The sequence below is a fragment of the Antechinus flavipes genome, chromosome 5, assembly GCF_016432865.1.
Source record: "Antechinus flavipes isolate AdamAnt ecotype Samford, QLD, Australia chromosome 5, AdamAnt_v2, whole genome shotgun sequence".
NCBI classification, from domain to species: Eukaryota; Metazoa; Chordata; class Mammalia; order Dasyuromorphia; family Dasyuridae; genus Antechinus; species Antechinus flavipes.
Genome location: NC_067402.1, coordinates 268,927,654 through 269,071,832, shown reverse-complemented (window position 1 = coordinate 269,071,832; position 144,179 = coordinate 268,927,654). Strand labels below are relative to the sequence as shown.

Below are 144,179 nucleotides of genomic sequence, written 5' to 3'. Positions count from 1 at the left end.
AAGTCCAGGCCATTTAGTTATTGTTGGGTCGTGATTGGCTCAGAGTGAACGGAAATAACAATTGTTTCTATTTTGGCCAGAAACTCTCAGGATTGATTTTTTTTTTTTTGATTAGGTAAAAAAAAGACCATTCTCTGCCTCAATTCTTACCTAACCTTATCATTGAATGGGTGCTTGTCTCAGTAAAACAAAGACCTGTAAAAGATCTTAGCTTTAAAAGGCTAAGGTCTCCAAGAACATGCCTCCAGGGTCATCTCCAGTCATTCTGACCCATATCTTGGACCCAGATGGCTCTGGAGGAGAAAGTGAGACTGGTGAGCTCGCAAATCCCACTCATTTGCATTTCATGGCATCCCTTCCCTGACGGCCACAGCATTCTATCACCGGCTGCCATTACTTACTAGTTCTCTAAGATCATACCTTGCAGAAAAGGTGCTGGCCTGAACTGGTGAAATGAAGGTCCCCACCTGAGAGTTCCCAGTATACATCAGTGAAATCAAAGATCTGGACCCAAAAATTGTTTATTAAGAAACTAAAACCAGCTTCTGTTCACCTCCTATTTAGTACTCCTAGTTTTGTCCTCTCAGGCTAAACAGAGCAAATCTAATTGAAAGGCAACCTAGCAAGAGAATTGGGCACTGGACTTGGAGACTGAGAATCTGATTTCAAATCTTACTTTAAATATATGCTTAATACATACATTTAAATATATGCTTGAGGAACTGGGGATATTTCTAGAGACTTCTGGAGTCTTCTTACATCATACCTCACTCTTAATTGCTGAACTTAAGTTCTCTGTGCCTTAATTTCTTCATTTGTAAAATGAGGGAGCAAGATTTCTAGCTACAAATCTATGCTGCTATGATCCTTTCATATGTACGAATTCTTCAAATAAGGGCAAGACCGGAATTCAAATCCAGCTTCCCTGGACAAGTCACTTAACTCCAACTGCCTAAGGAAGGAAAGAAAGAAAGAAAGAAAGAAAGAAAGAAAGAAGAGAGAGGGAGGGAGGGAGGAAGGAAGGAAGAAAAAAGAAAAGAAAAAGAAATTCCAGAAGGAAGGAAGGAAGGAAGGAAGGAAGGAAGGAAGGAAGGAAGGAAGGAAGGAAGGAAGGAAGGAAGGAAGGAAGGAAGGAAGGAAGGAAGGAAGGAAAAAGGAAAAAGGAAAGGAAAGGAAAGGAATAAAAGAAAAAGAAATTCCAGCTCTAACGATTCAGACCAATTCCAATTATCCAATGATCTTATGATGAAGAGAGCCATATACACCCAGAGAAAGGACTGTGGGAACTGAGGGTGGATCACAACATAACATTTTTACTTCTTTTGTTGTGGTTTGCTTGAATTTTATTTTTTTCTCATTTTTTCCCTTTTTTATTTGATTCTTCTTGTGCAGCAAGATAATTGTAAAAATATGTATGCATATATTGGATTTAACATATATTTTACCATGTTTAACATATTGGATTACTTGCCGTCTAGGAGAGAGAATGGGGGGGGGGGAGGAAATTGGAACACAAGGTTTTGCAAGGGTCACTGGTGAAAAATTATCCTTGCATATGTTTTGAAAATAAAAAGCTTCAATTAAAAAAATTTCAAAAAAAGAAAGCAATTCCAGCTCTATATCTCACCGAAGCTGCCTGATAGCTGGAGCACTGATTCCTTTTGTTTTGGGTCTGAATAGCCACAGCTGTAAATCTGATTCTCTGGTGGATTTTGCTGCAGCTGGAGAGGGCAGAAATGAAGCCATGATTTGTAGCCAAGGGAACAAGTGTTTATGATAATTTAGGCATGGAAGGAAATCACTTACAAACTTCTTTCAACTTGCTTTGCCCACATTGTGGATTGTCCATGTGTTGTTTATATGTTGAATAGAAAGCCGTGTGTTCTTTTATTAAGCATAAAATGAAAAAAAAAGAGTCCAGCATTCACATTTGAACATGTTTAAACAGGGACTGATGAGAGGACATGGTTTTGCAATATCTTTAAATACAAGCCAAAGAAATAACCTTAGATACTGAGTTCCTCTTTGTCTGCTTCGGGCAGGCTCTTGTTGCTAATCTGTCTCCGCCATGTCCTGGAGGGATAGACAAACTATCATAACCAAGGATCCAGATGGAACAGGAGGGAGTCAGCCCATGGGAAGCCAGGAGCAAATGTCCAGAAGGAAGTGGGGTAAGGCCAGGTGTCTATCAGCCTATGGGAGTAGCACCTAAGGACAGCCACAGAAAGACAAACGGAGAAGGTCTAGACCTGTGTGCACATAGGGACCGTACATGCAAGACTTGTTTAGCCCAAGTTCCAGCAAATCTTACAAGATTCTATGGCCAGGCAGGGGAGGCAAGTGACTAAGTGGCAGACAAAGCCTAGCAGTAGGTATTGGGGATTTGGATTCAAAGACTTCTGTGATTCAAAGAGAACCTGGGGTTCCAAGGCTGGGGCAAGATTGACTCATGTTGAACCACTAAACTATGTATGAGCTTGGGCTCCTTCTGTTCCCGTGTCTAAAGCTAATGTTAATCCTAGATTTTGGAGAGGGCTTTCATGTATATCCATTGAGAAGAGGGATCATTTAATTCTTTGTTCTTGTAGCCCTAGTGCCTGGTACAGCCTGGAACTGAGATGCTTAATGAGTACTTGTGGAAACATTTTACTATACATCTTCCACAGGAAAGGTATTAAATACCTATTATGTGCAGGGTACTGTGCTCCTGACCCAGGTGGTTTATAATCCACTAGAGAGCACATTTATATAAACACAAATATGATGTGCTTGCAGTCAAAAAAGAGATTCCAAATGCTCTAAGAAAATTTGAGGATGGAAAAATAGGTTCTTTGGAAGGAAAGATTGTGCATGAAATCAGAAAATTTCATGGATGAATTCATCTCTTTAATAGTAATATTCTCCTCGTCATCCTATATGATAAAAAAGATATCAGAAAATTTTTTTCAAATTATTTCATTTATTCAAATTTATACAACTAATAAGTAGCAGAGTTGAGAATCAAAAACTCCAGCTAGAGTACAGCCCCTCTAGATCTCTACTCAGGGCTATCACTCACTTCCTGGCAGAGATCCTGGCGTCATCCACTGCTCTGGAAATATCAATGGATTACAATCTGATTTTTTTCAGGCTCACATCATCTTTTTATTTTTTTAATTATCTGGGTTAGTACACAGATAGATTAGTATATTGTACTATTTTCATACAGATAACATGCTATCTATAGGCAGATTATACTTGTATTTCAGTGAAACTTTTCACAAAGGTGATAATAATAATTATATTAGTTATAATATAATAACTATATAATATAATAACATATAATTATATTATATTATAATAACTATATCATATTCATTTTTTAATTATAGCTTTTCATTTTCTAAATATATACATAGATAATTTTCAACATTTACCTACTACGAAACCCTGTGTTCTAATTTTTCCCTGCCTTTCTCCCATTCCCCACCCTCGTCAGCTAGTGGTCCAATATATGTTAAACATGTGCAATTCCTCTATACATGTTTCCACAAATATCATGCTGCACAAGAAAAATCAGAGCAAAAAGAAAAAATGAGAAAGAAAACAAAATGCAAACAAACAACAAAAAGAGTGAAAATACTGTGTTGTGATCCACACTCAGTTTCCATAGTCCTCTCTCTGGGTATAGATTGCTCTCTTCATCACAAGATCATTGGAACTGGTCTGAATCACTTCACCAATGAAAGAGCCATGTCCATCAGAACTGATCATCATATAATCTTGCTGTTGCCATGTATAATAATCTTTTGGTTCTGTTCATTTCACTTAGCATTAGTTCACATAAGTCTCTCCAGGTCTCTCGGAAATTATCCTGTTGATCATCTCATAGAACAATAATATCCCATAACATTCATATATCATAATTTGTTCAGCCATTTTCCAACTGATGGGCATCCAGTTTCTTGCCACTACACAAAGGGCTGCCACAAATATTTTTGCACATGTGCGTCCCTTTCCCTCCTTAATGATCTGTTTAGGGTATAAATCTAGTAGAGACAGTGCTGGATCAAAAGGTATGTACAGTTTCATAGTCCTTTGGGCACAGTTCCAAATTGTTCTCCAGAATAGTTGAATCAGTTCACAACTCCACCAACAATGGATTAATGTCCCAGTTTTCCCACATCCCCTCCAACATTTGTCATTATCTTTTCTTGTCATCTTAGCCAGTCTGAGAGGTGTGTAATGGTATCTCAGAGTTGTCTTAATTTGCATTTCTCTGATCAATAATGATTTAGAGCACCTTTTCATATGACTAGACATGGTTTTAATTTCTTCATCTGAAAATTGTCTGTTCATATCCTTTGACCAAATTGGAGAATGGCTTAAATTCTTATAAACTTGAGTCAATTCTCTATATATTTTAGAAATAATAGAAATAAGGCCTTTATCAGAACCCTTGTATGTAAAAATTTTTCCCCAGGTTATTACTTCCCTTCTGATTTCATCTTCATTGGTTTTGTTTATACAAAACCTTGTTAACTTTATATAATCAAAATTAAATATTTTGATTTCAATTATGTACTCAAGTTCTTCTTTGGCCACACATTTCTTCCTTCTTCACAGATCTGAGAAATAAACTATCCTTTGTTCTTCTAATTTGCATATATCATTCTTTATGTCTAAATCATGAACCCATTTCGATCTTATTTTGGTATAGGGTGTTAGATGTGGGTCAGTGTCTAGGTTTTCCCATATTAATTTCCAATTTTCCCAGCAGATTTTGTCAATTAATGAATTTTTATCCGAAAAGCTGGGGTCTTTGGGTTTGTCAAACACTAGATTACTATAGTCATTGACTATTTTGTCCTGTGAGCCTAACCTATTTCACTGATCGACTACTCTATTTCTTATCCAATACCAAATGGTTTTGATGACCATTGCTTTGAAATATAGTTTTAGATCTGGTACATCTAGGCTACCTTCATTTGCATTTTGTTTCATTAGTTCTCTTGAAATTCTTGACCTTTTGTTCTTCCAGGTGAATTTTGTTATTTTTCCTAGCTCTATGAAGTAATTTCTTGGCAGTTTGGTTGATATGGCACTGAATAAGTAGATTTATTTAGATAGTATAGTCAGATAGCTCAGCTTACCCATGAGCATTTGATATTTTTCCAAGAGATTAGATCTGACTTTATTTGTGTGGAAAGTGTTTTGTAATTGTGTTCATATAGTTCTTGATTTTACCTTGGCAGCTAGACTCCCAAATTTTTATATTATCTACAATTATTTTAAATAGAATTTCTCTTCGTATCTCTTGCTTTGGACTTTGTTGGTAATATATAAAAATACTAATGATTTATGAGGATTTATTTTGTATCCTGCAACTTTGCTAAAGCTTTGAATTGTTTCTAGTAATTTTTTAGTTGATTCTCTAAATATACCATCATTTGGTTTCCTCTTCACCTATTCTAATGCCTTTAATCTCTTTTTCTTCTCTTATTGCCAAAGCTAACATTTCTGATACAATATTGAATAGTAATGGTGATAGTGGGCAACCTTGTTTCACTCCTGATCTTATCGGGAATGGCTTTAAGTAGATACTATTGATCACTTTAAGGAAAACTTCATTTATTCCTATACTTTCTAGTGTTTTTAATAGGAATGGGTATTGGATTTTGTCAAATGCTTTTTCTGCATCTATTGAGATAATCATATGATTTTATTAGTTTGTTATTGGTAAAGTCAATTGTGCTAGTGGTTTTCCTAATATTGAACCAGTCCTTCATTCCTGGTATAAATCCTACTTGGTCATGGTGTATTATTCTGAGGATAACTTGCTGTAATTTCTTTGCTAATATTTTATTTAAGATTTTTGCATCCCTGTTTGTAGTAGCTAGAAGCTGGAAAATGAATGGATGCCCATCACTTGGAGAATGGTTGAGTAAATTGTGTATATGAACGTTATGGAATATTATTGTTCTGTAAGGAATGACCAGCAGGATGAATACAGAGAGAACTGGCGAGACTTACATGAACTGATGCTAAGTGAAATGAGCAGAACCAGGAGATCATTATATATCTCAACAACGATACTGTTTGAGGATGTATTCTGATGGAAGTGGATCTCTTCGATAAAGAGAGCTAATTCAGTTTCAATTGATCAAGGATGGACAAAGCAGCTACACCCAAAGAAAGAACACTGGGAAATGAATGTAAACTGTTTGCATTTTTGTTTTTCTTTTCAGGTTATTTATGCCTTCTGAATCCAATTCTCCCTGTGCAACAAAAAAACTGTTCGGTTCTGCACACATATATTGTATCTAGGATAGACTGTAACCTATTCAACTTGTAAAGGACTGCTTGCTATCTGGGGGAGGGGGTGGAGGGAAGGAGGGGGAAAATCAGAACAGAAGTGAGTGCAAGGAATAATGCTGTAAAAATTACCCCTGTCAATAAAAAGTTATTTTAAAAATATTTTTGCATCAAAATTCATTAGAGAAATTGGTCTATAATTTTCTTTCTCCATTTTGATCCTACCTGGCTTAGGTATCAGCATCATATCTGTGTCATAAAAAGAATTTGGCAGGATTCCTTCTTTCCCTATTTTTCCAAAGAGTTTACATAATATTGGAATTAATTGTCCTTTAAATGTTTGGTAGAATTCACATGTAAATCCATCTGGCCCTGGAGATGATTTTCTTAGGGAATTGATTAATAGCTTATTAAATTTCTCTTTCTAAAATGGGACTATTAGAGGCAGCTAAGTGGTGCAGTGAATAGAGCACCAATCCTGAAGTCAGAAGGACCTGAGTTCAAATCTGACCTCAGATAATTAATACTTCCTAGTTGTGTGAGCCTGGGCAAGTCACTTAACCTCAATTGCATCAGAAAAAAAAAATTGGGACTATTTAAGAAATTTGTTTCCTCCTCTGTTAATCTGGGCAATCTATATTTTTGTCAATATTCATTCATTTCACTTAGATTGTCATATTTATTAACATACAATTGGGCAAAATAGTTCCTAATTATTGCTCCAATTTCCTCTTCATTGGTGGAAAGTTCATGCTTTTCATTTTTGACACTAACAATTTAATTTTCTTCTTTCCTTTTTCTGATCAAATTAACTAAATGTTTTGTTGGTTTTTTCACAAAACCAGCTCTTAGTTTTGTTTATTAGTTCAATTTTTTTTTTTACTTTCAGTTTTATTAATCTCCCTTTTTATTACAATCTGATTTCTTAATTCATAAATTACCCTCTGGTCTCTTCTCCCCAATGTACTGCCACCTGCTGGTATCACCTGCTGGTTTTCCACTGGCTTGTATGCTCTTTCTCCACATAAAGCAGAATATGTCAGCTCTTTTAGTCCAGAGCCTCAGGGTCTATCTCAGCTCCTTCTGATTTGAACCTCCAGCCAATTGGCTAGAAGCCCTTATGTATTAAATCTTTTAAACTATTTTTCTTTCTTTCTACTTAAGATGCTCTTTGAGCTAGGATGAGAAAATGCCTTGGTCTATAAAAATCCCAAAATCTGCTCCAGCAAGATCAAAACTGATTCTGTGAGGGCTTGATGACCATTATCCCATTCTCTCTCCAGTAACAAAGTAGTACTTTCTGTACATAGAATAAAGTGAGGAGAGAGAAAGGACAGATGGACAGAGAGAACAGAGTGAGAAAAATAGTGAGACAGAGAGACAGAGACAGATTCAGAAGGAATCAAAAAAAAAAAAAAAGACAGAGAGAAGTTGAGAAAAATTTTTAGTTATTTGGACTACAATGAGGATGCCTGTGTTCACATTAACACACAAACATTGCCTAACTGGGGAAAAGGACATTCAACACATGAATAGGTTGAAAAGAGAAAAAGAAAAACCTACTTACACGTTATCACTAAATACAAGATAATCTAGGGAAATAGTGACTAGGCAAATAGCATAAACAGGTGGGATTAATCTTGGAGGATGCCCAGAAGAAGATGTAAGTTCTGAGCTGGATTCAAAAGCAGATAAGGAATGTGACTCATTGAGAGGAAGACAAAGAGCACATTAGCTTTTCTAGGTGGAAGAAATGATGAATGAAAGCTGGAATGATTGATGTGTGAGTGTGTTGTGGGGGCAGGATGGGAGGAAAGGACTGGTGAGGAGGTTGACTTGGCTCCAGTCACTTTAATGGCTTATGAGACCAGAGGGCTTTGTATAGCCAACTGAGAATAAAGTCAGGCAATCGTACAGTTATTAACAACAGCTTAGATTTATAAAGCTTGTTCTGGGTTCAAAGAGCTTTCACAAACATAATCTCATTGGTGCCTTTACTATATCGAAGTCAGGCAGGGTAGGTGATATTGTCCCCCTTTCATAAATAATAATAACAGCCATGGTACTATGGTAGGCTAGATACAACACTGGATTTGGAGTCCTAGGACCTGGGTCCAATTCCAAGCTCTCATATTTACTCCTGGCAGATCGATGAATTTCTCTGATCCCATCTGAAAACGATGGGGTTGAAGAAGATGGCCTCTGAGGTCTCTTGCTCCAGAGCAATGAGCTTTATTAACTTATCCACAGTCACATAACTAGTTAATGATACAAAATCCTAACGATAACCCAGCTGTCTCTCCTGAAAGCCACTCTTGCAAACAGCACCTTTATCACTGAATCATAGAACAGTGGTGACGTGGATAGATAACGCATTTATTGCTTGCCAAGCTCCAAGCACTGTGCTAAGTCCTGGGGATCCAAATATAAGCAAGCAAAACAATCCCTGTCCTGTAAAGGCTTACGTTCTTCCTGGAGAAGAGCACACTTAAAGCAGAGCTGGAAATATCCCTGCAGTGGAAAGGAATTTAAAAATGATATAAAATTTTAATTTAATCCTCCAATTAATTAGTGGTCAGACTGTAATGTTCAGAACTTGTTCCTTTTCCTAGGGAAGGGATGGAACTATGGAGTCATCAGGAAGAAATCTGCCTGGTCAGCAGACAAAGACCACAGGGAGCATTTTCAACTTACCTCTCCTCTGGGGAGGAGAAAACAAATCACTAAGTAATTGTTGATTCCTCTTCTTTATAAACTTCCATCACTGAGTAGTTACTCCTCTTCTCTATAAATTTGCATCACTAAGTAGTTACTCTTCTCTCTATAAACTTCCATCACTAAGGAGTTACTCCTCTATAAACTTCCATCACTAAGGAGTTACTCCTCTTCTCTATAAACTTTCATAGCTCTTTGCTTCCTCTAGGAAAAAATAAGAACATTTAACATTTGCTTTCATATCTTGTTCTGCCTGTCCAGCCTGCTTACACCTTTTTTTTTTTTTTTGCTTCATGCCCCTACCCCTAGGGAAGCTAAGCTTTTTGCTGCTATTCCTCAGACATCTCCCATTTCTGGGACTTACTTTCCCTTGTGATTAGAATATCCTCCCTCCTCACCTTCACCCCCAAGTAGTCCTTCAACTATAGACAGATATGTAGATGTAAATATGGATGTGGATATACACACATATGTACATGTATATACACATGTGTGTATGTGTATATTTATCCAGGGGCCCCCAAAAGTCTTAGAATAGTTTTAAATCTAACAGTCTAAAGCTATTATTTTTGAGCCATTAGACTTAAAACTACACAAAGATTTATCAAACACCCTGTATTTTGCACATATAAATACATGTTTAGAGATATATATGTATGTATATGTGTATGTTTATCTTATCTCTCTTTATGGAATATAAAGTCCTTGAGGACAAGGGTTATTTTACTTCTGTCTTTGTATCACCAGTGTTTTGCACAGTGCCATCCATATAATAGTAGTTGCTCAATAAATAAATGATGATTGATCAATTACCACAAAAAGTCAATATATTGCCAGAATGCCCCAGAAGGAGGGAGTTGTATTAGGAATGAACTTTGATCTAAAAGAGTCTCACTAGCTTGCTTAAATCTCTCTGTTGGTTTGTCTCTCTTTTCTCTGTCTCTGCCTTTCTCTTTCTCTGTCTCTATTTCTCTGTCTTTATCTGTCTGTCTGTCTTTCTGTCTCTCTCTCCCAAAAACTGGTTGGCTTACACACACATACACATACACATTCAACCCTAGACACTGCGATCAGACTGTGTGATCCTGAACAACTTCTTCAACTATAAAATAGGGATTCTAACAGCATGTACTCCCCAGGATGGTTGTGAGGATCAAACGAGATATTTATACAATATTTAGCACAGATAATAGCTTAGCTATTATTATTTTTTATTATCTAATTTTCCATAAGTCTTCCATAGAAGATCTAATAGTCCCTCAAAATTTTAACATTTCTGGAGTACCCCTACAATGCTCCTCCCCCTTGCCATATAAATGGCCCACCTCAGTTCTCCCATATCAGTCTCATCGGCAATATGATATGGTATATTTGGATCTTTCTGTTAGTCTGTGGATTGCCTGCGATTTCAGACCTTCTAAAGTTGTAATGAACCATGGCTCACAATGATCACAATTATTGCTCTGACTCTTTGAGACCCTGTGGACCATAGCACATCCCTGGCTCTTCTATTTTCTGCTATTTTACTATTTTACTTTACTAAGCATGAGACACTGACAAGTCATTTAAACCCCATCTGCCTCAGAAACACAAGTGTGGATATGTGGCTATCAACAACCTCTCAGAATTGTTATAAGAAAAAATGAGAATATTTGTAAAGCACTTTGCAAATCTACAAATGTTTCAATAAATATTGATTTAGAGAAAACTAGAACATCAATGCATTGTTGGTGGAGTTTGTCCAAGATTATATTTGTTACTTCTTTAACGTTATCTATCCTCTGCCAGCTTCTTCTCATTTTGCCATCAATCTTTCCCAACATTGCAGGTATATCTGACATTTTAAAAATGGGCTTTGAGCATTTGTAGCAGTTGAAATACAACTTTTAGAGATTCATTCTTTGCCCTCTTAGGCAATCCTTTTAAAACACAAATACAGGTGAGAGAGGTAACACATTAAATTCATAAAATCAGAGAATGTCAGATGGGAAGAACATAGAATCTCCTCCTTAGAGATTAGCTAATCCAGCCCTTATCTGAAAAGGAAACTCCCCTACAATAGTCTCTTCCATCAGATATTCAAAGCTTTGTTTGAAAGCCTCCAGTGACCCACTTTTTGAGCAATCTATTCCACTTTGGACTAGTTCTTACTGTTAAGGAGTTATTATCAACCAAAGGCCATCTATCAGCAACCTGAACTCACTGATCCTGGTTCTTCCCTCTCTGGCCAAACTTAAGCCCCGTTCTATCCAAGAACTCTACAGGTTTCTGAAGAAAACTATTGAGTCTCACCTAAGCCTTCTCTTCTCTGGGCTAAATATCAATTCCTTTAATCAATCTTTCTAAAGGATGATTTCAGCCATTCTGGATCATCTCCAGCAGGTCTATATAATTCCTAAAATGTGATGCTAAAATTGAACACCAGACTCCAGTTGTACGGTATGACAAGAGTATGGCGTAGGACCCATATCTCCCTCCTTGTGGACATTCCACCATTCAAGGCAGCCCAAAATCACCTTAACTTTTCCAGTTACCATATCGCACCTCTCATTCACATTGAACTTTAGTCCAGTTAGAACCCTCAGATCTTTTTCAGATTAATTATATTATCTAGTCCTCCCTCTTCTATCCTGTACTTGTGAAAATGATTTTTTGAGACAAGTTATAATTTCTATTAAAGTCCGTCCTATTTGATTTTTCACTAATATTCTAGCCTATAGAGATCTTTCCAAACTCTTTCATCAAACTATCACTACCAGCATTTTATCACTTGAAAAATTGACAATTGTCATGTAGCTAACTAGAACACCGAAGAGCACACTGCCAAGAGAATACAAAGTCTTCTTTTTACGAACAAGAAAAATGAATCCCAGAGAGGGAGGGAAATGGTCTGTCCACATTCATTCAGCTGGATGGTAGCATCTAGAACTAATCTAGTTCTAAAAAATCACACAGATTCAGAGCCAGTGGGACCCTTGGAGATCACAAGGAAATTGAGACCCCCAGAGAGGATCTCAGAGAAGAAGTGACTTGTAAAGGGGGAAATAGGATCATAGAGGCAGAGCAAAAACTACTTAGTGCTGTTAAACCAAAATAAAGAAATCAAGTATCGCGCAGAGCATGTGGCTGCAGAAACAAATCAAATCAGGTCTCTAGGTTCTCAGTAACAGGAGGGCTCCTGAATCTTGGCTTCTACCCAGTTAATATACAATTTGGAGGGAGTAAAAAGCAAGGTGTAAGGATGAAGCCACCTGGTTTCTTATTGGTAGAGAGGATCGGCTGAGAAGCAGCCTTGGGACACTGCCAGGAAGGAGGGTAATCTTGTGAAATCTCCAAAATCAGACAGTTTACTTGGAGTTGAAACTTAATTTCATACAACCAGGTGCATAAAAGGAAACATGGAGTGATTTAGGTTATTTTTAATATAATGATCCAACTCCTTCCTTGTACAGGTGAGGGAACTGAGGTCTCAGAGGGAGGGAGGGACTTGTAAAGGAAGCCACAGAACTGGAAGTGGAAGGAAGTTCAAAGGCTAAATCTCTCTTTTTATAGACAAGGAAATTGTATCCACCCTATCAAACTGCCTTTTGTTATAACAGGTGGATTGATCAGTTATGATCATCCCTTGATTGATGAAGAGCATGAGGGGCTAAAGAGCCTAGGATGGAGAACAGGCTTTGCAAAGTACACAGTGCTAACAGAAAGGAGGGCCACAGACCGATTTCACGCCAACTTCACAAATCTTGCCTAACTTTAGCCCTATGCTACATCATTATTGCCCTAATCGTCCCAAAATTCTTTCTATTGATTTCCCAGTGAATCAACTCAAAAGGCATCTGAATTTGGTCAGCTCCAACATTTTTCTTCTACTTTTTAAATATATGTTTTATTTTTATTTGGGGGGGATGTAGACAATTGGGGTTAAGTGACTTGACCAGAATCACACAGCTAGTAATCATCTGAAATCAAATTTGAACCCAGGGCCTTGGCTCTGTCCACCTAGCTGTCTCCTCAATGTTCCTTCCAGCTCTATTAATTATTCTGTGAACTACTCAATACCCCAGGCCCTTTATGAGAGTTTCTCGGACCCCTGGACCCACATCCAATCAATAGCAGAACCAGTCTCTAATAAGAGGTCAGACTGGACTTCTTGATCAGATGGACAGATGGATCTGATTCTATTCAAACCCAGGCCTACAGGCTGACCCTGACCTAACAGCCAAAGTGATCACTGCTGTCTAAGGGACTTGGGTTCCCTGCCCGCTGACCAGTCCCAGTAACGCCCTTGTTCCAGGATTTCCTGGAAACTAATTCCCAAGAAAGGCCACTAGAGGTCACTTTGCCCTAGAATTCTAAATAGAAGTGCCACGTGCATTGGATGGATGTTTACTGAAATACTTCAGACACACAAAAAAACAGACCGTTGAGTCATAGGTGTTGCTTAAGTTGTCAGGAAATGTAATGGCAGGTAATGGGGAAATTCCTTCTTAAGCTATCTCCTGACCCCCAAATCTCTCTAGATTTTTACAAAGATTGAAAAAAGTCAGTGCTGTTTGGAAATCCCAATGGGTTACACTGATAGAGCAAAAATGCTCCCAGAACTCCTGGGTCTGCTCTCACCTCTCCCACCACAGAGATGAGAACGAGTTAGGAAAAGCGGGCTTTGCCCCTTAGAGACTTCCAACTGCATCACTGTGAGACAAGAGTCGGAGGATTCAGATTTAGGCATTGGGATTTCCCAAAGAGCATCAGGGAAATGTCTCAATAGGAAAATAGGACCCATAAAAGAGATGGCTGGTAGCTAAAATCCAGTGAAAATGAACACAAATCCTGAAGACCTAGAGCTTTCAACCCAATGGTTAAATAACCAAAGCATGCGAACAGTTGTTAAGAGTACTGAGTTGAAACTATAAATAATAATTAAAAATTTTTAAAAATACTGTCTTCGACACAGTTGGCCCTGGTCCTTAGATTGGGCTAGTCTTTTTGTCTCTCTGGGCCTCAGTTTCCGAATCTGTAAAATGAAGCACCTGGCATACAAAAAAAAAAGGCATGAGATGGGAGCCCAGTCCTCCAGCATCTAAGTTCCTAAGTAAGTGCAGAAAAAGATCGAGTTAAATGAGATCCAAGGGGAGGCAGTAATGCAAAGAAGGACTAGCAATACTTTCATCCCAGTGCTCTCTATTAGATGGTAAGCTCCTGAACAGCGAGTTGATTGGGGGATTTTTTTGTGAATTTTTTGTTTGTTTACCTTTTTTTGAGGTAATTCATGGGCTCACCATTTTCTGTCATCCAGACTGTAGAGATGACTGGGGCCAGAATTGACGAAGATTTGTGACGACAGCATGAAAATGATCTCCAGTCTGTTTCGGTTCTTCTTTTAGTAATACCCACCTCCCAAAGCCTGTTCTTTATCCCTCGCCCCACTTGCTTAAGGTCCCAAGGGCTCAGCCCAGTGCCTGGCTCACCGCAGGTGCTTCATAAACACTAGTGGGCTGCCTGGGTGCCTCCCCCCTGCCCCACACCAGATGCTCCCTACACAGATGCTCTCCCTGCTGTCGAATAAATAAAGGATCTGAACTAGACAATAGCTGCTTCACTGATGTTATTTCACTTGACCTTTCGAGAAATCCCGGGGAGGTTGGTATGAGCCACATCCTCCAACTCTGATTTAAAGTGACTTGACCAAAGTCACTGAGCTCAGCCAGGTGTGGAGGTGGAATACGGACCCTCCCCTCTCACCCACCGACTCGGGCATCCCACTTCCCGAAGCCCCTAAATTCCCTGCCCACTCCAAAGCCCGGGCTGACAGAAATCCGGGACCCCCAGCCCCAGAGAAAGGCGGAAGCGGACATGTATATTAATGTCTGTGCATTAGCACTGAAATAAAAGACAATGTTCAGGCCGGCTGACCGAATGGAGTGGGCTGGATTGTTTCACTTTTGTGTCCTAGAATCTGCTGGAGGAGGAGAATAATGTTAATGATAATGGCCCAGCCTGAGATCTGAAAAAGCGGGAGCCCCCGGAACACAATAGGTGGGGGCAACGCCAGTGTTATGGAAATGCAGGACCAGCCGTCCCAGGGGCAGGATTACCCAAGGGGCAATGCTTCTCTCCTCTCCCACTGGGAGGTCACAATGACGGGGCAATCCCTTTGTATCCGAGGGATTCAGAGGGACAAAAAGGTGAATGCCTAAGGTAAAGGGAGGCCAGGCCGGTGGGGGCGGCCTAATGAGAGTCCCAGTCCAGGAAGAGAGCAGTTTAAGAAATCACGAAAGGCTCCTCATTCATTTATGGAAGGAAAGTTTTTCCATTTGCATTTGGGAGTTTGGTTATTCAGAGAGGTTTGGAAAATAAAAGCTGTTTCCCATTCCCATTCACGGAATAATCACAGATCCTCCATTCCCCAGATTCGTGGGGGATACTCCAGTTGGCTATCCTTCCCGCTTAAAAACAATTTCTCCTCCCCCCCCCCAAGAACAAGGTTCTGGAGCTGACAGGGATGCTAAAGACCAAAATCCAACTCTTTGCGGATGAGGAAACTGAGGCTGAAGTGATTTACCATCTGTAAAATGAGCTGGAGAAGAAAATGGCCAACTCCAGTGTCTTTGCCAAGAAAATCCCAAATGGGGTCATGAAGAGTCGGACGTGACTGAAATGACTGAACGACAACATTCTAAAGAAATCACAGATCTCAGTCCTCCTTGGTTCCCCACATAGCAAATTAAGTGTCTAAGATCCCATCTTAGACTTGGGCTCATCTTCCTCCCTCCAGACCCTGATCTGGTGAGGCTGGTAGGCTTCTGCTTGCAAATTTTATTTATTGGTGGTCCTATCATTTCTCCAAGTTTTCCCCTCATCCTTTGGTGACCAAGTGACCTAACATGGTCACTTGTTTTTCTTCTTAATTGTCGCCTTGTCATTAGCACTTATAATTAAGACCAAAAAAAAATCTTCTCATCAATCTTTCCTTTGTGACTGGACTTCCCACAGATTGTTAGCAGAGGCCAGAATAAAGAATTGGATCAATCCATCAATATGCATCAAGTAAGTGCCTACTAAATGCCAGGTGCTCTCCCAGGGGTGGGAAGTGAAGTGAAGTGAAGCGATCACCTTTCAAGAAGCTCATACTCTGTCCAGGCAAATAAAGAATATAGAATAAGTAAGGAATATAGAACAGAAAGAAATACCTGCATGGAACAAGGATGCCTTGAGAAATGCAGACCTTTGGAAAGTTTGACCCCAGATATATGGGAGCCAGACTCCAGAGCTTCTCAGTGTCAGGGCCTCCACAAATCTTTACCGATCTATAAAGCTATGACTGCCCAAGATCAGTGTGTCTTAAAATCTAAAATAAACTGAAGCAACAGACTGTGAAAGAGCTAAGCATGAGGGCTTAGCTATAAACTGTGAGGAGGCGTACTTCTCATGGTCCAGCTCACAGGTAGCCCTGTCTAGTCACTCTTCTCCAGTCTGGGAGTGTTTGGGATGGGAGGAAAAAGAGGGAACCAAGGAGGATTTAACGGAGATCTGTGATTTCTTTGGAACTTTGTTGTTCATTCATTTCAGTCACATCCAATTCTTCAGGCCCCATTAGGGATTTTCTTGGCAAAGATACTGGAGTGATTGGTCATTTTCTTCTCCAGGCCATTTTACAGATGAGGAAACAGTTGAAGTGACCTGTCCAAGTTCATGCAAGTAGTAAGTGTCAGAGGCCAGATTTGACATCTTACTAGGATATCCGTTTTATGAGAGGCAGCCTGACATGGTAGCCTGAGAGCCAGTCTTGGAGGCAAGAAGACCAGAGCTGAAGTCCAGCCTCTGAAAGGCACTAGTTATGTCACCCTGAGATGGGTTCAGGGATTTGCCCAAAGTAACAGAGCCAGTGTGTATGAATGAGGCTTCCCTTCAGCCCAGGTCTTCCCGACTCCAAGGATGATCCCACATCCACCCTCTCTTGTTCTGAAGGAGCATCTGGGCCTCCGTTGCACAGACCCACCCCAAATGGAGGGAGTTTCTTGGCAGAGATGTGGGAATAATTTGCCATTTTCTTCTTCAACCCATTTGACAGATGAAGAAATTGAGAAAAACAGGGTTAAGTGACTCACCTAGGATCATACAGCTAGTCAGTGTGTAAAGTCAGATTTGAACTTACAAAGATGAATATGTGTATTTATACCGATTATATCTATCAATATTTAGAAATTAAGACATCTGAGTACTAGAAAGAAAAATACTTTAGAAAATAGTTTTGATCTTGTGGACCCCTTGAAAGAGTCTCTGAGACCACTAGAAGACTTCAGATCATACTTTGAGAACTACTTTTCTCCTGCAGAGTGAACACTAGCTATGTGACAGGCCAGCTTGCTCATTTTTTGCTGTGTCTCAGATTCTCTGATCTGTTAAAAGAGAAAAAAAAAACCTGTTCTACCTTCCTCTGGAATGTGAGGATAAAATGAAACCCAATCTATATGTAGCCCTCAGCACGAAATACATGCTATTTTATTCCAGGCGTAATAAATTCAGAGTGATGAGCAATCAGACCTTTTTCTAAGACTCCCCTTGGTCAGACAGCTAATCACGGTGGGCTCAGGTGTGATTAAGAGCTCTTTAAAAGCTCTCTAGGAGGTTGCAGAAGGAAATCCCATTCCAGTGTTTCGCCTTTCACCTAGATACCTGCCCCTCCACTTTCCAATAATCACCTTGGTTCTGGGGCTCTGGGAAATTCTCTCTCATTTCAAGCTACTCTGTCAATAGCTTACCAGGAAAAGTTCTAGGAGATAACCAAGACAAGCAAAAAAATCACTTTCTGTGAAACAAATTGGCCACTCCAATATCTTGACAAAGAAAGGAAGATCTGAGTTCGATTTTGACCTTAGATGCTTACTAGCTATGTGATCCTGGGTTAGTTTACTTGTATCTTTCTCAGTTTCTTCGATTATAAAATAAGAATAATAACAGCACTTACATCTCAGCATTGTCGAAAAGATCAAACAAGATAATATTTGTAAAGTGCTTAGCATAATACCTGACATATTGTAGGTATTTAATAAATGTTTATTCCCTTTACCCCTCATAATAATGATATAATAGTTAACAGGTATATAGGACTTCTAAGGTTTGCAAATCATTTCATGTACTCAATCATTTGATCTTCAAAACAACCTTGTGGTGGGTAGTAATTTCTCATCCTTAGAGATATTCCACTAGAAATGATGATGGCTCCTGAAGGATGTTGTAGAATGAATTATTGCAATGGGTGGGAAATTGGACTGGCTCACTTTCTATCATTCTGAGAGTATGGAATAAAATCTCACAGCTGACTATACGTTAGACTGGCTTTTTAATGTAGGGATTCAAAAAATAATAATCAAACCATATTTTATCCCTGATCCTCCTTTCATTTAAGAGAAGGAATTTAAAGTAGTTTGTTTTTACAACTGTTTCCAAAATATTCCCTGTAAGCCGGGACTGTATCAGCTCACAGGTGGCCCAGATTTTTATTGGGCTTAAAAAAAAAAAAGGAAAAGGTTTTGGAGCTAGAGTAACTGGGTTTGAATCCCCAAGCTGTCACTTGGTCTGTCATTTGACATTTTCTTGCCCTCAGTTTCCCCATCTGTAAAATGAGGCCTCTGGGATTTCTAAGATCCTTTTCAGCTTGGCTTTGATTTATTTTTTTTTCTTTTTTTCTTTCTTTTTTTATTTTAAATAACTTTTTTATTGACAGAACCCATGCCAGGGTAATTTTTTACAGCATTATCCTTTGCACTCACTTCTGTTCCGATTTTTACCTCAGCTTGGCTTTGAGCACCACTCTGGGCTTCAATATTCTCAACTCTAAAATGGAAGAGTGAATCAAGATGACCTTCAGTGACCCTCCTAGCTCCAGATTCATGATCCTTTGAAATCTGGATTTCCAAGTAAAGAAGTATGTGGCTTCCCTTCCTGGGGATCTTGCCCGTTTGCAGCTTGGACCAGTTACATTTACAAAGGCAACTCCCCTCCAATGGGCCGACAACTGATCTATGAATGAAAAGACAGAACTGTGAAAAATCAAGTCCACAAACATTTATTAAGCACCTACTGTGTTCCAGGAACCGTGCAAAGCACTGGCAACAGTCTCTGTTCTCTCAGAGCTCACATTCTGATGGTTGGGATGATATGTAAAAGAAAATCATAGGAAATCGATTAAGGGTGATCTCCAAGGAGAAGGCATTAGCCACTGGGAGAGATGGGTTTGGGAAGGCCTTTTGATGAAAATCAGAGAAAATAAGGGACAGAAAGAGAAAGAAAGGATACCTGGCCGTAGTTCACCAGGGAGAAGGGCAGGGAGCATTCTGGATATCAGAAGTACAAGGCTGAAAAAAAACGAAGACAAAATGAAATCGTTAAGGGCTTTGTTATGAGATTGTTTGGTATTTCCTAAAACTGGGGGAGAAAAAAAGGGGAATTTTGTCTTTAAAGCCAAAATAGTTTTTTGAGATTTAGTTCCCTTGGTATTAATCATGCTGATCCCCTCTCCCAAAAATTTTGATAATGCAGTTCATCACTGCAATATTTCAGGATCGGTGATTTCTTTGGATTAAGGGGTGGGAGGAATCATCCAGTACACTGCGTAAAGTAGCATATAGTTAGTTTAGCTGCACCTGTAAACAGGGAAACAAGTTCAGATGTGATGTCAGTTTTTTACTAAGCATGAGATTCTTGACAAGTCATTTAAACTCCATCTGTCTCAGAAACACAAGTGTAGATATGTAGCTATAAACAACCTCTCAGGATTGTTATAAGGAGAAAATGAGAACATTTATAAAGCGCTTTGCAAATCTATAAATGTTTTAATAAATACTGTTTTAGAGAAAACTAGAACACCAATGCATTGTTGGTGGAATTGTAAAATGATCCAACCATTCTGGAGAGCAATTTGTAACTATGCCCAAAAGGTTATAAAACTGTGCATGCCCTTTGATTCAGCAACGGGATACTGGATCTGTATCCCAAAGAGATTGTAAAACAGGGGAAAGACCCAATTGTACAAAAATGTTTGTAGCAGTTCTTTTCAAAGTGGCAAGGAACTGAAAACTGAATGGCTGCCCATCAATTGGAGAATGGCTGAATAAGTTATGGGACATAAAAGTAATGGAATATAATCGTTCTATAAGAAATGATGAGCAGACTGATTTCAGAAAAACCTGAAAAGACTTGTATGAATTGATACTGAGTGAAGTGAGGAGAACCAAGAGAACATTGCACACGGTAATAAGATTATGTGATAAACAATTGTGATGGACATGGCTCTTCTCAACAATGTAGTGATTCGAGGCAATTCCAATAAACTTGGGATGGCAAATGTCAGTCACATCCAGAGAGAGAACTACAGAGACTGAATATGGATCAAAGCATAATATTTTCACCTTGATTTGTTTGTTTGTTTTTCTCATTTTTTTCCTTTTGGTCTGATTTTTCTTGCACAATATGACAAATCTGGGCCTATTTCAGATTGTTTATTGTCTGGGGGAAGAGGGGATGTAAGGGAAGAAGGGAGAAAAAATTGAAACACAAAATTTTTCAAAGTTGAATGTTGTAAACTATCTTTACGTGTACTTGGAAAAATAAAATCCTATTTAAAAAGAAAAAAAATTAAATGTGGTTTTATTATTGTTACTTTAATTTAGCAGACAGCCTTTGAGAGATTCTGGGACTGAAAAACTGATTATCCTGGGTCCCCAACCATACAGACCCTGCCCAGGACAGTATTTAAAGTCTTTCTGTTTTGGCAGAATCCACCAGAGCTTATGCTCCCCTGGCAGAAGTTCCCCATATACAGAGATGCCAACATATCACAGGAAGCAATGAGAGCAGGGCTTAATAAGTAAAATTAATAAAAAAATAATAAGGATCTACCCTGGTGTCCTTCTCTGCTACTTCTCCAGTTAGCATGAAGAGGAGCCTGAATTCTTGAAGACTGGGCTAGTTGGGAGATCTTTCTAAGTTCTACACGGTTGGAAGGTCTCCAAATTCCAACACATTGACAAATATCATGTGAGGATCAGCCCAGCTAATTTTGGACAAGCTCATGGCCAGAAGGTCAGCAGCCACCCACTTAGCATTTTTTTCCTCCACAGAAACGCCTGAAGACCTATTATTAGATTGATTAATGAATCAATAAGCATTTATTAAACACCTACTCTATACTTGGTACTATGTTTTAGCTAGAGAGGAGTCTCAAAGACATTAGAAGAGGGAGGATCCAAACCACTGGAATGACATGACAGAATGATTTTTAAAAATCAAATGTGAATACTTTTGTACTGAATAGATCCAAAAGTCCCATCAGGGAATGGCTGAATAAGTTATGACATGTGAAAGTAATGGAATATAATTGTTCTATTAGAACAATTATGATGGAAGAGAATATTTCAGGCAAAAGAAATAACAAAGATCCAGAACAAAGAACTTCATAACAAAACTGTCAGTTTACCTGTTACATATCTCCACTTTGCTATATCCTCAAAATGTCAGAACGTGGAACTCCTCAACTTCATCCCTTAAACTTGCCCTTCTTCCAAACTGCCTTATTTCCATGGGGTCATCCCTAGGTTTATAATTTCAAAGTCACCTTTAGAATTTCTGGGCCCTCTCTCAGAATCATTTTTGTAAATGCACAAAATAAAATATGAACGATTTCAAAGGAAACCAATTAGATTGAAAAACATTTTCCAATTTTTTTTCAATTTCTCAACTACAGATTAGGATCCTGTGATTGGGATAGCTAGATGGTGCAGTGGATGGAGCACCAGCCTGAAGTTGGGAGGACCTGAGTTCAAATTCATCCTTCCTTGCTGTGTGACCCTGTGCAAATCACTCAACCCCAATTGCCTCAACAGCAACAACAACAAAAGATCCTCTGAGTTAGGGGATGTGTGTTTCCCTCTAAGGGAAGTAACCTAAAGGTAAGGAGTTAGAGATGTGGAGGGGGGATTGGATCCCCAGCTGTCTGTTGCCCCAAATCCCTTCTTTTAACACCAGTATTCTCCCAGCACTAATTTATGGCTGGGAATCACCGGGGATGTCAGAAGAATGATACTTTAGAGTGTCCCAGATTAAGTCAATGGAAAGACATATGGTAGACTTAAGTGGCCGTCATATATTACTTATACACCAATATTGTATCAAAGAATCAATGACATATGTCACCTGCATTGCTTATGAGAATGCCATGGAAAGGGAATGAAGGATAAAAAATGGACAACCTATCTCCCAAATCATTAAATCCCCATTCAAACGGAAGATCTCATGCACATTGGATAGAACTTGTAGAATTTATGGAAAGAGATAATCTATCTCCCAAATCATTAAATCCCAATTCAATCGGAGGATCTCATGCACATTGGATAGAACTTGTAGAATTTATGGAAAGAGACATGGAAGGAGAGGTGATGGGGATGAATACCCACATGGTAGGGGATCATGGATAGACTAAAATCTCTCTCCCATGCATCAAGGAGAAATCTCCCTCTCTCCCTCTGTCTCCCCTTTATGCTGAGGAAACATGAGAAATAACTCAACTGGGAGAAGCTGCTTCTGGCTCACAGCTGGCACTAATACTTTCATGCCCCTCAGAAAAAAAAATCGACTTGGACGTCTACTCTGTTTATCTCAGGTCCTCCTAGTTCTCCTGTTTCTTGCCTTGTTTACCTGAAGTTTAACCATTTTCTGTCTACATGCTCTTGTAAAAATGGCTCCCATATCACTGTTGACAGTTTCCTGGAGAGCTCATCTAAGGGGAGATGATCAAACCCAGAGCATATGTGCTTTCTGCTTTAGCTAAGCCTACAAATGAAAAACACATGGAAATGTCTTGACCATAAATTCAAGCAAGCTAATATGAGAACTCAAGCAGTGTTCTAAACTCTAAAGTGCAATCTTTAGAGTTGAAAGTCAATGGAGCTTATATTTAAATGTAAATAACTTAAAACACATGAGGGAGTGATAGGTATATATTGTCTCCCCAATTAGAATGTCATCTTGAGAGCCCAAGGGATTACTAAGGGATTTGTGAAAGCTTTCTCCTTTTCCTTCTTTCCTTCCCTTTCTCTATCCCTTTTTGCTTCCATCCTTACTTTCCCTCTCCCTTTCTTCTTTCTCCTTCCTTCCCTTTCTCCCTCTCTCCCTTCTTTACTCTTCATTTCTTCCTTCCTTCATGTTGACAGGGCTATTCATTATCTGCAAGTTCAGACCAGTTCTGTTTCACACCAGATTGCAAAAGCCTCTAAATATGTTATTGGGCCCCAAGGAGATTGGTGAAACATAATCATATAATCTGATTTGGGAGGGATATTACTCACTTAGTCTGGTCTCCCATCAGAACTATTCCAAAATAGGAATATTACCTAGAACACGCTTGTGCTGGGATAACAGCAATGGGAAGCTAGTTATTTAATTAAGGAAGTTGACCACTCCATCACTGGACTCCATTACAGTACTAATTCTTCCTTACACTAAGTTGAATTCTACATCCTTATAAGATCCATTTGTTGGTCCTAGTCCTTTCCTCAGATCAGAATTAAGTCAACTTGCTCTATATAGAGGAAGAAAGCATTCCCATTCTTGGGAAGCGACTTAAAAGTATATGGACTCCTAGCTGTGTGACTCTGGGCAAGTCACTTAACCCCAATTGCCTCAGCAAAAAAAAAAAAAAAAAAGTATATAGGCTCAAAAGCATCTTCTGTCTTCACATACAAAGTAAGAGGGGAGTTAGTGAAAATGTTAGAGCCTCTTCATTTACAGTCACGTCTCAGACGTTTTAGAGCATCATCATAACGTCTGGAATTTATCTAGAGTTTTCAAACCACAGAGCACTTTTCTGACTTAATGGTCCAACAAACAGCATAGTATAGCAAAGACAGGAGAGATACAGAAGGCTGCTTCCTCCTGGGCAAGACACAATGTAGGTTCTGAATCTGGGATTGCATCAGTGTGGTGAATTTCTGATAGCAAAATTTTCTCCCCTGATACAAATAGCAATTCCTCTGTAAATTCTAGTTTCCATCCTTGAGATCCTGAGATATAAAGTGATTCCCACAGGGTCGGTCACACAATCGGTATGAGTCAGAGGCTAGATTTGATCCCAGATTTTCCTAATTTAAGGATGGCCTTTTAGTTAATTGATGAACTGTTGGTGTGGAAATTCCCTGATGCAGATACCAATTCCTGTGTAAATTCTAGCTTCCATCTTTGGGGATCCTGAGATATTAAGTGATTCCCAAAGGGTGATATAATCAGTATGAATCAGAGGCTAGATTTGATCCCAGATTTTCCTTCTTTAAGGATGGCCTTCTACTTTATGGTGAACTGTTAGTGTGGAAATTCCCTGATGCAGATAGCAAAACCTCTGTAACTTGTAGCCTTCGTACCTAGGACGATGAGAGATGAAGTGTCTTGTCCAGTTGTCCTGGCTCTCCCAGATGGCTCTCACAATGCTTCTCGTGGCCATTTTACAGATGAGAATATTGAGACCCTAAGCATTAAAATAACTTGCCCAAGATTAAATAAAAGACAGAGACAATACTTCTGGTCAGGTTTTCTGGCCCTAAGACCAATACCCAGGACAGAGTGAATGAAAGGACCTTAATAATCCTGTTTGCAATTTTGAGGTTAAGAAAATGCTACAGCTCCAACTATATTGCTCTCACATATGTGTTGAATCTTTCAAAAGAATGGCAAATGTAAAATGGAGGGCTTCCCCTGCCAGTGAACTGCAGCATCGTGTCAGCTGGAGTGTATTTTATGGATTTTTTTTCCTTTTATCAGACACTTCTCACATGTGATGCTTTGCCAGTCAGGCCCTTTATTAAAGCAATAAACTCCACTGGCTTAGAAAGGATGGGGGCTGAGAGCCTAGCATCTGGGCTCTGTGCCTCTCCTTTCCACTTAACTGGAGAGCAGATTTGCATGAAAACAGAGTCATTCACTCCCACCAAGTGCATCCTTATCAGAAAACCAAATCCTGGGTTTATGAAATTGGGGCTAGATTTCCCCAGCAACTAATAGTGATTTCACAAATGACAGGGGATTATGTTTTGGTTGGGGGGAAAAAAAGCTTTTGGAGCTGACAAATAGAAACATGTCACTTGAAAGAAATGAAAATGCAAAGGACATTAAAAAAAAATTTCTCAAGCAATTGAACAACAAAGAAAGCCTCCTTGATGGAACCGAAGGGAACCCCTCATCCAGTCTGACTGCCCAAAGCCACCATTTGCAGCTGGCCCCAAAAGGACCACCCCCTTCCCTTTTAGCATCCTAATTATTGGTACATTCTAGTACCAAGGAGAAGGTTTGATTCAGGGGAACCATGCTAATCAAAACAGTAAATGCTGGCCACAAATATCATAAGAATTTGTCCTTTCCAGAGATGGAACCAAAATGGTGGAGAAAAGGCAGTCTTGCCTGAGCTCTCCCCAACACCTCTAATGAACATCATTAAATAATGCCATAAATCCTGACACAGCAGAACCCACAAAAGAATAGAGTGAAATGGTTTTCCAGTCAAAGACAATTTAGAAGGATATCAGGAAAAGTCTATCCTGCCTGGGTCATGGAGCACAGTCCAGCACCCCAGGAGCAGGTCTTGGGAGCTACTAAATCAGCAGCAACAACGGCAGCTTCCAGACCTCTTAGCCCACAGACAGTAAGTCGAATAGCTGGTAAGAAGGATAAAATAGGGATTTCTTTGCTGGCACTGAGGCAGCACTCTCTTGTTTTGCCCCTATTCGGTTCTGGGTGAGAGTATAGGGTGAAGAACAGTAGCACCCCAGAGCTTGTGGTCACAGTGGAGCAAGGACCCTTGTCTCAGGTCCAGGCTGGAAAAGAGTGTGATTGCTCACAGTGTTGTGCCACAGTTCCCTTTGATTGTCCTGCCTCAGTTTCCCTGGTTGAAATCCCCTTTTTCTGCTCATTAGAACTGAGATAATTAGGGCTGTGGAGATCTGACATTCCAGAAGAAAAAACTCCAGTTGTCCTATCTCAGATACTTAATTGGTATCTCTATGTTTCAGACTTCCTGGCTATAGTTGGACACCTCCTCCCAATTTGTTGGAATTTATGGTCCTACCCCCAACCTGTCAGAACTGGATTGATGGTCCCTGCCTGGAGATTTTCACTCACCAAAGTTTGGTATACCCGAGCTTGGAACTACCTATATATATTTCATTGAGAGCTCACATTCGCTGATGGAGGCTTTGGACATCAGCCCTGGGGACATCATGCCCCCAGCACAATCTCTCCCTCTCAGAAATCCAAATAAAATACTAAAAACTCTCTAATCTCTACCTTGCCTTAGCTTCTTTGGCATTACAACAGACCAAAGCACAGGTCAGAAGAGTAATAAATACTACCCTCCTTAGATCATATCATCTTAGAGGAACTGAAAACTTACAGGTCCTTAGAAGCATTTCTGAAAACAGCTATACAAAACTCCTGAAGCCTGGAACAGCCTATCTTTCACCCTGGAAACAAAATCCACTTTAACAGAGTTAAATGTCAAGTAATAGACTAGAAAAACGAACAAACAACAGAAAAAAAAATCTAATCATAGAAAGATACTATGGTGACCAGGAAGATCAAAACATCCATTCAGAAGAAAATTACAAATTTAAAGCTCCTATAGCCAAAGCCTTCGAGAAATATATGGCCTAAGAGGTTATAGAAGAGTTCAAAAAGGATTTTGAAAATCAAGTAATAGAAGTAGAGGAAAAATTGGGAAGAGAAAGATAGTATTACAAGAAAATCATGAAAAAAGAGTCAATAGCTTGATACAGAAGACACACACACACTCAAGAAAATAACCCTTTAAAAACAGGCTAGGTCAAAGGGTAAAGGAAGGATGGAAAGTCAAAGAGTAGAATGCCTTGAAAAGCAGAACTGGCCAAATGAGAAAAGAGACAGCAAAAAAAAAATCACTGAAGGAAAATACTCATTAAAAAGTATCATCTTTCAAGAAATGATCAAGGAAAACTCCCTTGATATTCTAGAACTTGAGGATAAAATAGAAATTAAAAGAATCTACTGATCATTTCCTGAAAGAGATCCCCAAAGAAAAACTCCCAGAAATATAGCCAAATTCCAGAGCTTCTAGATCAAGAAGAGAATACTGCAAGCAGACAGAAAGAAATAATTCAAATATTGTGGAGCCAGAGTAAGAATAACATAAAATGTAATACTTTCTACATTAAAAAAAAAGAGGAGGGCTTAGAATATGATATTCTGGAGGACAGAGGATTTAAGATTACACCTATCCAGCAAAACTGAGTATAATCCTGCAGAGGGAAAATGTTATTCAATAAATAGAGGGTTTTCAAACATTCTTGATGAAAAGGCTGACCTGAATAGAAAATTTGACTTTCAAATACAAGACTCATAAAAAGCATAAGATTCATAAAAAAAAAAAACTTTCTCACTATTAGGGCAGTTAGAAAGAGTATGTATAGACAGAAGACACAGTTGTGAGTTAAAATATGAAGGGATGATATCTAAAAAATAAAATTAAGGAATTAGAAAGAGGAATGAAATGGAAGAAAGGGAAAAAGAAAGGTAGAATAGGATAAATTATCTCATATAAACAAGTCAAGAAAAAGCTTTTACAGAAGGGAAAAGGAGGGGGGTGAAAGGGAGTGGATGAACCTTACTTTCATCAAAATTGTCTCAAAGAGATAATTTTATATATACTAAATTTGGCAAAGAAATATCTTATCCTATAGGAAAGTAAAAGGGGAAAGGAATAAGAGAAGGAAGGATAGTGATAGGAGAGAGGGCAGATTGGTGGAGGGAGATTGTCAGAAGCAAAACACTTTTGAGGAGGGAGGGACAGAAAGAAAGAAGAGAGAAAATATAATAAATGGGGTGGGGGAAGATAAGATGTGAGAAAAATTTTAAAACAGGTTTCTCTGATAGAGGCCTCATTTCTTGAATATATAGAGAACTGAATCAAATTTATAAAAATAGGAGCCATTTCCCCAGTTGATAAATGATCAAGAAATACAAACAGTTTTTAGATGAAATAATCAAAACTACCTATAGTCACATAAAAAATGCTCTAACATTCTATTGATTGGAGAAATGTAAATAGAAACAATTCTGAGGTACTACTTCATACCTATTAGATTCTCTAATAGGACAGAAAAGGAAAATGACAAATAGTGTGGGGGATGTGGGGAAAATGAGACATTAATGACAATTAATGAGAATTAAATTGCTTCATTTTTCTTGTGTTTTTTTTAGTTTGTGTTTTCTTTTACAATATAACTAATATGGAAATATGTTTTGTACAACTACATATGTATAACCTATGTTGAATTGCTTCCCTTATCAATAAGAGGTAGGGAAGGAGAAGGAGGAAGGAAAAGAATTTGAAACTCAAAATTTTTTTTAATGAATTAAAATTAAAAATTGGTTTCATATGTAATTGTAGAAAAAATATTAAATAAATTTTAAAAGAATTTGGTCTTTTTGTTCTTTCCTATATGGGCCCTCTCCCCTTCCCCAGCTTTGTAAAGAAGAATAATTTGAAATAGGTCTGTAAGGTTTAGGCAAGGTAGTCCCAGGCTTTAAATGCCAGATCTAGGAATTTATCCTTATTATAAGAGGGAATCACTGAAAGTTTTTTTTGTTTTTTTTTTATTTTTAATCACTCAGTCATGTAACATAATCTGATACAACTGAGGAATTTTAGGAATAGGGATTTTTTTAGGAATAGTGATAAAGGGAATATTTCATTGGTCATAGGGAACTCCCAGATGAGGAAATTCCCTCTCCCCAATATAGAACAGCACCTTCTCTGCAAGGTATTCTTAGAAAGTTGTGGAAACTAGAGTACTGATGGATTAAGTGATTTGTCCGGGGTCTTGCCCGGGATTCCAGTTTTCCTGGATTCCAGCCCAGCTTTCTATTTACCATGCCATGTTGGTTCTGTTTTAGGAATATTAATTTAGCAGCTGTGCAGATAATAATAGATTAAGAAGGGGAGAGATTGGAAGCAGGTTGATTTTGTTAGGTGGCTTTTGTCCAGGTGAAAAAGCCTGGACTAAAGTATTGACCATGTGAATGAAGAGAAGGCAATGCATGTGAAAAATGCTATGGAAAGTAAATTGGCAGGTTTAGGAAACTGGTTCCATATGAAGGCAGATTCAGGGATGGCATTGAGACTTTGAACCTGTTTTTCATTGGTGCTGCAATAGAAAGATAGGAGTTTGGGGAGGGTTTAAGGGCAGATGAGTTTTCTTTTTATTTTGAGGGGTTGAAGAGACAGCCAGGTGGATATATCCATCCATGCAGGATTGGAGATCAGGAGAGAAATTAGGGTTAAATACAGAGATCTGGAAATCATCTGTGGAAGGATGACAGATGAGCCCATGGGAACTGATGAAATCACCTACTGCAAAAGTTCTTAACCTTTTGTGAGGGGGAGTCATATGAATAAAGTCTATGCACCCCTCCCTAGAATCCTGTTTTCTAATAATTAAAGGAAATGCTAAATTTCAGTTAAAGTTGGTGGAAATAAAGATAAACTTTTTGCCCATCCAAGTTCATGGATTCCCTTGAAATCAAAGGGGTTACCAACATCTGGTAATAAACTTCTGATCTGGAGAGGAAAGTCCTAAGACAAAGCTTTTGCAAAAGATGGCTGCACATGATATTTGTGGAAATATGTATAGAGAAATTGCACTTGTTTAACATATATTGGATCCTGACTGGGGAAGGGGTAGGGGGAAGGGAGAGAAAAATTAGAACACAAGATTTTGTAGGAGTGAATGTCAAAAATTATCCATGTATATGTTTTTAAAATAAAAAGCTATAACTTAAAAAAAAAAAGAAGTTATAAATCAAGCAAAAGAAAAAGAAAAAGATGGCTGCAAAGTTGCAATCAATCCCAAGGTATTTAATGAAGACTTGCTCCCTGCTCATAGTTGGGTTGATACAGTGGATAGTATGTCATGAAATAAGACTTGTTCTTCCTCCACTTAAGAAAACAGGCAAATTCCCACTCTGATGAATTTTTGTATTTCCCTTTGCTATATCCCATGAAACAGATTCTCTATGAGCTCCACCAGAAGAGCAATTATTTTGTTCTACTGGAATTTCTTTAAAATGAGTATTTGACAAATCGCATCTGAAATTTTTAAGATCTAAGAAGAAAACAAAACTAATATCTAGTTAATGGGCAAGTGAAAAGAAGGAACTTGAGAACTCTGAGTTAAATTTAATTCAAAGAATATTTAATAAGAACTTACTATTTGCAAGGTGAAAGGCAATTTGTCATAAGGAGTTAAAGAACTCCGAGGTTCCGAATCAGAAAGAACCACATTCAGAATCAGCCTCTGGTTTTCATTAGGTATGTGACTCTGCATAGGTTACTTGGTTCTCAGTAACCCTAGAAAAAAGCTGTTGAAATATAATTTTGGAGTTAAGAAATGAGGGAGGAGAGAATTTCCTCATTGTGAGCTCCGTACACTAATGAAATCACAGATCTAGTATTTTTTAAGGTGTAAAATACCGTGCCAGACTCTAGGAACACACATAAAATAATATGACCTTGCCTTCAAGAAGATTACCTTCTAATGATGGAGGGGAGGTGACTTTCACACAAATGAGTGCAATAAAGAATAATGTGTTGATAGAAGCCAAGGAGATACCCAGAGAATGTGTTCTAAGAACACTGGAGAAGAGAGAAAACTCTTTCAGCTGATGCAATCACATAAGACTCATTGAAGAGACCCAACTGAACTGAGCTTTGAAGGAGAAGGGTATTCTAAAAGGTGGAGATGGGAATGGAGAGGAGAATAGTCCTGATTGATCACAACCTGGAGTTTTCAAAGGAGAGAGGTGCGATTTAGGCCTGGAGAGAGAAATCAGAATCGATTTGAGTAAGCCATGAAGGCTAAGGTTTGTATTTATGTTATTAGTACCAAAGAACCACTTGAGATTTGTGAATTGGGGGAAAATTTGCCTTAGAAAGGTTATTTTGGCAATTGAGTGGAGAATGGACTGAAGAAGGAAGAAGTGAGGTTATTTATTATCAGCGATAATGTTGGGGATTTGGGGTAGGGACTAGGTGGAACTCCTCACTCTGCCATTGAATATCTATAACCCTGGGCAGACAAATTAATCTCCTACCTATGATGGAGGTAGTTAGACAGGCACTAGATGCTTTTCAAAGCTCCTTTCAACAAGTCTTTGATCCAGTTACAGATGATGGCTGCCTAGACTAGAAAAGTAGCAAGAAGATTTAGAGCTGGCCCCTTACCAGCTAGCTCCTAAGAGCCAGTTGTTAAACATTCATTGTGAGCATTTGCATTCCAGAAAAAGAGAAATACTACAAAAAAAGGACTTGATTCATGGTTTTAATGATTGTCTAGGCTTAAGAAAGCAATGGAAAAAATGTTAACAACACGGATTCAATTTATATATCTTGCTTTTTGGAGAACTAGTTGTTAAACTAGCACTCTCCCATATTCTCACTTTATAGGAGTGTTTTTTTTTTTTACATTCCTTTCTTATTTCTTTAATATCCTTTTCCCTTCATGCATCATTTTCAATATTATGTATTGAGTTAAATGCTGATAGGACCATATTTGGGTCTATGTGTCTTTTTCTTATAGTTTTTTTATTGATTTTTTTTTATACCATCTATAATCCTTCCCGTTTCTTTCTTTCTCCCCCCTTTCAAAAAAAGACCATCCCTTAAGACAAAATTCTTTTAAAAAAAAAAAACTTTAATAAAACCAATTAAAATATTACAGATTTTATATATGTGTATAATATGTTTATATTTATTAAGTTATATATTATATATAAATATATACATATACACATATGAATTTTTTAGTTTTTAAAATAATGTTATTGAAATTTACTATAATTTAGAGGCATCTAGATGGTGCAGTGGATAGAGCACTGGCCCTGAAGTCAAGAGGATCTGTGTGCATATGTGTATTGTATATATATATATGTGTGTGTGTGTGTATGTGTGTGTGTGTACATATACACATGTCTACATACTTGTGTGTATGTTCACACTGCATATATGTTTGTGTTGCACATATGTGCATATGTGTATATATGTTTGTGTGCGTGTGAATATATATATACACACATATATATTTATTTGTGTGTGTGTTTTTTTTATTAGAGGTTTGGCAGTTTGTATATAATTTTTCCAGCTAAAGTGACTCTAGTATTTGAAGTTCAAGGAGCATGGCTCTGTCACATGCTATCCTAAGCAATAGCATTTTATTATTTATTTTGGCTTCATTCTTCTCATCTCTAAAACAAGGGGACTTGATCTCTGAGATCCCTTTCAGATTTAATCCCTGTGATCTTTTGGAGTGGATATCCTTTGGAAAGTTATTTAATATCTCTGTTTAACTCACTCACTTTCCAGAGGAGGAAACTGAGGCTGGGAAGGTTCGGTTAATTGCCCAGATGGAGCAGTTGATGGGCCGTAGTTAAGGCCAGGCCCCAGCATCTCTTGCCCATAGCCTCTGAGCTCCATTTCTGCTTGCCCTGCTGCTTCTGCCTCCCTGTAGAATGTTTATCACCTCCGCCTCCTTTGATGTTTATCAAGATACTGGCCCCTTCCTCGTGATATCTGAGTGGGTGACAGATGCATGATCACAGTGCCTTCCAGCAGAATACAGTCCCATTTGGTGACTGGATGCTACAGACCAGAAAAGGGAAATGAAACCCTCTTTCAACACAGTAGATTTCTCTTCCACATTTTAAATGAACAATTCAGTAGGCACACACGCGCTGTTCCTCATCTGCTATTCTGCTCACTCTCCAAGGTCATGGATTTCCATAAGAGCGAATAAATTAGGGTTGATAGAAGAGCTTCTCAATCAATTTGGACACCTTGGAATTTAGGCCAAATTGGCTTGGCAAGGCATCGGTCTAATCGGAGATGAGTCTTACACTGGAATTCTCTAAACCCATTTCTCTCCATATAGCTATGCAAATACTTCAGGGGAAACAGTCTGGAGACTCTTATTCTCCATTATGGCTGCTTTATGTGATATTTAGGAGTCAGGCGTGAGTAAAATTTTTCACAAGAACCTGGTTTTTATCATAACCAAAATGGTATTCATCCCCTTTCCCCCAGAGAAATCACCAGCTGGGTGTCAAGAAAGCAACTTCAAATAGTAAAAATATTTCTCAGGGTCCTAGCATCCAAGGAAGCCTGAGTGCGCATCATAGGCTCGATGTGGCTTTAGACAAACTCTCTTGATGTCTTAGTTTCTGAATCTGTAAAAAGGGCTAAAACTTGCCCTGTATCCCTGACTTGTTTATGGAGAGCAAGTTGAATAATAAATATTAAAGCTTGCTCAGAAAAAAAAAAGTGCAAATGAAATACGTTTTTATTAATGGACAAGCTATAGGATTAAAGATCTATTCCATAATTTGATAGACATTTATTAATACTAAAAAGGATGGAATTCTTCAATTGAAGAAAGAATTTTTTAGTTTTAAAAATAATTTTATTGAAATTTACTAAAATTCAGAGGCAACTAGATGGTGCAGTGGATAGAGTACAGGCCCTGAGATCAGGAGGATCTGAGTTCAAATATGATTTCAGACACTTAACACTTACTCTGCGACCCTGGGCAAGTCACTTAATCCCAATTGCCTCAAAAAACAAAAACAAAAAACCCAATATTTACTATAATTTATCATATCTGGACAAATGCATTCTGGATATAAATAATTATAAGTGGACTTATAATTTTCCTCTGAAGCAAAAAAAAAAAATCATCTCACTCTCTCTATTTTCTTTACCTGAAGGATAAAATAAAATTATGTAGATGGGAGTAATATGAAATCTGGGACTTGGCCCAGATCATACTGATAGGAAGTAGCAGTCAGGATTTGACTCCAACTTTTGTGACTGAAAATGCAGCTAGAGTCAGATTTAACTATACCACCAACCTACATCTTATTACCCACTTACCCACATCTTCCTGAGTTCAAATCCAGCCTCAGATACTTACTAGCTGTGTGACCCTAGACAAGCCACTTCACCTCCTCTGTAGAATGAGTTACAGAAGGAAACAACAAAGCACTCTAGTAACATTACCAAGAAAATCCCAGAAAGTGGCCAGGAAGAATCGGACATAACTGAAAGGATTAAACAACAGCACCCCACATGAATGAATATATCTTAAGTGTTTTGCAAACTTCAAAGAATATATAGAATTATGGATTGTGGAAGGGACCTCACTTGCTATCTATCTAATATAAGATAAACATATATATATATATGTATATATATATATATATTACATTTCCTATATCAGAGTCAAGTAAAGAGACTAATTAAAATTTTTCCCCTTAGTAACCAAATGATAAAAGTAGCCTTTCTTACTGATTCAAATAGTTACTGATTTAAAAATATGCCTTAATACCAAAGGGAAAGAGCTCAGAAAAAGTACATTTTTCTAAGTTTAAGCCTAAGATTAAGGACAGTAATTTTGCAAAACCAGAAGCTGAGTTTCCCTTCTTTTTCTGGTCTGTCAGTTGGGAAACAAAGTGATGATGCAAGCCCCAAAGGGGTTAATATTACATAAATCAAAGTGGACAGCCATGAAAATCTGTCATTGTCACCAAACCACTAATTTCAGATTGAAATCTAAAACACTCAACTCTTGACTGTTGACCCGGACACTTCAATAAAACCTGTCATTGTTACTTTATGCTGGCCCCGGGACAACAGAGTAGAGCAAGCGAGTGAGCATGTAACCCAATCCAACTGTATCTCATTGCTCTTTTCCCTTCGAGCCACTCTGAGCTCTCCCCAAAGTCTGACACCTTCAACCACAGCTTAATTTGAGGTCTGCCTTGTCAGGGATCCAGTTCAGATGCGACCTAAGAACTGGTTCAGAACAATGGACAGAAAATCAACATCATGAAGTCCAACCCACCATCTCTCTCTCCTAACCAAAAATATATAGCAAGGGGAATAAAGTTTTTCTTTTTCTTTTTTCCTTTTTTTTTTTTTAAATGTGGAAAAAACAGCTTACATTTACTTAGGTGATTACAGCAAGTACTTCCCAGCTCCAAAAGCTGCCTATGACTAGAGGATTTTTAAAAAGGAATAATTTGGGGGCAGCTAGCTGGTGTAGTGGATAGAGCACCAGCCCTGGTGAGGAGGATCTGAGTTCAAATTTTACCTCCAACACTTAACACTTTCTGGCTGTGTCACTTAAGTCCAACTTCCTCAGAAAAAAAAAAGAATAATTTTCTTAATTGGTAAAGTAGCATTTAATGTTTCTATATAAGCAGAACCAGGAATACTTGGTACACAGCAACCGCAAGATTGTGCAATGACCAGCTATGAAAAACTTGGTTCTTCTCAGTGGTTCAGTGATCCAAGGCAATTCTAAAACACTTTGGATAGGAAATGTCATCTACATCCAGAAAAAGAACCTTGGAGATTGAATGTAAATCAACACTTCTTTTTTTTCTTTCCTGTTGTTTTTCCCTTTTGTTCTGATTTTTCTCTCCCAACATGATTCATAAAGAAATGTGTATTTAAAAAGTAATGTATATGTATAAGCAGAAAAATAAAACAATTAAAACTGTTTCTGTATATTCTATTTGTTCTTCCAGAATTTCCAAGCTCAAGAAGTGTTTCTCCCCAATATTGACACTTGGTTCCTAAGTCTATTCTCTAAACCAAAAATCAATAATATAGCAGGCTATAGTAGACAGAGTACTGGGCTTGGCGTTAGGATGACCTGAATTCAAATCCTTTCTAAAATGATGAACAGGATGCTCTCAGAAAAATCTGGAAAGTCTTCCATGAACTCAAGCAAAGTGAAATGTATAGTGTATATGGCAAAGGGCTATACAATTGTGCTCTTTGACCCAGCAGTGTTTCTACTGGGCTTATATCCCAAAGAGATCTTAAAGGAAGGGAAGGGACCCACAAAAATGTTTGTGGCAGCCCTCTTTGTAGTGGCCAGAAACTGGAATCTGAGTGGATGCTCATAAATTGCAGAATGGCTGAATAAATTATGATATATGAACGTTATGGAATATTATTGTTCTGTAAGAATGACCAACAGGATGATTTCAGAAGGACCTGAAGAGATTTATATGAACTGATAATGAGTGAAATGAGCAGAAGGATCACTGTACACAGCAACAAGATTATATAATGATCAATTTTGAAGGACATGACTCTTTTCAATAATGAGATGCTTCAGATCAGTTCTAATAATCTTGTGATAAAGAGATCCTTCTACACTCAGAGAGAGACCTGTGGTGACTGAGCATGGTTCATTACATAGCATTTACACTTCTTTTGTGATTGTTTGCTTGAATTTTATTTTCTGTCTCATTTTTTTTTGCTTTTTGATCTGATTCTTCTTGTGCAGCAAGATGATTGTATAAATTCATATGCCTATTTTGGATTTACATCGATTTTAATATGGTTAACATATATTGGATTACTTGCCATCTAGGGGAGGGGGTGGGGGAAAGAGGGGCTAAAATTGGGACACAAGGCTTTGTAAGGGTCAATGTGGAAAAATTATCCATGCATATGTTTTGAAAATAAAAGGTTTCAATTAAAAAAAAAGAAATTTACAGTGTAAAAGTAAGATCAATGTTGTGAGATGATTAGTTGTGAATGGCTTTGTTATTCTCAATAACACAATGATCTAGGACTACTTTGAAGGATTTTTGATGAAAAACACTCATCCATACCCAGAGGGGGAAAAAAAAACTACTTCTGTCTGAATTCAGATTGAAAAATACTTTTTTTAAATTTTATTTTTCTTGAGGGTTTTTTGGGGGACAAGGGGAAATCTATATTTTCTTTCATAATATGACTTTTATGGAAATGTTTTGCATAACTTCAAATGTGCCTTCTTAATGGTGGAGATGGTTAGGATGGGGAGGAAGGGAGCAAACCTGGAATTAAACGTTTTCAAAACAATTCACAGTGCCCCTTTTTATAGTATCATACCTATTAGTATGTAAGCTCCTTGAGGGCAAGGATTATCTTGCTTGTGTTTGTATCTCTAGTGCTTAGCACACAGCCTGGCATCTAGGAATTTCATAATAAAAGCTTCTGTCTATCTATCTATCTATCTCTGTCTCCCTGTCTGTCTGTCTATCAATCATCTATCTGTATTTATCCATTCATGCATTTATCTATTTACCACATTTTTATCTACCTACTATGTATATCTATAGATCCATGCATGTTTCTATCAACTTACATATCTAACTACTTATCACTCCATCCACCCATCTGTCTATCTTTCCATCCATGCATCTGTCTAGCTAGCTACTCACATAATTATATATATATATATACTGGGTTTCTGGTTTCACTAGTGTAGAAATTTTTACCATGTGGGTAAAGTACTGCACCTGAAGTCAGAAAGATTCATCTTCTTAAATTTAAGTCTTACCAACTGTATGATCCTGGACAAGTCACTCAACCCTGTTGACTTCAGTTCCTCATCTGTAAAATGAGTGGAGAAGGAAATGGCAAAGCACTCCAGTATCTTAGCCAAGAAAACCCCAAATGGGGTCACAAAGAGTTGGACTGAATAATAATAACAAATCTTTATTGTTCCAGTGAACCTTTCTTTTCCCACAGAATATCACATTCATGGTACCCTCAGATTCAGCGCCACACTTGTGGTTAGATTCCATCTCTACCACCAAAAGAAGGCAAAGAGACGTGGAGGTTGCTCAGTAATCATTCCTTTCCTTCAGACCTGTACTGAGGCCCTCACTGGGTTTGTTCTTCCATATTGATGCTATTTAGGGACCATCTGGATTATTCTCTCTAGAATGTGTTACCCTAGGGAATTTTCTGTCTCTAGAGAGCCCAGTGCCCAAACACTTTAACTCAAAAACTCTCAAACTTAAGATTACTAAGAAGATAATTCCTAATGCTAAAGAAATCCATCTTCAAGATCCCTCTTCTCAAACCATGTGTACCTCAGTGCCCTGTTCTCTTGGGCATAGAATGTCCATTCTCAGGAACTCTAGTCTTGAATCTGTGTTTAGTAACACCTTAGGTGGCAGCAACAGCAACAGCACTTGTAACTAGCATTTATATATGACAGCTGGGTACCACAGTGGAGAGAGCTCAAATATGGCCTCAGACATATACTAGCTATGTGATCCTGGGCACTAAGTCACTTAACCTCTGCCTCTGTTCTGTCAGCTGCAAAATCAGGATAATAAAAGTATTTGCCTCCTAAGGATGAAATAGGATAACATTTGTAAAGTGCTTAAAATGCTAGCTAATCATCATTCTTCTTTTTCTTCAATGCTTTAAGGTTTATAAATCCTTTTATGCTTGTTATTTTATTTGATGTTCACAACAACCCTGTGACTATTATTTGCATTTTATAGATTAGGAAATCAGAGGCAGTGAAGAGCAGTGACTTGTCCAGGGTGACACATCTAGTAAGAATCTGAGGCAGCATTTGAGCTTGAGTCATTCAAATTATCCTGACTACAAATTCTGAACCCTGCCCTGTACCCAATAGATGTCTCCAGAACTTTTATAGTCCAAGAACACACTAGCAAGTACATGCAAGTAGCCAGGGGATTCTTTTACAGTAAACATTTCTGTGTCCAGGATCACCTTAACTGTACCTGGCTCTGTCAAAGAGAGGGGAGAGAATGGAATGGAAGGAGAGGAAGAGGGGAAAAGAGGAAGGAAAGGAAGAAAAGAGACAGGAGGAGAAAGAAAGAGAGAGAGAGGAGGAAATAGGGAAAGAAAGAAAAAGAGAGAAAAACTAAAACAGGAAGGAAAGGATGGGGGGGAGAAAGAGAGATTAAGAGAGGGAAAAGAGAGAATAGGAAGAGGGAAAGGAGGAAGGAAAGCAGAGAGACAGGAGAGAGAGAGAAAGGAAGGAAAGGAGAGAGAAACGGAAAGGGAGAGACTGAGAAGGATTGAGAAAAAAGAGGGAGAGGAAGAGAGAGAAGGGAACAAGGAAGAAGGGGAAGTGGGAAAGGAGAGAGGAGAAAGGGGAAGAGTCAACAAGGCTAAGTAGGTATCACTGGAAAAGTCATCAGATTGATCTATCAAGGAATGCTCTCATCAACCTCTCTGACATTCTCTTCCCAGTTAAATATTTGTTGTTCTTGTAATTTAAACCAGGGTTGTTTGGGGGCACAGAGGTCCAATCCCAGATTTCTGGAGAGTTCCTAGGAACCTAATGGGGGATTTCCAAACATAGTCTTTTTCTTGATTTCCTCCTCAAGTACCTTAGATGAAAAAATCTCAACTAAATCCAAATGGTACAGTTCTCAAGACCCTCTTCAACAATCTCTTGTGTGCTTCCAAACTTCCATAACTGATGGGCCCCAAGGAGACAAATTGGACAAGCAAAATTACACAGTATAACAGCAGGCTGGGATTCTCTCCCAATGGGTGGTAAAACCCATGACAAAGCAGAAGTCAGGGCTAAATTGTATGCCCATTTGCAAAATCTCTCTCCCTGCTTCCTCACTTCATGAAGTTCTATCTCTGTCCCCGTCTCTCACTTGAGCATTTCTGCTTTTGATTATCTTTCTTATGGCAGCCTCCCACGAAACACATTGCAGACCATGCTATACATAGAATCTCAGGTAAACTTATTATTTTAAAAAAATATGAGATCGGTGGCTTGGACATGAGTGTGTTAATTCTGGAAGTCCAAAATAAATTGGTGTCAGCTTTCTGTGTCAACAGACTGGATGATGCAGTGAGGATTGATAAACTTATACTAGGTCTTGAAAGTCTTCTCTGATTTGCCTATAAATTAAACCTTGAATTCCATTTCCTTGAAACAACAGCAGATGGGAAAGGTGCCTGATCAATTGTTTAACATAGCTGTCAAGTCACAGAGCAGGTTAAGTAGCTTTCCAGATGTGTAAACGAAACTTTTAAGCTAAGAACCAAAGTTCTTCCAACAGAGACAAGTTCTAGTCAGAAAATTCTCTTGCTGGCACCCAGAGAATCAATGTGACTTTGTGAAGCCTTTTTGGCAAAAACAGCAGAGACCTCTAACTTCTCTGAAGTTACCAGTGTGACCATAAATATTTGCAATTCAAATTTCTGCCTAAGAACAGAAACTGAACCTACAGTGTAAAGGCTGTTGCTCAGATAGGATTTGTTCTCTAAAGGCATTTTTATAGGTATTCTTATTCCCATTATAAAGATAACAAAACTGAGAGTGAGGGTTTAAGTGACAGCTAGCAAATCAGTCAGGCCACCTGCCCAGCAATCTTGTCAAAGTCTCTCTGACTCATGTACAAAAACTACAAGACCCCATTTCCCATCCACCCCCCAAAGGCATGGTGATTTAAGTGACTTTGCCTGTCTTGGCTTCCAGTGAGTAAATCTTAACTTTTACCAATTTAGTGAAAGGAAAGTAAGAAGAACCTTGTTTCACGGTAAGGGGAAGAGAGTAAGAATCACATAATCCCAGCATTAAGGGAGATGGGATCTCAAAGATCATAGAAGAAATAATTTTAGCATCAAATTTAAAAGGAGGAGAAAAGAATGTTTTCTAGTCTTCTGGGTTCATTAAGGAAAAGAATACTATAACAGAAACTGGAAAGGTCTCAGTTATCCTCCCCAAACTTGCCAATGTAAGCTGACTCTAATGTGTTTGCTATAGAGCTTCCACTGAGAAGCAGATATCAGAATGATGTGCATGTTAGATAACATTGTAGAGCTCTCCCGACTTAACAAGGCTTTTATATCCATCTGATCCTTGCAACAATTACCCACTTATACACATCATTATCCCCACTATAAAGATAACAAAACTGAGGGTGAGGGCTTAAGTGATAGCTAGCAAATCAGCCAGGATATGAACTTTGACCTTTTCTGATTACAAATATAGCAGTCTTCCTACTAACCCATAATGCCTCTTAGATGTAATGATTAATCTTTATAGAGGGTTTGACTTTCTATATGTATTGGAAATGTGATTCCTAAATGAAATTTTTCTTACAAAATTTATTTCTTCATTTGGGTGATGTCTATGAAATAAAATAGCAACACATCATTCTTTTTTATTAAAGTGTTTTTATTTTCAAAACATATGCATAAATAATTTTTCAATACTGACCCTTGCAAAACTTGTGTTCCAAATTTCCCCCCTCCTCCTTCCAGCCCCAACCCTAGATGGCAAATATATGTAAACATGTTAAAAGTTTAAATTAAATCCAATATATGTATACATATTTATACAATTCTCCTGCTGCACAAGGAAAATCAAGTCAAAAAGGAAAAAAAATGAGAAAGAAAACAAAACACAAGGAAACAACAACAAAAAGATGAAAATGTTATATTGTAAACCATGCTCAGGTCCCACAGTTCTCTCTCTGGGTGTATGTAAATGGCTGTCTTCATCAGAAGGTCATTGCAACTGGTCTGAATCACCTCAATGTTGAAGAGAATTGTTCTTCATATAATCTTGTTGCCATATACAATGATCTCCTAGTTCTGCTTATTTTACTCAGCATCAGTTCCTGCAAGTCTCTCCAGGCCTCTCTGAAATCATCCTGCTGGGCGTTTCTTATAGAACAATAACAATCCATAGCATTCATATATCATAATTCATTCAGCCATTCTCCAACAGACATACACTCAGTTTCCATCGACATATCGTTCTTAAACACAAATATAAAACAGGAAATTAGGTATAAAATTATAAGGAGGTTAAATTATATACAATTATAAAATAATCATATTGACATTTTTTAGTTCAGAATTATGATTTCAAAAATTGGGAAATCTCACTTGTAGCTTATAGTTTTGAAGAGTTGCCAAGGATCATACAACCAACATATGGCAAAGGGAGAACTTGAACTCAGATCTTTCTGTACAAGTCCAGTCCCCTGTGTATCTGCCATACTGTCTCTTGATTATAAAAATAACCGACATTTATTCAGAATGTCCCAGAGGTCCTTTTAAAAATCCTATTTGATGTTAAGTGCTATTTTAATCCATAATATCTTACAACTTGGGACAACCCACATAGCACTCTCAGGTTTGCTGGTATAAAAACAAATTTAGAAGCAAAAATGAGCTTCAACATACTCCCTGGCCTATACTTACTCATTGAGATTTGTCTGAGTTTATCTCTGGGGAAGTCTCACTTCTCACACAGGAAGGAAGCTACTCATTCTGACATTCATTGACTCATCCCTCTGACTTCCAGGAACAATTCCATTTTTGGCTCTAATCTAAAATCCCCCCCCAAAAAATGAGGGAAAATAAAAAGTTAACCAATATACAATACAATAAGACAATAATTTATTCCTACATAGAAAACAATGATAAATGTAAGGGAACCACAGCATGAATTAACAGAATGATTTAGATAGGATTTAGTATCTTGACTGATTTCTACTAGTCCAGTCAGCTGGAATTCAAGACCTGTTGGGACATGAAAAGGGCTTTTTACAACACTGATAATTCATCATGTTACATTTCACCTCTGTTGGCGTTATCCAGGCAAAGAGCTTGTCCAGATATTAACTGTGCTATTGGTTCCAGCCTATTTCTTCTTTTCATCAGATGTTATATCCTGCCCCTCATTATGACAACGCAGGGAAGGGGGAGGCGGATGACCAGTGGACTACTCAGGGGATAGCAAGATTCTAAAGCATCAAAAAAGTCTTTTCAGTGCCAGTCAAGATGGAAAATTTAGGAAGCTTGTCAATCCCAAGGCCCATGACTCATGCCCTAGACAGGCCCCCAACTTCAATATGGCAGGCAGAAAATGTCTGTGAAGGTTCAAAGGGTGGGGAGGAAGCTCCTGCATTATCTTAGTTACTCTGCAGATCAGTAAATACTTATTGAACTGAATTGGATCAAATGAGAAACTTAATGACTTTTCTCCTGCTCCCACAGCCAGTGCCGAGATTGATTTGACCTGAAGCGTTCATGACTCCATGCTCAAAACTGCCAATTGGTCAGCAGTCAAGTATTTATTAAGCACTTACTATCTATCTAATGATGTACCATATCTACTGCCTATAAAGTAACCATGAAGATAGGGGGATTGTGGCTTCTGTGATTTCATTCTATGAATGAGAACTTTTCTAAAGACTAAAATCAGAATCCCAAACTCCCAACTTTCTAGTCATGCAAAAAAAAATCCCCATTTGGAAGGACTCCCCCCTTCCAAAAGCTTTGGTTAGAGCAGGCCTGAGAGCCAGATTTCCCAAGTTCTGCCCAGACTGTAGAACTCTGGATCAAAGGAGACACAGATTCTTGCCACCTGTTTCCATGATCCCTTCTCCCGCCTGGCCAGCCTTCACCCGCAGCTGGTGTTCTGCCAGGAGCAGGGAACAATACCGGAGGCTGAACCAAGAGCAGTTAACCCAGGACAGGAGCCCTGAATGCCAGAGCAGCTGAGTCTCCCATCTCCCTTCTCCAGTTACCATCCCCACTGCTCACACCTGCTGCCTCTCTGCTGCCATGGAGGGCCTGGGGTATAGGCTGGAGGGCTCCAGCTGGCAGGGTGGTTTGGTGCCAGAATTACATAAGAATGAACAGTTCTGGCCCTGAGCTTGGTCTTCCCACCTACTGTGTCCACACTGAAGAAGGGAGAGACAGATGCAGAGCCCTAAAAGCAAACACTCCCATTCATGGACTTTCAAGAGAATTGGAAGAAAATAGCAAAGGTTGGGGAGAGGAGGGGTCTGGATTCAAATCCCAATCCCGGCCCTGCTATGGACCTCTTGATCTTGGACATGATTTTGGATAAGTCATTTCACTTTGCTAGAATTAAGAATTCTCATTTGTAAATAAGAAATGGAAACAATGTAATGTTGCAGGCTAATTCTGGGATTTACTGTTTATAAAATGCAGTAGACTTCATTAAGCTCTTTAATACACTAGGTCTATATCCCCAAAGGGATCAAAGGGAGGAAAAGGACCCATATGTATGAAAATAATGATCCAAGCAGCAGTTTTTGTACTGACAGGGAACTGGAAACTAAGAAAGAGGGCTCCCATCTATTGGTGAATGGCTGGGCAGATTATGGTACAGAAAAGTGATCAAATATAACTGTGCCATAAGAAATAATGTAAGGGTTCTTAGAAACCTGGGGGACTTGTTGTAGGCACTGATTCAGATGGCAGCGAGCAGAACCAGGGAGATGATCTGTATAACAACAACATTATAAAACTAAACTTTGAAAGATTTGAACACTCTGATGGCCCATGATCCCAGAAAACTGATAATGAAACTTATTGCTTGCCTCCTGAATGAGAGTTTGTTTAGAGTTTGTTTGGCTTGGCTATGCTTGTTTACACAGTGGTTTTTGTTTTGTTTGTTTTTAATTTGGAGAGAAAATGGGAGGGATAGAAAAATGCTTATTAATTATAAAATAAAATGGGCAAAAGAAAAATATTCTTGAGAGGTCAAAGAATCAGCTTTCGATTTCAAATCCTACTTCTTATATGCATCAAAGCTGGGACAATAAACAGAGTTCTCTGCCCACTGGCAACCCTGGAAGACTTTAAATTCCAGGTGCTGGAGGGAGGTTCCACACCTGAAGTTCCTGAATTTGGATCACAGGATAATGGATCTAGAGCCAGATGGTACCTTATTAAACATCTGGTCCAACCCCCTCCTTTTGCAGATAATGAAACACAAATAGTGACTTGTCCAGGGTGACTCAGCTAGGAACTAGCAGGGGTTCAAACGTGGATTCAAATCTCACCTCAGCTAGGAAATAGAAGAGGTGAGATTTGAATCCACGTCCAAGTCTCCACTTTTATGACATGCTACTTCTCACATAGGGATAGTAAGTGATAATGTACATTTATCCCTTCAGCAGAGGACTCCTTGAAATCATGTTCTATGACTGGAGCACTAAGCTGGAAATCTGGAAGATCTAGTTTTGAAACCAGCCCCAGACACTTACTGGCTGAGTCTTGTTTCCTCATCTGTAAAATGGGGATAATATTAGCACCAACATCGTAGGGTGGTGAGGACAAATGAATTCATATTTGTAAAGTACTCTGCAAACCTTAACTCCATGTAAAATTGTTAGCTAATATTATTACAACAAAAACCTAATTGATTTTCAACTTTTACTCAATTATGGCAACTCAACTATGGACTAAAAGGAGCTCCATTCATATTTTAACCTATAGGAAACTCAATTTTTCCATCTGTGATATAGGAATAGGGACAAATCTGTGATTTCATTAGTCTAGGAACTCTCAGATGAGGGAATTCCATCAACTGGTACTTGTCCACCAGACAAGTTGTCACCTTCTTTAATAGTCTTGGACAATTGCCTAGAGGCCTGATAGTTAAATGATGTCTCAGGGGTCACATATATGGAAGAAGGAAGAATTTAACTGGATATGATTTTCTAGCTCTAACTCCTTCTGTAGGAAAATCCTGCCATGTTAAAAAGAATTTTAAACCTTTTCCAAACACTTCCTTCAAAAAAAAAAGAGGGGAAAAAAGTGAAAGATTTGCTTTAAAAAGTGAAGATAATTAATATTAGTCAAAACATGGTTCAACACTGTTTTCTGGATCTAAACAAGTGACTGTTTCTGCAGCCCCCGCCCCCACCTGGGCTGTACTGGAAAGCCTGCTATCTGAGTTTGACAGGCTTCTCACCATCCCTGGTTTTGTGCCAAATGAAACTCCCAGGGCTCTTGGTTGGCATCCAGTGTCTGATCAAACAAGATCACTGAGCTCAAGTGTTCAGAAATACTGGGAGGATGCATCCAACAACTGTGTGTTTTGTCTTGTACTATCAAACAGCCCTAAGGCTTTAGCTGGCTTCCCAAGCTTCCTTCCCAGAACACAGTTGCTCACTTGCCAGCTGGGATTTGATCGAAAATGCACTTTGATAGAAAGTTTCCCTTCCCTGATGCTGAGGTCTTTGGAAGGGAAATCTCCCTTTCCCCCTGATACTCTTTTTCCCCTCTCAGATTCCTTATCCATTTTCTTTTCTTCCCTTCCAGTTCAATAAAAGAGATAAACTTATTCTCTTGGCTAAGGCTAGACAGTCTAGCTGTTAGAGTACAGCTATAACCTTACCATATTCCTCTGTTGCACTCTGCCCCATCCAGTTTCTATGCCCTACCTCCCTTGTCTAGTCAGAACTGGACTTCACGGCCTGCTGCCTCCTTCCTCTAAACCCCTTGCTTTTCAGGTCTCTTTAAAATATAAGCTCCTTGAAGACAGGAATTGTGTTTTTGCTTGTATTTGCATCCCTAACACTTAGCACAGTTCCAGGCATGGAGTAACCAGTGAATAATTACTTACACCAGTAGACATCCTTTTAGACTATGCTAATATTTGTCTGGTGGAATCCCTTCCTGAGGAGCCCAGCTCAGATGCTGCCTCCTCCTTGAAGTATTCCTTGCTTCCCTCACCTAAAAAGCCCTCTTCCAATTCCTCATGATATAGAAGACTCTCCCCTTTGCTCACTTTCCAGTATCACAATAGTTTCTAATGCTGTAGGCACTTTGAACAGAATAGTTTCTTAATATGTTTTTGTCGAAATGAATTGAATTTGCCCTGGAAAGAAAGAACAAAGAGATCCGAAATCATGAGTAGGAAATGTTAGAGCCAGGTCCGGAAAAGGGATTGTCAAATCACTTACACCTTGGAAATAGACTTCAAAAAAGTTTTCTCGATGATCTAGACTTTAAATAGTCTAGAAAATGTAATTAATGCAGATTAAACTTATCAGTCCTGTCATAGAGACAGTTTTTGTTTTTATTTTCTGGAGAAGCAAAGCTCTCTAGCTTTGCCCGGGTCAGCTCTAGGCACCTTTTGGAGTTGGGTGAGGAGGAATGGACAGTGGGATCAGGTGGGGGCTGGTTAAGGTTTCAGTGCACATGTGTCTGTTTCTACCGGAATCATTTAGGGTTTGGGGGGTTTGAGGTTTAGCTTAGGCTTCATTACAAAGTATACGTTTCCTTTGGAGTTTATCGGTCCACATGTCACTATTTGGGGTGGAGCAGTAGAGTCTATATTTGAAATCATATACTAAGGGGTGATCTGACCCCCAGTGAGAGTTCAAAATTATTTCCAGACATGTGGTGATGGCAAGATTTATCCAATCAATCAATAAACATTTCTTAAGCACTTCCTATGTGCTAGGCACTATGCTAAAGCACTGGGGATACAAAAAGAAACAAAAGACTACCTCAAGAAGTTTACAATTTAATGGGAGATAGTAGAGGCAGGATGGCAGTCAAAGAACCTGGGTTCAGATTCTGGCTCTGCCATTTATTTCCTTTGACCATGGGAGTGCCAAGCTAGCAAGTCCTTTCATCTCATTGCATCTGCTTCCTCATCTGTAAAGTGAGAGGATTGGTGCTTCTAGTTCTACATCCAATAATTCAAGTCTTATTGGTGGTACTTTTTGAAACTATAGTCATTTCCTGAGCCACCCTGCCCCCAAAGAACTTCCTCTTGTGACAAAGATCAGTTAAGCAGCACCATGTCAAAGTTTACTTCCAATAGTTGTCTATAGCATTCTGTACCTGTAACCCCCCCATCTCCCTTCAAAAAATAAGTTAGTGAACTATAAATGGGGCAACATTGTCAAACACAAATGTGTGGAAAAAGCCTCCAAGGCTTGTTTGAGAAAGAGTGATGGGAACACAGAAGTAGAGGATCCCCCATTTTCTAATCCCCTCATTTTTATAGGTGACACTGAACTGGACAGGTAGACAGAATGATCTTGTTTTTCTAAGCAAATCATTTAACCTTTTCCTCATCTATAATATGGGAATATGAACAGCACCTATGCTATAGGTTGATTGGGAACAGTGGCTGTTGGCCAGCATCTGTGGTCCCAAGAGTGCACAGAACTTGAACTCTTAGGAGTTCATCCCAGGAAAGACTTATTCACTGTCCTTCTGGACCCTTCATCAGTGTAAGAATCCCCTGTAAGAATCACTCCCACTTATTCAGTAATTAAAAAAGTCTTTTCTTCCCAAACATCATACAAGGTAGGCAAGTATGAGTAGCCCTATTTTACAAATGAGGAAAGAGACTCTTCATATCTGAGAGGGGTCTCACAACCAAATCTTCAGCAAGGATTCTGCTATCTTCACTGCCTCTCAGTGAAGTGGAAGCCCACCAAAAAAAGAGACCCTTCCTTCTCCGCCCCATCACTTTATTTAGTGAAAATAAGACTGGCAATGGTGCTCCTGGGTCTGAATTTAAAATCTGACAATGACTATGGTTCCATAATGATTAATTCCATTCATTTGAGCCTAAGTACTGGACATCCTTTGTTATACCAGAAACTAAAAGAAGAGAGGGGTCTTTGGCTCCCAAAGTTGGTACCACCAGCCACAGCTTGCTCCAGGCTAAACTGTGAAATGAAGGTGGTGGTGGTGGTGGTGGGGAGGGGGGGACTGTTTGTTTTCAGTTAGCTCCAGACACGATTTAATGAGCCCTTTTTCTTCCCCATACCTCAGGGCCCTCATATTATAATGTAGATTTAGACCTGGAAGTAACTTTATAGATTGACCAGATCCCAAGATGTCAAGCTCAAATAGAAACGGGGCCACTAAATTGTACATAAGAAACCCAAGGCGGGCACATGTTGACCTAGAAAACCTTGTACTAACATTATGTCCCATTGAATTTTTATTTAAATTGCTCAACATTTCCCAATCACATTTTAATTTGGTACATACAATCTGGAGGGTTGTTGCCAAGATCACATTGCTAGTGTCTGAAACTAGCCAAAATCCTGTCTTAGACTCCCCTGATCTAAACTAATCCCCTCCTTTTACAAATGGTAAAACTACCCCAGAGTCCCATGGCCAGGATTTAACAGAAAATATTTTTATATAAAATATGACTTGTATATTAATTTAACATTTGTAATATTTTATTCCATTTGATCTTCACAACAATCCAATTGGGCGTATTTCCATCCGCTTTACAGAAGAGGGAACGGGAGGCTTTTAAGTATTTACAATAATTGTCCCAGACTGACAATTATTTGAGTGACTTGTGGCCAATCAATCTTTCCCAAATCTGGCTCCCACGGATTCATGTCTAGAGTCTAGATAAGCACGGAAAGACTTAGAGGAACTGATTCAAAGCAAAGCAAGCAGGACCAGAAAAATGTTCTGTTCACCGTGTTCTGCAGTGTTTACAATGGCTGCAGAAATATAAATGGGGAAAAACAAGAGCCCACGAAACAATCCAAACTGAACACTGAAAATGCTAATGACCAAGCCTAGCCTCCTAAAATAGATCTAGGAAGCCACCTTCTCTCTTCCAGATAGGGGATGGAATAGATAATTTTTTTTTTCTTTTATTCTTTGTCATAAAGAAAGGTTCCCTAGAGAGGGCAAGGGATAATCGAGTGGGAAATGGGAGTGAAAGAAAAAACAAAAAAGTTTTGTTGTGGGTTTTTATTATCTGTATCTTGTCCCTGCCCTACTTGCTGTGGCGAGAACAGATTCAGAGCCAATGAAGGGGGGCAGCCGGTCCCCTTTGCCCATGGAGACTTCCCGGGAAATGCTCTTTTCTAAAACCGCCTTTATCCCTCAGGAGCTAACTGAAAGCAGGATTGGGGGGAGGGGGAAGCTCCCTCTTTCCTCGGATGATCTCTTAGCTGAGAAGCTGGAGAGCGGGAGGGGAAAGAGCGTTAAGGACGGCGGGTCTGGCGCACGAGGGGGAGCAGCTGTTGGCCAGCGCCCGGCCGGAGGGCGTGGGGGAGGGAGCCGGCGCGCCTGCTCACATCAGGAATTGTTTAGCCTCGCGGTGTGTGTGCATGCACATTTGTCCGTGACATGCAGGATGTGGGTTTTCTCGGTGACGCAGGAGCCTGTTGCATTTCTGCTCACCGAGCGGCTTCAGCAGTGCGCGCCCACTCTGATGTGGCAACGCTGCAGGATTTCAGAAAGCCCTTTAAAAACCAGACAACTTTTTTCCCCTTCTCCCTTTGCTGGAGCCTGGAGCGCTCAAATTTGAGAGAGACCATTAACTCTGCTCGTTACCTTCACCGGCTACACTGTTACTGATGTTAAAACCTTGTAGTAAATGGTGTAAACATTTAAACCTTCCACCTTTATTCCTTTCTGAGTTAAAAAAATAAAAAAGGCACAGCAACTGGATTCAAATACCAGCTCTTTCACTAACCTTACGGAAGTTACTTAAACTCCCCGTGCCTCAGTTTCCCCATCCGTCAAATAAGAGGCTTGAACTAGAAGACCAGGCTCAAAAAAACCTCTTCCACCTCAAAATCCATCATCTGAGACTGTTCCTGAGTCTTCTCTGCTAGGAAATGACAAGGGACTACGTGCGTGACCTTTTAACGTGTGGTCAACCATTTATCTCGGTGTAATAGTAAGAGAATTTGTAGCTAGCACCAGACAGTATCCCTTGTGTGAACAGGAGCAAGGTCCTACGGATCGATGAGCCTGTTTTCTCATCTGTAAAACGGGGTGTAGGGGGTCTTAGTGTCAAGTAAAATAATATACGCAGAGTGCCTTATCAAGTACCTACCATGTGCCACATATTGTGCTAAACTCCCAAAGCCTTATGTCGAATTAATTACATTTAGTAATACTTATATGAGATATATAGATTATATGATATAAAAACATGTATGACGCAAACATATTTATATAAATATATTATTTCATATGGTGTTTGTATGAAAATACAGTATATTTCTAGAAAACATGTCTTTATGATATATTAAAATATGTAACACATGATGTCTGAAGCATATTTACACAAATATATTATTTCATATAATGTTTAAATTATATGAAAATATAATATATTTATAGAATATATGTCTATATGAGATATTTTTTGGGGGGATACCCTGCCATCACTAGGCCCTGTTCCTTGATCAAAGGTCTTTTTCTTCTACTTCTCCCTATCAGAATTTCTCCTATCCAAGTCATCTTGTGCCCTCTCCTGTAAGGGAGGAGGGAAAGAGGGAAGAACGTTTTTATATGAAATATTACAGTATATAATACATGTTGCCTAAAATATGTTTATATGAAACAACAAATTGACATGATATAATAGAAAATATTTTGATATAAAATATGACATGTATATCACTTTAAAGTGTGCAATGTTTTATCTCATTTGATCTTCACAACAATTTAGCTAGATATATTTCCATTTTACAGATGAGGGAACTGAGGCTTTTAAGTATTTACAATAATTATTCCCAACTGACAATTTGTGGCCAACCCAGTCTTCCCTAAACCAAGTACCCCAAAGCATCAGCATTTGTCCTAATGCTTAAAATTAGACATTCATGCCTTTGGGTTAAGAGTAGGTATTCCCTATAAGTCCTGTTAAAAGGCAAATTACCCAGGAAGGAACAACTTTGAATTAGCTCTTTATTGTCCATTAACTCTTTAGCCCAGGGTAAGTTTATTAAGTGGATCTATATTAGTGCCTTTGAAAGCTGCTATAGGCCCCAGAGGAGAAGGGTCTTTTGGTGTGAAAAATTGATAGGATGATGGGTGGATCCTTGGGGGAATCAAATGATAGGACCTTTCCAGAAGCAATGATAACATTGATTTATTATTGTATCCAGAGTAAAGAGTAGAAGAGCAAGGGATCAGGACAGCTGGCTGATGAATGCCACACCAAGCACGGTCTGCTATATCTAGTGGATGGGCTAGGTCATGAATCTAGAGGACTCATCCTCAAGGGGAGAGTTCCAAAAGTGAGTGACTTCACTCTCGGGGACAGGTATCTGAATTCTAGAGACCTAACTCCAAGTTGGTCTGGGTGAGAAGAATGCCCTTTTCTTCCCCCTTTCCCTCTTCCCTTACAGGAGAGGGCACAAGATGACTTGGATAGGAGAAATTCTAATAGGGAGAAGTAGAAGAAAAAGACCTTTGATTAGAAAACAGGGCCTAGTGATGGCAGGGTACCCAAAGCAGATGGGGTGGGCGAATCATAGAGCCCTATGGGAACAAGGTCCCCAGCTTCCGTTTTCTCTAAAGCTCTCCCCAAATCTTTTGTTGATCCCATTTTACTTGTGCTCTACTAGTCTACTCTCAGGCTACAACACCTTCCCTCTCCCCCCCCCCCCAATAGGGCTTACATTGGTATAGGTAGGTACAGGTGACTCAGAGTTGCTATCTGGGTGACTACTGTTGAGTTAGGCTTTTCTGCACCTGAATCTCCTAATCTGGCAAATGGGGATAAAAAATAGTTGCTCCACCTCCTCCTCTATGAAGATAAAATTTAAAAATATACATGTGTGAATTTTTGGAGTGATTTTCACCTGGTGCAGGTCTTACAATTTAATTTTTTCTGGTTTAGATCTGTGATCTCATGGTAGGCAGGAGTGGGGGGAGGGAGTGGGGAAAGGCCTTTCTTGTCCCCCTCCCATATTCTTCTTCCCCCAGATGTTACCTTTCATATACTCTGCATATAACTAGTACTTCTAGAGTTATTTTCATGCAATCTCCCTCCCATTGGAATGTGAGTTCCCAGAGGTCGAGAGCTGTTTTTTGAATTTTCTTTTACATCCTCCTTTTGACTCCTGGAGCTTGGCACACAGCAGGCTCTTAATAAATGCTTATTGACTAAATGGCTGGTAATGGAGATTCCCTCCCCCAATAAAGATCTTATTGTCTTAAAGTGTTGCCAAGGGCACTGAGAGGTTGCGATTTCTCTGGGCTTATCCAGCCAGGTGCTCCTGGTTCCAAGGCCATCCTTTATCCTCTGCCCTAAGCCGCTTTATATAACAGTTAATGTTTAGATACTTCTTTGTAGGTTACACAACCCCATTCTCACAATATTCCTGTAAGATGGACAGCATAAGACTTTACAGATGAGAAACCCAAGACTTAAGCTAAATGTCTTGCCCATAATCCTAAAGCCAGTAAATATCAGGAGTTAATTAGACTTGATTTTAGAGCCATTGTGCTTCCTTCTCTTTTCAGCTGGAAAAGGTCTGTGTTTTTAGGGTGTGTAGTCCTGAGAGAAACCCTTGGCCCCCAAACAGATCTTGCCATTTCTCTTAAAGTGCCTTGCTGATAATTCCCTAGTAACAGGACTTCCAATGAGAAAATTCTTCAATTTTACTGCCTCAAAGAGTTGCCTAGGGGACAGAGAAGTTAAGTTGCTCAGGGTTACACGGTAAGTATATTTCAGAGGAGGGAGTAATACCTCCGTTTTCCTGACACTGAGGAGAGTTCTTTGTCCATTAAGCCAGGTTTTTTTCTTGCCATAATCCTTGCAAACTCTATTGCTTTTGAATTAATCCATTCTCTCACTGGAAATCCTCAGTCAAAATTCAAATGTCCCTTCCTTATAAGGGACAATTAAAAAAATAACTCATTATGTTTAGCATAGGATTTATATATCGAATTGGTCCTAATTGGTCATTTTAAATGCCAGCAATGGGGTTCAGAATCAGTAGGATAAATTCTGATCAGAAGAAGTGGGAGAAAGGGGTCTGGATCTGCCTAATGATGGTAGGCTTAGGTAGGGTGCCCCAGTGGAAGGCCCTGAGCAGGCAGGGGGTATTATAAGAGCAATACACATAGGAAGAGGAATGAGGCTGCTAATGTCAAAAGGGGAGAGAGGAGCTCAGAAGAGGAAGGGGGAGCATCCAAGATGTTAATGAACAAAAAGAAGGAACTTTAGGATCAGAATCAGCCCATGCAAGGTCTGAGGATTATGCTCATGATTAACTCCAGGTAATAAAACTAAGAGCATTAGGAGAAGGGGAGAAGGACGCTGAGAACAGTGAGTTTCCAGTCGCTACATCTCCAGATGGAAGCCTACCATCTAACTATATCCACCTATTACCCCAATTGAGCTACTTTCCTATAACGCCAAAGTACCAGGCTACTTTTAAAATCCATTGCTACCTCTTCTCATTCCAGAAAGTACAGTTAGAATAGTTTTGCCCTGAGGAGACAACCCAATGGAGTGGGCTTCTTCCTGGCAATGAGCCCTGGTTTCTGGGTCCTTTCTGCCTGTATGGCATTATTAGCCAAAGTCCCATCACTCTGGAATCCCTATTCCAGGGCTCTATATTTCTCTCTACCTCAATTACAAGAGACAATACGGGATGCTTTCTTGGGGCCCATTCTCTTGATTCAATTGCCCTCTTTCCTCATCCACCCAAAATTAATCTAGACATAAATATCCCTAGTTACTAGCACTATGGATAAAAAAAACTAAGGGGAAACTGTATTTGCAATCTGGGAGCTTACATTCTAAAGCAATCTAAAGGATGTCCTAAAGAATGTGCAAGTGTTCTCTTTTCTTTAAAAAAAAAAAAAAAAGACCTTGAATTCAGCTTCATTTCCTCTTCCCCCTTTCAGGTACCAACTCATCCAAGAACCTTTATGTCGGGTTTTGCTTTACTTCTTCCTTTGGTTCCTGATCTCCAGATTGCCCCTTATTCTGCCCTCCCTTGACATTACAAAGAAGGATGAAAGAAGGATGTGGTCACATCACCAAGACCTGATCCTACCCTTGCCAAGTGAGCTGAGCCAACATTAATAACCATCAGTTTCCCACAACATTTATGTGCCTACAACTATTGTTTTTCCATCCAAAGTTAAGGGTCTTTCTCAGGATTATGAGTCTCAGGACAGCTTCTAAAAAGCGAAAGACTTTAAGTGAAAAACACATGAAAGACCTCCATGTGTGTAACCTACTGTTCTTCATAAAATGCCTCCACCCATGGGTGCTCTTTGGACACAGATGGTAAAAGGTATTCTTTCTGCTGTGCTCAAGAGATTTCTTTTAAAACAAAATTTATTGATTTCTTTTGTTTTATCATCATCTACATTTCTTAGTATGTCTCTCTGGGTCCCAGAGTGCCATTCACTATAACAAAACATCAAAAAAGGGGAGAGCCAATTCAACAAAACTAACCAGCATATTGGAAAAAGTCTGACATTATACTTATTTGCAATGTGCCACACTCAGCAAAGAAATGGAGGAGATGCTTTTTAGCACCTTCTGCATTGCACTAAAAATTTGTTGAGGGCAAGGACTGTTTTGCCATACTTTGTATCCCGATGCTTAGTATGGTGCCTAGCACATTGCTGACTTATAGACTTGATGAAGCCCTTTGGATACAGTATCTCATTTTATGGTCAAACCACCTCAAGAATATTTTGCTTAGTTCTGAATAACTCTGCTTTACTTTGAGATCTTGATCTATCTATGGAGGGGACTGGAGTTAAGAGTAGAAATTAGGCTTTAAATTTCAAATGGCATCAGCTGAAATGCATACAGATCATAAAAAGGGACTATCTAATTCAACTTCATTTCATAAGGGAAATTAAACAATTTGCCAAAGATCATGCAAATAGAAAGTCTCAGGGATGGAATTTGAACATAGGACTTCTTAATCCAGAGTCCCAATTTTTCCTACTGTACCACACTGCATAGATCAGAACTTTTTAAACTTTTTCCACATGTGACCCCTTTTCACTTGAGAAATTTTTACATGACCTGGGCATAAAGGTATATAAATAGGTATACAAATCATAATTTGATGATAATAAATCATAATTTAATGACTCTCACATTCAGTTATGAGACCCTATATGGATTTAAGACACACAATCTAAGAAGCTGGGGCCTAGAAGATATTAAAGAAATAGGAGACTAAGCTTCATAAAGGTAGTTGAAGAAAGTGAGAATGTTTAGTTTAGAGATGAAAAATAGGAGGACCCAATAGCTGTCTTTATGGATTTGCAGAGTTGGCTTGTGGCAGATGGGTTATATTTATTCTGCATGGCCCAAGAAGACAGAATGAGGAGCAGTGGTGTACATTATGGGAAAGGGCTTCATGTGCGTATATATTTCCAGATTTAAAAAACATTTTTTCTTCACAATCCTACAAAGTAGATAATGAAGTCATATCATCCTCATGGCTCTTCCAGACATTCCATGATCCCCCAGGATCATTTGGCTAATAACTAACTCAGATCTCCTGACTCTAAGACCAGTGCTAGAATTTCTATTACCTTTTTTCTGCCTTTCTGATGACTTCTTTGTTCCTGGAGGTCTTGAAAGGAAGACCTCTTATCAGGGAAGTTGTAAATAGGATTTATGCTTGCTAGGGATGCTTTCTGAAGGTTTTTGTTGTAATTGTTCAGTTATTTGTGACCCTATGGATGATAGCACTCCAATGCTTGTCCTTGGGATTTTCTTGAGAAAAACACTGGGGTGGTTTTCCAATTCCTTCTCCAGTAGATTAAGATGAACAAAGATTAAGTAACTTGCAAAGAGTCACACAGTGGCAAATGTCTGCAACTAGCTTTTTTCTCCCCTTTTCCCCATATTATTCTTATTTATTTAATATTTTCTCCAGTTACACTTAAAACAATTTTTTTTCAAAAAAAAGTCAGAGTCCCAGATTCTCTCTTTTATCCCTATCTCCATGTCCCATTAAAAAGCCACATGTGAAGTTATGCAAAACTTTTCCATAAAGGAAAACATAGATCTCCTGCCCCCTCAAAAAACTCTAAAAAAAATAAAGTGAACAGAGAGAGTATGTGTGTGTGAAAGAGAGACCAAAAGACACAGAGAGAGAGAGAGAGAGAGAGAGAGAGAGAGAGAGAGAGAGAGAGAGAGAGGCAGAGAAAGAGAATATAATTTTATTAGACATAATCGGTTTCTTCTCTGGGTATGGATAGGATTTTTCATCTTACATCCTTCAGAATAGTTATGGATCATTGTACTATAGAGAACAGCAAAGTCATTTACAGCTGGTCATCCCAGAATATTGCTATTACTTTGTATATATTACATTTCATTTTGCTTGAGTCCATGGAAGACTTTCCAGGTTTTTCCCCTAGAGCATCCTATTCATCACTTCCCATAGAACAACAATATTCCATGACAATAACATACCAGAGTTTATTCAGCCATTCCCCAATTGAATGAGGGGGGATGTCCCCCTCAATTTCTAATTCTTTGTTGCAGCAAACAGGTCTTGCTGACTCCAAGCCCAGCCCTCTATTCATTGAATTTTTGGGAAGTTCTTTACAATTCTGCAAATTTACAGTACTAGGATTCCAATAGTACTAGGAGCAAGAATCTTTGCTCAAGGGCTCTCAATCTATAAGTTTGTGCAGAGCTAAATCTCAAAATGATTCAAAGACCCTCTTTCAACCCAGTCATGTTGTCTCCGGTAATACAGAGTGCTTGTAGGTATAAAAATCACTATTTTTTAAATGTTGCTTTCCTAAAGGAATTTTCAGCCTACCTTAGATAAATGGATAGCCTTTCCTTTCTATAATCATAAACCAGATCTGATTCAGGGAAAGGATCTGGAAAGGCTCTGAGATAAGAGATAGATGAAACACCACAAAGAATAAAAAATGATTAGAGGTGTGATCACCCAATTCACAAGAAGGGAGATAATCAGAGGCCTTCTTAAATGTACCAATGTAGGGTAAACCAACCTTTGAATGTCGATATCATGAGTGTTTTACACAGGTATGCCCAGTGGTAAAATTCCTTTTGGTATCATAGGAAATGTGCTATAGATTCATGAACCCTCTTTAATTGCTCTTTCTTCTCTTTAGAGGAAGAGGCCCAATCTAGCTAGACTATATCAGGCCTTTTCTCCCTCTTTCCCCAACAAACCATAAAACTTTCTGTTACCATGCTTTTTTTTTTTTAACTTAGGCAAAATTTTGTTCACTAGAGGCAACTAGATGCTGGGCAGACTTGAATTCAAATCCAAATCCCAGTGTAGACATTTACTAGCTGTGTGAAGTTGGGCAAGTCATTTAACTTCTCCTACCCTCAGTTTTCTCAGCTATAAAATAGGGGTAATAATAGAACCTACCTTATAGGGTTCTTTTGAGAATCAAAGGAGATAATATATGCAAAGAACTTTGTAAACTTGAAATATTTTTAAATTAAATAATATAATGTAAATATATTTAGAATATACATGTTTGTTCATAATGACTCTATTAATAAATAAAATGTATGTCTATAAGATATATTTATAAATACTATATATTTATATCATATAGCTATTAATATATTTATAATTAATGCCAAATAATTTAAAATATTAAATCAATTAGTTGACATTAAGTAATATTATAAATTTTTATTAAATTTTTTTATTTTCAAAATATATGCATAGATCATTTTCAACATTCATCCTTGCAAAACCTCGTGTTCCAAATTTTTTCCCTATTCTAGATGGCAAAAAATGTTAATATGGTAAGTTAAAAAAATTATAAATGTTAGCTGATGTTATTATGATTAGAAAATTAAACAGTTATGGTTTTTTTTCACAGATGGGCTCTTTTCATCATATTTTTAGAATCATTTCCTAGCAATGGAAACTCTGGGTCAAAGACCAGGAGCAGCTTCACATTTCTCACTCGACAAAACAATTTTTAAACAGTAGCAGTATAGAGTCATCTAATGTTAAATAAGGCAAACTGCCCTAACCACCTCTCCAGGACCTGAGGGCACCACCGGATTATAATATAGAACTATAATCGTTCATAATAATCATAATAATGCCTAGAGTCATTAAGAAAAGATTAAATTGCATTCAGGTGACAGATGTTTGAGTAGACAGAGAAGTATATGTCATTTTTTAGACTTCATTTCCTCAAGAGGTCAAGATGACACATTTTCATCTTCTAAACACTGTTAGGTCTCTGCCCTCTCTTCTTCAGCCAAGATTCTTAACTTGATCAGGTCTTTGTACCTCAGAGAGGTCCACATATTAGGGATTCCATGAACCTAAATGGGAAAAAAAACAACATACTTATTTTCATCAGCCTTGAATTGAAATATAGCATTTCTTTAAACCATGTATTTTTAATTAAAAATTATTCTGGCAGATATCCACAGGCTTCATCATACAGTCAAAGGAGTCCTGATATAAAAAAAAAAAAAGTTAAGAAATAGTACCTCGATTCGAAAGAATATCCAGAGAGGAACTATGGAGACTGAATGTGGATCAAAACATAGCATTTTCACTTTTTTTCTGATGGTTGTTGTTGTTTTTCTTTTTCATGTTTTTTCCCACATTTTGATCTTTTTTTGTGAAGCATAACAACTATAGAAATATGTTTAGAAGAGTTGCATATGTTTAACCTATAGCCAATTGTTTGCCATCTGGGGGAGGAGAAGAGAGGGAGAAAAATGTTGAAAATTATCTTTGCATGTATTTGGGAAAATAAGATATTATTCACTGGAAGGAAATCATTGAGATAAACACTTTGGCTAATAAGTCCTTAGCTCCAGTGGTTATTGTCTCCATGTCTGACTAAAGCATGTTACCTGTTGATGCTCAAAGGAATAATATTTACTGTCTTTACTGCAAAGTTATCTGGGGGACAGCTTTAAGATGTGTGTACCTGTTTCATTGCTTGATCAGAGAAGTTTTTTCAGCAGTGTCCAACTCTTTAGGACTCCATTTGGTGTTTTCTTGGCAGAGATCCTGGAATGGTTTGCCATTTCCTTCTCCATTTCATTCTACAGATGAAGAAATTTAGGCAAGAAGAATGAAGTGATCTATCCAGAGTCACACAGCTAGCTAGTAAGTGTCTGAGTCTGACTTTGAACTCAGATTTTCTTGATTCCAGTCCCTCTATCTACTGCTCCACTTTACTGTCTCTGGAGAGGGCCTGGATTGAAACCCTATTACTGCTACTTAGTAACTCTATGATCTCTGACAATTCATTTCTACCCCATGAGCCTCAGTTACCTCATCTGAAAAACTAAGGATGGCTGGACTAGGTAGCATCTAAGATGCCTTTCATTGAAAATTTAAGGCTTTTATCCCTAGGGGACTCACAAGTTTTGACCAGCTTTAAAGACTAGTGAGTTGGTCTCAGCTTAGACAGTAGACATGGCTGTTTCTTCAGGAACATGGGGGTGATAGAATCTTGGGTTCATCATTTGCTGTCCTATCCCTGGTCCTCCAACTTGCAATTTAACTCTATACCTACATTGCTCCATCCAGCTTTTCAGCTATGTCTTTCAGAGCCTTTTTTGAGGTTCCAAACCATTTGGAATTTGCTTCTATAACAATTGAATGTTTTTCTGCCTTTGTTACCATGGGGAACACTTACCTTCTGCAGACCTATTTTTTTTTCACCCACCAGTCCACAAATTTTACTTAGTAGCTATCTATGTGTAACATATTACTGGGGCAGAACGTCTGTTACCAAAACAGCAAGTGTAGTCCCTGACCTCAAGGAGCTCACATTCTACTGGAGGAGATAATTTATAAACAACTAGGTCCATGTAAGTGATACATAGTATAAGGGACAATTAATCTGAGATAGAAGGCCTTAGCAGTTGGGGGAGAAAGTGGGATTTGAGCTTCCCTGGCATCCTCAGTGGTGGAAGGGGCCAGGGAAGCCTTGATAAGAGATGACACATGAACTTCAAATTCCCTGGAAATCAGATAGTTTAATCTCTAAGTCCTAGAACTGAAAGGATTTTTAAAAAAATCATCAGTAGGAATATTGCTCCTAATAACAGGATAATAATAACACCTGGGCTACTTTGCCTCCCCAACCTGCAGAGCAGTTTTATCTTCCACCTTTGTCATTGGCTCTTGTCTGCAATTAACCCCTAACCCTGTCACCCCACCTCCTCAGGACTGTTTTTTTGAAATGGCTCTTGCTGTCCCTGATCTCCATGGTCACTTGTAATCATGACTGCCCCAGCGGATATCAGGGCTCATCTTTTCACTCTCCTTCTCTTCTTGTTTTCTCCATCTTTGTCTCTGGTTTGCTTTCTCAGGAAAAAAAAAAAAAAGCTGTCTTTTAAAGCCTTAGATACTTTTCCTTTATTCTTCAATGGTGAACTCACCAATCAAGCCTCATTGGCTAGAATTTTCAGGACTTTGGAGCTTGTCAGATCTTTCTAAGGCTACTCCCAGATCAAAGGTTCTTTAAAAAAAAAAAAAAAAAAAACAGACACGGATTTCTTTTTCTTTATTCTGACCTCTCAATTCAGTGACCTCCCTGGATATTTTAGTGTTCTAAGAGATAGAAGTAAGCAGAGATCCTGGAGGCACATGATGAAGTTGGAGGAAAAGTCCTGGCTTTGGAGCCAGCTCTAAACCTGATTCTATGACATTCTCCTTTCTTATTCCTCTGAGGAAGACAGGAAGTTGAATTCATCCCTGAAGTCACAGTGATGGTACGAGATGATATACCCTACTTGAGTCCTCCAAATCTAGACTGTGAGGGCCATAAAGTGCTTTTGGATCTATAACCTGAAAGTCCCCTAAAATTAGTCCAAGATACAAACTATTGTTTCATTCAAGACAGTCCATTTATTGTCATCCAGACATCTCTTATTCATACTTGATTTGGTTTCTTACATCACATTTTCACTTTTTTACTGATGGTTGTACTCTTTCCACTTATTCCTCACCTCTTCAGTGTATGCTATGCTAAATCCCAGAATTTCAAATACAAAAGTCCTCAAGGGCTAATTCTGTTCTCTTGTGATATAGGGATTGGGGAAGAGTTGGGAGGGAAAGGCAGTTAAAGGAAGTTTGAATCTGTAGAGTTACAGGGATGAGGTCGAGATAGGAAACAAGAGCATTGTAGATGGTCTGGCTGAACAGCAGCCATCTGTGGTGGGTGGAAAGCATGATTTTGCTCTAGAGCTTGCTAGATGGAGTAGGCTAGGTGATTGCATTCATTCACCTCCTTCACCAAACATCCATAATTACGCCCAAGATTGCTTATCTAGATTTCCCTATTCCTTCTACATCTTCTACACATTCAACAAGCATTTATCAAACACCTATACATGCTTGGCATTTGGCATACAAAAACTAGGAAATTACACTCCTCGTTTTCTTTCTTTCAGGTCATTCATTCATTCAATAAGACCTTATTCAGTGCCTCCTAATAACAAAAGTATCCTTTTAGAGTCTCTTTTCTGTTTAGATATTAGCCACCCCAAACTGAACAGCACAAAGAAAAATCCCAAAATATTTCCCAGGCAGCTCCAGCACAACATATAGAGGGTGTGAAACTACTTATGGATCCAGAGATATCCCACCAGGAAATGTAAGAAAGATGGGGACAGTGATAAAAGACTCCAGCTGTGATTTCATTGGTATATATAATTCCCGGAGAAGAAAACCCTCAAGTAGCAAAACTGCAACTTCTAACTTTAGAGAAAATGACTTCCTTAGGATCACTCACCCTGGATGAGAGGTAAGCATCCAGAAAATCAGGCTGGGGCAGGACTATGAAAGAAGTGAAATCTATACATTTCTGTTTTTGTACTCCCCACATCTCCTTTTCCTCTTCCTCTACAATCAAGCTGAGCTGAATGAAGCAATATACCCATGATTCAAAATAACGAGGGGGGGGGGTGTCCCAAAAGTTCTTGAAACTTTCATGGCCAGTAGAAAAAGAGGGAGAGAAATCTGTAGAATTAACAAGTGAGCTTTATTAATCACAGAAAATCATCGATGGGGATGAACAAGAAAACTACCTAGATCCTTACTGAATCCAGCATTCCAAAATGAAGCCCAGGAGGCAAGAGTTGCCTCTTCCTCTCAAAGTAAGCTACATTGGTGTTTTTCACCTTAAAGGCTTTGCTACCACCTGCCATACAGTTCTCCTTCAAGGAGGGCTGAAGTCTGAGGAGTAGAAGTCTTCAGTCTCAACTGCTTAGTCTCCCATTCCGGCACTTCCTTCCCCTCCCCCAGCAAACGAAGAGAATCATTAATCAATCAATAAACATTAAGTGTTTACTAAGTGCCAGCCAACTGGATAAGAACTGAGCGTACACAAAGGGAAAGAAAAGTTCCTGCCCTTAAGGGACTTCCATTCTAATGGGGGAGACAGCATGCAAACATATACACAAAGCTAGTTATATTCAGGATAAATAGGAAATTGGGGAGAAAAGGCACTGGAAAGAAGATGGGAATTTTAGTTGGTATTTAAAGAAATCGAGAGAGAGGTCAGTTGTCTGGAGGAGGAGGGAGAGCCTTCTAGGCAAGGGAGTCAACCAGAAAATGACTCCAACGAAGAGATGGGATGTCTTGCTTTTGGAACAGCCAGGAGGCCAGTGACACCTCTTGAAGGTCTGCACACCCTAAAAATTCAGATTTTTTTCCTTTCTTGTCGTCTCTGTTACTTAATTTTCACCATTTCCTTGGGCTTTAGCTCTCCAGTTAAGGGACAGATTATTATGTGAATTAATTCAGTTCAAGTCAACCAATGTTTTGTTCTATACTGTGCCGGGAACGGGATGACCTTTTTGTGGGGCGAAGCAGGAGCCTGTGATTGCATTCACAGGCATTTTAAGAGATATTTGCTGTGTTGGTGCTTGTTAATAGCACAAGTGGATTTAAAAAAAAAAAAAAAAGGTTCTGCTCCTTAGGAGTTTGCATACAACGTGGCACCCCTATAAACACCTAAGAGTCGTTTCAGGAGAGAAATACTGCCAACTGGGGGAAGCTCGAAAGGCTTGTCACTTCTTACCCTAATGTATCTTTTTTCATTTTACTTCTACCAGGAACAGGGACCTTTTGGAGACAAAGCTCAAACGATCCTGAAGTTGTTCTTTAAAGTACTGAATGATGGACTGTGGTCACCGAAACGCTTGAACGTCCGGGTAAGTCATTGCCTACGCCCCGGGGATAGCAAAGGTAAAAGGCTCTCGAGTTCTATATCACTGGGGGAGGTGGGGAACGATTGCATGTCAGCAACTACGGAAGAACGCTGTATAGACTGGACAAAGGGGGACCTAAGTCCAGCGGGCAGGCAGGAAAAGTTTGAGACTTGAAACCACGAGGCAGAAATGAGGAAGGAGAGAGAGTTTCTAGCACGGTGGGAGGCCGCTGCCAGGAAAAAGGCTCGGAGTCTGGAGATGGAGCAACAGGTGGCCAGAGCAGCCAAGATCCCCAAAGACTGGGGAGTCCTTTGGAGCAGGCCCCTCAATACCTAACAGACCTAACTGGGGTAGCAGGGGAAGCTTAGCTGCAGTGGTTGTTTTAGTCACACTTTGTTGTTGTTATCTCGTTTCCTCCTCCCACCCTTACACATGTGCAATCTGGCTGACGGTCCAGATAACTAAGAGAAGCGCACGCTCTCCGGCCAAGCCCCGGAGCACCGGCTGAGTCACCCACTAGGCATGAGTAACAACTCTTGTAGAACAGTTTTCTCCTCCTCCCCCCTCTGCTTCAAATGATACATGTCTGTCACTGTTGGGGTGGGGAAGGGAGGTGTATCAGGAAAACCTAACAATCTAGGGTCCCGACAGCCAGAGAAGGATGCTGGGGCCGGAGGGCTTCGGATGCAAGCCGCGCGCCGGGCGGGCTCCGTTTCCCAAAGTTCATTCACAGAGTGAAGCGCCCGGGGAGATTTCCCTGACATAGGCCACATGCCCCGCCCCCTGACCCGCCCCCAACCAGAGCCTCCCAATTGGAAGCGCTGAGGGAAGGGAGGCGGGATCCAGGCTGAGGGGCGAGGGGGGCGTGACTGAGGCTTGACGTCACGGCGTGACGCAGGAGGCCGGTTCTCGACCGCCGCCGCTGCCGCCGCCGCCGCTGCTGCTGCTGTTGCTCCCGCCACCGCCGCCGTCGCCGTATCGGGTGGCGAGCTCGCAAGATGGCGGCTCTGGCTGCGACCGGTGAGTGAGCGGCCGGGCGGCGCGGGGGCGGGAGCGCGGGCGAGGGCGGTGCGGGCGCGGAGGGCGGTCCTGGCGGCAGCGGCGGCGGGCGCGGGACGGAGGAGTTTCCCGGGTCCAAGCAGGGGGAGGGTCCCGGGGGCGCGGCGCGAGGCGGGGCGGGAGGCCCCGCACGGTGGCCCCCCGGGGCTGGGGCCTGAGCCGGGCCCCGGAGCCGGGCCAGTTGTGGGCTACGGAGGCCGGGCCTGCCTCGGGGCGGCGGCGGGAACCGGACCAGGAGGTTTCCTGGGAGTTTGGATTTGGCGCCTCTGGGAAGTTTCTCTGCGTCCTCGGCGTCCCGGGCCCGGGGGGACGACGCGGAGCGGCGGGGGCGGGGCCGGGGGGGCGGCGCGCGTCCCGGTGGGGGGCAGTCAGGGAGGCGGGCCGGGCGCGAGCGAGCGGACGGCGGTCCCTCGGGCTGTCAGTCTGTCAGTCTGTCCGCCCCGGCCGGCCGCGGCGCCGCCTGCACCTGCCGCCACGGCCCTAGCTGCCTACGGAAAGTGCGGACGCCGCGCGCCCCGGCCCACCTGGCCCCGCCCCCCACTCCCCCGGACCCAGGGCCCCCCGTCGGGCAGCCGGCGGGCCTGGCGCTCCTGGCTCTCGGCACTCTTTGTTACGGGCCCGGGGCACCGCGCGGCCGCCGAGGGAGAAGCGCGCTGCCCAACTTCGGGCGCTGCTGAGCTGGGGCCGCGGCGGAGGAAGCGCCTACTGTGTGCGGGGCGTCGCGCCCGGAGACAAAGGGAGGCAGAGACGCAGAGAGAATGGGGAGATAGAGGAGGGAGAGAAGAGAGACAAAGGAGAGAGAAAGGGGAAAGATACTGAAGGAGAGGGAGGGAGAGATAGGAGAGAGGGGATCGAAGGAAGTAGGGGAGATGAGGCTGGAGGGAAGGAGGCAGAGAGAGTTAGGATAAGGCAGAGACGATCTTGGGAAGGGGACACCTGGGCGTCCCGGCACGTTTGGACGCCAACTTCCAACAAACTGCTCCTAGGCTGTCAGTAGAGTCCAGTGTTTTGTGGAGGTGGTTGAAATGAGCTCCTCATTTGTGCTGGACTCAAAAGTTCTTTTGTGTTCTCATCTCCAGGAGTGGAGTGGGCGAGATTTGGTAAATGTAGGGACAATGTAGCCGTTTACCTTCTCTCCTTTCGCCTCCCCATCCCCTTTTTATGTCCCCACTCTGTTCACCCCATGTCAACTTCTTTTTCAGCCTGATAAATAATAGTTTTGGAGTCAATGGATGTTATCATTAATGTCTCCACATAGTGTGTATGTCAGCTTTTGATTGAGTCAACATGGAGAAAACGTTAGACTTTTACTAGACTCCAAGAATTCTTCCAGAAAGTAGATTATCAAGATCCTTTATTTTGATGAAATGTGACAAAACTGCAAGCCTGAAAGATTTCGTAATTTTACTTAGATATCTTAGACAATTAGGGGGATAAACTTTGGAGAGGAAGGATCTTTCAAATGACAATTCTTCATCTGATTTGATTTGAATACTCCAGATGTCTCCAGGATAGTCTATTAAGGTCCTCTTCCAGTTGGCCCCCTTTTTTTTTGTTATGGGAAGTAACATTATTGTGATAGATATAAAAGTTAGGTTATCTTGAAATCATGCTGAAACATTTTATTAAAATAAAAGCAAGGCTAGGGATTTTTTTTGCCCATAGTTCAGAATTTTCTAACTTGTTTATATTCACAGTCTACCCCAAAATCTTTTGTTTGAAAGCCCAAATACCAAAAACCCAGACCATTGTGTTGTTTGTAGTTGATTTGGGATTTAGGACGAGTGTTCTCCGGAGATAACTTCTGAAGTGAGAGATGAGTGGTCTGAATTAATGGGGTTTGGGATGGCAGAACAAAAGTATTTTGAAGCTTCTCAACTACTAGTAAATTGATCATCATCATAACCATAGCAGTGAGTTTGAATTAGGGACCAGAAAAGGCACCTGTAAATTTGTATTTTAGTTTGAAGATCTATTTGAACAGAACTAGGAGGGCAATTGTGGATCTGTTTCTGGATTTAAATAGGACTTGTCATGTTCATGTTCAATCCAAGTCACAAGGGACTCTCCCAAAAATATAGGACTTGTCCCCCATCCTCTTGGACATTTTACCTTTAGAACCAGCTTAGTGAAGTCTTCATTTTACTGAAAAGGAAACCTAGGCTGAAAGAACTTTGTCAGGTCTTCTTAATTTCGATCAAGAAATCTGTCTATTCACCTAGGATAGTGATTACCTTCTTATTAATCTTAAAAGACAAGATATAAGTCCTAAAACTACTGAGTCTTTTAACTTTTATTTATTTATTTATTTTGACATGGACTTGGTGGGCAATCATGAAGCCTTGTGGAATCCTTTCTCTGGAGCAACAGTGTGTCTAAGTAATGGAAGGAAATGCAAAATTTCAATTAAGGATTCATGAAATAAAGATGTCATTTTTCCCCCATCCAGGTTCCTGGAGAGGTTGAAACATATCACTGAATCTTAGGTTAAAAACGTCTTGTTTAGAAGGAGAATTTGTCAAATTCTTTCACCTAATATTTGAAGAGTGATATTACAAAGTCTCTCCAGGGTTGGTATTGGCAGCTGGGGGTGAATATTGGTAAATAGTAATTGATTCTTGGGTAAAGTCTTCTGTGAAAGCTGAGGTTGTGAGGAAATTAATCATCAATAATGAATGTTTAGTTGTCCTACTAAGTGTGTACATGGTGATGGGGTGGGAGGACCAATGATAAATCAAGTTTAAATTTATCCTTGCCTTTCAAAAATTTGCAGTTGTAATGTGATGCTTTGAAAGTATTATGTGCATCCTGGATAGATCACCATTCCTTCCTCTTCATAGGTGTTATTCCCCCCATCACTTACTCCATTAGTATTTATTAAACTCGTAATAGTTTTGGAGGTTTTGTGCTAAGCACTGGGGAAACTAAGAAAGGGAATTGAGGACTGGGAATGAGGTTAATTCAGGAATGGAACAGAAAGAACAGAGCAGGGAATTGGAAAAAATAACTCACATTTTTATAAGGTTTTGCAGTTTTCAAAGTTTTCTCTCAACTCTGAAATGTAAATATCAACCCCTGTTTGGTTTTGTTTTTGAAAGATGAGAAAAGTGAAGTTTGGAGAGGTAGTGGTTTGCCCATAAGTTATTTAAGAACTAGCAGACTCCCAAGTTTTTTGACCAGTGCTCTTTCAGCTATTCTAGAATTCAGGCCATGCTGGGGATAGGTGTCTAAACAATTAATGAGAAAGCATTGTACCTAAAAGGAAAAATATTTCAGTTTTATTATGAAATAAATATGAAATAAAGAACAATTTTCTTGAATTGACTGTGCTGGAAGTTAGGGGAAACTACCTTTAATCTCCCAGCTCTGATAAATAAATCTATTCTTAGCCACATTGATTGAGAGTGAGGTTGTTTTGTTTGTCTGGAGGGGAGAAAATTGTTTTAAAGTCTTTAATGAAGAAATTCTCCTGTATCTTCTTATACAAAGTACCTAATAATGGCTGTAATTAAACATCTAAAGAATCTATTTGAGATGTTTCTAAAGTGTTGCTTATTTTGAAAAACTGATTTTGCCAAGCAGTCAGCCCTGAGTATTCAGAATATAGCCAGATTAAAGATTTCAAATATGCCTCCAAAGAGAGTCTAGACTTTAATGAAGTTAGAATGATTCCTGTGATATCTTTTTTTATTATTATTTAAAAGCAATTTGTTCTAGTCATCATATTCAGCGGTGTTAATTTGATCTCTTTCTAATTCTAAAGTGAAATAGTCTTTGTGAGTGAGGACTTAGTTTCAAAGGAATTAGATGTTCAAAGGCTGGATAGTTCCCGGAATATATTTCAGGCCTTTCATATAAAGTTAAACTCCTTTTCAATTCTGAGTCCTTTACCTATCGCAAATAATTTAATTCTATTTTTGAGTTGTGAAAAGACTTGTTGATTCATTAGGTCTGTATTACGTGCTTTAAAAAAATAATGCTCTGCAAATAAGCCCAAGTTTTAAAATGGTTTAGGTTAACACTAACTTCTCATGCCATTTATCCTGCTTATACTAATTATATGAGAATTTGCAACTGTGGCAATGGCTTAAGTTTTTGCTTTCCTATATTTGACTTGTCCAAATGTGGTTCAGAAAAATACCTAGCGTTTTCATATGTCCTTCATGTAGGTTAAGAACATTGTGATAAAGGATGATAGCAAAACTCATGATGAAACTCATCAGGTTAGTTGTTTTTCAAACGTTCTCTGCAGGTGGTAGTTATATTTTGCTTTGAAAAAGCTGTGGTTTCATGATTGTGGGCAAGATGTAGATCTCTACCCCTGCTGACAACTTTCCAGTGCTGAGGATTGTTACATTAATTTTTGTGAAATATTCAGTAACCATAGAGGATGCTTCTTATTCCCTAAAGAGACTTTTGCTACAAAAGAAAAAAAAAAGATAACGCTTGTGATCATATAGAAGATGTAAATATTTTCAAGTTTTTAAAGTGTATTTTCTACAAATTCTCTTTAAAGAGCTAAGGACTTGGAAGTATAATATAGAAAATTATGTACAATTTAAAACACAAAGTGATTGGTGTATGCTGGCCTATTAAAGAACTCTTTTACTCCTCCCTCTACTGCCCTCTAGGCTACAAGAAAAAACATTGGATTTGATCTAAGCTCAAATCCTATAACTTTATTCCTTTAAAACATCTGTAAAATAATGGGTTGGGGGTGGGGGTGGGGCTTAACCAGTTGGCTTTTAAAGATTCACTGTAGCCATTCTGTTATACCCCTGGAATTTATTCATTGCTTTAATTTGTATCATTTAGCTCTATTGAGACATAATAAAGCTTCCCCCACTTAAAAAGAATTTATAATTTAATCGGAAGCGAGAAACCTTTACCTGTGTAAGTAAGTGTACAGTTTAGTCAATGGTAAAGTATATTGGAAATGGCAGACAATGATCTGGGAAATTCATGAAAGGAACTCTTTCAAATGAGAGAGATTGAGAAAAAAGTGACTTCTGAACTGGGTTTTAAAAGAGAAAGATTTCTTTCAATCGTAGATATGGGTGGAGAATAGGGGCTGGGAACTGAGTGGCAGAGAATTGGAAAAAGAAAACAGAAGTCAGTTTTTGACTAAAGCATAGAATAAAGTAAGTTAGAATCAAATGGTAGAGGCCTTGAATGTCTTGCTAAAGAATTGTGGGGTTTTTTGGTAGAGGGGGATGTTTTGGTTTTTTGCAAGGAGGTGGAACTAAGGACCATTTTTATTATAGGAATATGAGTAGCGTATGCTTGAGAAAGTCCACGAAAGGATGTGTTGGAGAGGGAGGAGACTGAAGCAGAGGGAGTCAATATGTTTTAGCAGATCAACCAGGAGGAGAGAGAGGGGGCTTTTGTCCAAAAAGGCTATGGAAAAGATTATGAGAAGAAGACTGATTTTAGCTAAGGTACCCCTTGGATTTGGCTATGTAGCCTTTCAAATCATTTTATGTCTCAGATACCTTGACCATTCTAACTCCCTGTTTTTTAGGTACATCATGAGATTTAAGGTGAAGGCACTTTGAGCTTTTTCAGAAGAAAAGAACTTTTGGTACAATTGCAGGAAGGGGAAAAGGAAGTGAGAATAATCTAGAATTTTTTTTTTTTATCTTTGATGGATAGAAAAATTAACCTAAGGCCTAAATTATAACCTAAATTGCCCACTGAAGGCTAAGTTCTTTAACGTTGATAAGGATATCTATAGGCAGAGATAATAACATGCTTTGGGGTAGAGAATCTGTTTCGATGCAATGTCATCTTGAGAAAATGCAGGTGAATAAATTCTAGGCTTTGCAAGTTGGCAGAAAAGTAGCTGATTAGTTTTTTTATTTTTTTATTTTATTTTAATTTATTTTTTTCTGATTAGTTTTTAACATGGACAGTTATGAGGTCATTAATTTATTTATCTATATTATAAAAATTATTTATTGACCATATCTTGACATGGGAAATGCTAATAGGAAATATGAATAGAAAAGTTTTGATAAGTTTAGTAATTAATTAAGCAAAGAAGAAAGTTTCTAAGGGAAATTGTGATCTCTTCCATTCATTTTCTCCCAAAGCACTTAAATTAAATTTTATTTCAGTACATACAAACCCCCCAACACACCCACAGTTAAGCTCCTCTCTCAAAAAAACCCTCATAAAACCATTAATAATATCAAGTGGTTACAACTTCTTTCTTAACCTTAGTAGTTTATTGTCAGTTATGCATTTTGTGTTGTAATGTATTCACTCTGCATCATTTTATGTTTGTCATTCTTAATGATCTGTCACACTCCATGATATTCATATATCACAGTTTAATTTGTTTACTTAATATTTGATAAACATCAAGTAAAGATAATATTATCTTTATTTATCAAAGGGAATAAAGATAAATAATCAGATAAAATTATCAGGTTTTCCAAAGTTTTGCTACTATGAATAGTGCCATTAATATTTTCTTACAAATAAGTCTTTTCTGATTGTAAGTACCTTTTCCTCTTGATGACAGTGTTATAAGAACAGTTTCTTTATATATCCTTGGACTACTGATTGAAGAATGATCTGACACTGTCATTTTTCCTGCAGATTTTGAAGTTTTTAAAAATCAGATAGTTCTTAATGCTTTTTTTTTTTTTCCAGTCCAGATTTTTTTTTTTTTGGTTATAGTAGCACTCATTTTTACATACTAAAGCAGTTGTTAGTAGTTTCATAATTTCTGTGATGGACTGTTATAAATTCATTTATTCTATACAGTTTTGTAACTTTTGAAAAGTGACTTTTTATATTTAGGTCATCATCCTTTTGAAATATATTGTAGTATATAGTGTAAAGTTCTGCTTTAAAACCTCTTTTATCCCAAATGCCTAGTTACTTTTCCCAGCAATTCTTAATGAATAAAGAGCTCTTTTCCCTTGTGCTTTTTGTTCTGTGATTTATGGAACGTGCACCTGTAATAACCTGTTCTGCTAAATAACTTTTCTATTTTTAATCCAATACCAAATAGTTTGTTGATAATTATTGTTTTATAATGTGATTTAATATTGCCAAGTTCTTTCTATTCCTATCCTTCCCCCCTATCCATTCTTTTTGAGCATTAATTACTCCATATGAATTTTATTCGTATTTTAATTATTTTAGTGGTTTGGTAAAGTGTTAAATCTGGTTTAATTTGCTTAGTAATGTTATTTTTATGGTATTGATGTGTTTTCTCTGTAGACATTGACTTGCAACTTTTTTAGACATTCTACTTAATTTCTGTGAAAATAATATATTTCTAGAAGTCATGTGTGTATAGTTTAGCTCACAACTGTTGAATGGATTTTTGCCATATCTTTCCTTTGTTAGTGAAATATACAAATCTTACTATTTTGGTGGACTTCAATTTAGAAGACATTTATTAAATTACCTATTTTGGGCCAGGGCCCTCTACTGGCTTCTGGGGATGCAAAAAAAACAAACCAAAACACACACACAAATAAACTCTAGTTCTTGTCTTCCAGAAACTTCTTTGGAAGTGGATAGGGGGTGATAACAAATACCAGGATAAGCAAATAGAAAAGGAACTCAAAATTAATACAGAGTATGTGGGGCATTAGGTAGACTTCGGTGAATGAAGGAACTGAATTGAGCTGCTGAGGAAGAGGTAGATTTTTCAAAGGCAGAGGTGATGAGGAATTTGTGCATCCCCAGTATATTCCTGCAGTGGGGAAGTAAATCTGTTATTACTAGGCTGCAACCTAGTTGTGAAGGATGTTAAATGACAATTAGAAGATTTTGTATTTTATCCTAGGAGGCAATAAAAAGGCAGCACAGCTCCTTTGCACAGAGAAATAAACTGGCTAGACTAGTGATTTAGGAATTGGCCATTTTTGTGGACAAATGTGTTAGAGAGAGGGACAGATTGAAGGTAGGGAAGCCAAGTGAAGAGGCTGTCACCAGCTGCAGCTGATGGTCCTGGGAGTGAAGAAAAGAAAAGTGGTGAATGTAGAACTCACAAGATATTTTGACATCTGATTGGATGTGGGTAATGAGGGAAAGTTACTCTAGTAGGGCTTGTGAGCCCAGATAAGCAGGTGGATTGTGGTATCTTGAATAGCGGTGGGAATGGTAGTGGAAGCTACCACTTTGCTGAAGCAATGCTCTTTATTTTGTGGTTGATTCTCCAGTCTTCTAAGCAAAAACTTATTGCCCTTGTATAGAGATGATTTTGATTCAGTTCTTAGTCTTTTTTTTTTTTTTTTTACCTTGTCTTTATCAGCACCAGCATATCTTGTGCTATGTAAGCCAAATCATAATGGGGATGCTGGCTTCATTTTTGTGCCTAACTAGAAAACCTATTCACTATTTGTTACAAATAATGCTAACTCTTTTATTTGGTAATGCTTTTGATCATGTTAAGTAAAGGTCTTTTAATTTATTCATTTCTAAATGTATTTAGTATGTGTTTTTAAATGTTTTATTGATTTTTTTTACATCTATTAATTTTTTTAGTTCATATGCTGTTTTCCTAAAGTTAAAATTCTTTGTATAAATCTATCTTGTTCCCATGAATTATTTTTTGATATTATTGTTACCTCCTTACTGATATTTCATTAAGTATTTTTTTCATTGGTATTAATCAGTGATACTGCTCTTATTCTTTCTCTGCTTTGTCTTTGGTATAAAAATCAAGATCTCTTAGAATTTGATAGAATGCCTTCTTTTTGTTCTTTTCTTGGAAAATAGTTTGTGTAATAAAAGAGATTGCTCTTTAAACAACTTTTTATTTAAAAAAAATTTTAATTTACAAAACATATGCCTAGGTAATTTTTCAACACTGACCCTTACAAAACCTTCTGTTCCAAATTTTCCCCTCCTTTCCCCACCCTCTCCCTAGGTAACAGGTAGTCCAATATATATTAAATATATTAAAATATATGTTAAATCTAATATATTTTTACATATTTATACAGTTATCTTGCTGCACAAGAAAAATCAGATCTAGAAAGGGAAAAAAAACCTGAGAAAGAAAACAAAAATTCAAGCAAACAATAACAGAAACAGTGAAAATGCTATGCTGTGGTCCACACTCAGTTCCCATAGTCCTCTCTCTGGGTGTAGATGGCTTCTTCATTACTGAACAATTGAAACTGGTTTGAAATCATCTCGTTGTTGAAGAGATTTACGTCCATTAGAATTGATCATTGTATAGTTTTAATGTAGTCGGGTATAATGCTCTCCTGGTTCTGCTCATTTCACTTAGCATCAATTCATGTAAATCTCTCCAGGAGTCTCTGAAATCATTGTTGATCCTTTCTTACAGAACAATAATATCCCATAGCATTCGTACACCTAGCTTATTCAGCCATTCTCCAATTGATGAGCATCCACTCAGTTTCCAGTTTCTGGCCATTACAAAGAGGGCTACCACAAACATTTTTGCACATGTGGGTCTCTTTCCCTCCTTTATGATCTCTTTGGGATATAAGCCCAATAGTAACACTGCTGGGTCAAAGGGTATGCACAGTTTAAACAAATTTTTATAATTATTTTGTAAATACACAAATCTATAGAGTTTTTATTTAATCAATCACTTTCTGTAGTGAAGTGATATGTATTATTATTTGTTAATCTTTTCATTTTCTATTTGTGGCAGATGCGCATTTTGCAATATAATTTGGTATAGTAATTTTTGATAATTTTATTTCCATTTGCAGTGAATTATTTTCATTTTTCATTTTTAGATAGTTTTTCTACCTAAATTGGCTCAATGATAGAAACTTGTCAGTCTTTTAAGTTTTATACTTAATTGTATTTTCTTGTTAAATATTTTCAGAAATGGACCTTTTGTGCTTTATTTTTTCTTTTCCTTTTTTTTAAAACAATTTTTTTCAAATTGCAGGCATTAATTTTTTCTCTGTCTCAACTTTCTCCCCCAGTTGAAACCCCTTTTCCAAAAAAAAATAGAAAAAGAAAATGAAAGCCCTTATAACAAGTATGCCTTTCAATTCTGCATTTTGAGTCCATCATCAAACTGGGTAGTTTGCCACATTGTTGAAATTAGGGTTTGTCACTGCATTGAACAGAGTATTGGACTCTTTCAAACTCATTTTTAAAAATAATGTCATTATATAAATTGTCTGGTTCTGTTCCATTTTACCAGAGTTTGAATTAGTCTCCTCAATTTTTTTTCCTGATTCATTATAATTTGTGGTGTGGTAAATTTATTTGTTATAATTTATTTAGTTGTTCCCCAGTAGATGGGCATTTCCTTAGTTACACGTGAAAACAGTTTTTAAAATTTGTTTTTAAAACTTGGAGTTCCAGATTCTCTCCTTTCCTTCCTCCTCATTCCTCCTCATAGGTGGGTACTTTTATTCTTTTTTCTTCCTTTATTTTAACTTTACAAATTAATTTAAGGTATGTTTTTAAAAATTAATTTACCAGTAACCATTCTTCCCTTATTGAGTAAATTTTTTAAAAATCCCCTCATTTAGTTTGGCAAAACTGATTCCCACATTAGCAATGTTTAAAAATATATATGTTTCTTTGGGCATTTGAAATAGATCACTTTCAAGTGGTAAGTGGCATGTTTTGTTTATCATTCTTCAGAATCCTAAAGTCTTTGAAAGTTATTTTTCTCTTTTATGTTATCACTGCACAGATTGTTTGTTCTGCTTATTTTACTTAGTATCAATTCATAAAAAGTCCAGTTTCCTCTAGAATGGCAGTTTCATAATACCAGTTACACTCTATTTTGTGTAGAAGTATAATAACTTGTAATCTTACTTTTCTAGAGATTTATCCTTATTTTCTTTGACTTGTATAATATTGATTCATTATTTCAAGGCCTTTGGGAAAGAAATTTTATTTTATTTCTTTCTGTTTAATTTTTCCTTTGAGAGTATCAGCCCTTTCCCCTCCTCTTAAGGATAGAATGAAATCCAGCATACATCTGTCACTGTTTCGATGTTGTATAGAAGAACTTGCTTTATCACTCTTTCTAGAACTCTCCACAAGTACTTGGATTGAGGCTGTTGCTGGTACTGGGCTAAATGAATCCAGAGTCAGTTTTCTCATATTTAACAATACTTTTGATAGCTTTGCCTATAAGCTTTTCTGCAAAGTCACCCACTTATTTCATGAAAAAGAGTGCGAAGTTCAGATGGTGAGGTCAATAATACAGAAATTATTTCTTGCATTAATAAAATAATAACTCATTCTGTTTTAGGACACAACTAGGGGACCCAGTGGAGAAAGCACTAGGCCTATAGTCAGGAAGCCCTGAGTTCAAATGGGGTCGCTGACACTAGCTGTATGACCTTGGGCAAGTCAGTTAACCAGTTCACCTTAATCCACTGGAGAAGGAAATGGAAAACCACTCGGTATCTTTGCCCAAAAAGCCAGTGGACAATATTGCCATGCTATGGTTCACAATGACTGAATAACAAATTCTTTTCCATTGTGCTCAGTACTATGCCAAGCAGTACTCTTGTGTTATCCAAATAAATTCTTGGACATCATTCAAAAAGGGGAAGGGGAGAGAAATACACTGAATTAGCTGATAAAGTGAAAAATGCTTTCCAGATAGAAGAATCTAAAGATAGTTAAGACTAGCAGGAACTGGAATTATTTATACTTTTTTCAAGATTGCAACCAGGATCATTCTTTGACTTGTAAGACTTGATCACAAGGCAACTTTCAAGAGAGAAGGGATTAATTAAAAATAGGTCTCTGTAAGAAATCTGAAATTATTCTCCTATTCCAAAATTAACAATTGAGATTTTGAAATCAGCCCAACTTTAACACAAATAAAAGAGTTAAAGCTAAGTACAGAAGATACTTGTTAGTTTTTGATTCGAGGGAAGTTCAAGGCAGTCTATTTCACATTGGGGCAGCTCTAATTGTTAGGATTTTTTTTTCTCTGACATCAAACCTTGCTTCTTTGTTACTTACTTCTTTGTAAATTCTTTCCATTGCTTCTGATTCTGCCCTGTGAAGCCCAACAAAACAGGAGCAATACAGTCCTTAAAATACTTGCTTTTTAAATTTTACTTAAATTTTTAAAAATTTAATGTTTTTTTTTTAGCATTCATTTAAAAAAACAAATTCCAAATTCTCTTTCCCTCTAACCCCCTACCCCTTATTGAGAAAACAATGTACATATGAAATCATATAGAACATTTCCATATTAGCCATATTGCAGAAAAGTGAAATAAATTACAACTAGTTTTCTCTCTCTGGAGGAGATTTTTTTTTCATGATTTCATGATTGTCCTGGATCACTATTTTTAGCAGTATAGCTAAGTAAGCCTAAGTTTTTCAAACTTGATCATATAATATTGCTGTTGTGAATAATGTTCTCCTAGTTCTGCTCACTTCACTTTGCACATCGTCTCATGTCTTTCCAGATTTCTCTGGAACATACATTTCATTACATTTTATAGCACAATATCATTCTATCACATATCACAACTTGTTCTGCCATTTCCCAGTTGATTGGACATCATCCCAGTGTCCAATTGTTTGCCATCTCAAAGAGTATAAATATTTTTATACATATGGGTCTTTTTCCCTTTTTCTTGATTTGTACTTTGAAATACAAACCTAGTAAGTATTATTGCAACTCCCCCAACAGTGCATTTGTTTCCCTATTTTTCTACAACCTAAGATTTGTAATTTTCCTTTTCTCTCATGTTAGCCAATCTGATGAATATGAAATAGTGCCTTATAATAGTTTTAATTTGCATTTCGTTCATTAATAGTGATTTAGAGTATTTTTTTCAATTGACGATTCAGCTTTGATTTCTTCTGAAAATTATATTCATATTCTTTGACATTTATCATTGGGGGAATAATTCTTATTTTTATAAATTTGGCTTCATTCCTTTTTTATTTAAGGCCATTATCAGAGCAGTTATCTGCTTTAAAATAATTAAACAGAGCAGCTAGTTGGTGTAGTAGTTAGAGCACCAGTCCTGAAATCAAGAGGACCTGAGTTCATATCTGGACTCAGACACTTACAATTCCCTGGGCAAGTCACTTAATCCCAATTGCCTCATGAAAAAAAAAATAATCACAGCTATTAATGTTGTCTGTGAATTTTTTCTTCTTTATGCTAAATATTGCCAGTTCCTTCACACATTCCTTCTGTGACATGAATTCAAGGTTCTCCCTTTCCAATCAGGTTACCTGTTTGGCTTATGATATTATAAGTAATGATGCCCAGAACTCAGTACAGTGTTTCTGTTGTGCACTAAGAAGGATGAAGACAATCACTGCTTTGTTTCTGGTAGCTATCAGCGCAGCCACTGTACAATCACATTGAGCTTGCTTACAGTCTACTAAAAACTCTTTTTCAGACAAGCTAGGATTTTCTGAACTCCAGGAAAGACTTTTGAATTCTTTGGATGTGTTCATCCCAGTGCTTTAATCTGTTAAGATCCTTTTGGATCTATTGGCAGGCAGGTGGTACAGTGGGTAGAGCATCAACTCCATCAGAATCAGGAGGACCTGACTTCTAATTTAGTCTCAAGTATTAAATTGTGGGATGAGGACAAATCACCAAATCTGGTTTGCTTTGGTGATGAATCCAGATTACCTTCTTTACCAGCCTATACCTCATTTCCAGATTTTATAAGCATGCTATTTGTACCTTAAAGTCATTGACAAAAATGTTAAATTACATGGAACAAATTCCAAGACCTAGATGATTAACTGGAGATCTTTTAAATCTACATCTTTTCATTAATGACTACTTTTGGGGTCTGCCATGTAATCATTTTTGAATATTGCTAACTGACCTATTGTCTATCTAGTTTTCTCCATCCTTTCCACAAATATAGTATGAAACCTATACTTTATTGAATCCTTTGCTGACACAGGTTCATATTTGAGCATCCATATACACAACGGCAGTTCAGGTTTATTGAAAGCAAATTGCTAGACAAGGGAATGAATACAAAAGAACAGTGATATTCTAAATGTTAATTTAAGATTCCTCCCCTATCCCCAAAAGATAAAGGAAGCTAGTTGTAAATGAATAGGTTCTATACAGCATCTAGAATCGAATACTTAGAATGTACGCAAATACCAGTGAAAAATATTTTTAAGTTCTCACTTTCTGCTGTATTGATTTGAAAGCAAAATGGAAAAATATGCATTGTTATTACCCTCCTTGACCACTAGAGGGTGTGCTTTTGTTAAAATCAAATGCTAATTGAATTTATACAGCGTCTTGGGAAGCTCTTCAAATGAGCTTTTCATGATAAATGAGAAAAGTGTCGATGTAGAAAAGTTGAAGTGGAGTTGAGCTGCTTTTTAGATATCATTGAGAGAGCATTTATTAATCTGCCAGGCATTGTATAAGGCAGCACAAAAAGATCTGATTTTTCAAGGACCTCTCTGGTTGAGGAAATAGCATATACGACAATAATTTTTATACAAAATCCATGCACAGCAAAACCAAAATAATTTCAGATAGAGTGGATATTAATAATTGGACAATGACCAAGGCTTCTTCAGGAGGGGCTATGTATGATACATTGGTCTAGGAGGAAAGGGATTCCAGGCATAGGAATTCCTATGCCTGGAACACTCTTTGTAAAAGGCACACTGGTGAATTATAGCATGTGAGGTAGAGGAATTAAGCAGCTAGTGTGTCTGGGAAGCTGAGGCTGTATACAAAGCCTTTCTGAAGGATGGGATGAAGAGGGGAGACGATTGAAGATAGGATTTCAATTAGAAACCTAGTAAATCACACTTTTTTTTTATTAACTGTGCTGGTTTTTGAGATACAAAGAAAGGCAAAAACACTTAACATGATCTCTGCCCTCAAGAAACTTTCATAATGGGTGGGGGAGGGACAGCTTGTTTTTGAAAAGGGATTTCCTTTTTATTAAAAAAATTTTTTTTATTTCTCAAGTAATGAGTATTTTTTAAATTAGCATTTTTCTTCTCCCAAGCCCCTCTCTGAACAAGTAAATGCTGAAAAACATCTTAATGTATATTAGTCAAGCAAAACAAATTATTCATTGATGTGACCAAAAAAAAAAAAAAAAAGTATGTCTCTACATTTCAAGCTAATCACTTCTTTTAATAGGTGAGTGGCATATTTCATTTTCATTCCTTTGAACTTGTGATTTATCACTTTATTGATGTCCTCCTTACTGCTGTTACCATTGTATGCATTGTTTGAATTTTGCTTTCTTTACCTTCCATCAGTTCATAAAGATCTTCCTAGTTTCCTTTGTGAAATTATTCATTTTATCATTTCCTTTGATATAGTAATATTAGATTTTTAGATCACATTTTGTTTATCCATTCTCTGGTAGAACATCATTAGTTTCCAATTTTTGCTTAACATAAAAATAGTTGCTATAAATATTTCCATAGGTTTAGTAGTGATATGTTAGCTGGGTCTAAAGGTATAATCAGTATGGTAATTTTTTGGACATAGTTCCAAATTTCTTTTCAGAATGAGTAGGTGAAATCAGAACTCCGCCAACAGTGCATTTGTGGACTTGTTTTGGGGAGATAGTGTATTGCTGAATAGGTACATATATGATATTTTTTAAAGAGGAAGTTGATCCTTGGTTCAGGTGAGAAGTGATATAGATTAGAGTTGGTGGCTTATGAGTAGAGAAAAGAGAATAGTGGCTAGAGATGGGAAAGCAGAATTTATGAGACTTGGCAACTGACTGGAATTGGGATGTGAGATAGAATGAAGAACTGAGGATAACTGAGGTTGGAAACCTTGCTGGCAAGAAGGATCTTGGTGCTTTTAATAGAATTTGGGAAGAAGGAGCAGTGTGTGGTAATCGTGGTGGTTATGGTGATGGTAGTATAGGGTAGGTAATAAGTTCTGTTTGAGATTCCTGTGGTACTTGCAGTTGGAAATGTTCAATAGACAGTTGGTGATGTGGAACTGGAACTTGGGAGATGTTTAGATCTGGGAGTCATCTATAGAAAGGTGACAGTTGAACTGATGGGAGTTGGTGAGATCACCAAAAAGAGAGGGTAGAGAAGAAGAGCTAATCTCTCTTGGGATTAGAGCCTTGGGATAGAATTACTGATGGACCAGAGGGGTCAGGATTTAGATGTTAATCCAGCAAAAAGAATGAGGAATGAACTGGAGATAAGAGGACTAGTAGAGGGCAAGTGTCATCAAAAGCCAAAGAGGAGGGAGTAATAGAAGAAGACACCATGAACAACATCTGTTGCTAGAGGAAAGTCAAGAAAGGATGAGTTGTTTTTTTTAAAAGCCAGTGGATTTGACAATTAAGAGATTACTATTAACCTTAGAGAGTAATTTCAACTAGGTGAGACAGAAGTCCAAATGTCAGAGGACTGAGTAGTGAGAAGAGAGGAATTGAAGATGAAGAGTAAAGGATAGCTTTCCCTAGAAGTTTGGCTGAGAAAGAGAGGTATAGGTGGATGGACACCTTAAGGGAAAGTTAATAAAGGAGATCAAATGAGGTATAGATAAAGCTTTCCCCCATATAAGTGTTAATCCTTAGTAATAGAGCCAAATGAAGGGTGGGTTGTTGTTTTTTATGCTTTGAGAGCATAGAAGAAGAGTGGATATCTAGGGTGTGATCAGTGAAATAAAGGCTACAGAAAGTAAGGGGAGCACTTGTTACTTTGACAAGCAGATCAGAAATAGGAAAAAAAAAAGTATTGTTCTATAGCACTTCTAAAATGGAGAAATTGACATTATATTAAACAAATTTTGTTTTACATGTTCCAGAAACTGATAATTTTTTGTGTTTAGTTTTCAGATCCAAGTTATGGACAAAAACTCATTTGGACTATGTATTTATCAGCTAGACTACCTAAATATTAACAATGGATAAATGCAAGCATGTTGGGCGGCTTCGGCTTGCTCAAGATCATTCCATCCTCAATCCTCAAAAATGGCATTGTGTGGATTGTAATACAACAGATTCAGTGTGGGCTTGCCTTAGCTGTTCACACGTGGCATGTGGAAGATACATTGAAGAACATGCACTCAAGCACTTTCAGGACAGTAACCACCCAGTAGCATTGGAGGTGAATGAGTTGTATGTTTTCTGTTATCTTTGTGATGACTATGTTCTTAATGATAATGCAACCGGTGACTTGAAATTATTACGGAGTACCCTGAGTGCAATCAAAAGTCAGAATTATAACTGTACTACTCGGAGTGGAAGGATTTTACGTTCTATGGGTACCAGTGATGACACTTACCCTTCACATGGTGGTGCCCAAGCTCTCCTTCGAAATGAAGATCAAATGTTCACTGCTCTTTGGCATAGGAGACGGATGTTAATGGGCAAAGTATTTAGATCTTGGTATGAACAAACTCCCATTGGAAAAAGGCAATTAGAAGAAGAAAAACTTCAGGAAGAAGCAGAAGCCAAGAGAGAAGAAGCAAGAAGACGACGACAGGAACTGAAGCGTCAGTTTAAGGCAGAAATGGAGCGAATGCCTCCAAGAAAAAGTTCACGTTTGCAAGGCCTTGCCAAATCTGGTGTTACGGAAATACTCCCTCTAAAGAAACTTGTTCGGAGCCCAGCATCACCAGTGATTGGTAAAAAAGTGTCTACCTCACATGAAATAAGATTAAAAAAAGTGAGTGATTCTCCCATCAAACGAAGACCAACAGTGACTCCTGGGGTAACAGGATTGAGGAATTTGGGTAATACCTGCTATATGAATTCTATCTTGCAGGTATTAAGTCATTTACTTATTTTTCGACAGTGTTTTTTAAAATTGGATCTGAACCAAACTCAAGAATTGCTGGCTACAGCTGCTAGTGGGAAGACTAGATCTTCTTGTAAACATCCACCAGTCACAGATTCTGTGTTTCACATAAAAGAAAATCAAGAAAAATACAAAGGCTCTCCTGGGTTAAGACGCTCAAGTCTGTCTTCAGGTTTAAGTGGTGGTGCATCTAAAAGCAGGAGCATGGAACTTATTCAGCCCAGGGAGCCAAGTTCCAAATACATTTCTCTTTGCCATGAACTGCATACTCTTTTCCAAGTTATGTGGTCTGGAAAATGGGCATTGGTGTCGCCTTTTGCCATGCTACATTCAGTATGGAGGCTAATACCAGCGTTCCGTGGTTATGCCCAGCAAGATGCTCAGGAATTCCTCTGTGAACTTTTGGATAAAGTACAGCATGAACTAGAGACGACAGGTACCAGGTATCCAGCTCTCATCCCCAGTTCTCAAAAGAAACTTATCAAACAGGTTTTGAATGTGGTGAATACCATCTTTCATGGACAGCTTCTTAGTCAGGTATGAATTGTTTTTGTTAAGTTTTCAGTTTGGGTGATGTTTTGGGAAGCTTTATTAGAGATGCCATCCTAAGTAGAAAGCTCTAAATTCTCGCTCTGCAAAAAATAATTAATCAAAGAAGATTTTAGGTCAAAAAAGACTGTTTTAAAATGTGTTCAGAAGAATCAGCTAAAATTGAATATGAAACTTATTTCTATCATTAGAATTTCAGCATTCATGTTAATTTGATTTTTTTGTTATTGTTGTTGATTTCTCCCCTCCTTACTAGAGTATTTTTAGAGTTCATAATAGCCAGTTTTATCACAAGTAAGGGAAAAATGAATTGTTGCTCAGTAACAAAACAAATCGAGTTGGAACTGGACCAAAAATTAGAATCAGAAAAAGTAATTCTGAAGGAAAAGTAGCAGGATATTAACAGTTTAAAAAGAATAATGGGAAATATTTTGAACTTGGAATTATTGTGAAAATGATGTTGATTTGGGGTGGTGGATGTGGTAAAATTTGAGGCTGCAAAATTAAGCCCATTTGAATGGGCTCCTTTTGAAAATAAGGGACTATTTTTGCCTTTCTTCATATCTCCAGCACTTAACCCAATGCCTGGCACATAGTAAACTCTTAATAAATGCTTAACTTGACAAAATTCAGCTAGGTCAAGTAAATACTGAAGCAAAAGAAAGTTTTGATGATCTTGGCCATTGCCTCGCTTCTATTATCAGTTAAATTCCCAATTTCAGGCCTGAACTGGATAGTCTTTAGATCTTTTGCTGTCTTCTGTTCTATAATGTTTTGAGAACATAGAAAACTTGTGCTCTGTAGACTTGCTCTGTTCTCTGAGAGGTCAGGTGGTCTAGTAGATTGAAAAGTAGGCCAAAAGACATAGGTTTGAGTTCTGTTTCTGATACATCCTGGCAATGTGACCCTGGGCCCATCATGTCAGATTTCACTGCTCTGGGCCAATGATGTCAAACCCAAATAGAAAGACCCCCTAATATATACAAAAGGATCCTAAGATGACAATACAATATCAACTTAATTTTAAGATGTGAAATTATTTGTTTTTTGTATTTTTATTTATTAAATATTTCCCAATTGTATTTTAATTTGGTTCCAGCTGCACATGGGAGGCATGGGGACCATGTGGTTGAGCTTTCAGTTCTCTTAACATAAGTGATAATAATAAAGAAAAAAGGAGAAATAATAATATTTCAGAACTATCCTTCTTCCCTCCTTCTTCCCCTTGTGAAAGAGAACAAAAGCTAAAGATCTCAGTTTTTCTTCATCTTCTAAACTTTGAAAGGAGCAGGTCTCAATAATCTGGTCCATGTGGTGGGTGATGGTCTCCTAATGTAGGGTGAAGATGAACTGGAGCAGTTCCAGGAACATTCCAACTGCAGCATGGATGCTTTTATCTCCAGTACAGTTACAGATTTCTCCCTATATGAAGGGCAGTAGCTACAGCGACATCAGGGCCCCAGCATGGCTCCCTCTTGAACAATCAACAGTTCTTGATCATCAATCAAGGTCATTTGTAGTAAAGGCTTTAAGAAATCATTAACCTCTTGAAGGTAACCTGTTCTTGGATTTAATTGGATAGCAGTTCTCTCTCTGCATCACCACCCACTCATCTGCCAAAATCTTCCCCTTCTAGAGAGCCATATCAGGGAAATGATTCCAAATCTTGGCTCCCCACAGTCCTCTGGAGGGCCTGCTCTCCCTTCTTCTCTCTCTCCCCCCCCCCTCTCCCAGTGAGATCCTCTTTATTCAAGTGTAACTGCACACCCACTATAATCAAAGGCAGCAGTTTCACTTCCCCCCAGTTAGGAAGCAAGATGCTTCCCAACAGTGCTCTCTCTTGGTCCTCTAAACCCTGGAAAGGAGAGTTGTTCACTTCATCCCTGAGGAAAGGAAACTTTTCATTTGAGGGAGACTGCTACTAAAAGGTATGCAGAGCCTTTGAAGGGGCTTGGGTGGTGCTTAAAGGCCCTCAGTATCCTCTTGTTCCATTTCACCTGCACCCCTAAGAACTAGCCATGTTTTCAACCCCATGGTTTCAGGAGGCACATCCCATACTCCCTCACAAGGAGATGGGGGTCCTCACCTTGAAGGGAAATTCTTTCATAGAACTCTGATCCTTGCCCCTTTCCCCCATTCACAGAGTGCCCATTCACACTGACAGCAGTCTTTTCCCAAGTCCTACCTTGATTTAGCAGTTGATCAGCCTGTGCCTATGTGGTTATTTGGCACTATTTGGATGGAGTTGTACCTAGAAGAAAGGATCTCCTTGACCCTAAGACAAGCTGGGCAGTGGAGGGGAGGAATCTAATCTCTCAAACCCATTTCCTTCAGGAGTTTCACCCTCTCCTTTGCAGATTCCCATTGATTGCTCTTGGCATTCATTTCTGAGAGGCCAGGTGTGAATGATGAAGTCCCCATCTCAATAATATTAACATAACAACTTATGGAATTTATATAATTTATAATTGATATTTGCATGCTATATTATTATTATTTATATGTATAATGATGTAATTTATATAGTATGATTTTTCATCTGGGAGGTGGTATACTACTGTTTTTCCCATTTTACAGACCAGGACTTCTCAGGCAGACACAGGTTAAGTGACTTGCCCAGGATCATACAAACTGGGGGGGAGGGGGAGAGGAGAAGGAACAATATGATCTTTCTGATTTTTGGCCCAAAGCTCCATCCACTGCTCAGCCCCACTGTCAGAAAGGGGAAGGAAGGTGGGGAGGACAGGAAACATTCTTTATTTGGAGAGTCTTATACATCTTTGTATAAAGTACTTTGTAAAAAGTACAACCTCAGAAAGCTCTCCCCTCTTAGCCCATGGAAACCTGCTGCAGGAGCTGCTCAACCTGGACTCCATAAATAATTCATCAGGTTTTTCTTTTAACATTTTCTTGCAACCAATCCTCACTTCTTGGTGGAGAAAGTTTGTTCTCTAAAAGCCTGGAGCCACCTTTTCCCAAGAGCAATGAAAAGTGGAGTGTGGAGTTGCCAGATCTCTATTGGGGGGGAGAAAGGGGGCAGGGAAGGACAGGGAAGAGACGGGACGTGGAGGCTCTAGAATCCATAGCCGGATTCTTAACTGGGGCCCATTATCCCCATCCAGAAAGATAGCTTTACTTTTGAAGCCATCGGCTCTGCAAGCTCCTCTTTATCTTCTATTGCCTGATCCCGAAAATCTAGACTTCTGGTTGCTGCTGCTATGGCCCAGTTTACTTTGAGTTTTATTATGCTGGCAGACCAACTTCTATAGAATCGAAGAATCATATAGGGCTCTTTGTTCATCCTCCCCTGAGTAGTCCTCCAGTACCTTTGGTTTGAATTGGGAGTATGTTCTCTATCCCACGGAGAAAGCTCCCCATAGAGGATCAAGAGGATTCTTACCACTGGTTGCCATGTGGTGTCCCACCATTCGATCACCCCTCCCTTTATTTGGTAGCACTCTTTTTCCAACTTATCTAAACCATGAGGTCATCTCATCTCCACCTGCCACAATTATGCCAAATGTCTGAGGTAGCTCCGAAGTCAGCACTGGGTTCAGGTTTGATGTTAGGATGAAAAACGGCACTTGAAAGTTATTAAATAAGTAACAAAAGGATCTTTATTTTGCCTGAATTCAGCAAAGATGTACAAGAAGGATACAGCAGCAAATGTCTTCCCTGCATCTGGTCCCCCATATGGAAATGCACTAGGTTATTAGAATAAGATATGATGACTAAAAGTCTTTGGAAGATTTAATCCACCAAGTTAGAGGAACTTAAGGCCAGACTTCACATGCCTAGGATTTTTGATATCTTTGGGTGATAGGGAAGCCGGAGCCAGTCAGGTCCCAAGGATAGCTTTGTTTCCTTTTAAGACTTATGTATTGTAGGGTTTCTACATTTAGACTTATTAGCTTTGTTGCGAGTTTTATAAGGTAGATTCTGCTGTAACCCAAATTCAAGAAAGGAATAGAAATTTATTTTGTTCTACTGTTGAAGTAAATACTAGTATCACCAAAACCAAAACAGAAAAACCCCAATAATAAAACATTCACAGCTTGGATATGCCAATGAGATAAAGTCATTGTACTAAGTTACATTTGGTAGGAAAAACCACCTCAAGTTTTAGTAATTCAAACTTGTTAAATCAAATTTTGTTGTTGTTGTTGTTTGTTTCCTTGGGACTTTGCTAAAACAAAACAAAACTGGATAAATTGTAAAATCTGTGTGCTAAAATTATTTTCTAGCTGTCAGTATGTATATATTTGCCTTGTAAATAAATATAAGTAATACGAACAATTTTTCTCATTTTGCTGTTCTGATCCCCTGAGCACAAAAGAACTTTCTGCCCTTCTTTGGATGGCATATTTGCCTCTTTCTGCTTAAAGGACCATATTGTTAGTGGATTTAGGGGATAATTGAAGTTTCTTTAAATCACTTCCTTTTTCAGAGATGCATACTTTCAAATGATTAGTTGATTAATCCCAATTATTTGGGGAAGCAAAATAAGGGTGGAGACTTCAGAAATGGGTATCTCCAAAGAGCGTTAAAATGATAGTGTTAATCACATTGCCTAGTGCTTTCATTGCTTAGATAATTTTGGATAATGTCCCCATGGTATTCTATTCCATTTTAGGCTTTAGTCTCCTCTTAAAAACTAAGCATGAAGGATCTTACAAAGTTGAATTATTTTAAATACTTTGTAGCATCATATTATAGTGTCGGGGATCTTCAACTTTTTTGGGGGGGGCAAGGCAGCTGGGGTTAAGTGACTTGCCCAAAGTCATCCAGAAAGTATTATGTGTCTGAGACCACATTTGAACTGGGGTTCTCCTGACTCCAGGGCTGGTGCTCTCTTCACTGCACTATCTAGCTGTCTCAAGTTTGGCATCATGTTGATGGTTTTTAGGTATATTCAGAATGGGTTTTTATCTTGGTTTAAATTTTTTTCTGATCCTTAAGATGCTTGATATCACTATAAATCTTGATCTCTATAAATAATGCTTAAGGATATAATATTGTTTTAAAGATAAGAAAATTGGATACTCCTATCTGAAATGTGGTATAAAAGTCTAATAGGCTTTATAGAAAATAAAACCCACTTTAATCTAGGTAAGTTGGAAGGAAAATAAATTTGGGACAAGATTTATGAGATATATTTTATGGGAATGTTTAACATATAAGTCTTTATGACAAGTAAATCTGTATCTTCAGAGACAGAAAAATGAATGTAAACTTGGCCTAAATATTGGTAAAAGATATTTATGGTTTAAAGGCATTTAATAAGTTTATACTTTTATAAACAAAGTAAATCTGAAAACAAGGAAATGATAGTACATATTCTAATTGTATATACGGATATTTTCTTGAAGCAGTTTTTGAAACCCATTTACGTCTGCCCATCTTATGAGATTCTTGCCCATATCTTGCCAAAAATCCACAATGGATATGCTCAACTTACTACCTCTTGCTCTTGCTATACATTTTTAAAGTATGAACCACACATTTCTTTCCACTGCCTTTGTATACATCCTTCTTTATTCATACAAAAACACCATGTGTGGAGGAAAGAATGTTGATTTGGAATTAAGGACTTTGGTGGGGGGAGGGGAAGGGAAAGGGAAGTGTCAAATCCTGGCTCTGCCACATTGTAAGTATGTAGAAGAATTTTTTCTGTCCTCAGTTTGCTCATCTACAAAATGAGGATGAATTAGATGATCCCTTGGAGTTCTTCTGGCTTTCAGTGTATGATCCTAGAGTCACCTGTCTCCTTTTTGTTGAATTATAGATGAATGTAGAGCTTGGCTTGTGCAATCACACACATGTTAAAAATATTTCCTCATTAGTCATGTTGTGAAAGAAACAAGAAAAAAAGGGAAAAAACCACCAAAAAAAAAAGTGAAAATAGTATGTTTTAATCAGCACTGACTTCATAGTACTTACGCTGGATGTGGATGTCATTTTCCATCATGAATCTTTTGAAATTGTCTTGGATTGTATTGTTTAGAAGAGCTCAATTTCTGCCACAGTTGATTATCACATGATGTTTTTTTTTTCATCAGAAACACTGGCTGTAAAAAATGATTCCCATCTTTCTGCTTCCTTTCTAATCTTGATTTCATTGGTTTTGTCTGTGCAAAAATTTAGTCATTGCACAGTGTTGCTATTACTGTGTATGGTGTCTTTCCAGGTATTTCTGAACATTTTCTGTTTCAACATCATTACTTGGAATGATAGCATTCTATTATATTCATATACTACAACTTGTTCAACCATTTCCCAATTGATGGGCATCCTGTTGATCTATTCTTTGCCACCATACAAAAGAACTGCTATAATTTTGTACGTGTTGGTTCTTTTTCTCTTTTTTATGATCTCTTGGGAGAGAGAGCTAGTATTGGTGTTGTTGGATCAAGAGGGATCAAAAGTTGGATGGCCTTTTGGTTGGTCAAAGTTCCAAATTGCTCTTCAGAATGGTTGGGTTAGTCTTCTCAGTTCTTTGGCAAAATCTGGCACTGATGACCATTCATTCATTGCTTCTTAAGATGTTACCACCATCCTGCTTATTCCCCATAGGAAAGTATCTCAGAAGTTTTAGAAGGATTCTGACTGCTGCTTCTGCCCCTCCTTTGCTTGATTCTTCCTTTTCTTGGCCCCTTAAGGTAAAGTTTGCCAAAATTAATTTAACCTTCTTTCTTTGACACTCTTGAAAATTTCATTCTCTTATGTGGCTTTCAGAGCTATGCTGCAGCATCCTAGATCTTCATTTTTGCTCTTATCTGACCTTTTTAGCTGACTCAACTTGTTCAAAACAAAAACAAACTATCTTCCTTTTGATTTAGTTATTTTTAGTATTGTCTTTATTATTCTTCATCCTAGTTACCTTTATTAAAGAGATCTTGGTACTAGCTTTGACTCTTTTTTTTTTTTTTTTTTTTGCTTTCCAGACTCAATTAATTGCCAAATTTTATCAGTTTTTGCATAGATGTGATCTCCTGTCCTACTGGTATTGACAAAATGGAAGCCACTGTTGTTGCCAGTCTGTAAGAGCTGGTCTCCCACCTCCAAACTCCTGTACTACAGGTCCATTCAAACCCTCATGCTGGGCATGATCTTTATAAGTCACTCCTACTCAAGACTCCTTAAAAGGGCTCTATTGCTTACTAAATAAAATTCCTTAGCTTGTGCTTCTAAAAACTCTCCTATCTAATGATACTACATTCCCAATGTGTCCCAGTATGTGTCATGTTGAAGGAGGTGTTTCCTTCTAATAGGCTCAAATGAGAACTTTCTGTAACCTCTTCTGTACTCAAGCCGCAAAGTAAGAGTCTAATTAAGTCTTTCATAAAAGAACATTTTTCTGATTAAACTGCTTGAATGAAATGGTTTCTAGTCCATCTTCCATCATTCTAGGCATTCTTTTTCTGAAGATATTTCAGGTTCTCCCTAAAATGGGATGCACAGAACAGAATAAGATAGTTTAGGAGTATGACCTGAGCAAGACTGGAGACACTGAGGGGCACAGAGAGGACACTTTCTTCTCATTTAGATCTGTGCTTCCCTTCTTGTGGATGAGCTTTATTCTTTCTCTCATCCTCATTTCTCTTAGGTTAGGATTTCAGCCCTCTCCAAATGCTGCTCTCTCACCCTCCTTATCTGGCTTTGAGCTCCCCTGGTATTCTTCCTTGGGATACTCTGTGCTGGATGATTCACTTCCCCTTCAGATTTCTGTGGTGTTGGAGATGAAGGACTTCTTAAACAGCTAATCAATCACCCATTCATTCTCATGGAGTTTGGTCCTATATTTTGATTAAAGATTTTATTGTTGTCTTTTTGAATTGCTGTCTCTCTTCAGAGTCATAGTAGGCATCTGAAAGGTTTGGAGGAGTTTCCTTATAGCTTTAAGTTACCATTTCTTCTAAACCATTACTGATTTTTTATTTATTTAGCATTTGACTTCCTTTAAGCAGTTTTTTTTTTATTGTTGTAATCATGTTGATATTGTTATGTTACATTATTTTCATTTTATTTTACTTTGTATCAGTTTGTACATGCCTTCCACATTCTTCTGAATTTATCATTTTCTACTGCATAGAAATATTCTGCTGCATATTCCATGATTGTTCAACCTATCCCCAGAAAGTGTTGCTCTGAATATTTTAGCATGGGCAGAGTGGTGGTAGCAGGTATGGAGCTATGGTAGAATTACTCCTTGTTTACCAGGATGTAGGCACCCAGTCAGATAGTCAGAGGCTATCTGAATATTTTAGCATGGGCAGAGTGGTGGTAGCAGGTATGGAGCTATAGTAGAATTACTCCTTGTTTACCAGGATGTAGGCTATCATTAATAGCACAGACACATACCTGTTCACATACGTGACAGTATCTACTCTTCTGTGATTTTTGTCACTTTATAGGATTTGAGGTAATGGCTTAGCCTTGTTTTCATTTGTACTTCTTTGTAATTTAGAGCTTATTTTTGTGTGGAAGTTGCTAATTTGCAGTTCTCTTGAAAACATTTTCCTATCTCAGGACTGCTTGCCAGTTGAGAAATACTTCTAGGCTTTCCAGGTATGTTGATTCAGTCAAAAAGCAGTAAGCATCTACTGTGTGCAAGGCACTGGAGATAAATACAAGGAGTGTTTTTTAATTCCTCCATAAATGTATGAAATATTATAAAAAGGACAAAAAATATGAATACAGGGGAGTTGAGGGAAAGAGTAATTGAGTAGGTGAAGAAAGCCTGCATTTAATTTATAGAAACTCAGTTCTGAGGTGAGGAAGATGGTAGGATGTATTGCTGAGTGACATCTAAGAGGTTGAAAAAAGATTGGTGCCAAGCTGTGAAGGGCTTTAAGAGATAAATAGAAAGAGATAGAGAGAGACACACACACACACACACACACACACACACACACACACACACACACACACACACACACACACGAGAGTTTGGGCACATCTGTAGTTGGCAGGGAGGTTACAGACCTAGTAAGACTCACTGAGGCCTGACCTGAGACTGTTGTGGCACAATATGAGTAGGGAGAGCTGAAGGAGAAATGGCAAGATTGGTAACTGAATTTCTCATATAGCTAGCATGTCAGAATCTCTTGGAATTTGACATGAATATTTTCCCTACCAGAAAAATTTCTCTTACTCTATCTGCAGTCACTTTTTTTTTTTTTTTTTGGTACAAAAGCTTTTTACATCTCTGTAATAAAAATGGTCTGTTTTGTCTTATACTATCACCACTCTCTGAGGCTTGGGAAGGTGTTTTAAAGGGAACAAAAGTGTTAAGAATTTTTCTCTGTTACACTTGTCCAGTACTTTTTTTTTTGTAGATCCCATTATGAATGTCATAGGACAAATAGATCTTTTAATGGAGATTCTGCCTTTACTAACAGGAGAGGGCATTGGAATACTTGGAGAGATTAACTTAATATTTGTGTTTACAGGTTACATGTCTTGCATGTGATAATAAGTCAAATACAGTCGAACCTTTCTGGGACCTGTCACTGGAATTTCCTGAAAGATACCACTGTAATGGAAAAGAAATGGCTGCCCAGTATCCATGCTTGGTTACAGAAATGTTGGCCAAGTTCACAGAAACTGAAGCTTTAGAAGGAAAAATATATGTGTGTGACCAGTGTAACAGTGAGTAAAGACAGTATGTAATTTTAGATGTGTTTTGTGTCTTGAAAGGGTTACAGTCTTGCAAAGAAACCAAAGGAGAAGGGGAAGATTGCCTTGATTTAGGAAATATGTTCTTCTGGGTTAAGTAACTCACGGAATCAATAAGTCTCTAGGATGACTCCCCAGATTCCCAATTCTCCGTGTGATTCCCAATTCTACCTGGCCACCTTACCCATTATTATTAACCTTTGACCATGTCTTGTGTGCATCTCTCTCCCCTATCTCAGATTGATAACTTAAGTGCTTAGATTGGGAAGCAGGAAAGTGAGGGAAGCTGGGAAATGGGGAATTGGCTGAGGACAACTGATTGGGGAAGGGGGGAGAGAGAGGGAGACAAAAGAATGAGCTGTCAGGATGTGTGTGCTGCCAAGATAGATTACTTACTGATTGTTGTTGGTGAGTGGGCCTGGGCCTGTTGAGGACCCACCTCAGGATGAGATCATCAATTCCTATTGAGGACCAAGCAGGATTCTTTACTCACCAGCAGCACAGTTGATTAGGAGCATCTTACTTGGTTGCCCCCATATATTAGTGATAGGCCTGGGGTTGGTACTATTGCTCCACAGAAAATAATGTTTCATTTCTGTGTCTTGTAAAAATGATTTTAAGGATTTTGATACTAGCTTCAAAGGAGATGTGGTGCTTACCACCATGCTCCTTTTCATTAGACCTCTCTATTTTTCTGAATTGGAGACGCAATGTCAACTATTGTCTACAAAAATATGCAAACTTTTGGTATTCCTAGAATTTAGCATTTGATTTGGGAGTCCCGTTTTTAAAAAAAATAATCCAGGTTTTTAATGCCATGTGATCCACTGAGTAGCTAACAAGAAAGTAATTAAGAATTATGGGCTTTTGGCAAATTTATGTTTGGGGGTGATTTTTTTTTCTCCCAAGTAGATTAGAACCTATTACTGGCAGGGTAAGAGACTTCAGATCAATAGCTCTTAAGAGGGGCCAAAAAGCATAATTGGAGAAGGAAAGATTTATTTTAAGAAGCAGCTCAGGGTTATCAGGCCTTAGCAATGAACTTGAATGTACAGAATGGTTTTAAACTGGCAAGACCCTTGAAGCGTGTTGCTCTCAGTTTGGAGAGAGCTCTCGTTAAAATTGATTCCTTGTAGATAGCAGAAATGCTTGCTCCTCCTGACCTACGGTCTCTGCAACATTAATTTGCTCAGAGCAAACCCCCCTCCCCCCCTTTTTTTTTAAACAATGTAAAAAATTTTAGTTTTAGCCTAGTTCCTAAATTAATAGATTGAATAAGAATTTAAACTTAATTTTCTTAAATTAGTTTTCTTTTCCTTAGTCTGAAATTGAAATTGGGTTTCGTTATACTTTTTCCATTAAAGCAAAGCGCAGGAAATTTTCTTCAAAACCAGTTATACTCACAGAGGCCCAGAAACAGCTTATGGTGTGTCGGCTGCCTCAAGTTCTGAGACTACATCTTAAACGATTCAGGTTTGTATCAGAGATAGCTATTTATAAACTCTGCACATTTTTTGATTTTTAATTTACTGAATGCGAATGTAGTCAGCTTTATCTCTTAAGAATTAATCCATTTAATGATAGTTTTTACTGAACTGTTCTTAAAAAAGTTTTAGAGCCTTTGTGATTAGTCTTGCACAGATCTGTTTCTGCAACTGCTTTTGTTTAAAAAAAGAAAATTACAAAAAATGTTGTGCTTTCGTAATTTCTGCTTGTGGATTTTTAGAAAGTCAAATATGCTTTAAAATATAACATTTTCTCAATCTTTTCCTTAATGCATGTCCTTTCTGCATAGTAGATCCTTAAGAGATTTGCCTTAATAAGAAGGTACAGAGATTCAAAACCATTTTTAAAAAGAGCTGAAAACAAATCACTTGAAGTATCACTGGCTTGCTGAGATCAAGTGCTTGTTATGTAATCTGTGTTAACCAGACTGTGGTTATTCTCAGATCACCACTCAGATGTTAATATTAGACCCATTGGTTAATCCAGCTGATATATGTTTATATGACTGCTCTGTCCTGTTGTGTTCCTCAAGTACATTTAACATATTTATTGTGCTTGGCATACAGTGATAAATTGTGTTTTTGCTTGGGGAATTTGTTCTTGACACATTCATGTATAGATTTCCCTGATCAAATTTATAGTGGCTTATTTTTATTAAACAGATAAAATCTTAGCCCCTCAGTTTAACATTAGGGCCAAAAAGTGCTTCCTCCAAAAAATGTTTTTCCCGCTTAATGGTCCAGCCCACCTGTGCTTCTCCAACCTTGGTCACACTAGACTTCTGTGTTTCCCCATCTCTGTGACATTCCCATTCCTCATTCTGAGCTTTGATTGTGCTGTCCCAACCGACGCCTTCCTCCTTATCCAGACTCCTGTCCTTCAAGCCAGAAACCTCATTCTGTATGAGCATCACTTCCTCTGGTGATTGCAACATATGCTGATAGATCCATCTCCCTCTCACTCCGCGATCTTTTGCTTGCTCTCTTGCTCTCCCACTCTCTCTCCCTCTCCTTGTCTCTTCTTGTCACTCCTTCTCTCTTCTTATTATCCTCTCCCTCTTTCCCTTCTCTTTCTCTCATTGTACTTTATTATTATGCTGCACAATTTGACATTTTACCATATACTGCCTTATTTTCATTTTTCATATGTGCATGCAACATTCCCAATTAGACTATAAGTGTTTTTTGAAGGCAATGGCAGCTGGTGGCACCACAGTGCACCGAGTGATGTGCTTGGAGGTGAGGTGAGGTGCAAAGAACCTGAGTGCAGATCTAGTCTCAACTGATAGGACCCTGAGCAAGTTGAGGAAACTATAAAAGGAGGATAATCATTGCACCTACCTTCCAGGCTTGGGAGGGAGGATGAAATGGGATAATTAATTAGCATAGTGGCAGGCATATAGAAAGCACTTCCTAGATGTTTTCTTTCTCTGACCCTCTTATCCTCTCCTTATTTGCCCAACAGGAATTGTTAAATGATTTGATTAGCACAAGGTACTAAGTCCGTCATTATAGCCACATGTTAGTGACTTGTGTTGAGAAATTGTCATTGTCCTGACTTCATGTAACTTGAAGAATTGATCCTGCTCATTAGGAACTTGACCCTATGATCAGCCCTACTCTGTGACCTTCTAGAGTTTAGGTCACTACAGGGTTCCCCTAGGCTTTCAGAAGTTTTCTGTATCATAAGAGAAACTTAAGTCCCATGTTCTTCCAAATTGTCTTCATCTTTTTTCTTTTTTCTTTTTTTTTTTTTTTTTTTTTGGAGAACTCACACATGGCAAGCATCCACAAGATGGTCAGAAAAAGTGATGTAAGGACATTTTCAAGCTCTCAAGAATTTTAGAATCAATTGTATGACATGGGAGACAGGATATGAGCAAAGTAGAATTGAATTAGCTCAGAAGAAACTCAAGATGTACAAAGTTAGAGAAACTGCCCCAAATATTCATAGGAACTGCTTGTGTTTGACCTGTGGCAGAGCCTTCTCAGCTGGTATTGGTCTGATCAGCCATAGTTGGACACACTGTAACTCCACTCTAGCACTAATGTCATTTTGGTTCTCGTGGAGAATGAAGGACAACAACCGACCATTGTCTTTACCTAAACTCTGATGGATCTTTCCCAAGGCGAGGGGAGGGGGTGGGGAGAGGAAGCTTAGAATAATACAAAAACCCATTTTATGATAATGTTTTAAATACAAATTAGAAAGTATCTGTGTGCTGGTATAATTTTGTTTAACATAAGTATTCTTCCTAAATTCTTAACTAATTAAAATGGGAGCCTTATAAATCGCCTACTTTTACCACCTTAGTTTGTAAATGAAGAAATTAAGGAGAGAGACATAATCTGACCACTTCAGGTCACATAAAAATTAAGTAGCAGAATCAGATTTTTGTCTGTATGTGGCATCTTACAACAGTCTAAATTTATTCTTCTCAGAATCACCATGAGACCTTGTATTCCACAGAAAGAATTGGGTACATTAGGGAAGGAAGGACTTGCTATTTCTCTTAGCGACCTCTGGTATTACCCACAGCACAGGTATAGGGGAGGTGACCACAGTCTTGGTAGATTTGAAACAGAAGCTCAGACGCCTCAAATCACTAAAGCAAATATAGGCCCGCCATAAGGGATGAGCCTCGTTCTTTCCACCCAGAGTTGGAGAAGGGATGGATCAATCATTTGACTTTGCTGCCTCTTTGTGGTCAAATGTTTGTCTGATAATTTGCTCATCTAGCTTTTTTTTTTGTGGGGGGAAAATGTGTTGACATTTTTGTCATCATTGACATTTCCAATAAAAGTAAAACAAACCAACATAGAGATGGGTAATTGACAACTTTCCATACTTTATCCCTTTCTCTGCAGGGGAAAGAAGTGGTTCAATTATTGCCTTTAACCTAAGTTCATCTGCTTGTTGGTATTTTTTGATTGATTTTTTAAGTGATAGTAATTCTGTTATCATTTCTTGGTTTGTTCTCTGTATCAGGTCACACTAAGACTTCTGGTTCTTTCTCATTTCTTTATGTTTCCCATTTTTGGTGCAATAATATTACATTACAATTACATACAGTTGTTTAGTTGTTTCACCCATTTTATGCTGCTATGCCCAATTTAGTACACATTGAATCTGTTTTGTGTTGGGGGTGTGTGTGTGTGTGTGTGTGTGTGTGTGTGTGTGTGTGTGTATAGTGGTGTAGGATTAGCAGATGAAAAGATAGAGTTTTTAGTCATTTTTCTTGCATAATTGTTTCCCAGGACCAATAGTGCATTAGTGTGTATGTTTTCAGTCTCCTCCCTTAAAGCATATTTGTCTTGGTGCCTGGTAAAAATCTCAGTTAACTTTTTTCTATTTTCTTAGTACTGATATGTAATGGGTTTTTTTTTCCCCCTAGAGTGGTTTGATAGTATTCAGTTCCTTTTGAAAATTGTCTGTCCTCAACTTATTTATTGCAGAAAGCTTTTGGCCTTTATATATTTTGTCAATTTTTTGAACTGTATATCAGACCTTGCAGATTCTCTGATTAAGGGGAGAATTTGAAAGTAGATAAGGTATGGAAGAGAGCAGAAAAGGCTTTTTATTTTACATAAAATGTTTGCATAAACAAGTAGCTTAACAGAAATTGTGGAATGAGATCACTTGCTATTAGTGATCTCAAATAAAAGTCTTGATAATCTATCCATAACTTTAGATGGCCATTGTACATTGACCCAGCCTTTCCAAAGAACTGATTGGCTGGCCTGGGTAGTAAATGACAAGAAGTTTAGCATATTTTGTCTTTAACTTTTTTCCCCAAGGTGGTCAGGGCGTAATCATCGAGAGAAAATAGGAGTACATGTTGGTTTTGATGAAATTCTAAACATGGAGCCATATTGCTACAGAGAGTCTTTAAAGTCCCTCAGACCAGAATGTTTCATCTATGACTTGTCTGCTGTTGTCATGCATCATGGGAAAGGGTTTGGCTCAGGACACTATACTGCATACTGCTACAACTCTGAAGGAGGTAGGGACTGAAAATATTTTTCTTATTACAGCTTTGGTCAACATATGAAAACATTGGGTGAAATTAGGCTTGGGATAAAATCCACATCTAAAAGCCCTGAATTTGGCTTTCTTCTCTGGTGCTATTAACTTTGGTAGGTAAAATATTAGCATCAGGACTTTGTAATTAGAATAAATATTAGAAGTGAACTAAACCCTTAGATCAGATTCAAAGTAGCCCATTATTAAAAAAACAAAAAGCTTTCCTTTTAAATAAGGCAGTTTAGTGGTCATTCTTATGGTTTATTAGCATTTTAGATTTTCCCCAGATTGTAACAAAAGATAATAGGAATAATTTAGCTAATTAAAAGCCACAAGTGGGAATGCCAGATTTCAAAGAGTAAAGGAGCAAATGGATCTGGGCATTTAATGCTAGTTGGGGCATGGGAAGAGAGAGAATAAAACCCACTTCCCTGATGGGCAAAGTTAATCTCCAAACTTTTTTCTGTTACTAGCAGAAATCAGTTTGGAATTGTAACTCTTTCTTGCAATTAGAACTTGCCCAGTCTCCTGTTGCTGCCAAAAAGCAAGTGGCATTGGGTAAAAGTGCCCTGATTTATCAAAAGTTGGCCAGTTGCTCTCTGTGAACTCGGCTAAACCAATAACAAATAGGCCTTGATTAGCGGATTTAAATCTTGTTTAATAAAGCAGTGAGAGAAGATAACTTCTAATCAGGATATGATGCACTTTTTTTGACATGAAAGATAAGTAAAATATATTTAAGCAGTAAGTTTATTCAATACTGTTTGAGAATATTTTTAAGCAGCATTATAATTTTACTGTCAGCAAAACAAATGTTTAGTCATGCTAAAAAAAATCCTTCACCTAGAAAAAATGCTACGTTCTAATAAAATACAGTTGCTATTTTGGATTTTTCTCTATAGCTGTTTTAATTATATACCTAACTTTTTAGGATTCTGGGTACACTGCAATGATTCCAAGCTTAACATGTGCACTCTGGAAGAAGTGTGTAAGGCCCAAGCTTACATCTTATTTTATACCCAGCGAGCTCCTCAGGAGGACGAATATTCGAGACTCTCAGCTCCCGAATTATTGTCTCCCAGTCCACAGCCGGCCAGGGAAGAAGCCAGCCCACCTCTGAGTGCCAGAAGGAGCTGATCCAAAGACAGTGACTTACTATGGTGGCTTGGGGCCTTATGCTTTGAATCCGGCTGAGGTAGGGGGTTTGTTTTGTACTTTCTCTTGTGAATCAGTGTACACTATGTTTATATATTTTGTATCTAGCAGAACAAAGCATTCTTTTTACAGAAACAAAGTTGATATAAATTAACACTTGTATATTGACAGTAGGTAACTTTTAAACATTTTTTAAAGTACCTGGAGTTTTCTTATACAGCTGTTCTATTTTGTTTTGTTTTTTAAAAAAAGTCTTTAAATTTTTAATGTTTACCTCAGACTGGTGTTCATTCTTTTTTATCTTTTTTTTTTTTTTTAAATCATGGATTTTTATGAGACTGTCACTAAAATTCTGGTTACACCATTTTATGTACATTTGTTATTGCATGCCTTTTTAAAGGCTATTCCTACAGGGCTAAATCTTTTAGGTATGAAGATAGACCACTTCACCAAAAAAGGGTTTCTTTTAGGCCAGCTCTACAATTCTGAGCACCGACATGTGCAGGACTCTAGAAGATGCAAAAACAAGCTGTTCTCGAAGGCCTTAGTCACTTGAACAATTAAATCTTTTTCATAAATTAGCAGGTGACTTTTGGTTATATTCTAGACAGTCAAATAAGTGACTGCATGGCCTAGTTCTGATAGACCTGGCTACGTAGGAATGTTTTGTTTTGAAATACTAGAGCAAAGGAAAACTGTTCTTGACTGGGCATATTCACGTGTCCAAATGAACAACAGGCAGCTTATATAACCTTTGTATATGTGAGTGAGCTTAGTATTGTGGGTATTGGGAAGAATTGAGGAGGATGACAGCCACGACGGGAAGGATTTTGTATCTTATTTGTACAAAATGACTTGTGAATTTAAATGTTCCAATAAGGCACACTATCCCTGCAACCAGAAAATGTGAATTTAGTGACCAATATACAGAGATCACAAGACAAAGCCTAAATACAATAGTCTAAAACTAAGTCTCAGAAGGTCCTAGCAATTTCTTGCTTGGAAAGGACAGATCTCCTAAGGAAGCTTAGTAGTTTGGGTGAATCAGAATGGGAAGTTTTTAAGGAATTATGGAGGGCATAAAAGAAAACCATTCGTTCAAAAACGTATTTGTGAGAATCAGTGTATTATTACCATGCTGCACTTTGTATCTCTCTTAATGACCGAGTGGATTGTTTGTTCTCTTGCTCTCAGTATCTCAAGTAGGGGTTGTAGATGCTACCCCACAATAGCATAAGCCCAAATATGACACAAGTTCCTTATCTTTTATAGTATCTTCCTTTTTAAAAGGTAATGTTTCGAGGGACCTAAATTGGTTAAGGTCTCTACTTACCTTTCCTTGTACTTCATTTCAAGGGTTGGCTCTTACCATGAGCACGTAAGGATGAACTTAATCCCGTTAGGCCAGCCTACTTCCCTTCCACCTTGAAATTCATAGACCCCATGGTTTTTTCTTTCAAAAGTTCTTCTAATTTTGCTGCCTCTTGAGGAATGGGAAAATGTGACCTAGCCTAGTATTAAACCTTATATACAGTTGCTCTCTTTTGGGAGTGCTCGCCTTAAGCACAGGAGGAAGATGAAGATTCCCTCCCCACTCCTACCATTACACTGTTGTTATATGCCTCCAGCATTTCTCCAAAATTAAACACAAATGGGGAGAAACAACTCTGAAAAACTCACATTCAGAAACAGATTTGGGGAAAGTGGCAACACTTCACCCAATTCTGTTGTGATGAGAATTTACCACTGAACTAAGGAAAAGGATTTGTGCCAAAATACAACTTGAGTATTAGCTAAATGCTAGGGTTTGAAATTGTTTGTTTCATTAAAAACCTATGCAAGTTGTTACCTCAACTGTTAGATAATTATACCTCAATAAAACTTAATGTGGGCAATATTGAGTGTTGTGTTTTTGTCACTCGTTAAGGGAGGTTATGGTGCCAAATGTTATCTTTGTGTAAAGAGTATATGAGGAGAAGCTAGAAGCCAACAGCTGTCCCAAATGATTAAATACTTCCAGGTGTCATCTGCTCAGGGTTTCCTGGTAAAGGGATCTGTCTTCAGTGTCACCCACCTGTCAGCTTGTTGGAGTTACTTTTCTGTTTTGTAATCAGAAATGGCTGGGGAGGTTCTATTTGTTTTTCATCTTTTGAACTTCAGGAGAAAAAAAAAGTTAAGAAATTGTACTAGTCTTTAAGAAGGTAATTATTGTTTTTTCTTTTTGCTGGGAGTAATCTCTTAGGATTTGTTTCAGTGAATAGTGCTAAAGTGACGAAAACATTCTTCTGCAAGCTAAGTACGTCTGTTTGACCAATTACAATGGGCAAATAAGGTAAGTCCGACATTAACTACATGCATCTAACAAAAAAGCAACATTTTTTTGATTGTAAAGTAATTTACTAAAGGCACTATTGTTAAAACATCAAACTAATCATTTGTTATCCAATAAGGTACATCATCATTATTTTAACATGACAAAAATGATTCCAAGAGATACATGGATGGTAGTTAAAACACTTCTGAAATCCACAGCCTCCCTAACCTAGATCACATCCCCCAAAAGTTCAGCTGATTTTAAGATTTAATACAATGATGCTGTACTACCCAGTCACCTGGGGAAGAAGAGCTTGTGCACATAATTGGTCCAGGAAATCTGTATTACTAGGATCACATATCAAGCTCCAGCATTATAAAGTAAGCTAGTATCAGTAACGAAATTGCTGTGCTATATTTGCAATTAAACATACTTTAAAGGTGGTGACTTACTGTTTCCATTTGTAAAGCATGCTTTTTGTTGTCCCAGTTCTCCGCCCCGCGTGCTCCCCCCTCCCCCAACACTTTTTAGCCCAAAAGGAGGAACTAGCTTTTCATTCATCATCCAAGGGGGAAGGTCTAGTTCTGAGATGGCAGAAACATCTTTTAGAGAGGCTGCTTATTTTAAGCTTGAGAGATGACAAACCTCTCCCACTGAGGAAGTCATAGGTTTCTTTGTATGAGAGAACAGGATGGTGATTGGTGAACAAGAATAACAAAACTAAAACAACAGGCAATGACATTGTGAATCGATGATGGGTAACAACAGGATGGGAGCATACTTAAAGCATGCCCGTTGTTTTAAGGCTTTTTACCCTGGTACAAAATAGCAAGCCAAAAAAAGTCATTACAGTTTTATGTTTTGGGACGGTCCCAACTGAGTATTTACAAGTAAGAAAAATTGGGATTTTCCTTTTAAAAACAGCAGTCTCAGATCAAACCCAAGTAAAATATGACCCTTCACACTAAAATTTTGGGGGGATTTTGCATACTTAGACATTACAGTTTTATGTAACAGCACTGCAGACTCATCCCCCTAAATCCCTGATGTTGATTTGATTTGAGACGCCACTAACCTCATCCCATCAAATTGGCTCATTCTATCAGAGTCTAGTGACTTCAATTTTAATTGTTCTATTCAGAACAAAAATTCAACCTAGAAACTTCCCTGCTTTCCTTTATGATGCTTCAACCTCAAAAGGCTTCTTTTCCAGGTACATCTTCTGCTAGGAAAGCTGAAGAGGTTTTTTTTTTTCCCCCTCAGTGTGGATTTGACAATCAAGAAAAAAGTTCCATTTTAGTTAGTCAGGATTAGAGGTTGGCAGAATGCTTGAAAGTTAATGTATCTTTTTTCCATTGATTGGAGAAAATGAGGATTAACAGGGTCATAGAAAGAAAATGAAGACGTCTCGAAGACCAAATTCTGCTAATTTGGACATCCATTAGGACGAAAACAGGAGCCAACTGCTTGGTGCACTGCTGAGGTGGCGTAATCCACTGCCTGAGCAGGAGAAATCTACATTCCAGATTATAATAAAAGACATAAGTTCTCTTTTATATTAGATACAGCCATCTCTTGCCCAGAATTAGAACCACAAACATTAAAATGTATCTCTTAGATCTGAAAATTTGTCTTTATTTTTTACAAAATGGAATCCAGGAAGTTTTAAAAGGCAATATACCAGAGGGCTTAATTAAGTGTAGTAGAATTGGGTGTTCATTCAAAGCATTCAAGGAATATGGTAATATAAATATCTGAAAAGCATCTTTTATAATAAATGTTCAAAACAAAATGTATAACTCATTCCAAACTAAAAATTGAAGCTTCCATAGCATGTTTTCCTGAACAGAAAATATTGAAGTTTAACATTTGTGAAATCTCTCTAAAGCCCTGAAAGCTTTTTCCTTCGTTAGTTACATTAGGAGACTTGCCTTTGAATTCCTTCCTTTTCACACATGGGAAAAGTATTACAGAGGTCCACTTGTTAAAAACAGACAATTATGTTTGTTGCAAATTATTTCTGGTATAATGTATTCCAACAAAGCCTAGATAAAGCTGCTTGAGGTGGCCTCGGGTTATATTTAATAGTCATCTCCTCTGCTGACAACTTCTTTACATGTCGGGCGTAAGAGGATGGTGTGCTCAAATTGTGCTGTATAGGAGCCTTTGATGTCACATAAAGGGGGATAGGGATCCACAATCCCCAAGTCACACAGATTCTTGAGAGCCATTAGATATTTACTTTCTCCTAGGCGATCTAGCCACCTGCGGCAGAAGGCCAGAGTGCCAAAGTTTTCATTGATGACATTTAACAAGTGTTTTGCTCTTGGAAGTCTGAAAGGCAAAAAAAAAAAATAAAAAAATAAAATAAAACCCAAACCAAAAAAAATTTTTTAACATGAAAGCCAAGGAACAAGGATTATTATATCTAAACTAAACTAGTCTAAAGCTGTTGCAAAAATCTTAAATATGGAAAGAAAAGTTCTTTCCAGGCAGACTCTTAATTTCTTCTAAACCTTCTACGAAGTCATTAACTTAAACTGTCTTCAATTCCCAATTAGCTCTCCAATTTGGTTTTTCATCAGCTCTTCCTGAATCATCATGAACAAATTCCTTTTCTTCTGTACATAAAACCTTCAAAGTCAAGTCATCTTAAATTCTACAGTGGTCCAACACATAAGCAATTCTCATCCCATTATGACTCAGTTGTGATACCCTTCCATTCAACTTACAAATTTTGGCAATGACTACTGGGGCACCTCGTTAATAACTAGGATGCCTCCAAGTGCTTGACAGTAAATTTAAAAGGCCAAACATAAGACAATAATCTGAAATGGCGCTATGGGCATGCCTCACTGTATGTCGAAGTATTGAAGATGATGTAGAATAATAAAAACAATTTCCCAGAGATAAAACACACACACACACACACACACACACTTATTACTATGCAAGTTTTTTTTTTTTTTTTTTTTTTTTGGGGGGGGGGGGCGCGCAAAGAAGCTTCTCACCTTATTGGGACATGTCCAACATCAAAATTTTTCATATAATGTGAACATTCCATATCATCATGCACCACACCTTTTCCTGTACTACCAAAGGTTTCTATCGCATATACTTCACCTTCCTTTAGGGACACAAAAAAAAGAAAATGCAGATAAATTAAGGGAAAATGATATATGCTGGATGGCTCAAGATGAAGAGGCATTAGGTACCTCAGCATTCATAAATAACACCATTACTAGGAAAGGGAAAATAGTAGTAGTATCCCATCAACTGGGGAAATGGTTAAGGAAATTATCTGTTTGAAAGACAAAGATAGATGAGTTATATTTTTGGCCAAGATTACCACTGAGGCCCAGTACAAAAAGTGCTAACTAATTGATGTGGGTACACAGCAGATAGTAAATGACTTACCTCCATTCTTGTCGCTTCTCCTCCTTTCACAATGGGCACTGTTTTCCCAGCATGGATTCTATATGGCCCAATTGAATGTCCATTGAGGTTTCGAATGGGCTTCACTATATCATAACCAAAGATAGAATATGATCAGCCCATTACAATCATAGCAGGAAAGGAGCTTTCTATTGTGCTCAAGAAGAATCATATTGACAAGCAATTGAATTGTCACTTTACATGTAGAATTTAGCCTACTGTTGTGGGAAAAACACAAAAGTTTTTTGTGGGCTAGATTTTCCTGACACATAGTAGCTATAACAAAACATCTTACTCCATGCCACATGTAGACACCAAGTTTTAAAACCCTTTCAAAACGTGTCGCCTCTATTCCATGAAAAATGGCCAATGAAGCCTAACAATGAAAAATTTAGTTTTATCTCCAAAAAGAACCTGAGTAGGAGACATTATATAGACAGAGCAGTGACTTATTGGAAATCCCCAACAAACCCTGACATCCCAAGACCCAGTTTTTTTCTTTAGTGTTGGTACACAGGTAGACCTGTCTAGTCTCATTCTGCTCAGCAAGAATTCTCAGGCAGATGAATCTAGCAAGTGTTTTGAGGTGTTTTATTTTAAATTGCCTTTTGTGCAATAATAGGCCATCGTGATTGCATTCTAAAAGAACATACCTTGATATGTTTTTCCATCAATTTCAACTTCATAAGATTCCATAACTTCTTGGATAGCTTCACCAACGTCACAAAGACGAACATCAATTCCAGCACACTGAATACAAACACATTAAACTGTAAAAAAAGAGTACAAAACTCACTCCCAATTCATTTTGTTAAGTAGAACACTGAATTTGCATACCTTTATTCCAGTGTTAGTAGCATCTTTTACAGCCTTTAACAATGTGTCATATTTGGGGTTGAAAGTGACAGTAAAAGCACAATCGATAATCCTACCTGAAAAAGAATTTTCTCATTTAGGTTTTTTGCTTTCTTACAAAATTCCAAGATTCTCTATAATTGCTGAGGCTGTATAGAAGCTGATTATCTGATAAGTTGGCATCCTTCTGCTCATTTATAGTGAGAAGTAATAGAGATAAATGCCCCAGCAACCTTAACCAGCCATCTAGAGTGTGAACCAAACCTCAGAAGCAAGTGGAAACAGATATCTGGAAGATACAACTGTCCACAAAAAGCAACCAATGGGAGAAAAAGATAAATTAACACAACAAATCTAGGTCCACTCATTGCAGGGGTAAAAATACAAATACATACTCTATTATGACATTATATAATTTCATAATAGGTTCATGATGACTGATTATGTTTAAGCATGATTTGTTGAAGGCAGCAACAATTAAATATGAACCAAATGTTATCCCACAAATCTGGGTAGTCTAAAAGAATAGGCTAATAATTATTTAAAAGGTAATATACATTTAAATTAAACGCAAAAGATTTTGATCTTTAAAATAAAACACTTAGGCATGATATGTAACAAGCCTTTAATTCCTACTTCTATGACTGGTAAATCACTTTGAGTTTGGCAGCTGTGTGCTGGGGGACTAAAGCAATTGGGATCCTACACTAAGTGGCAAGGTGGTCTTAGCCTTTTTCCATTCGATCCAACTGCAGATGTAAACATACAAGGGTTCCAACCCACAGTTTAAGATTTGCACTTTGGTTAGAAGGGTCCCCATGATGTCTCCTGACATCAAAGGTGAGCTGTCTTAGATTAGAAATAGATCAAGTGAAAGCCCTCAGGTCCATCAACAAGAGATCACTTTTGGCTTTGAGAAGGTAGGGAGAGAATTAGCTTCAAAAAATAAAACACATGGGGGGAAAACTGGTAAAGTTCTTATATTTCAAAAGCTTTGAGTGTTATAGAGAATTCCTTATTTCCCATTACTACTTGCAGCAGAGAAACCAGAATCAATTCCTCCTGTCAGTAGCATTAGCAGAGATTAAAGTTAGACTGTCCAAGGGCTTTATTTGAAGTCTTATATGCAGCAGAGCTGCCCTTGTTAAGTTTGTTTCTTATCTCTTTGCACCAATGAAATCATAGGTCCATTGCTTGCCCCTGTCTTTAGGAAGGTCCTTTACCACTATCACACAAATAAATAACTGTATACCACTCACCGCTGATGTGTGTTCCAAAATCTATCTTGCATATGTCGTCATACTGCAAGACTGTGGGATCTCCAGCATTGGGAGTATAGTGGGCTGCACAGTTATTGAGGGAGCAGCCTGTGGGGAAGGCAAGGCCAGCATTCAGGCCATTCTCTTTTATTAGCTTACGGGAGCAATCTTCCAGTTTTTCACTAAAACAAAGAATGGGCAGTACATTTATATAAAATTATTCCACTTATGCCATAAGAAACTAAACATATAGCTAAAAAAGATAACTACACCCTTAGAAAATCACCCCACAGAAACTAATAACTTATACACTGCCCTCGTTGGAGGTAAAAATGGGAATAATTACCTGCAGTTCTGAAAATTAGTTTACATGTGAAGTGGATACTGACTTACAAAATCATTATCTCTCCAAGACGCAGGCACACACACATAAGCTGCTCTACCAGCTCTATTAATTTTACGCATTCATCGCTTTGATGAATAATTGATAGATCAATACTTCTATTAATTTTTCTTGAGGTCAGGAAACTCGGAGCAACAATGATTTTTGATTTTTGTTTCTTTTTTCTTCCTCTGGCTTTAAGAACTACATGGGCAATGGACTGGACCAATTAGTCTCTGCTCAGGTTTCTAACTTTAAAAAACAATTCTATCCTATACAATACTAGGAAATCCAGAGGAGAACTATCTCAAAGGAAACTTGCTAAGTCAGTCTCAAAGCTCTTGGAAGACTGATATTCTTCAATCCTGTTATCTTTTCTCACGTTTACCCTAATCATACTTGAAGGATTTCTAATATAGCTCACCTAGAAGTATGCTGAAAACTGGACTTAACCAAAGAAATTTAATTGTTAGGATTTTCCTAAGTTTTTTCTTCTAAAATACTTTTATGATTTCTTTTTTATCATCACTTTAACTCCCCATTAACCTCACCTGCACTATCATGGCAATCCCTTGTAACAGGGAAGTCTAGTCAAGTAAACAACTGTTCTTGTTCCCATCTTTATAGATCATATTTGGGCCATTCATAGTATACTAACAATGTCTTTGTGATCCCGCTCAGCAGTCCTCTGGGGTCCTTGAGATGCTACAACAGAGGCCTCTAGACTTACCAGATTTCTATCATTGTCATCCCAGGCTTGATCCAGCTCATCACATACTTTCTCACTTGTCTATGTGCCTCCGCAGCTTCCCGAAAATCATTCCAGATCTCTTCACTGGCCTGGTCTAAGGCTTTCTTTTCTTCACTGGTGGTTCTCCAAGCTGCTGTTCGCCTTTAAAAGTTAAATTAATACTATCGTTTAGAACCTCTATAATAACATTAGCCACACTTTGAATTTTCTAAAAACCTCATGCAAATAAGATTTTCAGATCTTTCCTAATTCAATTTAAAATCATAGGACTAACACTGTAGACATGAAGGGACCTCAAAGACCTACAAAATTTGGTCTTAGAAATCCTAAACTAGGAACAATAGTCCACTAAAAATGGATTTTCTGGATTACATTTTTTAAAAAGATATCTTGTCAAATATTACAAATTCTTTAGGCATTAGCTTTTGGGAAAATTACTATTCCAATGGGTAAAGAAAGATTAATCACACAGCAACAAGTCTTACTCTTGGATTGGTATCAACATAAAGTCATAGAAGTAGGAACCTGGGAAGTATTCTAAGAACTTCTAATTAACAGCGGCCATGTGTAAGAATGAGAGATAAAACACCATCAATTAGCAGGTCAAAGGAAGAAGTAAAATCAAAATGGGCCACCATTTGAAGACAACCCACAAACCAGGGAAAGGTTATGGAGGAGGAGCCTCAAAAGGGGCCAACTATAACCAGTGTCAGTCTCAACATGGTTAGAGTGTGAAAGCTATTCTGTCAAAAGCTGCAAAAGGCAGATTTGTAAAGTAACCAGTTTGTAATATCAATAGAAACAACAAAATGAACACTATTACCATAATCAGCAAGAATGGTGTAGAAAGGATAAACAGACCTGACCCCCTTTTTTGCAGAGGTGGTAAGATTATAGATGTGGAGAATTTTATTTACTATCAGATTGGGTTAAATGTGTTGGTTGGTTCTGCTGAGCTGCTTCCCCAACCATTAATTTGTTGTATAAAGGATAATTTTTAAGACAAAAAAAATTCACACAAATGTTGAGAATATCCTGCAAAATAGATAATATATATTTTCCTTAAAGATAATGATGAATGTTGGAGGGAATGTGGGTAAACTGGGGTGTTGATACTTGTTAGTAGAATTAGGACTGATCCAACCATTCTGGAGAGCAATCAAACTGAGCATTCCCTTTTATCCAGCAAGGTTTTTATTGGATTTATATGCTAAAGAGATTATAAAAGAGGAAAAAGGATCCACATGTGCAAAAATGTTTGTGGCAACTCTTTGTGCAGTGGCAAGGAACTGAAAACTGAGCAGATACCCATCAGTTGGGGGATGGCTGAATAAATTATGGTATACAAAAGTTATGGAATATTATTCTATAAGAAACAATCAGCAGAATGATTTCAGAGAGGTCTGGAGACACTTACACGAACAGATGCTAAGTGAAATAGTAAAACCAAGAGAAGAATGTGCACGCAACACTAAGATTATACAATCAATTCTGAGGTATGTGACTCTTTACAACAATAACTTGATTAAGACCAGTTCCAAGAGCCATCTGCACCCAGAGAGAGGACCATGGAAACTGAATATAGATCACAACATAATGTTTTCAACTTTTTGTTGTAGTTTGCATTTTGTTTTCTTTTTCATTTTATCCCCCTTTTGATATGATTTTTTTTGTGCAGCACGATTACTGTGGAACTATGTTGGAACATATTGGATTACTTGCTAGCTAGGGGAAGAAGTGGGGAAAGGAAGAAAAAAATTTTGGAACACAAGATTTTGCCAGGGTGAATGTTGAAAATTATCAATGCGTGCTTTGAAAATAAAAAGCCTTAACAAATACATAAACATCTCTCAATTTCAAGTAAAAACAATATTTTTAAAAATTCTGAGTTCCAAATTCTTTTCCTGTCTTTACTATCTCCCCCCACTGAGAAGGTAAGCAATTTGATACAGATTATACATGTGCAATTATGCAAAACATATTCCATATTAGCTATGTTGCAGAAGAAAACAGACCAAAACAAAACAAAAAAAAACCAGGAAAAATAAAATTTCTGGCATTCAGACTCAAATCTATTTTTTCTTTAGAGATAGAGAGCATTTTTCATCATGAGTCCTTCAGAATTGTCTTGAGTTGTTGCATCAACCAGTTGATCATCATTACAATACTGCTATTACTATGTACGATGTTTTCCTCATTCTGCTCCACTTCTGTTTATGTAAAAGTCTTCTCAAGTTTTTTCTGAAACTATAATGTTAGTTTTACAGCACAGTAGTCAAAAATCACATAACATAAACTTGTTCGGCCATTGCTCAATTGATGGATATCTCAATTTCTAATTATTTGCCACCAGAAAAAAAAGAGCTGCTACAAATATTTGTGCATATGGTATTTCTCCTTTTTCTTTGATGTTCTAGGGGTACAGACCTAGTGATAGTATTGCTGGATTAAAGTATATACACACAGTTGTTCAGCCCTTTGGGCATAGTTCTAAATTGCTCTCCAGTTTACAACACCAACAGTGCATTAGTTTTCCTATTCTCCCATATCCCTTCAAACATTCACCATTCTCTATCAACCAATATGATAGGTGTGAGCTAGTATCTCTGAGCTGATTTAATTTGCACTTCTGTAATAATGATTTAAACTTTTTTCATATGACTACAAATAGCTTTTTGTCATGAAAAAAGTTTAAATCATTATTACATAAGTGCAAATTCTTCTGAAAACTATCTTTTCATTTCTTTTGATCATTTATCAATTGAGCAACAACTTCTTATAAGTTGGATGGCTAGGTAGTTCAGGATGCAAGGTGCAGATTTAGGAAGACTTCTCCTCCGGAGTTTGAATCTGGTCTCAGAAACTTACTAGCAGGGTGACTCAAGACAGATCAATTCTTTGAATTAAGCCTCAGTGAACAATAAGGGGGTTGGTTTCTTTCAACTTTAATATGCAGGACTAGTGAAATGGGGCAGCAGTTGAGTGGTGTAGTGGATAGCAGAGTGCTAAACCTGGAATCAGGAACATGCAAGTTCAAATCTGCCCTCAGAGCAAGTCACTTTAACCTGATGCCACACTTTCTTCATCTGCTAAAATGAGCTAGAGTAGGAAACAACAAACCATTTCAGTATATCTGGCAAGAAAACCCCAAATTGGGTCATAAAAAAGTCGGATATGACTGAAACTACTGAATGACAAGTCTATTGACCCTTTTTGATTTTGCAAGAGATATCCTGTGCCTGAAAGAATACTTCAAAAAAAAAAAAAAATCTGCCAAGTGCTCACACACTTGTATTTATCACTGGGACAAATAGCACGTGTTTTTTGGCATCACTGAACTGTGAGCACAGCTTATGAGAGAGGGAGGGTACTAGGACACACCTTCAATACCCAGCTAAACTTCAAGGGAACGGAATCCCGGATTCAGAACTTTCTAAGCAATCCTAAATGTCACTTGGCACAAACTTCTTGCTTTACAGATTAGGAAACTGTGCCCTAGAAAGATGAACCAATTGTTCTGGGAGTGAATGACAGAAACAGGATGGGAATCAAGGCTGGTACTCTCCAGTCAGCCTTCTTTTCATTGTACCCCATTAATTAAGAGTAAAAATAAAACAAGATCAATCATTAGAATTTCTCTTTTTTTGAATGTACTTTACAACTTTACAACATGAACTGTAAATCCAGAAACAAACTCAACAAATAAATGTCAGTAAGACTGTGAGAAAACCAGAAACCTGGTTCCACTCTTAAGTGAGTTATCCACATAAACGAAGCTTTTATAAAGCTAAACTTTTTTTTTTTTAAGTAACCTTAATTCTCCTTAAGTCCTCTCCTTTCCACAGACTTCTGGCACAACATGCAAGGTGATAAAGGGCCAGAATCAATGTAAAGACTTCTCTCTAGAATGGCACAAAAAGACACCAAAAAAAAAAAAAAAAAAAACCCGGGGGTTTTGGTTTTGTGATATCTTTTCTATTCCTGATCTGGCTGCCTCAGAGTCATCATAATAGAGTTACCACCTTGGTAATCCTGGTAAATTTCTAGCACTGAAATTATCTATTTTATTAACATCATGTGTGTCAAAACAAACCAGATACCATTTACCAGTGGACCATAAGTATGAGAAAAAATGTCTCGAAACTGCAAATGTTTAGCAGTATTATTGTTCTATTTCTCATCTGGTACAGAAATCCAGTTGCCTGGACCAATATATTAACTACAAGAAAATTTCAACAGATGGCAAGGCATGAAAAGAAAACCATTCTAGAACCTGACATTAGAAATCCAGAAATTAGAACAGGGCAGGAGAAGATCAAAATTCAGAAAGTACCAACAAAGTTACAAGACCTACCAATCCTATATATAAAGTTATTAAAAAAAAAAAAAACTCAATTTGTATAAAATTTCCCCAAGGAGTCATAAGAAGGTAAAGGAATGCCAGGGTGGAAGTTGTGCATCAACTCATGCATCTGGAAGCTACACCCAAAAAGTCATAATACTTTATTCCTATTCATTACCTCAAGCAATATATAACTAAGGGGATCGAAGACAGAAGGGAAGAATACACATCTACCAGAATATTTCTATAGCATCTCTTGTTGTCAGGGCCAAAAAGCAAACAAAAGGTGACTCAACTGGGGCATGGCTAGGCAAAGTATAGTGTGTGAATGTACAGGTCCTTCTGTTGCCTATGAAATGATTCACATCATGCACGGATTCAGAGAAAAGCATAAGGACATTAAAGTGATATAAAGTTAAATGAACTGAACAGGGAGAACAATTTATTTCCATGACCACCATCATCTTATGAGGGAAGTGACTTCAGAACTCTGGCCAAAGCATCAACCAACCATGGTTTAAGAGTCTGAGAGAGAGGAATGACAGCTGAGGCCTGTTTTGTTGGTGTGGCCAATGGGCTGAATTGTTTAACTTGACAGACTTCTACTTAATAAAGGGAAAAGTTTACTAAGAAGTGACACATGGGAGGAAAACACTTCCTAGCTGTATGACCCTAGGCAAGTCACTTAACCCCAATTGCCTCAGCAAAAACAAACCGACGACAACCAAAAAAAATGCACAGAAGACTGGGCTTATCCCAAAGAGATCTTAAAGGAGGGAAAGGGATCCACATGTGCAAAAATGTTTGTAGCAGCCCTTTTTGTAGTGGCTAGAAACTGGAACTTGAGTGGATGCATATCAATTGGAGAATGGCTGAATAAGTTATGGTATATGAATGTAATGGAATGACTAACAGGATGATTTCAGAGAGGCCTGAAGAGGCTTAAAGGAACTGATGTTGAGTAAAAAAGCAGAACCAGATCATTGTACATGGCAACAACAAGATCAATTCTGGTGGACGGGGCTCTCCAACAATGAGGTGATTCAGGCCAGTTCCAATGTGATGGAAGAAAGCCATCTGTACTCAAAGAGAGAACTGGGGACTGAGTGTAGATCATAACAATTTTCACTCTTTTTGTTGTTTGCTTGCATTTTATTTTCTTTTTGATTTGATTTTTCTTGTGCAGCAATTTAACATATATTTTTACCATATATTGGGTTACTTGCCATCTAGGAGAAGGGATGGGAAAAAAAATTGTAACACAAGATTTTGTAGGGGTTAATGTTGAAAAACTAACCATGCATGTTTTAAAAATAAAAAAAGCTTTAATAATTAAAAATGCACACAAGAAAATTGTCACTACCTTTTTCATTTAATGTCTTTTTAAAAAAAAAAAACAAAACAATTCTACTTTCTATTCTTTATAAACTAAACTAAATATTTTGTGTTTCCTGATGACCAGATTCACAATTCACTCTCTCATAAATGGATCTATGATCTTACTGATTAACAATTCTCTCAAATGGTGCAATTCAAAACCATTCCAAGCCCATCCCTCTTATACACCTTCCAAAGAGTGGACAAGGGACTCAACCAACACACTGGAAATTCTCTTCCATTAGCCATGTTGACGATGACATGACCAGCCCATTTTCAATCCTAATCATACAATCCCTTGAGGGTATTTTTTGCTCCTGATATTCTTTGGAATTCCTCAAAGGCTATATATTTCAGCCAGTTCCCATTTCCTTATTTATTATGACATATATTTTTAGTTTGTCCTAAGGCAGAAGTGTCTCATTGCTATCTCATAGAACCATCAGGTTAGATTCGAAAAAATGGTTTTTTCTTGACTACAAGGTTGGGCAATTTTCTCTAAGTAATCCAACCCAAGTCCATCTCTACAATTCTGGACTCTGCTCACTGACCAGCAATTTTGCCTATCCCAAAAATATAAACCTCTGATGAATAGCCTTGATGAATACTGAAATCTGAACAGATATTGCTCAATCACTTGGTCTTTCTTGTGTGGATAAAAATGTCAATTCTCTTTGAGAACATGACAGTTTATGCTCTACTAATCCAGCTTTGCTAGCACTGGACATGTCTATGCTGTAATGAGGCGCCAGAGTAGGATTCATGAAAAATGAAAGAAAATATATATTATATGCATTATAATATATATTATAATGATATAAAATATATGAATCCTAGCTAGGGAGCAACTTGAGAAAATGGGGAACATATTACAGAAATATCCCATCACTCTTTGCATTTATTTGACCTACTGTGGTAAATTTGGCATGACAGGGTGAAATAGTAGGCTATTTCTAAGGGTATCCCAAAGATCTCGTGTCCCTTTTGTTCTCTTTCTTTTTGAATTACAAATACATTGAGAGAGGATTAAGTTTGAAAGAATTCACAGTAAAGCAACAGTTTGGTAAGGCTGCTCTCCAGTCTGGAATAGGATCTCTAATTTCCTTTAAAATCTCCTCACTAACCTCTTTTGAGCACCCTAATCTGGTAATGCCTTCCCCAACAAATTCTTGCATTTTTACTTTGCATATATGTGTATGTACCTACATAAACTCCATTTAAAGTATAACTAGAACACTTTTCTTTTTTGTCTTTGTAAGCCCTACACGCAGCACAATACCTGGCACAGAGAACTCTAATGCAAATTACCTAAGAGCTAAGGTACAATAACATGAATTCTTTGGCCAGTGGGTCAAGGAGGAAAAGTAGGTTTTCCATGTCCAGTAGCAGCAAAAAATTCCTGAGGGAGTATCGACCTGTACACTTGCTCAAAGAAGACACAAGAGAGTTTATCATCTTTTCTCCTCACTGGTCTAGTTCCCTCTCAAAGGTCCAACACTTTGTTACAAGGGAGAAGGCAATCATCACAACTACTTCCCTTGCCCTCAACAGTTCATCAATCTCACTCTTCAGGTTCCAAATATCTCCTTTGACACCACAAAGTTGAAAGACATCAAATAACAGATAACAGCTTTGGCTAGTCAGAAATGGGTGTCCAGTCTTCTACTTTATGTAATGCTGACTTGTGATCATCTGCCACTTTTATAGCACTACTAGCAGAAGGCAGACTACCATTCTCAGCTTACGGCATCTATTTCAAAACACAAATTAATTCTCTCATAAAAGACAATTCTGTAATAGACCATAAACTTTTTGAAAGACAAGGACCAATATATGTTTGAATACAGTGAAGCTACACTTGCAGACTGCAATAAATATTTAACAAATGAGTAAAGTGCTAGATTTAAAGAATACCGTTACACAGAAAAGAAAAATTATCCTGAGTATTAGAGTATATAAAAATGGACCGATTTATGACTCATATAGCACCCCCCCACTACAAGGCAATGTAAAGAGAAAATCAATTAAGGAGAGTCCAAATGTAGTAACTGTCAGCATTTCAACTAAGGCTCCAGCTTACAGAGAAGTTGCTAATCTGAACCCATGGAACAGGACTTTCTCCCCCTGGAGTTCCCTATGCCAATGAGGGGCTATCTGAAATAAAACACACTACTCACCCATCTTGTGTTGAGGGGTACTCGCATTCTTGGCCTTTTGGAAATACACCACTGGGATACAGGTCACATATAGGAACTGAGGGTGGGTCTGTCTGTACCTTCGCTGTGAAAGACAAATAAAACTATTACAATTTATAATCAAGACGAGACTGCTACCTCAGTCAGGTCTCTACCGATGGTCTATTTTGTATCCTTTGGCTCTCACTACACAGCAGTTGAGAAAGAGAGAGATGGGTGGAGTCATGTTTATCTTATATCAGGTAAGCAACAAAAAGATAAAGCCTACCTGGAAATACAATCAACAGATCTTAAACACAGAATGACATATTCAATGTTAATTTGCCTTTGGAGAAAAAGCACATTTCACCCAAGAACTTTATATAAATTTCATTTTTAATGACCATAAATGTCCAACTTTGTCCTAAACAACAAGTATGCTAAAACCCAGATTCACAGAAAATGAAATGCAATGTAATGATGTTTTACAAAAAGATTCTATATATGTTTAAAATCTAATTTGATTTACATTACTTTTTTTCCCCAAGAAAAACAATGACCAAAAAAATCCATAGACTTTGTCAAGGATTCATGTATATTGCATTGAGTTAATTTTCTAGCTCTCTAATACTGTTTGATCACAGCCTTTGATGCTTATTGAAATGTCGGTTTCCTCGTCTCTAAAAATGGAAATAACAGTTGTGAATCAAACGAGTTATTCGGAACATCAAACAAAACCATATTCTGCCTTTTGTAATTTAGTAGAGCACTACAGTAACAGAGTTTTCTTAGTTTTCCCTAGTGGGCAATAAAAAGAGAATTCTGATTATTTCATGAGTTACAAAAATGATCTGATAACTGAAAACAAAATTAAAACAACAACGACAAAAAAAACAAAAAAAAAATCCAAAAGGAGCAAAACAAAGATAAATGTTAATAAAACAAAATCAAGCGGACACTTTAAAAATTTAGTCTTTAATACTTCAGCGAATTCGTCTGGGCATTATTTCCATTAATCCACATTACAAGTCATCTTTTTTAGCTATTTCCATTGATCCTACAGAGGATCTATCCAATGAACCTGAAAAGAAGTGCTCCTCTCCAAGTTGTTCTAGCCTGAAGTACCCACGAAGCCCTCGAGCCCTCCTCTAGTATTCTCAGTGGAGGACAGCAGCATGACTGGCCCAACTCCTTTCCCAATTAATTTCAAAAGTATCCTTTAGACCACTTCTCTTGGTTAAGAGAAATATGCAATAAATATAAATATGCCCACCATGCAAATTCTCCAATGCCCTTTTGATAGCTTGCAACTACAATTCCTCAGAGTGTGAGGAACTATCTATATTGAAAAGATGGGTCTTTGGACTTGTTTGAAATATGTAATTTCTCAAACAAATCCAACCTAAGTTTTCCAGACAAGAAGGCTACCCTGAAGGGAGTCAGATCACCCAGTGAAATGTATATAGTCCAACCCTTTAGTTCACATAATCAAATAATGATCAATAAATATGAGAAACTAAAGTAACTTCTACTTTGCAACTGCACAAAAGAATGGCAAGAAGTCTAGGGGCTCAGAGGCAACAGGATCTGTCTTCTATCAGCAAAGTCAATGCCATTATTTCCCAGGGCAACATCAGAAAAAGGACATTTGCAGGCTACAATACTGTGTCTGGAGGCAACCAGCTAAAGGTTTTCCTGAGAATATATCAGGGTGTGGAGCTTAGAAGTACCAAGGAGAGACAAGACACCAAAAGCCACAGCACTCAGAAGGGACACTCCAGACTGGATATGGTCACTGAAGATTTGGCATTCTGAAATGAACTTCAAAGATGAAAGGGGCAGGGGTGTTAACTCTGGAAGGTATGATGCATTTCACCTACTTCCTGACAAAACTATGGATATAAGGCACAGAAAGACCGATGGAATTTTTGACAATGTCACTATGTGAATGAATTTTATTTGCTAGGTTTGTTTATTAGAAAAGATATTTTCTTTCTTTTTCTTGGTTTTTCACTGGGAGAAAAAAATAGGGCTTCCTCCCTCCAAAAAAAGAAAAGGAGGGCCACTCTAATACCATTTAAAAAATTATAGTGAACAGCAGAAGGAATCACAGGCAGGGCAATTTTGAAAGTTAATGGGTATTATGTTCTTAAAAAAAATTTTTTTTTAAATCTTTAAATACAATCTCTACACTGTCTCCCTCATTCAATTCTAGACTCAACTGTCCACCAGCAGTCCCTGTAACAAATAATTATTGAAGTCCTAATTCAAAGAACAACAATCTATTCCATATCACATGTTTAAAAGTCAGTTTCCATACATTTGGTTTTCCTGTATAACATGTAAAATCAGTCTCTTGAATAAGTATTAAGAAAGGCTTGATCATGTTCTCAGGCTTTACTGCTAGATAAAAATTAGCTCAAAATCATTCATAAACACTATCTTCTCAGCATCTACAGGAAATCCTTTCATGTGGAACTTGTATAAGATATTGTCCATAATAACTGCTAGCACCCTTAGCAAGTATGTTTTCTTAAACATTTTATGCCTCCTTTGTCATTAATGATCTGAGAATCTTTTGGCCTCCTCATGAGACTTTTAGAGTAGTTAGATTTTTGTCAGAAATGGTAACTGAAGGCCAATAGCTTCTGTCATTTCCCAACAACTGATGTGAATTAGTTTGATGAGACTGTTGCAATTGTGTAGTGACTTCTCTTCAGTCTTTCTTCCAGTTCAATGCTGACTAGGACACTTTGGTCTAAGTGGCTAACAATCTGACATTGTTATTGCTAACTGACATTTACTCATCAGTAACACTTGCTTCATGAGACAACTTCATATTCTGTGATATTTAATGCTACAATGTCTGAAATCTTTTACCTGTCTTCTGAAAATAAGTATTGATGTTTTATAGGGATAAGGCTTCTGAATTGTCTACAAGCTTTTGGCTTCTTCCTCTCAAATCTGGCCAGTTGCCAAGTATTTCAGCATTTTTTGCTATCTTCTCCAGGTCCACTTTCACAGTGAAGTCATTAAGTATCACAGCTTAAATGGCTTAGTTTATACAAAGTGTCAATCCAGGTTTTTACACAAGTTCTCAAACTCTTCTTTCTTAGCTCAATAGCTTCCATAATAGCAACTTTTTAAAAAAAATTTCTCCAAGAAGAAACTCTAAAGCTCTCCTTCCATTTGGTTGCAAAATACTTTTGTCTTCTGGTTTTCTTTAATTGACTACATCAATACTGAAATGGTTCAATAGTTCCAGAAGTCTACCATTTCTTAGTCAGTGGTTCAAGTCCTCAAGTCAAAGCTTATAAATTATCTAAAAATGGACCCTTTGCTTCCTTTTGCCCTACCATATTCTTATCTTTTTTCTTCCCTCCTGTGGTCCTTTAGAATCTGGCTTCGGTGCCTGCAAGTGAGCATAATGTTTTCTCAAGAATGCTCTGACAAATGTACAGCAGAAGGCTTACAGAGAGGTGTTTTTTACATTATGCTAACGGTCTTTAAAGTGGGGTGCATGTACCATAAGATACAAAACAATCCATTGTGGTATAGGAAAAAAATCTATTAGAAATCCTATATATATACTTTTTAATATTTAGCACACAGGTTGAAAATCAACACTCTTACTTCATCACTTATAACTGATGAGGGAGCCTGAGGAAAGAGTGGGAGTTCCATTACCCACAGGGGTGAAGATGACACTCTCCTTCATTCACTTTCAGCACATCTCACAGCACTTCAGTATATAAAATATATGTGCATGTGTTTTTGAGTAGATAAGAAATTTTATTATGTAGTTTTAACTAAACTAGGCTTCACAACAAGAAAAAGTACCTTAAAAAGAATCCTGTAAAGATTCTGGATTGCAGATAAATCACTAATTACATAAGCAAAGGAGAGCAAAAACATGCAGAGGTAACACATTCCTCCTACAAGCTGTTCTGTCAGCCACATTACAAGATGAAACTAATGACCAATGTCACCAACAAGTTGTATGACCTGGAGCTAATCAAATTTGACAAGAAGTACCCTCCCAAAATTTCAAACAATCAAAAAGATTGTCTGAAATATGACTTTACACCCACCATTAACAATGAACCTCACCCCAAACTGTGCCTTGGGGGATTAGCCCATGATAGTATGAAACTATCACAATTAGCAACAGCAAGATATCTTAAAAACTAAGCATCTGTTGCCAAAAATGATGACTGTCATCTACAAAAACTTTCATATCTCCTAAAATTTTCTAGTCTTTTAAAATCTCTCCAAAGATTTTAGAAGCCATTTAAAAAAGGCATTACTTTTTTTTTTTTGAGACAAATGGGGTTAAGTGACTTGCCCAGGGTCACACAGCTAGGAAGTGTTAAGTGACTAAAACCAGATTTGAACTCAGGTCCTCATGACTTCAGGGTGGTGCTCTATCTACTGTGCTACCTAGCTGCCCAAGGGCATTACTTTTTGATTACTTTGCAAGAAAAATTATATTAGTGAAGATGTTATCAATATAACAGTAGCTGTATGTGATTGACAAATTCACATATATGTATATAAATGAACATGTGCTCAAATATTTTTAATAGATGGAGAAGGTACAATTAAAAAAAAAAAACAAAAAACCTGACACTGTCTTACCCTGTACAACCTTACTTCCCTAAAATTTTTCTCATAGGAAAAAGTCTATAATATTCTTCCCAAAAAAGTCATGCCAACAAAAGCTGCTATTCAAATGGATGTTTTGTAATGTTATTAATTTTACTAAATTTTACCTCAGGAAAAACTCTGCATTACTTCCTTAACATAGACCAAGCCAGATAAATAGCTCAAATGCTGCTCTGGGGGATTTCCAGAGAATATTCGAAGAAAGAAGGCCTCCGATGCTATGGGAAGGTCTTCAATGAAGAATTTCTGGGAGGCTAGAGATGAGAATCATATACAACATGAGAAGTTATGTGATCTTACAGTCTATAAGATGCACTAAGGAAAGAAGTTCTAGACCAACACTGTCAGTCAATTGCTTAAGTTTTATCAAATAAAACCAAGTTTAAAAACTCACGTCCTTTCTTTTTCTTCTTCTTTTTCTTCTTCTTTCCTGCTGCTCCATCTCCATCACCATCTCCATCTTAAAAAAAAAAAAAATTCATGGATTTACATCGCAAATTAAAGGAAATAACAATTAAACGATAAGGCAAATATGACCCGGTGTTGTAAAGTATCTATGGAGATGCAAGCATCGAAATTTGGTTCATACAACAATTATTAGACTTCATTTTGCATTAATGTGATAACTCAGTTAAGAGATGTCTTACACTTTAATATATTTGACATATATTGGACTACCTGCCATCTAGGGGAAGGGGGAAGGGGAAGGAGGGGAAATTTTGGAACAGAAGGTTTTACAAGGGTCAATGTTGAAAAATTACCCATGCATATGTTTTGTTAATAAAAAGCTTTAATGAGAGAGAGAGAGAGAGAGAGAGAGAGACAGACAGACAGACAGACATCTACAGAATAAAATTCAACAAAAAAAATCCTGTGAAAATTCATTTACAACTGGGGAGGGTTCCAAGCCCCCAAACCTTACTTTGGGACATCTGCTGAGAATAACATAGTAGTTGCATGAAAACTGAGAAAAATAATTGTTGTTTGTCATACTTAATTATCAACAATAGCTAAATCATATGATTTGGAAAGTCAAGAACCAAGATTAATAACCAGATTTAGTAAGTAATAATCAGAAAAATTCCATAAATCTGTGAAAATTAATTTAATGAATTTATAATTCAAACTAATGGCAAACAATCAAATCTGCTGAATTTAGATCTATTAGATGTCTCTCTGGAAATTTACTCATTAATAGCCTATTTTATAATAGCCTATATTATAATAATCTATATTACTTATGTCACTAAATTAAATTTGAGTTAACAAAACACATGGCTTTTTGCTGGTCCATCAACTTGGGTTCAAAAATCTTACATCTGAGTGATTTTTGGATTCCATTGCCAGGGAATCCAAAAATCACTCAGATGTAAGATTTTTGGGACTCATTGCCAGAGTCTTTAAAAACTGATATTATTTTGTAGTGGGATGTTCATCAGCTGAGGAATGGCTGAATAAGTTATGATATATGAATGTAATGGAATACTATTGTTCTATAAGAAATGATAAGTAGGCTGATTTCAGAAAGACCTGGAGAGACTTACATGAACTGATACTGTACACAGATACAAAATACAGGTACACAGAAACAAGATTATGGGATGATCAACTGTGAAGGACCTGGCTTTTCTCAGCAATGCAGTGATTCAAGAAAATTCCTATGGACTTGGGACTGGAAGTGAATGTGAATTGATTCACTTTTTTGAGAAGCACTTTTTTGTTGTGTTTGTTGTCGCTTAGTCATGATTTTTTCTTACACATCATGACAAACATGGAAATATGTTTAGAGTAAGTGTACAAGTTTAACTTATATCAGATTGCTAATTTGTGTTGAGGAAGGGGGAAATAAGGTGGGAAAATTTAGAACACAAAGTCTTGCAGAAATGAATGCTGAAAATTCATTTTTGCATGTGTTTGGGAAAACTAAATACTACTGAAAATAATATTTTTTAAAAAAAGGAAAACAAAAAAAACCTAGTTAAGACTTCCATGAGTTGATGCAAAGTGAAATGTACTGTGTATAAAGTAACTAATATTGTAAGATGATCAACTGTGAATGACAGCTATTCATCAACAGAATGGCCCAAGAAGTCTGAAGTAAATGTACCCCCCCCAAAGAAGTAATGATTGAAGCATCTTTTCTAAACTTTATTTTTCTTAAAGTTTTTCCCCCCTAATCTGTTTTCTTTCATAATAAGACTAATATGGAAATGTTCTGCATGATTAAACATGTATAACCTATATCAAATTGCTAACCTCAATCAACTTGCTAACCTTCTCAATTGGGAGGGGAGGGGGGAGGAGGGAGGATGTGTTGGAAAGAGGGGAATAAAGAAAATGTGGATTTCAAAGTTTTAAAAAACAAATGTTAAAAATTATTTTTACATGTAACTGGGGAAAGGCAAAATAACAACAACAAAAAAAAAACCAAAAAAAACCCAACCCCAACAAAAAACCCAAACCCAAAACCTTATCAGGTTAGGATCAACCAATCAATAAATATTTACTGATTGCCTGCTCTGTGCTAGGTACTGTGGTAAGTACTGGGGAAAGAAAGGGAAAAACCCCTGTCTTCAAGGAGTTCACAACTGAATGGAGAAGACAACATGTAAGCTAGAAAATAAGATAAATGGGAAATAATTATCAGAGAAAAGGTCTTGGAATTAAGATGGGTTGGGGAGGGCTTCTTGTAGACGGTGGGATTTTATTTGAGTGTGAAGGAAGCAAGGGAGGTGAGTAGTGGAAGTAGATGGGAGACACTTGGAGAGAATGCTTGGAGTCAAGAGATATGGGGTATCTTATTTATAGAACAGCCAGGAGGCTGGATCAGAGATGGAATGGCAGAAAGTTGTAACAAGACTGGAAATGTTGGTGGCAAGAAGCAGGGGAAGCACTACATTATGTAAGGTATTCTACAGTTGATTCTAGGGGGAACAAGGAGCTATTTGAGTTTATCCAGAAGAGATAGAAGTGATCAGACCTGTACTTAAGGAAGATCACTTTAGTGGCTGAACAAAGAATGGATTTGAGTGGGGAAAGACTGGAGGCAAACAGTGCAGTGTCAGAAGAAAAGGGGATGTTTGAGAGATTTTGCAAAAATGAAATTAACAGACCTTTGCAATGGGGGATAGGGTGAGGTGGACTGAGAGACATTAAGATCATCCCTCAGTTGTGGCTCTTAAGGAACTGGGAAAATGTGCTGTCCTTTACAGTAACAGAGAAAGTTTAAGGGTAGAAATGATGAGTTCTACTTTGGACATATTGATTTTAAGATGTCTAAAAAGCAAATGGAGATTCAAGATTGGAGATCAGTAGAGAATTTGGGGTAAGACAGGTAATTTTGAGAACCATCAGCAGAGATGGTAATTAAATTCATGGAAGCAGATAACATCACCATTTGAAGACTAGAGAGAGAAGACGACTACAGTTAGAGGTACATGAAGATCCAGCAAAGAAGCAGTAGTAGGTAGATAAAAGTTTGGAAGGTGGGTATCCATACAACCTTAATAGAAGAGATTATCAAAAGGGGAAAGTGATCAACAGTGTTAAAGATTGCAGAGAGGTCAAGAATGGAGAAAAGGACATTGGATATGGCAACTAGAAGGTCATTAGTAACTCTGGAGACGGCAGTTTGGGTGGAATGATAGGGTCAGAAGCCAGATTGGAAGAGGCTAAGAATGAGAGGAAAAGAAAGTAGAGACACCTATTACAGATGGCCTTTTAAAAGAGCTTAGTTAAAAAGGGGCAGAAAAGATATAGGATAATAGGATTCAGTAGCAGCAGTGGTAATGGCAGTGGGGGGAAAAGGAGGATAGTGATAGTAATGTAGGTAGTATTAAATGGGAGTGGGTTGCTTGTTTGTTTGTTTTCAGGATAGGTAGTATGGATTAAGTCAGAAGGGGAAAGTCTGCTGGAGGAGATTGGAAGGAATGGAATCACCTGAACAGTTAAGCTTTAGCAAAGAATAAGCCACTTCATCTTATGACAATGATAATATCAGTAGGCATCTGACTGAAAAATGAGGAAGAAGGGAGGAGAGGGAGTTCATGGGGAATAGCCTCAACTGAACGGTTCTCATCTGAAAAAGTGGGAGAAGTAGCCACAGGAGGGTTGGAAAAAGAGATTTAGAAGAGCCCTTGAAGAGAGTAAGAGAATGGGTTGATAAGGCAAAAATAAGACTTCCAAGGAGCAGCGAGAACTCAGTTGAAGTTGTGTTAGATAGAATTGTAGTGGACAGAGTGATAAGAGTTACATGGACACAGTGATAAGCAGCACACATGAGGGCTCAAAGATGATGAAATGGTAGGAGGGATCCAAGGTTGAGGGTTAGAATGAAATCAATTTAATGTTCGTTAAAGTAAAGGTGATTTATGTTTGTGTCTGTGATTGGGTAGCCTCCACAATGTTGCAAGCCTAGTAACTCGGAAAAGCAGGTTAAGTAATGGAAGGAATAAGTAGCTATGGTTGGCTCATGCTAAAGATTCTACACTCATAAATGTCTCATATAACATCTAATGCAAGTGACCCTCTGGAGTAGACTCAGCCAGGATAATTACATTTCTCTTTTACAGGTAAGTGCGTTCAGAAGAGCTAAGTGATTTGCCATCCCATGACCAAAGGTAGAATTTCAACCAAATTCTCTCCTAATTCCAAATCCACTAAGCATTCAACGGCAAAAGGCTACAGTTTGTAGAAACAGCCACAGTGCATCACCCATTGATCTAAAAATGTTTTCTAATCTATGTTGAAAAAAATTTATTTAATAATAAAAGCTAACATTCAAGTATCATCTGTACAAAGGCCATCTGTAGTAAATGTCTCTACTTTCTTTTCCTCTCATTCTTAGCCTCTTCCAATCTGGCTTTTGACCCTATCATTCCCTTCTCATAAGGACTTCATAAAACAGGTAGAAGGAATGTCCTCAGAAGGAAACCCCAGGACTACAGAAGTTAAGCTGCACAAAAAAGTCAAACAATTAATACATGTCAGATATGCGTTTATCTTAGGTCTTCCACATGCTGCCCTCCCTTATATCAAACTACACAAGCGATAAAACATTAATGTATTTCCTTCTAAAAAGTAGTCTGTGTCAAAGTCCAGCCTCTAAAAACAACTAGGAACCAAATAGTTTGGTAAAAATAAATCCATTGTAAGCTAACTGCCAGCTATCTGACAGTGCAGGGAGAGCTGAGTGGGAGGAAGGAACCTTGAAGAAGGCACCTTCCATTAAGGGCAAGACAGCAGGGATGATCAAGGCAAAGATGCTTCAGGCAATGAGGAATGTTTCAGAAAGATGATATTTTTTGGGGGGAGAGGGAGAGAAGAGCACAGAAAGAAATGTGAATTGCCAGGAATTTGGTAAAACAAATCCAATCACTTCTTTCTTAAGGTATGGAACAGACAAAAGATTTTTCCACTAATGGGGGAAAAATGTTAACAGACTCAGCCACAAGGCTTGGTTTTGTTTTATAACATCTTGCCTCGAAGCACCCAAGCTTCAGTAAAAATAATGAAAAGAGTTAAGTTCTAAGACTTTCTACTTAAGGGAAAGATCAGGAAAGACAGAAATGTGATTAAGAACAATTTATTTTGTTTTTAAGGAATCTGTAAGACCTATATGTTTCAAGGAACTCCTAATGTGTGAACACTCTCCTTCCAATGCTCAGAGCTCCTAAGGTGTGTCTGAGGCAGGACTGGAATTTAGCTCTTTTCAACTTAAAGGCCATGAAGATTCTCAACAGCATTCAAGACTCACAAGAAGAAATGCAAATTATACCAGTGTTTGAATCTGGATTCATTAAAATCTTATTCTAAGATATGATTCTTCCAAATGTTATGTTTTCTTATCTTAACAAAGAAGTAGTATGGAAGGAAGTATTTGGAGAGGCCTGGGTTTGATCACCATCAGGATATTTACTGGCAACTCTTCAGGACTTATTTACTAAGGAGCCATACACTGATAAAATCACAAAGCTGTCATTTACTCCCATATTTTAACAGAGTACTATTTTTAAGGAATGTGGGGGCCACTCCCCTGAAGATCTATATTTTTAACTCCAATATTCTTTTGATATTATATGGGTGCAAGTGTCCATTCCTTTCTTTATCCTCTGTCAATTAGATGTCACCACTTCTGTTCCTCTTTTTTACAATCTGGCTTCTGAAATGATAGATCATTCAACTGAAATCTCCTCTCCAAAATTACTAATGATCTCTTAAATGCTCAATTTTATTTTCAATCCTCATCTTTCTTGACTTCACTGTGCCATCTGATACTGGTAATCACCTACTCATGGACACATTCTCTTAAACCAATCAGGATTTTTTTGGATACTGAATTCTCAGTTCCTGTCCTATCTCAAGGCCCTTTTCCAGTCCTCTTTTCTAGCTCTCCTTCCATGTCATGTTGAATTTTATCTGTGGCATGTAAGATATCTCACAAGATCTTCTCTATTTACACTTGACGAGCTCATTAGCTGTCAGGGATTCAAAGACCATCAGATTTACATATCTATGACTTACTTTCCAAAGCTCCTATACCACATCACCAAGTGCCTTATTAGATATTTAAAAACCCACTCCTTTCCCAAACTTCCTTATTACTATCAAAGATACCATCACCCATTCTAGTAACCTAGGTCCACATTTTGGGGAGCATAGGTGGGAAAGTGGATAGAGCCCCAGACCTGAAATCAGGAAGACATCAGACACTGTGGGACTTTCTGGGCAAGTTACCTTACTGTCTATCTCAGTATCTTTATCTATAAAATGAGGATACTATTAGTACCTCATATGATTGTAACAAGGATAAAATTAATCAATAATTGTAAAGCACAATGCCTACCACATAGTAAGTTTTCTATAAATGCTAGCCTTTCACGTCTATTCACACATCTATTTCATATCCAATCAGCTACCAAATCTCCCATCTCAACATCTCTTCTATATGCCCACATCCTTCCCACTTCTCTCCAAAACAGTCACCACTCCAATTCAGGTCTTCATCACCTACTGAAATAAGTCAGTTGTTCTCCCTGCCTCTAATTTCTCCCTATTCAACTACTCTCCACAGAGACATCAATTTTCCAAAAGCACAATTACAATCACCTCAACTCTAGTCAATCAACAAACATTTATTAAGTATCTACTATGTTCTAAGCACTGTGCTAAGTGCTAGGAATACAAAAGGCAAAAACCAATCCTATTCTCAAAGAGCTCACAGTCTAAAAAGACAGGATAAATTGGAAGTAGTCAACAGAAAGTAGTCAATAGCACTAGCATGAAGACAAATCAAAGACCTTGCAGAAGGTGAAATTTTATCTGAGGTTTCAAGGAAGCCAGAAAGTAGAAATGAAGGAAAGAGTTCCAGGCATGGAGGACAGCCAGAGAAAATGCAAGAAATCAGGAGATAAGAGACTCCTCTCTAAAGAACAGCAAGAAAGCCAGCATCATTGGCCTGCAGAGTCCATATGGGAGTTTAAGGCCTAAGAAGAAAGGAAAAGGAAAAAAGGGGTGGGAAGATGAAAATGGCTCTTAAAAACCAAACAGGATTTCCCATTTCATCTTGGAGGTGATAAATATTACTGCCCTTCATTTTGATCAGATATGGGAACTTTACTTGACTGGCTTTTATTTCTAAGATCAAATATAAACTCCTTGGTTTGGCACTTAAGAAATGTTTACACAGGGTACCCTTTTATCTCTCAGCATGGTTTAGCCATCAAATCCTTCTTGCTGTTTTGAGCTCTTTTTCTTCTCTCCCCTCGTTCCCCCCCCCCCCCCCCATTTCCTTAGTTCTGGCTGCAGTGCCCTTACTTCCAAGGCTTAGAATCCCTGGTTTCCTTCAAGAACAAAATTAGGTGTCAGCTACTCCTAGGGATGCTGGTACTTCTCACTGAAGGTCACTTTATTTTGATGTATCTTGCAAATGCTCATTTAGGTATATGATTAAGTCCTATTAGGAACAAGCAAGCTCTCTAAGGACAAAGGGTTTCATTTACTTTCTTTGTATTCCTTGCACTTTGCACAGTGCCTATGCTTAATGACTGATTTTCCAATGGTAATCACAGGATTACACTGGAAAAAAAGTGAATTAGGATGGGGGGAGAGAATAGACTTATTAAGAAAAGCCAGTGATGGTTTTTTTTGTTGTTAAAAAAGATACATTTTTTAAAAAAAAAAATGATTATAGTATGGTTGTGGAATATTGCATATATCCTTTTCATGTATAACAGGTCCCCTGATAAATAAGAGACTATAAACTGATGGCAAAAAATGAACGATAATAGTTGTAAGAGTTTGCTCATTTCTAACCCTTTCACATTCATTATCTCATTTGATTCTTACAACAATCCTGTGAGATAAATGACAGAATAATTATTGAATAATTAAATAAAAGACTATGTAAAATGGGGTCATTTTTCAGAAAAGGAAACCAAGGCTCCAAGATATATATGAAATTATACAGCAAGTGGCAAAGATGGAATTTATACCCAAACTTCCTGACTGACTCCAAGTCACCAGCCTCTATAGTGCCTGTAACTCTCAGCCAATGATAGGCACTCTTAAGATTTGTTGGTTGATTATGGCCTCTCAACCAAGTGGCTACAGCTCTGAACATTAATGATCAAAAAGGGTTTGTAAACTGACAGATTAAGCTAGAAGGAATAAGAGTTAATTAGTTTAAATCCCTCATTTTAATCATGGTAAAAGAGCTCTTATTTATATAGAATTTTAAAGCTTATAATAAAGCACTTTCATCATAACAATCCCAAAAGGTAGACAATACAATTATTATTGTCCCCACTGGCTAGAGAGGTTGAGCATAAAAATTAAGTAATTCCCCCAGAGTCACACATTTGATGTTACAAGAATCAAATGTAATAATATGAACTAATATCATATTTTATATAGTACTTAAAAAAGTCCTCTCTTCAAGACAAGCCAATGAGACAGGCAGAATAAGCCTTAGTTATGGGTGTGCCTAACTCTGCCTGACACCCTAAGATAAAAAGGTACATCTAAGTCAGTGACTTGTTAGTAAAAGCTTTACACAGTTCAACAAGGATAGGCAGAACTTAATATGTCTGTCTGTGTATATTTTGAGAGGAGATGCCTGGTAGACTGGTTTCATCACAGCATTTTGCAGAACAAGGAACTACTGTATACACAGAAGCAATCAATTTCCTTCAATTAATAAGGAATTTGTCTTTCAAATAACTCAAAATGGTTTTACACATTGTTCTCAAAACATCCCTAATGAAGTCTAAAGTGGGCCAAGAATGATTAAATGACCTTTAAATCTAATCAACCTGGTTTTCTCTTCCAGTCAAGATTGGGTTCCTGGCCATTCTGTGCATTCCCCCACAGCCCCTCAAACAAAACAGGTGCCCTCATGTTTCCTGAACAATGGGCCATAAAGTCCTGCAGTAACAAAAGATAGGGGTCAGGCAGGCAGCATCAATCCGACATGGTATTAAGTTTGAAAAGATGAGAAAAGACTGGTGACAATTTCTGCCCCCCAGGTGGAGATTGCAGAGAGCTGCCCAACTCTTTTTTCCAAAATAACATGAATACTAGACTCTCCAAATCCCTAAAACATTTCAGTCACAGGCTGATTTTTTAGTTAATTTTATTGTTGTGTAAGATATAAATATAGCTTTACACACATGAGGAATAAGAGTTGGACCAGTGATTTCTCTGGCACTGGGTGAACGGTAGACATGGAGACCTCCTTTACAACACAAGAATCTCAGAAAATTGCCTAGATCACTGAAAGGTTAAATCCATGGTGCAGGTCCAGAGAGTCAGAGGCAGGATCTGAATACAGATCTTCCTGCTTGGTTTCTTTACCCATTACACCACACTTCCAAGTTCTGGAGCCATAATCACAAGGACCCCAGTTTAAACCTTATCTCTGCCACCCACTCCTTGTGCCCACCTCTGGCCAAATCACTTTGCTTTCCTGATTCTCACTTTCCTCATCTACAGAGTGAAAGAGTTGATTGAACTAGGGTGACCTCTTGGATCCCATCAAATTCTAAATCTATGATTCTAAGCGGCAAATATCACTATTTATTTGGTGAATTGTACAAATTATTGATAAAACCAAGGCCCAAAGGTCAGATGGTCCACTGTCACATGGCTAGTAAATGGGAAGAATTGGGATTCAAACCCTACTGATCCTGGGCTGAAGGTTCTTTTCACTTTTATAATGCCCTGATAGCATTGAGATTTCTTGCACAGGTTAAAAAAGATTCTACAAAGGGTTTTTTTTGCTGGGACCATGAAAGGTTGTATGATGGAAAGATTTACTTTAAATTAGATTATTATCTGATATTTATAGAGTTCTCAAATTTGCAAAACACTTTCACACCAGCTCACTATGAATCAGCCTCTTGTCACTTTCCTCTTCTTGTCACTGAACTTAAACACTGGATAAAATAAATCTTAGATACCCACTCACCTCCCCCCCATGCCTCACATACACCTACCTTCATCGTCATCCTCTTTTTCTTTGTCCTCCAAGGCCTGTTTTTCCAGCTGTTTGGCTACCTCATCCACTGAAGTCCCCGATTCTCCCTCCATTTCCTGTTGTCCTGCAGGTTAAATAATGTTGTTTAAACCAAGGCTCAATGACAATGACTTAAAAACAAATACCAGGCCCTCTAGAAAATGAATTTACAAAAGGATTCCACTTTCAAGTTCAGAAAAACAAAACATCAGAAATGTGGTGCAATTGGTGGGACTTCTGTAGTGTCAGAAATGAACATTAATAACATTATACTTAAAATAAAATCAGTAAGCATTTACTGAATGATGACTACACACCAAGCACTAAGTTAAGGGCTGGGATACAAAGACAAAAGTCAAAACAATTCCTGCTTTCTATATATACATTTACATTTCAGCATAAACCAGTGCTTTGTAAGGAAGGCACTAGCAGCTGGGAATATAGGAAGAGGGGACAGACCAAGTAAGAATTCCAAAAGATGGAGAGTAAAAAAGACAAGTATTCCAGGCAAAGCAAACGACAGTGCACAGACATGGCAATGAAAAATGGAGTATCATAGACCAGCTCACACTGCACATTAGGTACCATGGCTGTACCTTAGAGTACACAGAGCAACATGATCCCAGAGCTGGAGAGACAAAGGGGGAAGGCAGGTGAATTATGAAGAAGTCTATGAGCTAGAAGAACTTGTATTTTACCCCAGAGTAGTGAGTCAATAAAATGTATTGAGTAAATTAAATAGTATGAACTTATGCTTCAGGAAAACTATTCTAAGGAGCTGCAAGGAGGGGACAGACCGGAATATGACAGACATGAGACAGAGAAATGAAAACTATTGTAAAAGTCCAGGTGAACAAGGGTGGCAGCTGTTTAAAGAAAAAGAAGACCTGTGACAGAAACGCTGTAAAAACAGACATCATTAAGATTTGGAAAATTTGGCTATAAAGGTAAGGAAGAAAGAAGTCAAAAGTGATATCCCTAGGTTAGTGAACCTGAGAAACTAACAACAACAACAACAACAACAAAAAAAAAATGGCACTCTCAACAGTAACAGGAAAGTTCAAACGAATGAGCCTGAGGAGAAAAGAATGAGTTTGTGTTGTTTCAGCAGATTGAGTTTGAGTTATCTATGAGACATCTGGTGTGAGATGTCCAAAAAGCAGTTACGATAGAGGACTGTAGCTCAGGAGATAGGCTAAAATATAGTTAGATCCAAGAATCATCTGCATAGAGGTGATAACCGAACCCAGAAAAGTTGTGAAAGGAAAGGGACCAGGACAGTCTCCCAGGACAAAGTTAGTAGGAATGAGTTCGATGTTTATTTACATAAGCTGTTGTAGGGAGTGGGATAGAAAGGGAAAATCCCTGTTGGAGTGAATGCCTAGTTGGGAGACTATTTAACAAATTATCAGATATTATTCATCAATTCAACAAAATACAGAGCACAGGGACATTTTTTTCCCCTCCAGAGATTTACAATCTAGTTAGGAAGAAAAGAATAAATAGAAACTATTTAAATAATCACATAAAGTAGTATATGGTTAGAGCCCAAATGAGTTGTTGAAGATGATCTGTACCTGGACACTGCCAGACCCATACCAAAGCACCACAAGAGGGGTAGGGATAGGTACCATCTGGCAACTTTGTCAGCTGCTACATATGCATTTCTAGGTCACAGATCCTGGAGTAATGTTCCAGGGAGAGAGGCTTGAGGTCTTCAGAAGGAGAAACACAATAGGGTGTCAGTTCCAAGCATCTAGCTCAGACTACTGAGAATAACCAAGATAGGAATCCCAAACCAAAAGGGAGCCTACAATCCCAACAAGTTTTCCAGCCAGCTAACAAGGATTGAATCCAGCAGCACCTCATTGTTAGTCAAATCCAAACTCAGGTCAAGGAAACAGCAATCAGACTCTGTCCAGGATCAGATTATTTTGAGAGTACAAGGAGCTTGTGAGTCTCTTCTGTGCCTGAGATACTAAAATTCCTAGAATAACAAACACCACCCAATATACCAAGAAAGCAGCAATAAAATCAGCATGGCCGAGCCCAAACTTAACACCAAGCCCAAAATCTGGAAAAACAAAACAAAAAACCAACTAAACAAAAAAGAATCCTACTATAAAGATCTATTATGGTGGCAAGGGAAGCTCCGTCCACAAACCCAGAAGAAAAGAATGACTTTAAAAGATTTACAAGCAAAACCTCAGAGAAAAAGCACCTTAGGTATCTGCTCAACTGGAATTCCTAGAAGAGATGAAGCAAGAAATGGTGTTGGGGGGTGGGGAAAGGAGGATGAAAGGGTGTTAAAGAGCTAAAAAAATTTTTTTTATAAACGAAATGAGCCCTTGAAGAAAATATTGGAAAAAGAAATGAAAGCTTTGGGAAATATTGGAAAGGGATTTGACAGCTTGGCACAAAAGGCATAGAACCTTGTCCAAGCAACAAATTCCCTGCACATTAGAACAGATCAAACCAAAGCTAATGAGTCCATGAAACAAGGAATATTAAAATAAAGTCAAAAGACTTGGGGGGGGGGAATTTATGAGCTATTTCAGAGGAAAAAGAATTGATCTAGAAAACAAAACAAAACAAAAAATTTAAGAATTGATCTCAAAAGGGCCTAGACATCAGATTTCAAGTAATCTTTTAAAAGAACACTGGTCAGATAGCTTAGAACCAGAAGGCAAAGTGGAAACCATCAACCAGTTATCTTCTAAAAGAAAATAAAAACTCTCATTAATATCATAGCCAAAATTCAGGGCTTCCTGGTCAAAGAAAAAATATTGTAAGCAACCAGAAAGAAAGAATTAAAATACCAAGGAGCTACAGTCAGATTCACAAACAACTTGGCAACCACCGTGATTAAGGAATATAGAGCTTAGTTGGAATAGTCTTCCAGAAGGCAAAGGATATAAGTTTAAAACAAAAGATAATTTAATCAGCAAAAGTGAATATAATGTTACAAGGTGGGGAATTGAAATATTAAGCCCAAAGCTATAGTCAAATCTTGATTTTCAAGCATAGGAGTTGATAAACAAAAAGATAAATATGAATGAAAAATATGATAAATGACTAAACAAAGAACATATAAGAAATAGAGAAATAAACTGCCTGAATTTAAACATGAGATAATAATACATATGCTCCCCCTATGAACCTTATTAGGATCAGAAGCTGAAAGAGCCTAATTAGACAAAGTCTGGGAGTGGATCTGGTATTTGTCGATGATTTTAAGAACAGAAAAAGGGGGAAAGGTACACCTTGAGGAGAAAGGGAAGAAAGAAAGGATGATTAGGAAAAAAATATTTCACATAATCAGCTCACAAGTAAACTTATATGAACAGGATAAACAGAGTATTTCAACTTCTCTCATCTGAAATGGTCAAAGGAATACTTGTCTGTGTTTGAACACAGAAGAGGGAAATTATTAGATGGGGAAAAGGAGGATAGAGGCCAGGGTAGATTTAATCCTAAGCAAAACAAACTAAGTATGCAGAATATTTGTACGTCTTTTTGAGGTTGTAAACAATAGGACTTTAAAGGAATACCTCTAAGTTATAGAATATGAATATGATGCAGTATTACTTTGCTAAAAGAAATGAAAGATGGTTTTAGAAAAACATGGTTTGACTTGTATAAACTGATGCAGTGAAGTGAACAGGTCCAGGAGAACAATTTGTACAAGACAAAAACTTGGTAGGCTAACAACTTGGAAAGAATTAGGAATTCTTATCAATATAATAACCAACCACAATTCCTGAGAGACTAATGATAAAATATGCTATTTACCTCCTGAAAGAGAATGACTGTATTGCCAGATGAGAGAAATACCCTCAATATACTCGAAGAGAAATACTGGAGGGGGAGAGGAGGAGACAGAAGAAATGGGGGGAGGCCCTAAACAAAATCAATGTAAAAATTTGTTTTGCTTGACTATGCATTTTGCAAAGCAGTTGCTTTTTCTTTTGTTCTAAACTGGCAGAGAGGTGACAGAACAGTGGATTTTTGCTAAATTTTTTTTTTTTTTAAAGTTGTATGTAGAACATCATGCTATGTTCACAGAGGCAGATTAAATTAAAGCAGATTTCCTGCCCTCACAAAATTTGACATAGAAAAAAGGGAAATGACACTATTACTGGAATAATGTTAACAGTGTTAACATTAAGTTAACCTTTGGCCTTGTTTTGTTCAACATTATTATTAATGATTTCAATTAGAAGATAAATGATATGATTTATCCATCTCTCTTCACTGCAAGTCTCCTCCTGTTGTTGAATTCCTTCCTGGAACCTCCATTAGGGAAAATACTAATGTTAGCTACACATTTCTAAACTGGCTCGGTTCCTAACTCTCCAGCCTTCATGTGAAGAAAGTTTTCCCCACAATTTCAGACTACATATTCCCCATCTCTCTACCACTATTCCTTATAGGTATTTTCATTATTCTTCACCTTTTGAACTCCTCTTAAGTATTTTCCCCCCACAGAAGATAAACTCCTTGAGGGCAAGGACTGTCTTACATTTTGCTTATATTGGGTACTTTCTGCCCAGCAGTGGCTGGTGGTTAGTAATCTTTTTTCTAATCTAACTGACCACGCAATCTGCAAGTGACACAAAATTGAGAGGATTAGACAAAATTTGGGATAACAAAAACCATCCTCCAAAAAGCGCCCAGCCTTAAGAAAGAATGATGAATCAAGTCAAGGTATGGCTATATCACATATAGGAATGCCCAAAACTTGATAAGAATGAACAGTGTGACAAGGTAACCAAAAGAACAAATGCGATGTTAGGCAGCATGAATCCCAGTAAATGGAATGACACCCCTGCTATCCTCCACCTTGATCAAACTGCATCAGGCGTATTATGGTCTATTTTGAGCATCCTGTTTTAAGGATAAATGGCTAATTGGAACATCGATATTGGAGGATGGTTAGATAATCTAAGTTTAAGTCATACAATTCTTACAGCTGAAGTAAATAAGAACAGTTAGCTGAAAAGTAGAGAAGATACAGTATTTTCAAGTATGTTGAAGTGCTATTTAAGTACGAGAGAAATTTTAATCTCAGAAATAACAACTAGGAATAGTGAGTAAAAGTTGCAAAGAGTTAGAGTTCAACTAAAAGAAAATTCTCCACAATTATAGCTATGCAAAAATAGAATAAGTTGTCTCAAATGTTAAGAAGTTCCCATCACCAAAGAAAAGACCTTCAAACTAAACTTACAAGTCTGCATAAATTGCAGGTTGTAGATGTGCTTTGCACAGTGGAGTCAGAGGGTCTGAATTCAAATCCCACCTCAGTCACATTATTTCTGTGCCACTGAACCACCAAGATACTGTCCTGGCCTCTTTTCTCTCCCTACACTCTCTTCTCAATTCTATACACAAACTCAAAGGAACCTCTCTTCATCTCATATCACCAACTGCTTACTGGATGTCCCACAAAATTCACAAATATGACATGTCCAAAACAAAACTAGTTCTGCTTCCTCCTCCCCCACCCCCCAAACTCTCTCCGCTACCTGATTTAATTATGCCTGTAAATTAAAGACATCATTGAACTACCTCTGCCATTTCTATCCTCAAGTCCTCATTTTCCCCTTATCTCACATATTCAATTAGCTGTCCGATCTTTTGGTCTCTCCCTCCACAACATCTTCTGTATATGTCCCCTTCTGTCCAATCATTTAGCCAACATTCTAGTGCAGACCCTTACTGCCTCTCCCCTGGACTACACAACTTAATGTTTTTCCTTCTTCACTTCTCCCCACTTCAGACCCTCCTCCACAGAGCAGCCAATTTAACATTGATACTCTCTTCTCCAGGTGCTATCTCTTGCCCCAGTTTTTAGGAAACACCTTCCCAACTCGACTCCAGCCATGTTATACACATTAATTACTCCCCTTCCAGCACTCTACAATCCAGTCAAATTAGCTTTCTTTCCTTCTTCATCAAATAAATGTCCTACTTCAAGCCTAGCTCAAGCACTTTTTGTGAGGCACTCCACTCTAAGACCTCATTCCAAGCTGATGTTATTCTAAAATAATAGTGACATTTCCCATCTTCAACCCAAAGCCTTTTCCCTGCCCCCTCCCCAATTAAACTCCCTATTGTACACTTGTTTGAGTCATATACACATAAAAGTATGAACACACATGTTTCTCCATATTTTTATGAATTCCTTGAAAACAGGCATTACTTCATATTTTGTCTGTATCCCCAGAACCAAGCACAAGGGCTAGTACACAGCAATGTTTGCTGATGGATTTATCTGTAATGCCAGGATTCAATTCAAGAAGAATACTGTTTTGGGACTGATGACCTAAGGTCCCTTCCAACGAAAGAAAATCTGTGCAAAAGAAAAGCTAGAGAACAAAGAGCTGGCCTTTAACACTTCAAGGATCTATGATTTCATATCCTCTCAATGACCCAGACCACAGACCCATTGGGCCTTACCATTTCAGACATGCATGTATAAAGAAATAAAAATAGAAAAACAACCTAAACTATCTAGTGAGATACCTCTGAGATTTTCTTAACTAAACTGTTCCTGAGATAACATTCAATCCAAGACCAAATCATACTCAAAACAGGATAATGGAATTTGCCAGGTCATCTTTATGTCTTGATGGGGTAATAGTATAGTAATTTAGAGAAAGAACCAAATAACTATAACAGAAAGTCGGAGTGCGTTATTATCAATGGAAAGTGTTATACAATGTGAAGAAGATAAGTCATTACTAACCTGGAAAATAGGAAGAGATCAAAAAGGATTTTAGGAGGAAAGGCCACAAAAATACAGCATCTTTCATAAATTTTCCTATGAATGCTTACCTCACAATTTTGTGAGATTGATGAAAGTATATAATTTTATATACATATACATATATATATATAACATATGTAAAACTGATGAGGAAATTAAGTCTCTTTTAAGAGTGTTTTAATAGATTTTAACATGTTTAATATATATTGGATTACTTGCCATCTAGGGGAAGGGGTGAGGGGAAGGAGAGGAAAATCTGAAATACTAAGCTATGCAAGGGCAATGTTGAAAAATTATCTGTGCATATGTTTTGAAAATAAAAAGCTTTACAAATAAATAAATAAATAATGATGATGATGACAATAATAATAATATTAAGTAACTGGATTTAAAAAGTGATAGAGCCAGAACTCCAAATCCAACGAACTTCCCATTAACCACACAGTAGAGATGAGAGGATAGTCTATCATCATCAATTCATTCATCAGAAATTGACTAAGGACCTACACTACAGGCAAGACACTCCAGATGCAATTTTTTTTTTTTTTAAACTTCCTTGCCCTTAAAGGGCTTATTGCCTATCCAGGGAGACACTATACACTCCCAACTAATTACAGTAACAATAACAGCTAATATGTATTAAAATGTTAAGGGCAAAGGGGAGAACCACCACATTCTAGGAAATTATAACACTCAGTGAGTACATGCAGTGTCTGCAATCAATTAGAGCTGGAAGGAACCTCAGAGATCCTTAATCCAATTTCCTCATTTTACAGTTGAAGAAACTAATACAAAGAAGCATGGAATATAGTTTCTTCACAGACTGTAAATTTATCTGTAGATTCAGGGCAAAATACATTAACATACATACATTTTAATTGTTCAGAGAGGAAGAAGCAAATAAGGAAGGTATATTCCTAACCACGCATGCCAAGCCATAAGCTGGGGAAAAAAGCTTGGAGTTATATTATAGAGGACTTATATTTAGACTGAAGCTTATGGATATTACCTTTAAACCGAAAGACCAGATTCCCATCTCTGGTTTGGCTGTGCTTTAACTGCCCTAGGTGTTTTCCTCTCTGGTTGGGCAGGTGCCTTCTAAAGAGCAGAGCCACTGCTTAAGTGGCTAGTCTGAATTTTAAAGACCCAGAAGACTACCCAAAGAAAGGACACGGTACAAAATGGCCTCTAACTGATATACTACCTTTCTACCCACAGGAATGCTATCTCACTTGGAAAGCACTTAAATATTCTTTCTTTTCTTTCTAACAAAAAATCAACCAATCAATCAACAAGCATCTAGTGCCTAAACTTCAGGAGCAAGAAAACTATTCTTGGGTTTAAGGAACTTCCATTCCAAGTTTTTCTTCCTTCCCCATCTGTTTCTTTCACCAGATCCCTTTTTTCCTTTTATTCAACAAACCATTCAATTGAATTACTTAACATGGCTGGAACTGACAAGCGTATTTGTGGAACTTATATACTTAATTTAAAATCAGATGAAATACTTTATATTTTTCTTTTATTTTTTAAAAAAACCCATACCTAAATAAAGTGGTTTTTCTTTGGCTACATGACCTTATTTAAGTAAAAAATGAACAACTAATGGAGAGGGTCAAGAAAGACTTCAGAAGAGAGATAAAAGGGTAGTGTGTGGATAAATGGAAGGTGAGAGGAAAATGCTGACCAAGAGTCAGTCTCGTAACAATCCCACACAAGGGAATGCCAGTTTAGACTAAACAGAGTGTCACAATGGGAACAGAAAGGAGACATTTCCAAATAAGACGATAACTAACTTGCAGTTATTGGAAGTAAGGAAGGAAGAGGAGTTCAAGTTTATTCCAAAGTTTTCAGGTAAAAGACCAGTTTAGTCTGAGAAAAAAAGGAAGTCAGGCAAGGAAGCTGTTTTTGGTGGAACAACTGTTTACCTCTGCCTGAAACAGCATGAAGCAAAGAATCTCTTAATCCTATCTTTTTAATCACTGAAATGACTTTTATAAATTACTGAAATAAGGACCAACATTTATCCTTAGTGCTTTAATTATGAATTATATTATTATTATATATATATTATGTTATATAAATATTATAAAGCATTATTGTTATATAATAAAAATATTATTATGTATTATATATATAATATATATTATATAATATTATATAAATATTATAAAGCATAACCTCAAGAGTTCTCCACAAAATCAGTGAGGCTGGTGGTATTCTATCCATTTCACAGACAAGCAAACCCAGGCCTCAGGAGATGAAGTGACTACCCCATGGCACAGCACACTAAATCCAAAAAGATTAAGGCTACCATGCAGTGGTGGCAAGATTCTAATCTGTGCCACCTTCAAGATTTTGGTGGCCATCTCTCCTTGAATTCCATGGTGTAACACTGGACATGTCACTGAATGTTCTGGTCTTCCGTAGTAAATGAGAGAATGGGATGAGCTAGTAGTTTTTTTGCAGAGGCAATTGGGGTTAAGTGACTTGCCCAGGGTCACACAGCTAAGAAGTGTCAAGTGAATGAGACTACATTTGAATTCAGGTCCTCCTGACTTCAGGGCTGGTGCTCTATCCACTGTACCACCTAGCTGCCCCACGAGCTAGTAGTTTTTAAATATATCTCCTATTACTCCACAACTGCTCTCAGGCTTTTCATGTTAAAAAAAAAAAAGTACAGAGCAAAGCTAGGCTTGGATACCCAACGGGTCACTATTCCTTCTCTGGGCCAGGTTCCTCACCTATAGTCAAGGACTACCCTAGATAACTTTTCTAGCTATCCCTCCCATAAATACTCGTTTCCAAATACATCACCCACTTCTGCCTAATCCTGAAAGACTGTAGCATCATCCTTCAGAGAACAGTCTATCACCTAACAGAATCTGACAGTCCAACAGTCAACAAGCATTCAGTAAGAGCCTACAGTTCGCCAGGCACTATGCTAAGTGCTAGAGCCTTTCAAAACAAAAATGAAATAATTCCTTTTACATAAGGAGACTAAATCTATTAGGAGATGGAAGGCAGGAGAGGCGCATTCCAAAAAGCACTGGAGGTAGGAAGGAAACCAAAAACAGCTTCTGCCCTCAGCTCACATTCCATAAGGAGATACAGCAAGTAATGAGGTATAGACAAGACGAATAAAAACAAGACATATTGGGATGTAAATGGCTAGAGAAAAGCTTGGAAGGGAAGATTATCATCTTTGGAAAAGCTTCCCATAGAAAGTGGGACCTGAGCTGCACATATCTAGGTCCTGAAGAAATGACTGTTGAGTGAAAATATTCAAGAAAAATAACTTAAGATGATTTTTGTAATCTTTAAGTTGTGACTATCCAACCTCAAGCACAATACCTGGTTTATAATAAACCCAGTAATAAAATACTCATTAACCAATAAAAGAGTAAGAAAGAAAAATTTTCATTTATGCCAGTCATTCTTGTAAACTTTTGAGTTGTTTCTCAACTTTGTTTGCTGTCCTTAGGAGGAGTTTTAGCAAACTGATTTGATAAAAGATTAAAGAAAAAAAAATTCTCAATTTTTATAAACTTTCATCACTGTCTGTCTCTGACTTTTGCCGCTCTCAGCCTACCATACAGTGAGGATCTGATAAATGCCCGATGACTGACAAAGATAAAGAACTTTGAGATCATCCCGTAAAACTTTCAGTCGGGTCCCACGGACCTTTCCCTGGCTTAGCAGAGTACTCAATACAAAATCGCTAAGCCTTTATCAAGCATCGAAGGGAAGATGATGCAGTGGACAGGACACGGGATTTGGAATCAGAAGACCCTCTTCATGAGTTTCACTCCCAGACTCAGACACTTCCTGTACCACCTAGGAAGAAACAGCAAACCGCTCTGGGATCCTGTGCTCGCGAAGAGCTGGGCACGCCTGAACCCCACGCCTCGGTGCACAGGGAGGATGACACCGAAAGGCCAGAGGGCTGAGCCCGCGAGTCCAGGCTAAGAGCTCGCTGAAGTGACCTGCCAGAGAGCGCGGAGCCGACAGGGGGACCAGGACGGCCCCAGGCATTGCTCCGAGGCTGGGTCCCTTAAAGCCACCTCCCCCTTTCTCCCAGAAATGGAGCCGGGCCAGCTTCGGAGCGATGCTGAGCTCAGCCAAACACTTCTCCAAGGACCCGGAGAGACCCGCCGCCAGCGGCAGAACCTCCCAATCCTGAGTAGCTCCAGCTCCTCAGCAGCTTGGGGGGAGGGGGGAGAGTGTCTCAGCAGCCGAGTCCCAGAGGGTGCCAGGGGTCCCAGAAGACGACCCCGACTCCCAGAGTGGCGTGGCTTTCACCCTTCCACCCACACCCCACTCCCAGCAGCCGATATGAGTTCAGGGAGAAGCGACCAAGGACAAGGGGACACGGTGGTTCCGATCCCTCCGGCTCCGAGAGGCGGGGATGACCAAGCCGAAGGGCTCGGAGGCCGGATCCCTCCGGCCAAGGTGCCTCCGCTTCCTCTTCCTCAGGGCTGAGACGGCGGCGGCCTGGACCGGGCGCGACCCCGGGTCCAAGAGGCCTCCCACCTCTCGCCCGTCCCGTTACCTGCAGTCCCGGCCTTGCCCTTCTTCTTCTTGCGGCGCTTCTTCTTGGCCGTCTCCTCGGCCGTGGAGGCCGCGCCGTCGTCCTTGTCGTCCGGCTCCAGCTCACCGTTCAGATGCCTCTCAGAGGCCGCCGCCTGCGCCGCCTCCACGCCCGCCATGTTGCTAAAGAGAGAACGAGAGGGCGAGCTAGAGGGGCCCGCTCCCCGAGCAGCCGCCTGCGTTCGCCCCCGGCACCCGGCCGAGCCGCTCTCGATGGTGCGACGAAGCGAGGGGCATGCCGGGACGGTTGGAGGACCCGGCCGCGGTCCGCCCGCCCCCGCCGGAGGGGCGGGGCCGGCCCGGAGCAGCCGGCCTCGTGGCGGACGGGGGAGGGGGAGCCGCCGAGGCAGAGGCGGGACCTGGGGCTCGCGTGACGTCACCCTCCTCGGCCGCGTCCCGAGCCTGCCGCGCGCCGGGGCGTCCTTTCCGTCCCAGGCAGGAAAAGAAAAGTTTGCTTCGCTCTTGCTTCCGCACGTCCCACGTGCGCCCGGAGGAGGAAGAACCCCCTCCCACGTGCACAAGCACGCACGCTCCCAAGGGCAAACCGCCTCTACCTTCCCGGGCGAGAAGTCCCCCTGGGCAGCTGCGCCTTTAGTGCTGGGATTGTAGAGCAGTCAGGAAAGAAAATGCGTCCTTCACTTTAAAATGTTAATTAGGCTGAAAAGTTATGCTTCCCGCTAGTGATTTTGTTTGACTATGTTTATCTTGCTAAGGGGATTATAAATTTCGCTTTTATTTTGTAAAGAAAGGATGAGAGAAAAATATATTAATATTCATTTTTTAAAAATTGGTAATTAGGTTACGATGCACCCTGAAAAAGTTGGCACTGTAGGTACTGATTTTGCAGTGGGGGGGATGGGGAGGAGGAGAAGGGAAAAGATTTTGTTTTATTAAAAAGCTAAATTTTACTTTAAAATTTGCCACACATACACAAAAAGTTTGCATCTTGTGCAAACGAGTCTCGTTTTTAGGAAAATTCCTCCAGTTGCATTTTCTCTTGATTGGGCAAATAAACCACACCAAAACGACTCGGCTCTTAGTGCGGCACGGTTTGCGGACATCCCGACGCTAAATTCTGTTCCGCCACATGAAGTCCCCCAAATCAGGAACGACGGCTTTTCTGTTGCAAAAAAAAAAAAAAAAAAAAAAAGAAAAGAAAAGAAAAGAGTCCGGGACCGCTGCGGGCAAAATCTGCCGAATTTGATTTGTTACTGCGTTGATGCAGAATCTGCAACTACTTAGTTGCAATAAATAAATAAATAAAATAATAGTAATAATAATTATCTTTGGAATAGGGAAGTCAAATTGGAAAACTTTTATTAAATGTTTGCTGTATGCCCGGCACAGTGCCAAACACAGCGAATACGAAGACAGAAGGAAAGACCATTCCTGTCCTCAAAACT

At 38.2% G+C, this 144,179-nt stretch overlaps 2 protein-coding genes across 5 annotated transcripts; one reads left to right on the top strand and one right to left on the bottom strand.

Annotated features, from left to right (window-relative positions):
• Positions 1 to 64,571: 64,571 nt before the first annotated feature.
• USP44 (ubiquitin specific peptidase 44) lies at positions 64,572 to 102,111 on the top strand. 4 transcript variants are annotated; one of them, XR_007954252.1, is made up of 7 exons: positions 78,429 to 79,797; positions 81,469 to 82,976; positions 92,441 to 92,639; positions 94,031 to 94,139; positions 97,970 to 98,175; positions 99,127 to 99,390; positions 101,605 to 102,111. XR_007954252.1 is itself a non-coding variant. In XM_052000905.1 (6 exons), exons 2-6 carry the CDS (start codon positions 81,543 to 81,545, stop codon positions 99,330 to 99,332), a joined length of 2,154 nt encoding a protein of 717 aa, XP_051856865.1. In that variant the 5' UTR covers positions 64,572 to 64,661; positions 81,469 to 81,542; the 3' UTR covers positions 99,333 to 101,245. The 4 variants fall into 4 exon arrangements, 2 of the variants coding, with proteins under 2 accessions (XP_051856865.1, XP_051856864.1); XR_007954251.1 differs by having other exon boundaries at positions 101,593 to 102,111; XM_052000905.1 differs by lacking the exons at positions 78,429 to 79,797; positions 101,605 to 102,111 and adding an exon at positions 64,572 to 64,661 and having other exon boundaries at positions 99,127 to 101,245.
• A 1,167-nt stretch (positions 102,112 to 103,278) lies between these two features.
• On the bottom strand, positions 103,279 to 142,989 carry METAP2 (methionyl aminopeptidase 2). The gene is made up of 11 exons (XM_052000907.1): positions 142,739 to 142,989; positions 131,398 to 131,502; positions 121,299 to 121,364; positions 116,243 to 116,345; positions 108,326 to 108,487; positions 107,214 to 107,395; positions 105,937 to 106,031; positions 105,753 to 105,849; positions 105,082 to 105,185; positions 104,676 to 104,791; positions 103,279 to 103,998 (listed from the first exon to the last, which is right to left on the bottom strand). Exons 1-11 carry the CDS (start codon positions 142,893 to 142,895, stop codon positions 103,746 to 103,748), a joined length of 1,440 nt encoding a protein of 479 aa, XP_051856867.1. The 5' UTR covers positions 142,896 to 142,989; the 3' UTR covers positions 103,279 to 103,745.
• Positions 142,990 to 144,179: the final 1,190 nt, after the last annotated feature.

What these genes read in the sequence shown, in the direction of transcription:
- USP44 (XM_052000905.1), top strand. Translation starts at nt 81,543, where the DNA reads ATGGATAAATGCAAGCATGTTGGGCGGCTTCGGCTTGCTCAAGATCAT. An exon ending in ATGGACAGCTTCTTAGTCAG is followed by an intron (nt 82,977 to 92,440) that starts GTATGAATTGTT and finishes TTGTGTTTACAG; the next exon opens with GTTACATGTCTTGCATGTGA. An exon ending in TGTGTGTGACCAGTGTAACA is followed by an intron (nt 92,640 to 94,030) that starts GTGAGTAAAGAC and finishes TTTCCATTAAAG; the next exon opens with CAAAGCGCAGGAAATTTTCT.
- METAP2 (XM_052000907.1), bottom strand. Translation starts at nt 142,895, where the DNA reads ATGGCGGGCGTGGAGGCGGCGCAGGCGGCGGCCTCTGAGAGGCATCTG. An exon ending in GAAGAAGAAAAAGAAAGGAC is followed by an intron (nt 116,346 to 121,298) that starts GTGAGTTTTTAA and finishes TGTCTTTCACAG; the next exon opens with CGAAGGTACAGACAGACCCA. An exon ending in CTACTAACACTGGAATAAAG is followed by an intron (nt 105,850 to 105,936) that starts GTATGCAAATTC and finishes GTTTGTATTCAG; the next exon opens with TGTGCTGGAATTGATGTTCG.